General features: G+C 38.0%; 2 protein-coding genes across 4 annotated transcripts; one reads left to right on the top strand and one right to left on the bottom strand.

The window, feature by feature from the left end:
• Window positions 1–24480: 24480 nt before the first annotated feature.
• On the top strand, window positions 24481–37661 carry LOX (lysyl oxidase). 2 transcript variants are annotated; one of them, XM_068176926.1, is made up of 7 exons: window positions 24481–25355; window positions 25788–25896; window positions 27191–27328; window positions 29627–29783; window positions 32194–32289; window positions 32448–32563; window positions 33972–37661. In XM_068176926.1, exons 1-7 carry the CDS (start codon window positions 24623–24625, stop codon window positions 33976–33978), a joined length of 1356 nt encoding a protein of 451 aa, XP_068033027.1. In that variant the 5' UTR covers window positions 24481–24622; the 3' UTR covers window positions 33979–37661. The 2 variants fall into 2 exon arrangements, with proteins under 2 accessions (XP_068033027.1, XP_068033028.1); XM_068176927.1 differs by lacking the exon at window positions 33972–37661 and having other exon boundaries at window positions 32448–32567.
• Window positions 37662–41038: 3377 nt separating this feature from the next.
• On the bottom strand, window positions 41039–109180 carry SRFBP1 (serum response factor binding protein 1). 2 transcript variants are annotated; one of them, XM_068177465.1, is made up of 8 exons: window positions 109062–109180; window positions 87209–87297; window positions 86140–86212; window positions 65012–65083; window positions 44621–44702; window positions 43001–43736; window positions 42543–42580; window positions 41039–41816 (listed from the first exon to the last, which is right to left on the bottom strand). In XM_068177465.1, exons 1-8 carry the CDS (start codon window positions 109089–109091, stop codon window positions 41626–41628), a joined length of 1311 nt encoding a protein of 436 aa, XP_068033566.1. In that variant the 5' UTR covers window positions 109092–109180; the 3' UTR covers window positions 41039–41625. The 2 variants fall into 2 exon arrangements, with proteins under 2 accessions (XP_068033566.1, XP_068033567.1); XM_068177466.1 differs by lacking the exons at window positions 86140–86212; window positions 87209–87297 and having other exon boundaries at window positions 109062–109108.
• Window positions 109181–117859: the final 8679 nt, after the last annotated feature.

The raw sequence follows: 117859 nt of genomic DNA, 5'->3' as shown, positions 1-117859 counted from the left end.
GGCAGCATCAGGCCAGGGGATTTGAGAGCCCAGACGTGTAGCTTTTCTTCGCTTCAGAATGTTCAAACCATAACTCCCGTGACCTGAGGGAGGTATCAGATCTGCATCCTGCATACTGAACACTGAGTGCTCTAGACACTTCAGTAATGATTAAAAGCACTGTCATTGGCATTCACTGTTAAAAAAATTAACTGTAAAAAGCTTCAAACTCTTAAAATTCACTCTTAAAAATATGTGAACTACTTGCATGATTTGTTTCCTGGACGGGCAGTCTATATGACTGTGGAAGGAGTAACTAAAAAGAAACAAAAAAAAAATCACTAAATGCAGTTGATCTAACAAATGCATACATTTTTGTGTGGTTTTTTTTTTTTTTTTTGTTGTTCAACAGAAGTTAAAAATACTTTTTTTACATAATATAATTAATGTTTAATTGGTATAGTGTCCATCACCTTGTTTCTCACATGAATATCCCTGCCACTGTATTCTTAAGTCTAAATGTAATACCTTTTGCAATTACTGCTCACAGGCCTCTCTAATATGCCACAGAGAATGAAATTTACTTTTGCACATTTTGTGAACAGACAAAACCCCATTCTTTTTGAGGTTCAGTCACTGGACTCTGGCAAGGTGCTTTGGAGGAGTACTGTTTCAAAAGAATGTTACAAAAAATGTGAAAGCTCCTACACTGGCATAACATAAGAAGACCCTACAGAAATTGAAATGCCAGACTAATGAGCTGGAATTTGCCTGCGTTGCTAGCTGGGAAGGGAGCAGGGGGAAGAGCAGCACACATTCCTACTCCAGAAGGAAAAACCTGGTTGTGACTCAGACAGGGGATAATTTTTTCCAAGAACAGTTCATCCTAGTGAAACCAAGACACTCAGGTCATGTTGCCAAGGTCATTCACATTTTTGTTTATCTGATTCTTAAAGGCAAATTACCAGGTTAAAAGTCATGGGCTATATCCTCCATGGCAAACCGTTGCACTGCATTGGAGCCACTTAATGAACTCACTACGGGTTTCATACTGTTTCTTAGGAGGTTCCTTTCTCATGTTATTTCAGTTTTGAATTACATCCAATTTTCAAAATCTTTTCACAGTTGATTTCTGACTTTTCACATTCTGGCTTCACTATATGTAATCCTATAGCTGCATGATCATAAACAGAATAGTGGAATGAAAACTTGCTTGAAATCAAGAACAGTGTTACAAACATGCTGCATTAGTGTCTAAAGCAACACTGGATCCCTGCCACTTGCTATCTCCTACCTCCCCCATTTCCAATCATCTCTTGTTAACTGTCTGTCTTTTTCCTTCTTTCATGTACCTGCTGATAAAAAGCAGCTGTCTAAGCCTCACAATTAAGCATTGCATTTATTAAATGCTGAGCTCATGATCTCCCTATAGAATAAGCTTCACAAAGCATCATTGCTTTTACAAAGGGCAATTCCTTGCTGGAGGGAAGAATTTGAAAATAACTTCTTGCTCTAGATAGTGCCATTTTTGTTATCTCAGTGTGATGAGTTCCATCCATAGTTTGAAATTGTGGGATTTAACTCTAGCACAATATCAGTGTTGAGCTCTTCTTATTTGTCTTCTAAGTGGACAAGCACTCCTTGCTGGCCAGTAAGGCAGGTATAAGAGTAGTTCCAGATTCACTGGGCATAAATTAGACCGAAGGCAACCATTTCTTTCTTGCTTTTGCTTCAGGCATTTTGCAGGCATAGAGTGAGCCAACACTCAGGCCAGATTCAGCAGAGCCCTGGGATCCGAAGTTATTTAACTTTTCAGTCAGGTGGGTTTCAAGAGCAACATCTCTCTCTGACAAGAGTTCTCCACTTGTACCTTTTGTCTTTAGTCACACCCAAACTGTGAACTTGAAAGGGCATGTCTTCTCTCTGCTATGACCAAGGTATGCAGGGACCTATTTCTCACTTGAAACTTGTGGATGACAGTGGTGTGATGCCATCAGTAAAATATTAAACAACTGTCAATAAGGAGTAACCTCCTGTGCAATTGTCTGCCTGACCAGATCTGTGAAATCTGATGTCCCTTTAATGAGGTTCTCTGGAATTGTAATCTTCCAAGGGGTCCCTGGCATATACAGTGGCACTACAGAGAGTGTCAGCAATACAAAAATATTCCACGTTATAAAAGGATCAAAGAGTGATTATTCTCCATGTCTTTGAGTCACTTATCCTACAGAGTGCAGCATGATAGTTCCTGGCAGTACTCCTGAAGGAAAAGTATTGTGTAGGTTATCACTTCATCTTCTCATCAAGAATAGGGTCCAGATTTCCTCAACCACATAAAGCCAGTCAGTCAGAAGCCACTGTCATTTCATGTCTGACCTCAGCATTGCTTAACAGAACATTTTCCTGTTTTGGAAAACACTTGTCTATTAAAAGTACGAGCTGAGACCCTTGTAGTCCCTTCAAGCAGTCTCACTGTGAAAAGAGTACTCAAGAGAAAAGTACTGAAGGTTCAATAACAAACATATTTAGAAAACTGTAATCAGATGGGAAACCACATATTTCATTCATTACTGTGTAAGATTTTTTGTTACAGAAGAATTACTAAATCAAACAGTTGATTATTAAGAGAAAGACTTCTTTTATGATTAAACATTCTCCTTAATAAAATTAGATATTAATCTACATGAAATACAAACTTTATCAGACTTCTTTTTCCACAAACACCCTCTGCATATCCCTAAAATATTCAATAAATTCTTTTCTGAATTTATTAAAAGGCCATGTCCATTAAGCAGTCAATTTTTGTTGTTCCCCTGAGAGACTGCTTGCGGCAAATTTTACTGTATTTCCTTCCCTCCTGGTATTGACTTATAATAAAAGAAAAACATTTTTTCCCTGTTTAATGCATTTTCCAAAATTACATCAGTATCCATCCACTTCAAACAATTTCTAACAAAGGCCTGGTCCAGCTGGATAAACAAACTGATTTTACATATATTTCATTGTGCATTTTTTATCTTTTTTATTATGAAATATTAGAGCAAATCTTCTTGCCACTACTCAGACAAATAATGATTTGCATGTTTAAGCTGAGGTGTAGGTATTTTTACTATCACAGTGAAAGTTAAGAAAAACATCCCAGTGTAATGAACTTGCAACCTCACATGAAAATAGGGCATTAGTACACAGCAAGGATATCTCGGGAACAATAAATACTGATTGAAAAAAGAAAATAAACTTCTCATGCTGATACACCTGTCGTAAAGATGAGAAGCATATGATATCTGAGCTTGTTTTCTTTTTTGGCAGATTAAACACAGATCATTACCAAAGTTGATGGACAGATTTCCTGAGTGCAAAACTATTCCCAAACGAGTAGCAACACAAGCTGCCTACCCAGTGCCCCCTAAGATAAAACTGTTCTCATCCCCATTTGTTGAGGGCACGCACCTGAATATGCTTAGAATGAAGCTTTAAGCATAAACTTTTGAGTTTTGTTTTCTTTTAATTAAAAACATGAAATCCAAGGAAACAAACCCAGTATGAGCCATTTTTCTTTCTTTGGTGCTTTGAGAAGATTCACTTAGAGCTGCATTGAGTTCTATTTGATATTAAGGAAATGAAAGCCTGTTCCAGAGGACAAGCTGAGTGTCAGAATGGACATGGGAAGAATGCCACTGTTTATGGATAAGTTTCAGAATCTCTGTTCTTTTTTTTTCTTTTTTTCTAAGGACATAAAGATAGCTGAAAATTAGTTGACAATACAGAGGAGTTTTGAGTTACTGCATAACACTGAAATATTCTTCAAATCCAGCCTTCACTTCCATTATCATGATGTCAGTGGAGTCAAATTTCTTGCGGTGTTCTGCTATTGAATAGAGAAAATTTTAAAAAAGGATTTTTTTTCCTGTATTGATGAGTGCTCATAGCTTCCAGAGTTATCCTGACTACAGTGTCTCACCACAGAATATCCATGGAGTCCACTTTTTTGAAAACAACAATGTACATCAGTAATTACTTGTTATATGAGCTACCAGTTAAGCGTGTGTGTTTTCTTTATCAAGGTTTCATTTTCCCCCAGTGACATGTATTTTAGAGCATCAGAGAAACTGGTGACTGTGTAGCTGATTCATAAACTTGTGGCACAGGAATTCTGGGTCTTGCTCCAGGGTGGTCTTCCTGCATAATCTTTACAGTCAAGGGTCATTCCTTGTCTAATGATAACTGTGACCTGTGCATGCCACCACAACACAGTAATTCATTGTGTTGGGTTAGTTCTGGCTAGCAGCTGAACTCCCACCCAGATGCACACCACCCCTCTGCAGAAGAATGGGAGAAAAAGTAAGTTGAGAAAGTTTATTGGCTGAGATAAAGATAGAAGATTACTTACCAGTTGCTGTCATGGGAAAAACATACTTGGGGAAAAAAAATTCTTTTATTTTCAATTAAAATAGATTCAGATGGTGAGATACAAAGACAGTCAATGGAACAGCTCTCCTACCCTCCATGCCAAGGCCCGCACTGACTCCTTCACTCATGACTTCTCTATTCCACCTGAGTTGCGCAGCAGGGACTGCAGTAAATACACAGCAGTCAAACACCGACCCAGCTGCTCCTTCCTCCTCACACTGTTCCCATGCTCCTGTGTGGGTATTCTTCGTGGACTCCAATTCTTCAGAATAAACCTGTTCTAACATGGGTTTTCCATGGTCTTCAGGGAATTTCTGCTCTGCTGTGGAGGGTCTCCTTCTCCTTGTCTGACCTTGGTTTTTCCCTGTGCTGCTTCTCTCTCTTTTTGTTCTCTCCTTCTCATTTTGCCCTTTTTAAAATAAGTGTTCCCTGACACACCAGCAGCATGGCTGAAGGGCTCAGCCATGTCCTGTGGTGGATCCATTGGATCTGGCTTGAGCAAATGTGACCAGCATGAATCAGCCCCTGATCTCTTCTTGCAGAGACAGCTCCCAAACCTTGCTTGGACACAGTGCTAATATTGTATTTCCTAATTGTACAAAGAAGTGCCTGCCATAATATTTGTTTTGTCATATCACTCTGTGCTGTGACATTATGCAAGGCAAAAGGACAAAAATTTGTGACTGGAATGTGGTATTAATGTTGAAGATTTGCAAACTTCTTTTCAAAAATAGCAAAAAAAATTTGCTTTTTTCCCCAGCAAATTTCATTTCTCTGCATCCCTCTCTCAGCTTCCAGAAAACATTATGAAAACTCATAGATTGAACCAGGTGGGAAGATTAAACAGAAAGGAAATACTGTACCTACGGCAATTTAATCATGTGAACAAATATTGTCAGCCAGTTATCTGTCTGTGTGCTTATGTAAAAGAAGAGAGGGATGATAAAATTAGACTTCAATGATCCTGATGGGGCCCTTCCAACTCAGCATGTTCTATGATTCTGTGGTTCCTGAGGAGTGGGTCTTTCTTCCTAAGTATCCACATCCCCACTCAGTTTAGAGTGATCAGCAAACTTTTTCAGGTCATACCTGGAGCCATTTTATCAGTGCTATTAAATAGAGCATTGGGCCCTGTATTGATCCTTGGGGAATCCCACTTGTGCCAGGCTTTTGTTTTTAAAAGGAACTATTTGCCAACACCCCCTTGGTGCATTCAGGCAGTCCCTCAGCCTCCACATGGACCTCTTGTCTAGGCCATAACCTATCAGTCGTCCTCTAGGAGTAGGCTGGGGAGACTATGATTTACTCACTTTCTTTAGACATAAAGTGACACCTACTTTAATAAAAACTGAGCACTTCATTTTTTCTAGTTTTCCTGTTTTTGTCTGGTTTACCTGTTTTTCCCTTATTCAAAGAAAGGGAATACACATACAGCATCGTGTCCTGTCCTAAAATGAGGTTAAGAATGACAGCTATGTGCAAGACTGTGTGCTCCAACATTTCTTGCTTCATATTGCTTTCTGGAGAATTTCCCCATCTCATCCTTGTAGATCTAGCAACTTATCCATTACATCTAGCTGAAGCAGTGTGTTTTGGTTCACAAATAATAGTTCAGTTTTGCTTTGACTCTAAATTGCAGTGACGTTTGGGAATAATATTCTTTTCCTGTTAACTTAGGCAGTTAACTGAAGTAAATACTACTTTTGTTTGTATTTTGGAAGTGGTTCATACTGACTAAAAGTCTGGAATGGCAGAGCCACCAACTATGGCACTCTTCATTGTCAAATTGTGGAAATCACAGTAGTACAAAAAAATGGAAGAATCATGTCTATTTAGCTGGGACGAAGTTGATAGAGGCTGATAGAATGGCTTAACAGAGATGCACACTTGGAGCGTGTTATTGCAGAGTAGCCACAGGAAAAAGGAGTGATGGAAAAACATAAAATATGCAATACATTATGCCCCAAAAAAGATGAACAGTTCAGAGCAAATTTGCATTTTGAGCCAGGAGTGTAGAATCATTGAGCCACGGGCATAGAATCATCTTGATAAGAAATCACAGACCAACAGATTGACTGCAGCTCCAGAAAAATCTTAGTACCTTATTTACAGGTATAATTAAAGCTTTATATAGAGTTTTGTTTGGTTTCAACTCTATAAAAATTCTTGAATTTAATTTGGACTGGGGACATTTCAAGATGTAATTGAAAGGTAAATACACTATTCTTCTAACTTACTCATTTGAATTAAATAATTTAGGTGACTATTTAGGTATATTTGTTTGAGTTGAATAATTTAGGTGAAGACTAAGTGAAATATAAATACTACCATCACATTAGCCTTGCAGAATTCTCTTTGTCTGCTTATACATTATATGTAATTTATTATTATATACATGTTATTCTGATAGGAAAATAACTTATAAATAGTTTTTTGCATCAATGAGAATGATGCAAGTATAAAGGGGAATTTATGTGGGTGCAGTTACTCATTCACATTATCACTTGGCTTTTATGCCAAGGCTAACATCCTTTCTTTCTTGAACACTTCTCGACATATAATGGTTGCAAGTTATTTAAACCCTAATTCTCCCCTCAACTCATGTAACATGCTGTACCTTAAACAACACAGCACTTCCTACCTTTGTGCTGGACAGCAAGGCTCATTAGCAGTGACCCAAAAGAAGGCTGTTATCACCAGATAGTGTGGTACTTTCCAGCAGTATACTGCCATAGAGTCAGAGAGACTTGATCATATATCAAGTATATGTAGTCCAGCCTTCTTCTGGACTACAGTTAAGATATTGCTTCTCAACTATTCTCTTGTATTGTTTTAGTTAATCATCAGTTCTCTTAAAAATTGCTTTGCATTTATGGTTTCTTAAATACATTTAAACCACTTTTTTAACATAAAAGTATTTGCACTCTTCAATGCCTAGTAGGCTTCCTGATCTTAATTAAATAAATCAACACTTAGAAATGAGCCTAGAGTACAAAATTCTGTTAAAAATATATTTTTAAAGTATGTTGAAAATCTGTGCCTGAGTATTAATTTGGTGCTACTATTTGAGAAATTAAATTAATTGGTCTTACACACACATGTGGCCTTGGAGCTATCAGGAGAGTAGCAAAAATCAGTCCTGAAGGATGAAGGAGTCCAGAAAGGCTGGGTGTACTTTCAAAGAAACTGTTAAATACTCAGGAGCAGTCCAAATGTGTGGAAAGACAAGTTGTCAGGGGGAAAAGACCAGCCTGGTTAAACAGAGAAGTTAGGCTAGTGCTTAGGGAAAAAAGAGACTCTTATGTCTGTAAGGGGCGTCAGGTAGCTTGGGAGAACTATGACGTCCTGGGGTCATATAAGGAGAAGATTAGAAGGGCCAAAACTAAACTAGAATTTTATTTGGCAGCTACAGTTAAAGATAACAAAAAAGTTTCTCTAAATACACTAGCAGCAGAAGGAGGCTCAAGGAGAGTCTCCATCATCCATTGATAGTAGAGAGTACTATAGTGACACGGGATGAGGAAAAGGCAAAGGTGCTTAATGCTTTCTTTGCCTCAGTCTTTAATATCCAAACCTCTTGTCCTCAAGATACTCATCTCCCTGAGAGGGAAATTGGTGAAGATCAGTGAAGCCTGCACAGTCTGGGAGGAGATGGTAAGTGACCTGCTGTGCCTCCTGGAAGGTGAGGTGGGGATCAGTCTCCTGTACAGTGCCTGCAGTGGGAGGATAAATAGAAATACCCTAAACTAAGACACAGAAGATTCAGATTAGATATGAGAAAAGCATCTTTCCCTGTTAGATGGTCAGACATTGGAATAGGTTGCCCAGGGAGGGATTTGCCATCCCCAGAGGTGTTTAAGAAGGCTCTGGATCTGGTGCTGGTTTTACTCATGAAGATTTACTAAAGGAAAGACAAAGTAAGAAGACAATTTTCATGCATTAGATCTCCTTTAGAATCTTTTAGTTTGTCATGGATTTGGATTGGTCAGAAGTATGTAGTGACATAACAAATAATCTACATGTAACCACTGCTGGAATAGCTCTTTATTTTCAATTTAAACCAAAAGGCTCTTTCACCTTGAACCCCAAGACACAGATGTGCCTTAGATAACACTCCCTGTATGTGGCACATTATATAACCTCTTGTATACTCTGGCTGTGGATCTACCTAGAACAACATAGGATATGATGTATTGTGGATAGCATGCTAATAGTCACTGTATATTTTAGCTGTAGAACAACCAAAAGTTCTAACCCCTGTTTGTGTTACCATGTCAAATAAAAGCCAGATTCCAGGATGTAGACATTTCCACTAAAACCTACTAGAATGTCTGTTAAAACTGGCAGACAGATTATTTTGGGAGCACTATGAAGTTTAGATAAATTCTTTAGTTGAAACAGTCAGTTAAAAGTCTCATCCCATCAGAATTTAAAGATTTTTCGTACTCCTGGAGGTCTTGAAACCACCAACATATCTCCTAGACAATTTGGGATCTGAATGGAATTATCTTCATATGTAGATTAATACATAATATAGCTAAAGGAAAAGTGAAATTCCAGGAATGTCCCAATATTTTGGCTCTCACAATAACACTGCATCTGCAAGTTTGTGAGAATGTACAAATTTGTGATATCCAAAATTTTGCTGAAATAATTGTAGATGTGCAAGCAAGTTTTCTAACAGAGCAAATGGCTGGGGATTTGATGAATTTGAAATGCTGATTTTGCATTATAAAACACAAGGCCTTGCCATTCAAAGGAGGAAAATTGGGGATGGTTCACTACTATGTCTCTGTTACACCCCTAGGCTTACTGCTGATATGACCCTAATGAAGCTTCCCTTGAAGACACCTGGTTTGCTCACTGTTGCACTTCCATGCCTGGGTGTGGGCCTTCAAAGGTTCCCTCAGGTGTGGGCCTTCAAAGTCTCTTTTACTACTTCAGCATTCTCATTTCACAGGAGCAGGACAGAAAATTTCTAAGTTAAATGTACCGATTGTGTTTACATTTCATATATGCACACTTGTATGCGTAACGTACGCACGCACGCACAAAAGAAATGTGTTTAGAAATAAGATAGCATTGTGCCCTCTACATTACTCAGAAGTTCACAAGGTAATTATATGCTAGTGTAAAAAAAATTACGTTTTAGTATAAAATTGGCAATGGTCATATTTTTTAGTACTAAAAGAATATCTCCCTATTCCCCTTCTCTGCACCAGTCATGACTTTTAATTTGTATTGTTCCTCTGAAAACATCAGTTTTCTCCTCTATGAAATGAAAGGTCCTATTCTAAGGAACAACCTCATCAAACTAAAACATAGGAAACTTAATATTAAGAAAAATTATCTACTGCAAGGATTGTGAAACACTTGCAGACCCAGAAAGCAGGTGGGGTCTTCATTTCAGAACCAGTCTGGGCACTGACCTGAGCAAGCTGCTGAGGCTGTGCTTCATATGCTTAATGAAGAAGCAGACACCTCTGCCCTCTAAGGAATCCCTACCTATAATGAGCTGTTATCTCACAACAGCTTCTTTTTGTTGCAAATATTTAAGGCAGGATGTTACCAAAAGCTTTTCTTAAAAAAAAAATCAAGTATTGTCTGCATGCCCCAAAGTAGGTGTTGCAGACAGGTGCTGAAGCAGCTCAGGGAGCAGAGAGCTCTCAGGTGTGACTCCAGTGAAGCCTTTTAGCCTGGTATCTGCACCCTGATGAAAGGAGTTGTTTATGCTACCTGAAAAAAGGTGTTCATGAGTGATACTTTCAACCGGCAAAGGCAAAAAATCTGACCAAGGAGTGCTTAATGTTCTTAAGAAATCCATTTTGGATATACTAAACCGGAAAACATACCAGAGGAAACCAGGAGAGGGCAATGAGCACACAGCTGATAGCCAGAAAGGCCCAAGTTACTGAATGGTGTGCCATTTTTTTCTTTCAAGGAATAAATATATATTTGCAACATTTGGCCCTGAAGAAGCTGCAGTTCTGGGGTTAAATATTACCACATTGCACACAATAGGTCTAAGGGTCTCTCAAAGAAAACCAAAGGTTTCCTCATCCATCTTGCTAAAATAAAAAACAGTTCAGAATTGCTGCTGAGAATTTCCTCTTGCGCTAAATAGAAGAATATGTTTAACTGGAAAAATTCCCAGAATTAATGCCACAGAAATGTGCATTAGAAAACAACAACCAAAAACCCCACCCCAACAATCTGCATTTAGAAGTGGAAAGCCCATTGAAAAAGATCTGTTCTAAGAAATTGTTTTCACAACGGTCTTCATATGAATGCACTCTTAAGTTGCTTCTTTCCCAGCACATATTCTTTTTAAGAAACCTATTTAGCTTATTTTAGTCACTTTCAGGAAGTTTAACTTTGGTGAACTTTGAAAAATTTATGTGTTCATTAACAAAAGGACAGCATTTGTTTGGTTTCCCCAGAAAAAAAAAATGCTTGCTGCTCTATGCGTTGCTGTTAAGTTCACTGCAGACATAAACAACAATAAATTGTACTGCTGGATTGAGGCATATAATTTTCTTAGTTTAAGAAGACAGGGTAACTGTTAACTTCAAAGATGCTGTAATAAAAAAAAAGAAAAAAAAAAAAAAGGAGTTGCTTCAGCAGAAACAAAAATAACCCTCCCCAAAAGCAAATGAATAAGGTACATCATTATTCTCAGGTATAAACAAATGCAGGGGTTTAAACTTGAGCCTTTTTATAGCTGAAGCGGAAATATGCTCCACCAAAAAATATTCTTCTGAAGCTCAAGTCCTGATTTTTTATATTTCAGCCTTAGTAATTTAGGTGGTATGTGTTGGATTCTGTTTTTGTCCTAAAGGTATTGGTTTAATATTTTATAACATAATATTTAAAGTCCTGAGGAATTCAGAATACTTTTAGTATCCACAGGAGCAAACAAACACATATTGCCTGCATACCTAATAGTCTGGTGGTTTACTGCAGTGAGAAACTGCCCACCACTTTTTATGGTTTAACCTCAGCGCTTAGTTTTTTATTGGTTCAGATGAGTTGAGTTCATGTTTCTCCAGGATATTGTTTTCTCACATTTAACCTGCACAATTTGCTCACTGCTTGGAACATCCTTCTGACATAATGCATTTTAAATACCTGTTTATAAAAACATTATTTCATGGGATATGAAGAACAACATGACTATTTTTTAGTCATAGATAATAACTTAATTAAATCTTATATTCTTCAAGAAAACAAACTTTATTGTTTATGAGAGCATTATTTTTACAATTGGGGTGCTGCTACAGGGAGCAAAATAAAAATGAAGGCAAATTTTTCTCAACAGCATTTTAAAACTTAGAGATAAGAGATGCTCTCCAGATGCTATACAGTCACCAAAAATTCAGAACAGGAAGGAATGTACCAGTAATCTCTATTTTGATTTCCAGGCTTTTTTTTGAGAAGTACTTTCCAGTAATGGTTTTATCACAGAGGTGGAGGTGCACAGGACTCAGTGGGAATGCACAGGCAAGACAGGACTGCCTGAGTCACACTATCTGCAGTGGAAATCTGTACCTTGTTTCTGGCCTCTGTTTGATATCTTTTGACCCCAGAGAAAGGAACCTGGTCAATTTCTTTAGGTATGTTCAGATATAGTTCACCTGACACCTTTTAAGCCTGGGCAAAAGTTGCAAATCGTGATGTAAGACTAAACATGAGGATCTCTGTGGTTCCCCAGTACAGGGGGGTTTTTTTGGAGATGTCTGTCCACCGAGTATGCCTTTTGACTACCATGTGGATCCTAAATGTAGTTTTATAAACTACATTTATAAATATATTCTGAATATAAATTTTGAATGGTGAAGGAATTTGAATTTTTTCAAGGGGTGCAGTACTCATTCTCATTGCAGTGTTCAGCAAGCCATGTAACAAAAGAGAAGACCTAGCAATTTCTCCTAATTAATGTGTTTGATGACTCCTTGAGAAAAAGACATCAGAATGTCTTCAGGTGCATGTATATGAGAACTTCCCAAAATGCTTCTGGAGAATAAGTGGATCTCTTCCTCCCAGCTGACAGTTACTAGTGGTTTTCTCAGCCCAGTAGCACTCCATCATTTGGTAGGAAGAATGTAAAGTTAGATAAATACATTTTCAGCACACCAGAGTCTGCATCGAAAACCTCCTTTACAGCAACGTGCCCCTTTCTCAGTTAGAAACGCAGGGAAGGACAGTCAATCTGAAGACAGATAATGGCAGGAGTGTTTCCAAACTGCTGCAGCTCATTGTCAAAAATCTGATCCTCCCTGATAAAGCAAGCAGCCAGGAGGGAAAAGTGAGGGACCTTATAAAAATGAGGGAACAAGAACAGTAAACAAACTTTGCTTTCTTTTTCTTAATTTCTAGTCAACACTTATCATGCTTAAAACATTTCTATTCGTGCTTGTGTTAACAGATGTTTTCTTAGTACAGGTGCTGTCCTGAATGACAACTTCACTGAAGGTGTTCAATTATAATTATAAACAAGGAACAGTTTGTTATGTTTTGTAGGGAAGGGAAGAAAGTATTGCATCAGCTGACTTTGGGATGTGGTGTGCTCTCTATCATTTGACCTCTTTAATCCAAGTCTGTCTTTCTAAAAAGGATATCTTAGCTCAGATAATTATGATCTTTATGCAGAAATTGCTGGGTGAAATTCCATTGCCTGTGTTATGCAGAAGATCAGACTGTCCTGACAGGTCCTTCTTGGCCTTAAAATTTTGTAAATCCAAATTCTAACACATATAATCTTACTTACAGATTTCTCCAGGGATTACTATAAAAAGATATTTCATTTTCTTTCTGTCCAACACTGCTCATTTACATTACTTCAACAGAGTTAGCATGCTCTTCTTTGGTGTTGTGCAAAGATCAGTCATGGGATAGATTTCTGTAACATGCTTTTGAATCTTTCATGATGTGATGCAAACCAAAGTTTCTTCTTGCTGGTTTTCAGTCTTTGATAAATACTAACCTGCAAGGAGAGTACAGTAATGATGGAAAGGCAAGTAGTAGTTTGAGAAATACAGTATCTTGCCCTTGTAACTCAGGACTTTTAAATTGTGCTCTGGTTTGACTTCCTATACATTTAAATTTAAATTAACCAAAGTTTTACACCACAATTATGCTATTAACCATTATAGTTTTAATGAGAAGCCAAATCCAAAGCTAGAACTATGAAAAATAGTTTTGGGCACTACAATATAGGAAAGACATTGAGCCATTAGACAGTGCCCAAAGGAGGGCCACAAGGATGCTGAAGGGCCTTGAGGCCCTGGAGGGGAAGCCGTGTGAGGAGTGTCTGAGGTCACTTGGTCTGTTCAACCTGGAGAAGAGGAGACTGAGGGGAGACCTCACTGCAGCTCTGCAGCTTCCTTGTGAGGGGCAAAGGAGGGGCAAGCACTCATCTCTTCCCTGTGGTGACAGTGACAGGACCCAAGGAAATGGCCTGAAGTTGTGTCAGAGAGGGTTTAGGTTGGTTGGCAGAAAAAGTTCTTCACCCAGAGGGTGTTTGGGCACTGGAACAGGCTCTCCAGGGAATTGGTAACAACACCAGCCTGACAGAGCTCAATAAGTGCTTGGGCAATGCTCTCAGACACATGGTGTGATTCTTGGGGTGTCCTGTGCTGGGCCAGGAGCTGGACTTGATGGTCTTTGTGGGTCCCTTCCAGCTCAGCTTATTCTGTGATTTTATAATTCTGTGAAATAAGTGGAAAATACAATACCTGGAGCAATTTACATTATTTTAAAAGTCCATCACAGGACACATAAAAACATGTTAAGTGTTCTACTCTTAGATGCAAAATCTCATGCTGGTGTAACTCAATTAATTTCCATGGGAGTTTTTCACTAGAACTCAGTATTATCCACAAAATTTTTAAAGGGAATCCAGACATACTGTATTCCTTTAGTGTCTGTGGGGGAAACACCTGCTTCTAGAAACAGACATTCATTCTCCTCAAGCAGCATCTTTACTTCTTAAACCTGCCAATGCTTAATCAGGTTCTGTCTTTCTACATGGTCTCTTCTGCTGATATGATTCCTACAGCAGCTCTATAGCAGTTCCTTAGTTTCTGCTCTTCATTCCTCAAGAGGTCCATGAGAGTGAGTTAAATAGTGCCACCAAGACAAGGTTTTTGTATTCATTATTGATTTCTCATTACTCTTTGGAAAAACTCTTTCTGGCTTGCCCCACAACAACTTCACTGGCACAGGCACAGGCACAGAGATTTCCACTTGAAAAAGCGGAAAACCTTGGAGCAGACACACCTCCCTAAAGCACTTTCACACTGTTGTGCTGGAAGGTGTAGTCCATCATACTATGACTCCTAAGACACCCCATGCTGCAGAACAGCTGCCACCCTCCTGAGTTCCCAATAACAAAGGATGGAGGTGATCAGAAGTATAAAATCTCCTGAAGGTTAGGATTTTATGTGGGTTTTTTGATGGTCTATGTAGATTCAAGAATTTGATTTTGTTCGAGCTATGCCATGAAATTGTACTTGTACCTAGATACAAAGTTATATATACAGATGCATAGAGAAAGTTATGTTAAACAAGAGCAAGTACAGAAAGAAATTACCATGGTAAAACTAGACTAAAAGAAACAGCACAGTGGGTTTAACTGTAGATTTATTGGGGAGGATAAGGGGTGTAATTGTTCCTGTTTTTCCCCATCTCATGTCTTCATATCGTGCTTCCATGTTACCACACAGATAACTCATACAAACCCAGCCACTGTGTGAAACCACAGCTTTTCCCCAGAGCTTTCAATGCCACAGAGAAGTCAGTGTACCACCAGTATTGTCTGTGCACTCCTGCAGCCCATTGCCTGTCCTGTCACGGGCCCCATCAGCAGAACCAGCCCATCCCAGTGCCTGACCTGCTGCTGCTATCACACCACCCAGACCCAGCACAGGGAGATGACACGAGTCAGCTGGAGAGACGGAGAAGGGGCTTTTCTTTCCCAGTTAAAGGTAGCAGCCACCTGTGTCACTACAGTGCACAGCTGGATGTACGCACTTTTGAATAAACTACCTCTTTTCATAGGAACTTCTGTTTGACTACATGACATTGACTGTTGAGATAATCTTGAATGCTCTAAAATGACACACATAAGAGCAGTTTAAACCAATTACTGTGTGAGACTTCAACTCAGAATAAACACAGTGCAATCAGTTCAGCCTACCTTACATGTTCTGAGCTTGCCCTCAAAGAATGGTCTTCAATTAGGAGCTGCTTGAGTCTGTTCGCTGTGAGAGAAAAAGTGTTAAACATCAACTTTATTTTAGCTCATTAAAGTCAAACAAATTCTTTCTAAGTATACACTTTTCTTCTACTCTTAGTTGGTAAAGCAAATATTGCAGTCATTGCCCTAATATACCTTCAGCATATTTTTATAAACATTCCTTTCAATCTAACTGCATGACTTAATGTTTTACTTCAAAAAATTTCCCCAATCACTGAGAATATCTAAAGCTAAATCTGATAATTATGTGTGGATGAAAATAGGGATTAGATTAGGAATGTATTTCAAAAAAGATCTACTATAAAGCAGAATAGTAAAAGAGTTCATAATATTGGTATGTAAGACAAAATATTATGATGAAATTTAGACCAAAGGGAAAACCACCGTGGTTGTTTTATTTGAGTCAGAATTGCTGAGTGTCAACTCTGTTCAATAACACATGAGAGTTTTCACATGCTCTAAATGTCGCATTTGTTCAATGCAGCATTCTGTATTCGGGACTGCTCTTCATGTTGTAGCAGAGGCCAAAAGTAATAGTCAGACTCTCTGCCCTACTGTGAGCATCACTGAGCTGACACATAGGAAGCTGTGGTCCCTGCCCTGGGGAAAAAGGGACATAACAATTGGAAAAAAACAAGAGTAGCAAAGAGGAAAGATAACAGAACAAAGATCATGTACTTGATAGGATGAGAATCTGAGCAACAAAAAACTTCTCTGTAGTTTTAGTGTTCTCTTCATCTTATAAGGAAGGTAAATAAATAAAGTCAGTTTTCCCCAAGACTTAGTCAATTAGATACTACTTATTTCAATTTTCTTGAAATTGTTTAATTAGTTATGCCCAGACAAAGAAATGGTCAGAAGCCAAGAAATACTCACCAGTCCAGACCATCACTTTAGGCAAACTGGCATATCTCTGCTGTTGAATGCATGCTGATTTGTTTCAGGATTGGAAATATGTCTATTTTCACAGACTCATATAATGGTTTGGATTTCAGGGGACCTTCAAAGGTCATCAAATTCCAACTGCTCTGATATGGGCAGGGACACCTTCACTAGACCAGGTTGCTCCAAGCCCATCCAATCTGGCTTTGAATGCTTCCAGTGATGGAGCATCCACGGCTTCTCTGGGCAATCTCTTTCCATGTCTCACCACCAGCATTGTAAAAGTTTTCTTCCTTGTATCTAACCTATATCTACCTGCTTTCAGTTTAAAAATATTCCTCCTTGTTCTGTCAGTACAGGCCTCAGTAAGAAGCCTTCCTCCATCTTCATTACAAGCCACTCCTATAGACTAAGAGACTACTAGATCGTTTCCCTGGAGCCTTCTGTTCTCTGGGCTGAACAACCCCAACTCTCTCAGCCTGTATTCAAAAGCAAGTCTTCCAGCCCTCTGATCATTTTTTTGTCCCTCCTCTGGACCTGCTCCAACCTGGTCCATGTCTTTCTTTCTTGTGCTGAGGACCCCAGAACTGGACACAGTACTCCAGGTGGGATCTGAGGACAACAGAGCAGAGGAGCAGAATTGCCCAGTATCCCATTGGCTTTCTGGGCTGGAAGTGCATGTTGTACCCCTTCTCTCCAGGAAAGTACACCAGTCAGAAAACTTTTTCAGGATGCCTTCAACCCCACTGCTTGTGTCATTAATAAAGATATTGAGCACTACTGGTCTAAATATGGACCCTTGAGGGACACACTTTGTTACTGATCACCATTTGGACACTGAGCTGTTGATGGCAGCTCTTTGGATTTTGCCCTTGGTGAAGCCATGCTGGCTGCCTCTAATTAACTCCCTGTTATCCACATGCCTTGACAGATCATCCAGGAGGATATGTTTATGTAATCCACTCAGAAAACCTTTTTCAGGGTTAACACATAAAACTTTCTAAACACAGCTGTCTGATAAGCAAAATAGAAACAATAGGTGTTATTAATATCAAACATTTCCTTGCCAATACCATGCTAGTAACCAAGACTGAGTTGCAAATGTGAAACATTTATTTTAGAAACATCCTTCCCACGACCAGGTATTTCCATTTTTGTAGCGATGCGTTTTGGCGGGGGGGTGCCCCCCAAGGCTGTGAGTTCACCGGTAGCAGCAGGCAGCAAGGAGACTCCGCACGGCTTCTGCGGGTGCTCATTAGATGAGGGTTTATTGGGGGTCCTACCCCCGGGAGGCAGCATGGTTTCTGAGGGAGGGGGGGGAAAGGGGAGTGAGGGAGGAAAGGGGAAGGGGAGAGAGGGGCTGAGCGGGCACCAGCCAGGAGAGCTGGTGAAGAAAGAGAGCGAACCGTCCCCCCGGCACACTGAACAGGGAGATTCAAAGTGGGCACGGAACAGATTGGGCCAATGGGATTACAGACACAGGGTACTGCAGGGGAGGATCACAGGCTTGGAATAAACCATACATTTTCGAGCGGTAAGACAGAGCATACCATTTAACTAAAATATAACACCACACATTTTGACATCAGGTACATCAAAGCAATGCTGTAGATTTTCAGGAGGGATAGAAGCCTAAACAATACTGTTTTTTCTGTAGGAGCTTGGCTAATACAACTCACAAGTCAGAGCCTGCCTCCCTTACCAGATGACCTTTGTCAGGTTCCTGTGTCCTGCTAGAAGCAGATCTCACTGTGGAGAAGTTGGACCATTCAGCTGTTTCTATTCTACCCTCATTTCTTTTTGAATACAAACGGCAAACTCTATTTCGAATGTCCTTGATGCCTCTAAACATTCTCTCTAATGCAAAGGCACAGGCACAGGTTGCTTGTTTTTACTGTGTACATATTCTACAGTGAAAACAAAGTAGACAATTAAAATCCTAGACATAAAAGTTCCTCTGCCAGTTCTTTATTTAGTACCATCAGTGTCCCACTTTTTATGCATTCACATTCACATTATGAAGGGCAATACTGATCAGTGTTTTAATTGAGCCTTGTCAGTATAACACCAATTTTTTTCTAATGTCAATTATGGAAATTCACCGTGGGGTTTGAAACAGGCATTTTCTGTGGCATTTTTCCATCAGGCATTGAAGTTTCATAAATAAAGTCACCTGTCTCTGTGATGCAAATTTGCCATGCAAATTTGGGGATGGTTATGAAGATAAAGTCACTATATAAAAAAAATCATATCCAGGCATTTAGGAGAGTTTTGATGAGATGCATAGTAAAATCATATTCCAAAATTTCTGCTCACGTGTTCTGTTCTTACGTTACGTTGGGCACTGTTCCCCTTTGTTAATGATTTACAGGCACTCATCCCCTGCTGAAGATGGAATGAAAATGACAGACTTGGGAAGATATCCATTTCTCTCCCCTCATACATAATCTCAACCTGGTCAATGTCTCAATTCAAAACTAATTATTCTCTCAAGCCTTCCTCAGTTTAGGCTTACTAGATGGGTTTTCTTGCTTTTGTGTAAAATATGCATAAGAAAAGACTAGTTTTGGAGCACTACCACATCAAAGATGTGCCTGTGTATAGAACTGTTCAGCCAGTTTGTGTTTTTCACAGTTACCTCTCCTCAGTATCCACGAGTTTCAAGAAAATTAAATTAAATTAAACACCTAATAAAATTAGGTGTTTGTGCCTGAATGGTAGCAGTCCTTTATCACCTGCTCAGCTTGTGGGGACAATATAGGACTGAACTCCCTAAGCAATAAGGCAGTGTTTACCCATTCACTGTTTAATCTAATCTGAATTTTATTGACCTTGCTAAATGAAGCTAACTCTAGTTCCTATCACAGGTGTTAATACATAGATCTTTACTTTCAGTGTCTTGGACTTCTGTTCCTTTGTATGTGTCATCAGACAACTGACATAACACTGCAATGAATACTACATAGACAATAGGTAGGGAAGGTTCATTACAGATGCTGATGTATAAGAAAAGAAAAAGCTTTGGTGGATTTTCAACTCTCTGAATAAATTTGAAGTAACTGCATATTTATCTGTTTATTTCGCACTTTTCAAAATCTTGCTTTTATAGAAATTTTGGAAGACAGAAAACAAATAGGAAAGTTAGAAAAAATATACAGAGATGGAACACATAAATTCAAGAAGTGAAAGGCTTTTTGTTTAATATTCACTATTCTATTTTAAAATCTGCATTCAAGAAAGAAACCATGTGACTTCATCCTGTGAAACCACTCATGTTCAGCTTTAGCAACACTTCAGTACACTAGGCTTAATAATACTGCTATTAAAACCTCATCATAAACCAGTGATTTGACAAATTCACTGATAGCAGAAGGCTTTGTCTTCAGCCCTGACCATGCAAGAAAAGAGCAACATCTGTCTCAGGTCCTGCGGCTGCTTTTCCTGATCAAGTTGTCAGATCCTGAAGAGATAGACAAGTGCAATTAATTTACTTCATCTGGTGCAGGTATTTGTAATTCAGCAGTTCTACCCATGATGCATAAAACAAAGCAACCACAAACTGGTATTGTAATGCAGATAGATAAACCCAAAATATTAGATAAGGGACAGGTGTCTGGTTACATTTTGGCTGTTAATTTTGAATTGAAGACATTACCTGCTAATAAAATTATAATAATTTTCCAATTGACAAGTTCATTGAATCAACAAAAATCTATTTGTTTCTTTATAAGTTCAGAGCAGAAAAAAAGTCTGAAAGTTTACTTTTGCATTTTACTTATGGTAGTGGAAAGTTGCCTGATTAGAGATTTCAAAATCAGACATACAAAGGGTAGCTAAATTTGACTGGAAGAGTAACTTTTGTAAAAATAATAACTGTCTGCTCCAAAGACTCCTGATGTCAAAAAAGGCTATAACCCTTTTCTCTAATTAAGTTGGTTTGTTAAAAAAATCTCATTACAGACCTGAATCTGAAAGTGCTCAGTGTTCTTAATTTCTAGTAAAGTTCACATACTTCAAAGAATACCTTTACATCTTAATCCCAATTATTAAGGGGAATTCATTAAAATTAGGAACCTTATAATGCAATGGACTTACAAGTGACTTACTAAATAAAGATACCTGGACCTTCTGTAAAATATGCTTCAGAAAAATCCACAGTGTTCTGGTGAGCAACAGAATTACACAATTTTTAATATTTGAATGCAAAAAAACCGGTAAGTTATAAAAAGTATTGCAAGTAAGATCTACAAAATAAGATAAATTTGAATCATCTAGTTGCACCTCAGCGTTTATGCAAACTGAAGAATCAGAGCAAGTTCTTTGTCTATTCAAGCATAAATCAGTTTAGTACACTGAATATTTCCCAGGTAGAAAAAGCTGAAACCAACCCCTACTTTTCAAGATTTTTCTTGTAGTGACTCCTCAACAAATAACCATTCAATCCCAAGTGAAAATATATCAGTTCATAAATATACTTAACACATATTATGTTTGTCTAGTTTCTTGTTAGGATTTTATAAAATTATTTCTATTTCTTGGTTTATGTGTGTGACCCTCGTTAGTTTTTGACTAAACAAGAACACAAATTATCCAACCCATAACTACAGAGCTGATATTTTAAAAATAATATTAAATGTAACAAATAATGCAATTGATGTGAACTGACATTTAAAATTGCTTCCCCTTTTTTGCACTATCATACTTTTTTCATACATATATCAAATAGCAAGATCAAAGAATCTTAAAATGTGTGTCTTAGGACATGTATCAAAACATGCCAAGTTCAAATAGCTTTGGTTCTGTTTGGGGTATTTTTGTTGATTTTTTGTGGTGAACAGGTTAATGTTTTTCCATTTTCAAGATTCACAACTGAATTAGCAGTTTAGCAGTAGTGTACACATTAAAATAACTCCAAATGGAGTTGGAGACATTCTTCTATTTGTAACATCTGAATGAGGACTACTACAACCTTACAATTAAATGTAAATTTAGATATAAGTTATCGCCTGATACCAGATTCTGAGACATTACTGCATTTACTTACTGACATCTGCTTTAACTAGTGTCATTTTTTTAGTGAAGGAAGGTTTTATTTCTCAGTTGATATACACTGTATTTATTTCTGTAGGTGGCAGAAATCAAAATCCCCAGTGCAACAAATACCCAGGCATACCAGTCATTCCAGACAAAAAAGAAAGGGGTAAGCAAATGCTTGAGTAACTAAATTAACTGTGATCAATATCAGAACTGGACTTTACAAAACAGCTGTATCAACCTCATGAGAAAGTTTAATTCCAGAGTGCTTGACAGTTTTTGGGGCAGTCGCAGTACCTGACTTGCTTATAAGTCTTTTTTAAGTATTGCAGAAATTTTCACCTCCACACCTCAGGTCACAGAGTTTTTTGATGGTCTTTTCAGACCCATGATGTAAAAACCTCGTGTAATTAGGCAACCTGTGGGGAGAGGGAAGTAGTTAAATGGACATGGGCACCTAGTGCTAAGAGAAGGACATGACTCTCTAGTGATGAAAATAATGCTTTTCAGGCATTATGAACCCTAAATTAATTAACAAATGAAACTTGTGCTATGGAAAAAATGGCAGTGTGAATGGCTGATAGATGGGTGAGAATACCAGCCTCAAATATGCTTTCTCCAGTTTCATGAAAAATAGTAACTTAATCAGGCATAAGAAAAAATGGCTGGGATCCCACTGTGTGGAAACATTGTCTAATATCACACATTGGGCAACAACCTGCTCTTTTGTAACATTAGTAAGATTTAGAGGAAGATTAAAAAGACAGAAATCTCATTCCTTCAGAGTTGCATTTTCCCTATCTTCAACCTTTCCATTTTACTCAGCTTGAGTCACTGATTGTTCCAGGCAAACCCTTAAATGGAGAATAATATTTTCAAAGCCACAATGAGAAAGATCATAGGGGATGAGCAGCCTGCAAATGCAATGAATAAGAGAACCCAACCCAAACCACTTCTGCAGCAGACTGCCCAAACTAGCACAACCCGCTTGTTGAAAGACACCAGTTACTCTTCTGGTAGGGGGCCCAGTCCAGCAGTTGCTCCCCACCATCCTGGCGCCGGCAAACAGTGGTAACAAGCACCCAGCCGGCTATTGGATATGTTTTCAGGTAAGAAGACTTTGCTGTCTTTGGAGCACAAGTGCCCTGTGCTCCTCAGCATTCTGAAGACTGACCATTTTTATGATTAGAGCACAGCCAGCAAGCCTGGTGTGGCGAGCAGCCAGTGCCAGCACCAGTCAGAGCCAATGACCCGCAGTCCACGCTGGGACCTGTGACATGCAGGGTGGCACCACTGATTTCAGGGTGGTGAAAGTACTTTAAAGATGAGCACTGCAACTATTAATTCTTTAGCAGCGTAAATCAGCATTCACTATCCATCACAGCCACAATGCTGGACCACATTTTGCTGTTTTTCAGTTATTAAATGTGCACCATTTAAAGTAATAAGCAATTAAAATAAACTACAACACAACAAATGACTGGAGAACTGTACAAAACTATCAAAATCCAGTTGCAGTATCCGCCTGGCTAGTAACATGTGGCCTGTTAACCTGACCTGCAGAAGCTGGCAGTGGTCCTAGGGTGCCTTGAATCTGCCTGAGTAAGGTGAAAACCTCGAGCAAGCCCAGACTGATCATCATTGACAGGATTCAGTTAAATATTCTCACCACCAAACTTTTGGTGAAGGAGAACTTTTGTGTATTCTCCTCAATTCCTTTGCAAGGATTCATAAGCAAACAGCCTTTGGAAAAATACACCCAAAAGAAGTTTTGGCTGAAATCCATGGACCTTAATTCATTTGCCTTACTGGGTGATTGTACTTATCAAAACACAGCCTTGATGAACTCTTGTAAAAGCAGGAAGGAAGGGAGAGGCTTTCGGGCCTCAGCCTGCTCCTCTTCCCCAGCACGATTTTGGGGAGACACTACCCAAACTAGGTTTATTTGTTCTGGTGATGGGGCTAAGCCTCTCCCATGTGAAATTTCACTTTTCAATGAAAACTTACTCCGAGAGGAGCATCGCCAATATATTTCTCGTGTGACTCATATGCACAAAACCCAAAAGTCAATAGTCAAGAGTTTATTTGATGAAGGTTTTCTCCTAATTAAGAGGTCATCAAGGGAATCCGACTGTTACTCAGCGCTGAGACGAAGGTCACCAGCAGCTGCTCCAGCCCGGGAGATGTGCCGGCCAGTACATTTTCCAGAAACATGTTTCCTCTCTCGCCAGCGGCCCCTTCCCCCTCCCCGCCACCCCGTTTCTAGCCTCTCCAGCGCTGATGAGCTAATAGCATTTTTCCTTTGCATACTTTGGCGCTGCCCCACGGCATACTCTGGCAGCCTACGTGTGTCTGAGCGCGCCCGCCCGCCGCAGGCTCGGCACGGCTCGGCGCGGCTCGGGGCGCGGGGGGAGGCAGGGCAGGATGGGAGGCAGGCAGGGAGGGAGGATGGGGAGCCCCCGTCGCCGCGCCGGCCCGAGCCACCCCGTTCCCCCCGAGCCGCCCCCGTGCGGGGTGGGCGGCGGCGGGCGGGGGGCGGCCGTGGGGGGAACTGTCAGGGCCGCACGTTTCCAGCCGCATTACGTGAACAAATGGCGGGGGTGCAGCCAGCCCAGCCAGCGGGGCTTGTGTAACTTTGCGAGCGTGCCAGCAAGTTTAAAGTCCTTGGTCTCTCCTCCTCCTTCCCTCGCTCCAGACACCAGCGCGGGCCGGAGGACGATGAGAGGCTGATTGTTTGCTCCGGCTCCCATTCGCATCCCCTCGCCTATAAATACCGGGGAGAAGAAAAGCCGCTCTCGCCGCCTCCCCCGGGCCGGGTTTCCTTTCCGACGGCCCGACCTGCCCGATGGCACCTCCCGGGTGCAGCAGCGCCTGAGACCCCGCTGCCCGCCCGACCCTTCCAGAGGCGCAGTCCTCACCCCTCGGCCTCCCCGCACCGCCCCCCAGCTCCATCCCGAGCAGGAAAGGCGCCCCTCGCTCTTCTCTCGCCCCCGCACCCCCCCTCCCCTCCCGGTTTCGCCCGTATCTCTCTACCCGCCGGCGCCCACGAAAGAGGAGAAGATGCGTTTCGCGCCGCCGGGGCTCCTGCTCGCCCAGCTTCACGTGTGCATCTACTGGAGCTGCCTCTGGCCCGCCGGCTGCCAGCAGCAGCCGCCGCGCCGGGATCCCCCGCCACCCCCCGCCGCCTGGAGGCAGCGGATCCAGTGGGAGAACAACGGGCAGGTGTACAGCCTGCTCAGCCTGGGCTCCCAGTACCAGCCCCCGCGGCGCAGGCAGGCGGCGGAGGCGGCGGGCAGCCCTATCCTGCTGCTGCGGAACAACGGCACGGTGCTGCCGCGGAGAGCTGCCGCCCGCGCCGCCGCCGCGCAGCCGCCTCCGCCGCCGCAGCCCCAGCCCGCCGCCGGCAGCCGGGGGGGCTCCGGAGCTCGGCACTGGTTCCAGGCCGGCTACCAGGCTTCCTCCGGCGGTCGCGCCGCTGCCGCGCAGCGGAGCCCAGCGGCCGCCACCTCCGCGGCCCGGAGCGCCTCCTCGGGGGCGCCGCGACCCAGCGCTGCTGCCAGCCCCGCCGGCGGCACCGGCACCGACGGCAACGGGAGCAGCACCGGGGCCGGCAGCCTGCCGCCCCTGGGCAGCTTCAGGCCCGGCCGGGAAGATGTGATGGTAGGAGACGACCCCTACAACCCCTACAAGTACACGGACGATAACCCCTACTACAACTACTACGACACCTATGAGAGGCCCCGCCAGGGCAGCAGGTACAGACCCGGCTACGGCACCGGCTACTTCCAGTACGGTAAGTGCCATCCTTTCCGCCCGTCCCGTCCCTCTCCTGCCGGCGGCCCCGGCCCCGGCCCCGCCGCACGATCCGCTCGCTCCGAGCACGCCGGTCCCGGAGGGATGAGCTGCGGGGGTCGCCAGCCCTGCCCGGCCCTCGCTCGGGGCAAAACCTGACCGGGCAGGCGTTCGCCCGGCTCTCGGGCTGCGGGCAGCCCAGTCCCAGCGTCTGGGAGAGGGGCGAGCTGCCGATAAGCCCACCGGGGGCTCCGGGAGTCGTGTTTGCGGTGGGCTGTTTGGGACAAGCCTGAGCAAAGGGGAATGCGAGGTTAACGGAGAGCAGGGGTCCTTAGCAAATCGACGGCTCCTAGCGACTGGGATGGCTGCCAAATATTTGCAAACGTGTCCTGGGTTGATCTTACTGTTATGTGGTTGGTTTGATGAACTGCAGGTCTCCCTGACTTAGTCCCGGATCCCTATTACATCCAGGCGTCCACATATGTCCAGAGGATGTCCATGTATAACTTGAGATGTGCTGCCGAGGAGAACTGCTTGGCAAGGTAGGCATCGTCCCGACATTTTGCCCGTCTGCTGTGGGTTGCTGTGCTCCTGTTTCCACCTGTGAATGCGGTGAAGAGTGGAGAAGGGTGAGGCTGGAGGCTCACAGAAACACAGTCTTTTGTAACCTTCTTCCAAGTTTGTGGCAGATGGTAGAGTATGCACATCAGAAAGCAATCCTGCCATATTAGAGGGAAAAGCTGCAGATATCCTGAAGAACTTATGGAAACTTGTATTACATGTTTTTATTGACAGGCTCACTTGAACATTTCTGAATTTTGTGAAATAGAGGCACCTAGAAAACCACTTCATTCTGTCGATTTTCATCTCCCTCCTCTACTCCCACAAGACCATATGTTAGTTCATTAAAAAAAAAAAAAAACAACAAACCAAATAACAAAAACCCTATTCTTAACCAGCACAATTTACTATTAAGATTATAGTAAGCTAATTGTTTCTGGGCCTATGCCTTTTAATGTCTCCTAAAACTAAAATCCCCCTGAAAAGCATTTCAGAGTCTCTTAAGGGGTTGAAATAACAGCTTTGTTATGAAGTTAGGTCTTGTCCAGTTGGCAAAGAGTGATTTTTCCTGTTTTGTTTGGAAAGAAATCAACGCGGCTGTTTTTAACCATTTAAACTTGTTTGATACCTTATCATGCAAAACAGATTTATTTATTTATTTATCAGCATCATTAATTTATGTTTCAGGGTCATGCTTGCTCTTCACTTGCAGAAAAAAGAAATATGACATAGCAGTTTTTTTTTTTTTTCCTAGCTTCACAGTGAAGACTCATTGAAGTGTTCTTTCTGGCTATTAGTTGATCAAAATATTCCAGTATTTAAAAGAGTGTAGATAATAGCTATGTAGAATAAGAAAACACAGCCTGATTCATATACGTGTTAGGATTTTTTTTAACAATGGAATCAACATCTGTTGTGTGATCTTGCATACACAGGGAGTTATTTTGGTTAACAGCAACTAATAAAATTATGGTTTTTGTTACCAGAGTAATTTTACAGCTCAGCAGTGATCTTCATAGGGGGACTCAGTCAGTGGTCAAACTTCCGTTTATAAAATTAAAACCAGGTCTGAATCTTACTCAGGTCTTGGTCTCACACCAGGCATTTCCACACCATACGGAATTCCTGTATGAATCTCCAATGCATGAGGCTTATGGGGCCTGAAAAGATCTCTGCTATCAATTACTTCTAAGACAATATAAAGCATTTTTATAAGTATTTCTTGCATATCCTTATGGCTTTTTCCTTTGTTTTCTTTGATTTGCATCATTGCAGTTCAGCTTATCGAGCAGACGTTCGAGACTATGACAATCGGGTGCTCCTGAGATTCCCCCAAAGAGTGAAAAATCAAGGCACATCAGATTTTCTGCCCAGCAGACCCCGTTACTCATGGGAGTGGCACAGCTGTCACCAGTGAGTGAAGTGCTCAGTATGGCATCTTCTTATTATGCTTTTCACTAACAAATTGTCACTTACATGGAGACATTTTCTAAAACTAAAGTGATGTAGAGAGAAACCCTGGGGAAACTTTAGCCTTTTACTATCTGATTAATTTTATGTTGTGGTAATTACTCTTTGTATGTAGTGATAATTAATCTTTGCACAGACACATGAAACAAAGATGGATACAAAACTTATCCATATATAAGAAACTCTTACAATGTGTAGATTAAATACAAATACAAGTCTGAAATGAGATTTGACAGTAGCACTTTCTCCTTTTATTTTACATATAGTCCACTTACATTGAAGTGTAATCAGTAAATATAAGTCCCAGCCATGTTAAAATAAATAGAAACCCTAAAATGTACATTTACTAGCATATTCCCTATAATAACACCTCATTTTAAGTGACCCATACGTCTTGAGCTGAATTTAATGAGATAGTTCTTCACAAGGAATGGTCCGATTAATTTGAAAAAGGAAAGCTACTGAGTTGACTGATCCCATTATCAATAATATTCTATATACATATAATGATATTTTGACATAGCACCATTGCTCTAGTATATTTGCTAGAAACACAGCAAGGGAAATGTAGTAGAACATTTTCAACATTTTGGGAGCAGGTAACACTGCAAACTTGTACCCGTTCAGAAAACTCATATGCAGGAGTTTTCAGGTTTGTCCCAAGTTTTGCTCCTTCTCAGCAGGAGCAGTAATGAAATACAAGGACTAATTACTCAGAATACTTACTTCCACCTTACTTAAAATACAACTCTGATGCTCCAGGTACATAAATGATAACTTAATCTTTTTAAAAAATGGTATGCAACATGGGTTTGGTTTGTAGGCCTCTGAGCCAATGGAATATTCCTCTCCAGGTTCAGAGGCTTTAGGTATTGAATGAAAAATCAGTATTCATTAGAACATTTTCAAAAAAGCCTCATCAGTTTATAAATCTTGCATGCATCAAAAAAGCTAAAACTAAATCAAACCTAATAAAAAAGCCTCCAAAAATGCTTTAGTTAACCTCTATCCCTGAAACAAATCTCAGCACTAAGAAAAATCGCCCAACCCTCATGCTTACAAACTTGATAAATGGATGAAATGGGTAGAGAGCAGTTGAAGTTTTCCATTTGTAGAATAACAATTTCTTACTGTGCCACGATAGCCCAGCTATCACTGTCCAGATGTAAAGTGTCTCTGATATTGGTTCAGTTCTTGGACAGAAAATATGTTGCCTACAAAAAAATGCATCTCTTGTGATCATTTCCATAACAGTGAAGCAAACTCACTTGGAAATGAACTCAAACTGCCAGTTACTTTGGCTGGCCATCAGACCTCAGTGTTAGTCATCATCTGGTTTTACTGTTCTGGTTTTACAAAACACTGGTTTTAGTGTTCTGGATGTGCCTGCTTGTGAGGCTCCTGTGCTGCTTTGTTTTACCAATACATTTGAATTTTTTTAAATTAAGCCTTTCTCATATCCCTCTTGAGCTGAAAGCATTCAAAAGTAATGGCAGCCAAATGCTGCCAAGATACAGTGCAGGTAGAAAAGACAAGTTTATTTTTCCACACACTTGGAAAGGGTGAAATTACAAGAATACAAGGTCTTAAAACTCCACAGTAAGAGCTAGAAGTCACTTTGTGAGAAAACAAGACAATTGCATCACTTTGCCCAATTCAAAAGCATACACACTTCTGAAATAGAGATAGACTGTAAAAATAATTGATATTGAATGAAATCTGCATTGCCAGTACACAGAAGCTGATTTCTTTATGCAGATTTTTTCTTCACCAATGTTACTAATGTGTTACATTGTCTGAGGGCCATGGAAATGTGAAACCAAATTGTTGGGGTTTTGCTAGCAAGTAGCAAACTTCCATGGAATTTATAGTATGTAAGGTAAGCATTCTTAGCAAACCTCTGGTTAAAGGCACTTATAAGATGTTAAATTCAAATATGAACTACTTAATGCTTGATATTGTTATTGGAAAAGAGGTGAAACAAAATTTTGGAAAAACACTGCTGCTATGGAACCTTACCATAACAAATTAAAAATATTTATTTATTTATAGGATGACATGTGGTACTTGAAAATTAGAGTAAATTGAGTGGTCAGTAGTAGGAAAGTGTACTAACACAAACATTTTGGGTAGTAAATAAAATTTGTCCAGATTTAACAGGACATAGATTAAATCGAAATATGTGAAAATGTTACTGATAAGATTTGATCCATCTCTAATAATGTATTAATGGTTTAACAGACATTATCACAGCATGGATGAATTCAGCCACTATGACTTGTTGGATGCGAGCTCACATAGAAAAGTTGCTGAGGGACACAAAGCAAGTTTCTGCCTTGAAGATACTTCCTGTGATTATGGATATTACAGGCGGTATGCATGTACAGCACACACACAGGTAGGAGCCGCTTTGGAGACAACCACGTGCTTGTGTTTGGATAACTTTTCTGCCAATCACCCAATGCCCTAAATTATCTGATGCCCTAACTAGCTTCTGGAATTCCTCATTATAGAGACCACGATGCTTACCTGGAGACTGATAATTCACCCATGTGCTGTTAACTGTGGGTTTCTTATTAAAGGGCAGTGACACTCACTAGTGTAGCACCACTGGTAACTGAACTCTATTAAAACAACACCACAAGTTCTTGTGGCAGTAGGACTGGTCAGACTTGCTAAGGGGCACTCAAGACACCCCATAAAGAAGCTGTTCCCAATGTTCATCCCCCCAAACTGACGTCCTTGGCTGGTGCCAAAGTTCATAGCTGGTATTTTCTCCCTTGAGGAGTCTGAAGCTGTAAGGTGCTGGATTCCATTAACACCTGCAGCTGTTGGCTGGCAGCCTGGCACAGAAATCTCAGAGTGTTCTGTGCCCATACAGCAGGAGGTTGTTAAAGAAAATGTCAGTTGTGTGGATGTTATGATGGGCCACGTACAGACATAAAGCCAGGTGCCAGGGCTTATTTCCAGGGGAACATAGAAAATGGAACATACCTTTATGATAGACAAATCTACGCAAGATTCCTACCTTGAATATTGCATCACCACCTCTCAGAGATGCTAAAGAAAAGCTTAAAAAATCCTAACCAGCCAACCCCAGCAGAACAAGGTTGATCAGCAGTGTAGTGTGGCTAAGAGATTTCATAGACTATTCCATTTGGAAAACCAGAAGTAAGACCAAAACGTGATTGGTTCTGGATTGAAAGAGGAAATTTTTGATATTTACTGACAATTGTTGATGTTTCTGTCAATATATGAACCTGACAGGTCTTCAGGTTTCTGAAGACCTGTCAGGCAACAGCTTTAAAACAGAGAGATGTGCTCTTTGGACACGTGAATGTAGTATTAAATTCCTTGCCATTGGATGTTGCAGAGATCAGAAATCTCCATGGGCTCAAGAAGAATTTAGACAAAGTAACAGATGTTATTAAAAACAGAAATCTGATGATACCCCGTGCCTTAAATACAGTTAAATGCCTGGTGGAAGGAATTTTCCTGACATTACACATCCCATTCCATATGCTCTTTCCTCGTTAAGCATCTGCTGCTGACCACTGTCAGAGACATGACACCGAGCTTTGATGGATCTGTGGTTTAACTCAGTGTGGCCATATGTACACATAAACCTGTACCCCTTATTCTGCAGCTTTTAATCTAGAAGGTAGTTATTCTGTCACAGAGCAATGACAGCTATGTTTCACTGGCTGACGTGTCCACATTTGAATTTTAACTATAATGAATGATCTGCAATACATAGAGACTTTGAAGAGGTTTTATAAATACCTTTTCTGCTTCTGTAGACTATGGCATCTAACTAAGCAACATACATATTTTACAGCTGGAGTATTTGTGTCACTAGAATCACGGCTGTGTCAGCATTTCCACTGGAAGCCCATATTTCAGGGGTTTGTAATTGGACTGTAAAACTTTCCTCCAGCCTCAGACTTGGCACAAACATGCAAGAGTCTGAGCTGATCACCAGCTGGGTCAAGAGGGAATTCCCTCTTGCAGGACTTGGGTTTTCTGCACTCTGTGTGTTGCCAGAAGAGATCAGCTCTGCCTAGAGCAATCTGTATTGGCCACAGCTAAAGACACTAGCTTTGAACCACCGATACATTCATATATGGGGACGATTACTCATGTTCCTAACAACAAAGAATTTTTCAAAAATATGCATCTGGAATAAAGGCTACATTTTCAGTTCCATCAGATTCTTGTGTCACTATTTGCCTGAAGAGACACCATTTCCATGGGAAGCTCAATGTGAAAATGGCCCTTAACCCTACTATTCAAAGACAGTACATCCATAGCAAAAAGTTGCATCATTCCTAGGGGTAGGGAGATGTTCCAACATGGTGATCAAGTCTGTCCATTCTCATGACCTCAGAAGAAATTCACTTGACATTTACAGATACTTACCTCCAGTCTTTGGTCAATTTTTATTGTATTCTGGTCTTATGTGAAGAATGGAAAATAATATCATTAAGAGTTTTTACATAAAAGGAATACTGTAACAAGCGATTGTAAGAAAATACAGATACCTCACAGATGAACAACTGTCAATATTATAGGTGGCTTTTATCCAGTAGTAATAAAGGGCTATAAAAGTCTATAAAAGTGGTGCAGTAGACTTAGGTGTTCTATTTTAGACACACAAATAAAATGCCAACTAAAAATGAGATTCATTTTCTAAGTTAATTTTCTAAGTGAACTGTGATAGTTAAGTGAACTTCAGTCCCTAATGTCTAGAATATCACTGTTTCTAAAGATTAATGTTTTTTCACATCCGTCTTAACTTCATTCTTAAGGGTCTGAGCCCTGGCTGCTACGACACTTACAATGCTGACATAGATTGCCAGTGGATTGATATTACTGATGTAAAACCTGGAAATTACATTCTGAAGGTAAGCATATTGGGAATGGGGAGGTTTGGGGTTTTTTGGGAGCATTTGGGGTTTTTTTCCCCCTATTGAAGGAAGCAAATAATTTGCATAGATCCTTCAGCATGTAAGTTACCAGCTGAAGCGTGGCAGCAGACAGCAGTGTGCTCTCTCCCCTCCAGGTGAGTGTAAACCCCAGCTACCTGGTGCCTGAATCCGATTACTCCAACAACATTGTCCGCTGTGACATCCGCTACACGGGCCACCATGCCTACGCCTCTGGCTGCACAATTTCACCGTAAGTGCCTCCCCACTGGTGGTTTCTCTGCCACTGTGCCCCACTGTCAGGATTTTGTTTTGTGGGTTTTGGGAATTTTAAAATTTGTGGGAATTTTGCTCTTGCACTTGTGCCATTGGAATACATAACACTTTCCAAAATTGCTGCTCCTGTCTGGTCTGCCAGATAACAACCTCTGGCTCACACACCTTCTTTGTACTTGCATCAGGACCTTTCTAGGATCATTCAGTACCCTTTCACAGCACCCACACACAGCTGAGCAGCTGCAGTGCTCTTTAAGACATTCTGCAAAATCCCACACATGTGTGTTACTTTGCTGCTGCTGCTTGCACAGCAGCCACTCTCCCAGAAACAATTCTTTCACACATCCTCAGTTCAGTTTTGCTATTTAAAAGTTTGAACAATGCCAAAATTGTGCCATTTTTACATTTTTTCCTCCAAAAAGTCAAATTCATTTAATAAATGTCCTCATGGTAGATCTACTGTACTTTAGTATCTGTGAAACACACACAGAGAAAGCAGTCTTCTGTAACATGGAGGTAAGCAGTTCTCAGAACACTGTGCTAGCTGCTCATATGAAATATTTATCAAGAGACTTCATTTGGATTGTTAAAGGAGTATTAACTTTGTATAGAGGTTCATATGAAACAATTTCCAGAGCAGTCAATGAAAAGCAAAACAGACAACCAGTGTAGTCTTCTATAACAGTATCAGTGAAACAGATAGACTCAATTAATGTGACTTGCGTAATTAGCCTCTAAAATATTCATTCCTCACTTTGCATTAGGAAACAATTAGTTATATGAGCCAAACTTATGTTTCACGCTTTTAACTTCTAATCTTCCCAACTTACCTCTGAAAATGTTACTGAGTACAAAGAATAATAGAATAGTTAATGTTAGAAAAGACCTCTTAGATCATGAAGTCCAGCCATCAACCTCAGATCATCACCCTGCTCACCATATTCTCAAGTGCCATATTCATACAGCTTCTGAACACTTCCAGGGATAGTGACCTCACCAGTTCCCTGGGTATTCTGCTCTAATGCTTTACAACCCTTTATGTGAAAAAGTTTCTCCTGATATCCCATCTAAACCATCCCTTGAGGCCATTTCCTCTCATCCTGTCTCTGGTTACGTGGGAGAAGAGACCAACCCACGCCTCACCACCCTCTTCTCCAGGCTAACACACTATACATATATATATATGTATATATGGATGTATGTATGTATATATGTACACCATACTTTATATCTCTCTGAGGTACATATTCATGCAAGGCTAGGAAACAAAATGTCTGTTACTGTTGGCTGACCTGTGCTTCCAAGCTGACAAGTGGGCATTCAGCAGTTCCTCTTTCTGTGTATGCCTCCTCACCTGCATAAAATTATTTCTCCTCTTTCAACAGATACTGAGAGAGATGCAAGAAGTGGATGAGATGGTGCCAGATGTTTTGAACATCATTATACAAACTTCATTAGGATGCAAACACTATAGAAACAAAACTACAGAACATACACAGATACACCCACACACCTTATGTGACTTTGAAGCATTTCTGCTGCTTCTCAACCAAAACTTAACTGGATTTTAAGAATCTAAATTGGCATTACTTGTATTACTATTGAAATGTGTGAAACTGGTGCTTCATTTAGAGATATTTTAAATTTTGATAATCTAACTCATTCATAAAAACATGGGACCATTTATTAGCTCCTTCAAATTTGGAGTTTACATGATAGTAGACTTCAGTGGGACTATTACCAGTGAATGAGTTGAACATATTTTAAAATGCAGAAAAAAATGTACGCAAAATGAATTAAATAAAACTCAAGAGAAAGTACTAATATCAGCTATCTCAGAAAAGACCATAATGAAAAACAGATTAAGAGTGATACAGTACTATTAAAAAATCTTTCTAGGACACATTGATATGAAAGAGAGAAGTATGTTCAGTTTTCAAGGAATATTAACATATAGCAGAGAAATACACATATATTATATATATCAGTTATACCCCTGCAAGAAAAGTTATGTTTACATTTTTAATACATTAGAAGTTTTTCCATTTCCTTAAGTGAAAAACAGATGGGGTTTTGAAATACACCTTTCATCTGTGAAAATTAATTAAAAAACTTACCCATCTTTATATGTTCAAGAAATTTTTCAAGGTGGGACTTTAAAAAAAGTTCCGCAAACTTAATGTGGATAAAAAATACCTGTCAAGAAACGGGCTCTTGGAGATGATGAAGAGTCCGTGATGTGGTCATCTGTGAAAAACATCCAACTTGAACAGGTTAACCATCAAAATAATACAGGCAATTAACTCAGGTGGCACCACAAACAGAAGTAGGTCAGAATCTCTTACAAAGTATTTTTAGCATGAAGAAAACCTGCTTCCCCCTTAAGTACTGTAGTTGACTTTAAAATGTATATCTCAGTATTCAAAATAACAAAAGTTGAAAATATACTATATAGAGAGGAAGAGCAAAAGTCAGTGTATTTGATATCCTACTTTAGGCTGTTCAGGAACCAAATGCAACATTGTTAAGGGGAAAAACTTCCAGCCCAAATTTATGTTTTTTGCTGAACTGCTTAACTGGTGCTGGGTATACTACTCCTCCTCCCATCCCCAAATTATTTTGCTTTTGCAGTGCACCCTGCTGTAAGCTACAGTAGCTGTGATTTTTGTTTTAAACTGTGAAATGACATCACAAGGGGATCTGGCTTTTTTTTTTCAGAAGATTTCTGATCATGTAAAATAAGAATCTACTTTTGGAGCAGTGGGACCTAGAAATATTTATTGGTGTTCATTAATTTGATCAGCAGTTCAAAACACCTAATGAAATTTTGGAAGCTCAAAAAATTAAAAAAAAGAAAAAAATGTGCTATTCAATATACTTAAAAATCTGAGGACTATGGAGAGGTTTTATTATCACTATTGAGAATACTTCAGACAGTATTTGGAAATATTTTATGCTTTAGAACTCTATGGATTTAATTTGGAAGTTTGATGAATTACCATAAGATCCTTCAGGGATCAGCTGTTCTTTAGTACATTTATTTAAGTTTATTTCCACCTTAATCACAACCTGGTTACAAGTTTGCACAATCAGAACTTAAAAAGAACCTGAGAACCAGCAGCCTGGTGATTATTACCCACCAGTGGGAGAGGGTGCGGAATAATATAATTTATACCTGCAGGTCCCTTTCTGTTTGCTGCAAGATCCATTTTAGCAATCTGTAACCAGTACGGGCAATGAACAGAAGCAAAATTTGGAAACTTGATCTATGAGAAGACCATTTGTAACATATGTCTGCTAAAATGAGGGCCTGTTTAAGGTCTAAGCTTCTGAAATCTCAGCCCAAAGAGTTCTTAGGTTTTAAGAGGTGTTAAGGGATGCAAGCGCATTCACCTTTCTATAGACTTAGGTCAAAATTGGGATCAAAGTCCTGAGAGCAGCTTGGGCAATGGACACAAAAGCTACTGAATGGAAGCCAGGCTGTGGGCACGGGCTGCTTCCTGGGAAGAGGTGGTGTGCTCGTACCTCATGGTGCCTGATGCTGAATGTGGGATATAAGAGCACTAACTGGAGACGGAGCAGCCACAGGAGGGGGGGTACCTCTCGCGCATGACACACTCACCTGCTCACACGTCTGTGCCCAAACTACTTGCAGAACTCCACTGAAGTCAGCAAGGAGCCAGAGGGCCTTGAGCATCTGTGTAGGTGGAACAAGTGGGAATGGCCTCGTTTGGAAAGGTGTTGAATGCTGTAACTTTGAATATTGGGGATACTGGAGCTACAAAAATGTAGCTTTTCTTTCCGTAGCAAAATATTTTATTTGTTTTGAAATGTGTGTTAAGCGACATGACATTGATGTACAATAGCACAAAAATTGCCTATGAAATTTTTGAATGAACAGAAAAACAAAGAATTTTAGGATTAAAAAAAATGAAGGAATGTGACTTCAACCCTGTCTAACTATAGTAAAACACAACACAGTAGAAGAGTTTATTATATAGCATGTATAGAAGTAGTTCTAACTAGGGGAGCACCAACCAATATTTTCAGTAGCTTGGCTCTGCAGATTTGACACCTTACTTTTTGCATACTGGAATATGTTTTTGGGATTATGTGCATTTTTAAAAACTGTTTTGGAAAAAGTTTCTATTTTTACAGCAAATTATATTTGGGTTCCATTTTACCAGACATCAGGCTTATTCCCTTATCTTTGAAAAGTGTATTGACATTGGTCTCAGTGGGAGCAAAACCAGATTTAAATTTTGTGGGATTTCTACTATGAATTTGCTGTTTTGCAGTCTCAAATTTCTTCTGAAAAGCCAGAATGTATAAATGTGTGTGAAGCAATAACACTTCAAATCTTTACTTAAGAATTGCACATAAGGAACATACTGTATGTCAGGCTCATTAGAGGAAGGGTTTGTTATATATTTTTTTTTAATCCTGAAATACATTTGGTATTTGTGTATTTCTAGACAAAGTGTAACAAAATGACAGACTGGTCACCAATGGAACCAAAATATTGTGTCAATGATGTTTTTGTGTTAGGAGAAGTCTACTCAGTTTTTTTTTTCTGCTCCAGAATGAATGCACATATCAAATGTACCTTCCTATTGTCATTCATGCATTGTTTGCAGTGTGCTCATTCAAAACCAGCAGGGTGGTTTTCATAAATGAGACATTGAAAGGTGGTTTATCCTGTGTCTCACATTTATGCCAAAAAGGCATTTTCATTTTCTCCAAATCCTAAAAGGTGCTGAAAGATTTTTAACTTGAATTAAAACCAAAGAGTATGTAATTGGGAGGTTTTTATTATGCAACTAAATGCTACAGATACAGTGAAATGCCACTTATTTTTGCAACTTTCTTGAAGACTTTTCATTATTTCCTTCACTTTTCTTCAAAGAGTCTTAATTTCAGTAACTTTGCATCTTTATCTGAAGAGCTCTAATTTATAATATTCAGGCACTAGCTTTGTATTCTTCACTGCACTTTCATATTCTTGTGTTACCTGCCCGTATTATGGTTGCAAGTTTATGTGAAAATGACTTGAATAAAATGTTTCAAGTGTTCTACTTGTCAAAGTATTACACCTAATGCACAGGCCAGATCCATCCCTCAGTGAGAAGGCTTCAGTTAAGGTTGTTATATCTGCATGAAAATGAAGAAAATTCTGTCTTGCTGACATGGTCTCAGAAAAAATGTGACAAGAAGGTAGAAACAAGAAATAAAAAATTCAAGGCATGATAAATTACCCCTTATACTACACAAAGGATTAACGTGTCAAGGCTTAAGAGGAGAAGGCATATGGTTCATCTGGACACTATTTCCTTACTGTATCTGTCTTGGTAAAAACAGGAACTTAAAAAGCACTTTCAGAATTTCTGCTGCAAAACCTATGCTTTCACAGAAAGCACATTTGAGCAGTACATGGTAGGAAGTCTATGTACTCTAGAAAACTGACTATAAGATTAAACATGCAGTTACTCCAAACACTTTTTATCCTGTCATTTACAACCTCTGTGTACAAGCCAGTGTCCTGCTGCCTCTTAAATCTGTATGCTAAACTGATGAAACATTCTGAGTTGTGAAGCATCTCATGTCCCTTCACTACTACAGAAGAGAACAGTTAAAAAGAGTCTTGGATTCTAAATATTTTAATAGTTAGAGTCTTATTGGAGTCTTGTTCCAATAAGAAGGCATCAAACACATAAATATCAACTAACTGGCACTCTTGGCTTCACGTAAATGGAGACAAAACCAATGTAGTATCTTTTAAAATTCATAAAATAAATGTAGAATTATTTCAGATATAACCCACTTTGTGTAACGTTTCTCTATTTAAAAACTATTTCCTTTCCTACTACTTATTAGAGCTAAGAGCTTCAAACTGAGAATTTCTCCAAGTGCTATTCCTAGAGCACAGAACCTGGAGTGGATCAGCTTCTGTGCAAATAAAAAATGCAATAAAAATGGCATATAATAATTGAAGAAAGCATATTCAAATCTGTTGAAAATAAAATATCTCCTAGTTCCCATGTACCTTCTACCACCATTCTGCTATCTCATTTTTACATTAGACCACCTGCCTAGTATCACAAAATGATCTACTACCAGTAGATCTACCACCATTCATAAAGCAGCTCAACACTTTTCGCTCCAGAAAGTATTGCTGTAACTGAATTTTCATTCAAGCCTCATTTTTCCTGATCTAACAATTCCATACAACCTGATTAAAGAAATATTTATGCCTGTTTGGAAGTCTACAAAGTGGTACCATCAATAATACACCTATTTGCTATGAAAAAAAACCCAATCACATTTAAACTAGTGATGACTAAAAGATACTGAAAAATCTGAGATTGATTTGTTGGTAAGCCTGAAGTGAAAAAATTGTATACCTGAAGTAGCCTAGTAGTATCTGACAGTATGTACCTGGCTTAAGACATTTCTTCTATGGTATGATACTGAACAGAAAAGCATGGCTCTCAAGATTTTAAAATCTAATCATCACAAAAAGAAGTAACTTCCCATGTCACTATAAAAATAAATTGCTAGTACTTTGTGAGAGGTCTCTGTCTAAACAATGCTACAGATATGATATAAGTTAAAATCACATATATGCTGAAAATGTTATGTTGTTACAATGAAAACATTCTAAACTTTATCAACAACATCCAGGCAAATTCACTGCGTTTATCACTTCATAAACAAATTGCCCAGTTGCACGTAAAAGATATTATCAAGTCTCCAACATCATTACTCGTTTGTATAATGTATTAAGGCTGTGATCCAGGTGAGTCACTAAGCACCAGCAGAAAGTAGCAGTAACTCATTAAAATATGACAGTGTCCTAATCTCTCTTCTCCCATTCATGTTCAGTGTATGTTATCTTTTTTCTTTCTTTAAAGTAAGAGCTCAGAATATTTTTGAAAAAAAAAGGGATGTTAAGTCAGGCTTCCTTCAGGGAGAATTCTGTGGCCACAAATTACAGCTGTAATAATGCAGTAAGAAACTTGCTCTAATGCCAAGATAAACCAATGCTCCTAGATCTTTTAAGCACATGCAAAAAAGAACTTTAGAACATTGGCTCCTTGAAGTCTTGAGTTTTTTTCCAAACTATTTGCAATCTTTAAGTTTTTGATCCATAAACAAGGAACTCATCTGCTAAAAGAAAGGTAAGCAGTCCATGAAAAACTGTTACAACACCTACCAAAAGACATTTCTCTTCCCTTACACTGGAACCAGAGAAGTCACATACCAAACCTTTGTTTGGTGTGGCATTCATCGAGGATTTATTCATTTATTTTATTTAAAGATTTAAGGATTAACATTTGCATCTGAAAATCTTGAAGCTTGTAGAAAGCAGGAAAATGCATGGTTTCTTCTGCGAAATATAACCCTACAAAACCACAGTAAACACGTTTCTGTGCTTTATTTTGAAGCTTTTGGCCTTCATTACTGTTCCATATGGAACAGTGAAAATAACAGCAACAAAACCACTTTGAAATGAAAGGTGGTTTGAATTTCTCATTCCTCTGGGAGGCAATGCCATTAGAGACAGTATTACATAAACTGACATTTGTTCAGTATATAGAAAAGAAAGCCTAACTAAGTGGGGCAAACCACGCCTAAATATTAATACAGAACAGACCAACTTGAAGGTTTAGTCTTCAAGAACTTAACACAAGATGGGACGTGTATAATGTACCATTACCTGTGCTTATTCCAGGGCAAGTATTCTCATACTGCTGGCAACATTTTCTAATGCAGCCCAGAAGTCTGATGGCTTTGGCTGAGACACAGAAAAAGACTAGGCTTTTTCAGACTGCAGTAAGTTGGAAGGCCATCTACACCTTAAAGGATGACATATTCTATAAGTCTGCAGAGATTTAAGAGCAGACAAATCTGAAGAAAGGAAATTGATCAAGGATTATTAAACACCATAAGCTACCATAAGCTACCATATCACAAGATGTCGCTGAGCTGTAAAACTGGAACCTTGAAGAGATGGATGTTGCATGATGTATCACTGTGTGCTCCCTCTATCCTTAAAGCTCTCTTTTTGACTACTTTCAAACATACTAGGTTAGATGGGCCTTTGGGGTGATGCAGGACTTCCCTTAAGCATCTCAAAACGCTACATGAATAGTACAGTCCAGTCATTTATCAAGTTTATGAATTAATTTGATTATGAAAGGTAACTATATTTAAATAACACTATTAAAGATTAATTACATGTTCAGAATTTCTTTCAGTGAGGTAGTAGGAAAAGCACCTGAAGCATATTCAATGAACTTTTTTTGTTATATTCTAATCAGATGAACTCCCAGTGTCAGACTGGCACTTAAAAGTCAAATGTTTCTTCGTGTACAAAGTTTTTTCATGTTTTCACATTCTTTCAGAAAGTGCAAGACATTCATGTTGAAGAATCCAGATATAACTACCAGAACAAAGTATTAAAGACACATCTTCATTTCTTCAAATTGGCAGTATAATCAGAGGACAGAGATCACAATTTAAAAGCACAGTGTTTTATTCTCCCCAGAAATTTTCATATTATGCTTAAAACTTTTCCAGCTACCCGATACACTGATAAATTTTTGAAGTATCTTCAAGTTCAAGAATCTTTAACTTCGTCTCAGTTGAGATATGACAATATAGAATCTTTCTTTTGACAACCAAATTCTCATATAAAGTACATTTTTTCACATACAAAAAAACGCCTTCCAAACCCCCTTCCAAAGAATCTGTACTATTCCTATAGGGCACAAATTATGTTCCTAAAAAACCCTTTATTCACGTTAGGGTATATTTAATGAATGGTGGCACTCATAATGGGACTTATGAACCAGCACCAAACGGCCATTATATTAATCAACAGACAGCACAAAGAATGAATGAAACAATCTTGACATTCTACAATGGTAAATAATAGTTGCAAATTTGTAGGTTGCAAAGGATATGGACAGTATAACAAAGATGTTCAAAGAGCAGTTGCAAAAAAATTCTTTTTTTGAACCTCCATTTACATATAGTCTAATCATCAAATTTAATCTTTTTCCCTTGGAATGCTGTAATTTGAGACATTTGCTCTCTGCGTCTCCTGCTTGCTTCCCATGAAGGATGAAGAGGCTGCTCCAAAGATGCTTTATTATTGTTGCATTTAATACCCCCTGAAGCTTTTGTAAATGGTTTCTTCTCGAGCTTTGTTTCATTTTTAAGAAAACCTGTGCAAGTACAAAACAAAACATTAAGTACATCAGGAACCTTTATAAAAGTATGCAAACTACCTTGGGATTGCAGATATTTTCAAAAATTTCATGAGCCGTGGGGAACAGTCATCTGAATATTCACAGCAAGATTTCTTCATCTTGCAGCCTGGTAAATTGCCACTCAATAGACTGCAGATGGTTAAGATTTATTAATACTGACTACACTCTAAATTTGTGCAGACAAACATTCAACACAGTGTAAACTTTTTTCTTCACAATAAACCAATGACTGTTACACAATGTAACTCAATATGACTGGAATTATATTCTCAGTCCAATGAACTCCAAAATGGTACCACAGAATATAAACTGAATTAAATATTCCATATTCAGGAGATATTGAAGAAATTACTTATGAGATAAGGTACTAATTACATGTAACAATCTGGTACCTTTACTTGTGCACATGTAATACCAACTGCTTGACAGACAGAAAAGCACTTTCCAGTGTAAACATTATGTTAAGTATTTCTAATATGAGAAAATAGAAAATAGCAGACAATATACACAGATTAAAATGAAAGCTGAACAGTTTGACCATTTTAACAACAAATGTTAAAATATGTGCCACAAACTTGAAAAGAAACAAATATATCCCACCACGAATAGACTACAGAGGCAACAAAATTTCAAAATGTTTTTTCTCTCCTAATTTTACTAGGCTAATAGGCTAATACATACCTGTTCTTTCCTTTTTGAGAGGCTGGTCTTTAATATTTCTAAAAAAAAAAAAGAAGAAGAAGATAAGATTTTTCAATGAAATTGTAAGATTACAAACACCTGTGAATAAAGAATCTTCATCACCAAAACACTCATGGAATAACTTCAAACATAACATGCAAGCTTCTTCAATACTGCTCCACCCATCTTAATAAAGAAGAAAGAGAAGTATTCAGAAGTGATTGAATTTGTGTGTAGATCTAGTTAGGAATCCTATGCATAAGTCATGGTACTGTAGAAGAATATAAGAAATTGTCAAGAAAGATTAAGAAGACTATTGAGAAGTTTCTGTGAAAATGTTCTAAGGTTTAATGGGCTGAAATTCTCTTTGTTTAGTAAGGATTACTAGAAATTACAACTCTTTCCATTGCCATGAAGGAGGGAATGAATGGAGAACATAACATGGGGAAAAGGTTTACCTTCTGTTCTGAGATTTCTGATTGGTGGTAGACAAAGAACTGCAGAACACTGACTCCAGCTTGCTTGCTTTTGCAAGTGGTTTTCTCTCTTCCATGATCAAATCTTGTGCTGTCCCAGACACTGTGCTCTTTTCTGTTTTCATTACATTTTTCTGAACACCACCCTTTTCTTTTGTTGAAGAAAAATTATTAACTGCTGTTCCTTTTTTCTTCTTTTTTACTTTTCCAATGAAGAAGTCATCGTTGCTGTCACTGTCAGAGTCTGATGACTCATTATAAAACCTCTCTTCAGTACTATCATCAAAGTATTCCTTTTCATTGGGATGCTCTTGGTCACTATCATCAATTATTTCTTTTATTGCATTTAATTTGTTCATACTCATATTTTCTTTCCTTTTTTGATAGTCAATTTTTTTTTCTGTTTTGTTTTGAGTAACTGTTTGCATTTCTTTTGCCTGAAATGAAGGTTCTTCTGGAGCATACACTCTCTCCATTTCCAGAGTTTTCTGTTCAGATTCACTCTCACAGAGATCTTCAACCACCTTGTCAGTTTCTACTTTCATGCCTGGTTTTGTTTTGCGTTCACATCCTTGCTGTTTTTGAGGCTGCTTACAGGTTTGGTCATCCAAGCTGTTATTGCGATGTGCTGATTTAGGCTGTTCTTCTGACTGATCCTTTTTCATAGGAGTGTCTTTGTCTGGGTTCTTTCTTGCATCCTTAAAAGCTTTAACAGCAGCTATACGAGGGGCAGAAAAAAAATTTGTTGCAGCTACATATGAATTTACCTAAGTAATTTTTATAAAATAAAACATTTTTGCAATTTACATGTGTTGTATTGAGCACATTTTGAATGTCCTTATGAAGTATTTACCAAACACATGGGACAAGAGATACCTTAGAATACAGTATCAACAAAAGTGAAGGAAAAACCCTGAAAATATTATCAATAAATACAGTATGAAATTTGGATTAAACCATGAACTTCTCATTCAAAAATAATCTGCAGCTGATAATCATGTTCACTTAGGGCACTACTTTGTGTGTAAAATTACAAACTAATATTAATTTGTTCATATATATTTAAATGGGTATTTGATATACTCTGTTATTAATGAAGTAACTTTGTGACATTACTACTATACTTTACCCTTTTAAACATTGATTTTAGGTGGAAAATTCCAATTTCAAGAGAACAAGAGAAATCCTACATAACCAGCAAAGATACCCTAAGGATTCTGAGGACAATTTTCAGGGAAAATTAAGAAAGTGATTTATAAAACCTTTTAGATGCCTTTGAAAACCCAGTTGCAATGATCCATTTATGTTCCTTTTTAATTTAGAAACACTCCATTACATCTATTTGATTTTTAGAATTCCCGTTATAAGCTCTGTTTGTTCAGCGCCCTACATTAAATAAATGTCATATTTTATACTGTCACATATAAACCCATATAAATGGTTTGAAAATTGTGGCTTGGTTCACTGCAGCTAGTTAGGCTAATTACAGAAGCTTTTAGTTTTTTTGGGTTCTTTACTATTGTTCATGTCAGAAATATACATTAACAAGGTAAGAGACCAGTAAGCTATAGATAAAAAAAAATTCAATAAAATGTTTCATACCTTTAAGTTCAACAAATCTGGGCTTCAGGGTGGGATGTGTTGCAAGTCTTGCCATGGCTCGCTCAGCTGCAGTACAGTTTGGCTGCACAAAAAAAAAAAAAGAATTCAATGGCATGAAGTCAACAGAACAGTCAATCTACACAAGTCTGGGTCAGTTACGCTACAATGCATACTAATGTGATTCTTACCAGGAACAAGAGGAAAGCTTATGACACTAACGAGTATTTTATTTTTCATGTATTACCGTCATTCTAAATGCATTAAAATCTGGCTGCCTAAACACTGACAGAAACATTGCAGATGAACAACATGTGATATTTCTCAGGTACTGAACAGGGATAACATGATTTATGTTTTCTTTAAAGCGTAACAGACATATCATTCACTGATTTTATATCTACTATTTCATACAAGAGCAAAGAAAATTAATGAACTCACTGAATAAAGAACATCATACTGGTAGAAGGCATTCTGCTTGAAGGAATGCAACAGCTTGAAAGAATTACAGTATTGATCCCATAAAAGCTGGCAAAATGACATAGCATGACATTGAAGGAATACATGTAAACCACTGAAAGGCAAGATCTAACTTGACCATAAAGACAAATAACCTTGAATTTGACGTGGTAGAATACTGGAACTCTGCAAACTGTTTCAAACAAGAAATATGATCTTTTTGCTTAAATTAAAAAAAAAAAAAAAAAAAAAGAGAAAAGAAGGAATTGCTTCTTTTCTGACTTCCTCTTTCTGATACTGGAAATCTCAGGTATGACACATTGTAAAAGCTCTCATTTTCAGGTTCTTGTCATCACTGTGCTTGAAAAACAAAATGAATGGTATCTAAGACTTTTCCAAAGACAGCTCTGTCTTCTGTTTTTTTTAATGTGTGATTGCCTGTTTGTTTGTTTCCTTTTTTCTTATCTTCTTTTTTGAAAGGAGGAAAAGTAGCTCCAACAGATTTGTAAAACACACCTTTATCAGGAAGATTTCTTAAAGCCTGCAGTGGAATTCTCTGGGAGAGAGTGGAAAAGACATACAACAGACATACCTTTTTCTCTTCCTTCTGGTGGTACTGCAATGGATTCATATTCAAATTGTTTCTGTGATTTCAGTTTTGTGCTATGGAAATATAGCAGCAGAAGCCACTAGAATCAACAGAGGATGATATTCATAAAGAACCAGACAAGTGCCCTGTGACCCAAAATAAGCTGATTTGGTGCCATCAATTCAACGGAGCATGCTGCCTCTCCTGTCCTAAGCAATCACCACAGCAGATGGAGCCCAAGCCACAGGTGTTACCTGGTAGATAACAAGGAGTAGAAGTGGTACTGGCTCTCTCCTGGGATGGAGTTAACATGCTTCATAGTAGACAAGATGGTGCTGTGCTTTGGATTTGTGACTAAAACATTTTAGAGCTGGCAATACATCAGTGTTTTAGTTACTGCTGGGCAGTGTTTGCACAGCATCAAGGTGTTCTCTGTTTCTTGCTCTGCCCCTACCATAGGTAAGGAACACCCCTGGTACAGCTGATCCACATGGACCAAAAGGATATCAAGTCCTTTTCAAGTCATGATTAGCAATAAAAGCTTGAGGTAACAAAAAGGTATGGGGAGACGTTTGTGGCTATGACATTTATATTCCCAAGTAACCATTATGTGAAGTACTGCTCTCTGGGATGTGGCTAAAGATCTGTCTGCTGATGTGAAGTGCTGAATAAATTCCTTCTTCTTTTCTTGCACATACAGCTTTGCTTTCTTCCTTGAACTGTCTTTATCTTAAGATAGAAGTTTTTCTGACTTCTGCTCTTGAGATGCTCTCCCCATCCCACAGGGGTAGGGTGAGTGGTCAGCTGCTGGGTGCTTAGCTGCTGGCTAGGGTCAAACCACCACGACACATGTGATACCCCATACATCAGCAATTCACACTTAAAGTAGCTGACGTGATCCACATAAGACTGCTCAGTGGTGAATGTTAGTTGTCTGCATGTCCATTTTCTTCCAGCAGAACCATGTGGCTATAAACAGTTACTTATCCACTGCATAAAGAGAGATGGGACACTTCCCACCAACTGCTAGTGCAGGCGAGTCACTCTCAGTGCTGTGCTCTGAAGGAAACAAAGCAAAAGAAGGCACTACAAATACACCAGTCAGTACTTCTAAATGCAGAAACATTTAATTGGTTTTCCAGCCATAAATCTTCTTCCTCAACCAGTGGAAAGCAAATGCCATTTTGTAATTCTTTTGCCATAGTTTTAGAGCTTATAAAATATACTCTGTGGTCAGCCATATTTCAAGCTTGAAGTGTAGACCACCTGGGAATTCTAGTACTTTTCCCTCAAGTCTCTGCTACATTATTTCTTCAGGTCAAGAGAAACTGGAAAAATGTTCTCTCTGAAGACCGTCCACAAAACTGTGAACACTGGCCAGAGGGGACAGGTCAGAAGATGGGTCCATTTCCAAGGGCCACAAACTGGCTTATTTCCAGGCTAGTTTAGCTCTAAGAACTTGAAATCCAAATTTTGATTCCCATGTGACAGTGCTGCATGCTGCCACCAGATTCTTAGGACAGAGAGCTCACATTTCTGAAGATCATATGCTATTTTCTTTGGAGATTTCCTATAGCTGGAAAATCTATTTCTGAACTTAATTAATACACTTTTTCCCTCAGCTACTTCCTGTGGGTTTTGAAAGAATATACCATGATGTTCAGAAAGCAGCAGCAGCAGCTTCTATGCAACATCTGGTGTCTTTTAATTCAAATATTTATAGAAAGGCTTTAAGCATATATAGGCTAATCCATATGGAATAACCACATTTTTTTCCTTAGAGCAAAATACTTCACAAACACTACTCACACTGATAGCCACCAGCTAACAAACACACAATACAATATTCACATTCTCTCAAATTTCTCATTTTTCTGTGTATGGGTTTTTTGGTTTTGCTTTGGTTTGGGTTTTTTTTTTTTTTTGGCACAGCCCATGCTCAATTTATTTTCCCTCAAGTATTTTCCAGTATATAAAACATTTTAGAAATACAGACAATACAGAAAAAAACTTAACAAAGAAATGCCAACTGTCTTTACAATCAAGAACACTTTCCCCCCTCCTTCCCATCCTTTGGATGTTTAATTAGATACTAAAATTTTACACCTTTATTCTGACATACTCCTGCTACTTCTTGTATTATTTTGCACTACTTATTTTTTACGCAAGAATGTACTAGTACTTTCTACAGGAACATTCTTCCTCCTTCAGTGTGCAACTGAGGCACTGGAAAGTGAACAAAGCAACAGAGCAGTGTACAGTCACACTTTGCAGTGAGAAATTTTAAGTTACTGTGCTGGTTGAGGCTGGGGTAGAGCTAATTTCCTTCACAGAGGCCAGTAAGGGGCTGTGTTTTGGATTTGTGCTGAACAGAGGGTTGATAATACAGAGATGTTTTTGCAGGGTTTACACAGAACCAAGGCCTTTTATGCTGCTTGTACTGCCACACTGGTGCGGAAGTTGTGGGGGCATGGGAGGTTCTGAGGTTGGAGGGAGACACAGCTGGGACAAGTGGCCTCAACTGACCAAAGGGATATTCCAGAGCATCTGACAACATAGACAGTACATGACGTGGGGGATAAAAAGAGGAATGAGGGGACATTTGGAGTGATGGTGTTTGTTTTTCCAAGTCACTGCCACATCTGATAGGGCCCTGCTCTCCTGGCAATGGCTGAACACCTGTCTGGCATAGGATGCACTGCATTCATTCCTTGTTTTGCTTTGCTATTGTGCACAGCTTTTGCTTTCTCTATTAAACTGTCTTTATTTCAGCCTGTGACTTTTTAAACTTTTAGCCTTCCAATTCTCTCCCTGATCCTGCCGGTGCAGAAGTGAGTGAGCAGCTGCCTGGCACTTGCTATTGGCTACAGTTAAACCACCTGAAGACAGTTTACTCTAAAATTCTATTTTGGTAAATAATGCATTATTTCCATAAATAATACAAAAAAATCTATTATCAAACATACATATAAGCCCCACATAAGAGAGACAAACTAGGCAAATAGTGGCAATGACCGTGAAGAGAATGGACGTTACAAACTTGCGAAGATAAAAGCAGATTCACAATGCAAGTTTTGAGATGTGCTGGAACAGGTCAGAAATTTGGAATTGCTCTGAGAGCTGGCACCACAGGGTAAAAAGAAGAAACAGTGTGACGTAAATATCAGGCAGAAGTTGTGTGGGTAGAACCTGCTTCATACCATGCAGGTAATAAAGTGAGAATGAGAAACTGAGTGTCTCAAGGCACATAGGATTGCAGGAACTGAATGGTATGCCTTGATAGAAAGCCTGAGACAGTAGAGCTCCAGGATGAATTAAAGGACAGAAACCTGTGATTAATCTGAGAACATGAAATGTAGACTTTTGACCATTGCTTTACTCTGAATAATCTATCTGTTCCAAGACTACTTTTGGCTGTACCCTCTCTGCTATAGTTATAACCAATAATAGGAAAGAGGTCATATTCTGTTCTTCAACTAACTTTTGCACAAAAGACAGAGCTCATCAGTGATCTGAATTTAAGAAGGAAGAAAAAAAAGAGTCAATACTAACTAGAGAAAGGATAGAAAAGGTAACACTCATTTCGGGGACAAAGAAGATGTCATTGCAATACCCTTTCTTAGCAGCTTGAGAGAAGATCTCTCTATTAAAAAACAGCAAAAACCTACCAAACAAATACAAAACCTGTTAATACACACATTCTTTACAAAACTCTAACTAGTTACAGCTCTCCTTCATAACAGCAGATGTGATTAATGTGAAGTCACAGGGTGATTGAAGGTGCCAAATCATGGCTGTCACCTGAGTCTACACCATGACCCCATACTACTTTGGAACAAGACTGAACAAGAAAGAAGTTAATTTCTGACTGTGAAGCTCAGCTAGTTCTCCCTCTTGCTTTATGTCTAAGGCATACAGCATGTGATTTGTGGCCTCAGACATGGTGAAGATTTTGGTATGGGAAGCAACTGTTTAATGGTGTCACTCATGGTAGTATTGCTGTCTCAGCTCCTGACAGCAAGGAGCTGGTAGTTGATTGTGCCTCACATTAATGATGACAAATCTGCCAAAACCTCTCATTTTTATAATAATCTACTACTTTGTTTTCACTCAAGCTTTAACTATTTTCAACATAACACCAAAATGATCATACAGGTGTTATAAAGCAGCAGTTATAAAAGCTTAATAGCATGACAGGTGAGAAGTTCTTAAAGAAATCAATTCTTTATGGATCTCAGGAAGTTGTAGAAGTTTCAGTAGATTTTTTTTTTAATTGGACAATATACAATTTTTAAAGTAGGCTGATGAAAAATTTTCATTAGAAGATAAAAAACATCTTAACAGATCTAAAACCTTTGCAAAAACTATCAAGACAATATTCTGTGATAGAACTACAGAATTAAAACTGAACAATTTCTTACAAAACATCAAGATACACAAGAAAACTTGTTTATTATGCTTTTCAATGCTTGCCACAGTTTCTATTAATTTACATTGTTTGCTTTTATCGTGGTAATTCAAGCACGGAAGTATTTGGATATTTACTTTATTTATCTTGAAAACCATGGTGGATCAACCTCGGCTGGGTGCTAGGTGCCCAGTGAAGCTGTTTGCATTGCTCCCCTCCTCAGCAGAACAAGGGAGAGAAATACAATGAAAGATTCATGGGTTGAGATATGGACAGGGAGAGACCACTAACCAAGTACCACAACGGGCAAAACAGACTCAGCTTGGGGAAGTAGTAATTTATTGCCCATCAAATAAGAATAGGGTAATGATATCTAAAAAAATTAAATATTAAACACCTTCCCTCCACTCCTCCCTTCTTCCTAGGCTCAATTTCACTTGCCATTTTCTCTACCTCCTCCATCCCAGTGGCACAGGGAGATAGGGAATGGGGGGGGGCCTTTGGTCAGTTCACACATTGTCACTGCCGCTCCCTCCTAGACTCCAGTGCCTGAAGCACCTCCTCCCCTTCTTCTTCATGGCTCTTTCTCCCACATATTCTCACTCCTCTTTTCCCTGGATGCAATTGCTCCTGTGCATTCCCCCCCATTCCTTTTTAACTCTGTTATCCCAGAGGTGCTGTCACCATCACTGAAGGGCTCAGCCTTGGCCAGTGGTGGGTCCATCCTGGAGCTGAATGGCATTGGCTCCATTAGACACAGGGCAAGCTTCTGGCCCCTTCTCAGAGAAGCCAGACCTATATCCCACCCATTTGCCAGAATCTTGCCATGCAAATCCAGCATAAAACATTATGAAGAACATTATGAAACTGAAGACATGGCAATATGCACAATTGTTTTGCTCATATGTAAAACTGCACACAGTAGAAGGCAGAAGTCTTGAAAATCTATCTGAGCTTGGGCTGTCAACAGCAGCAGTGACTCAACTCATCACTGCCTACCACAGACTCTTGAAACCAGCACCAGCAAACAGCATGAGGTTCTTCTAAGTACTATCAAGGTATTTACACTTTCTGTAATTTTATTTGAATGTCTGGACCAAATAGATTCGGTACAGACATTCATTTTGTCCAATAGAATGTTTTTTCCCAATAGTTTTGTTCACTTAGATTCATGTTCCTTTCCACATTAAGTTTGTCTTTTCTTGTTTTTTGGTTTGTCTTTTATCAAAAAGAAGTCTGATGTATAAACATGTTTCTATCATTCCTCCTCTTCTTTTAAAGTAAGATTCCAAATAGGTAATAGATTAAAACAAAAATAGATTATTTGCTGTTATTTACTATGATAAAAAGTACCTACTATCTAAGCATTTTAAGATGTTCACAACAGGCTCTTTAAAAAACCTAGCACTCTGCAAATGTTAGATCACCATATTTAATATGAGTATTAATGGGTCAACAGAGTTTCTTTGGACTAACCTTTCCTAATTAATTTAGGCAGGCACAGAAGTGCGAAGTAAATGCTTATTTTTCAGATTCAGAAATGGTCAAAGAAAAGCGGAGTCTTTCATCCCAAACTACCAGAGTGATCTACAGCAGAGCTTGGCATAAACACCAGACCTGCCCAAGTACAAATTATGTACTTAATCTTCTACACGTCTTTCCTTTTTCTCTTTATGCAAAAACCAATTCCTATGATTTTTTCAATAAATAAAATTCAGAAGAAAAAAGTCAAGATTAAAGTAGGCATGGATTCTTGATTATTTCCTTATGGAGAACAGGGTCAACTCTAGGTGTAAGTGGAAACAGCAAGATTGTGAGAAAATTAAAATGCTTCTAACTCATCTTCATTTTTTCCAAGGCTAGTAAGGCTATGTGTCTATAATCATCTCAATTTGGCATCCCACACAAACAATGCTCACATTAAAAAAAACAAACAACTTCTTAAGGCTATGAAAGAGTACATAAAGTGAGCACTGTGACATCTCCTCCCCGAGTTGTGATGGTCTAATTCATACTAACAAGGAAACCACTGCTAGCCTTTAATAAAACCTAGGAGAATGCTGATTATTTTATGCTGTAGAAAACTGCGGACAAATTCCAAGTGGAAAACAGTTGTGAAGGGAGTACTTCCTAAGTCAGAGTCTAAAAAATTTACATAATTGTAATCCAAAATTTACAAAATTGTACATCCAGGACAATCGACTAGGATAAAATACATTCAGTTCTGACTCATACATATGTAAAATCAAACACACAAAGTATAGAAGCATAAAGTATACATGTTTTTGCTTTTTTTATATATATATAGCTTTCTATAAAATACATGCCTTTCATGTATTTTGACATTTGAACAGTTGAGGCACAATGTTGCTATACAATATGGCACCTTGCCAAAATGCATGAACAATTCTGGGAGAGAGCATAGACAGCACAAAAAAAGCCCCACCCAAACCCCGCATAAGAAAACCATGCAAACATTCCAACCCAAAAAGGCAAGAGACAATCACACAGAGAGATTAAACTGTAAAGCAAAGTAAGATGAAATAGAAACCCTGAAAGAAAATATGTACTTCAGGGGGAACAGAAATAAAATACATTTTGGAAACAGGCAGTAGCTGTGAGAACGAAAAAGTTCTTTGCCACAAAATTCCCATAGTCTTAAGAGAAGAAAATGAAATTTGGAGAAAACATCATAAACAAATTTGATGGACACCAACTATGTATCAGATCTGAAACCACAACTGACTTTCACAAAAAAGTGTAGTTGAGATAATTTCTTGTAACTGGCTATCTTGAATGAGGGTCTGAAAAATTAAAACAGGCAGTTGTTTATTAACTCTGAATAAAGAGTTAAGCTAGGTAACATAAAAAATAAATCTGAAAGAACAATCTTTTAGAAAAATATTTAAATTGATTATTTATACTTATTTGTTATAGAAAAGAGAGCAGAAACACAAAGGACAGCAACAACACTCAGGCAGTGCCGTAAACACATCAGCAAACAATTCTCTGACTTCACTTTAACCCAAATGCATCTGAACTCCCATGAGTCAGCTGTGCACCACGTGCTTGTCCAAAGATTGAGTGGAGCTCAAGGTAGCAACTAAACTGGTGATACAGGGATGAGCTCTGTATTATTAAAACTGTTATAATGAACCACAAAGTTCAAAATAGTCTATCTTGGATGAACCAAAGAAGTCTCAGAACTGAGATATTCACAACTCTCCCTATGACATCAATATGCTGACGAAACTCTGTATCCAACTATCAGGGATGTAATCTTGAGATATCCTTAAAATATTTCACTTTAAAACAGATGCTCAAACCTCAAACTATTCAGATGCAGCCTGATACTGCACTGTAAGTATAAGCACATATGAACTTAAGTTTATAGCAGAGAAAGTGGACATACTTGAGCTCCTCAAATTTAAAACAGATGTAATGCTTTAAAACTAGCTAACATTTCAAAAATAAGTGCCACTTCAATCAGGTATATTTCAGATAATTTATAACATAAAGGAAAAAATTATCCCTGTGGACAAACCTTGTCTTGCTCAGACCTTTACATTTGCAAGTATTACCACCAGGGAACACACCTATATATGACTGAAGTATTGTCAAGTTAATGTCTTCAGATAAAACTCTCAGGAGAGACGTACTTCTGTTCAAAGCACTGTTGAAGGAACTAAGAGAGAGGGAACTGGAGGCACAGATGACTTAAAGGACTTCACAAGCACTGCACACACTAACCAGGGTTAGGCCATGTTATAATATGCTACTCAAGACAGCATTTCTTGGCATACCACATTGCAATTTGCGTGCATGATTGAAAACAGATTTTTTTTTTTAATATATATGTCTTTCAGACTTTTTCAGAAAAAGACAATGGAAATACAAGTTCAGTTTACTGAAAAACTATTAAAACATCAGAGATAAACATGCCAGTTCTCTGGCACCAAAATGTAGATTTTCCATCGTGAAGTCTATTGACTTAATGCTTTCAAGACCTACTCTAAAGATAAACACATGTCAGATACACATGTAATCCCTGGTATTACTTGACCACATCAGCAGAGAATGGATGTAAAATGGATGGCAATCCTGGGTGTTCACATCTTATAGCTGGTATTTCATTATATGGCACACAGAACCTTTATGCTTAGAGGCTCTCAGGCATCTTCTAAGCTATTACATTATTATTACTTAACTCTGGCATGCTGTCTTCCTAGTGCAACCACAGAACCACTCCAATCATTTGGCAGTTTTCTGAATTCCAAACCCAAGAAAAACCAGATCATCACCACTAGAAATTTAATGTCATTATATTTCCATTAAGTCACTAGTTACCTCCAATTTCCAATCCATTGTCTTACCTACCAATATTGCCAGAGAGGTGTAATGTACTGTAAACTTATGCTGTCATTTTACCAAGCTAATACCTTTTCACATGGATGGTCTTAGCAGCTATGTTCATTGGCATTTCAATACATGAATTTTTTTTTAAACAGAATTCCAATAATTCAGGAACATCTTCTAGTTTCAGGCAACTGTGGCTCTAACACTTTTCTTCTAGTTCTCCAGTGTTAACAACAGATTGATGGGCTTCCTAATTAGCTGAAAGACCCTGCTTAATTCCATAACTTTTGTTTTACTTTTTTGATTTTTATAAGTATCAATTTCTTAGTACTTAGTTGGGCAATTTAAAAACTTGCCCAGATAGGAGAGATGGGAAGAAATCAGAATAATGTACTTTATTTTTACATTACGTATATAATGAAAAACTGACAGAGTTTCATTTGTAAAAATAAAAGGAGCATAAGACATAGCAGCTGGTTTTAATTTTCAGAAATATCAGGAATGTCAGATTTTTTTTATATTTTGCAATGCAATTCTGAGTCACACTACAAAGCAAATATACAGAAAGTGTTTTTCCAGTTAATAATGCACAAGGGAACTGTTAATCTTTAACATAAATAATCACACTTGTTTATATAACATTAAAGACATCTTAACACTTAAAATTCTCTAAGCAAGCAACCAAAATAATGTTTAAACTCATGTAAATTCTACCTTATGGTGTCTCCTTGCACTTTTCTTCCAGATAGGAGTGCATTCACTTGGCACACTATCATAGAATCCCAACTCTATCGTGCTTCTCAAAGCAAGATCAAGACATAATAAACTGTGGCCATTTTCCCCTCCAGGATTCACTGATTTCTCTCATTCACAAACACAGAAAAAAGCCTTCCTGCTGGAAGTTAAATCTCTCAAAATCAGCGACAGGAAGCTTGGTTGAAATTGCTCAATGAGTATGAATTCTCAGAGGATTCACAGATAGATGACAAGACAGAGGAAACATTTTGCTTTGTTATTTGGTTGCACAAATCCATCTCCCTGCCCCAAGACAGAGGAAACATTTTGCTTTGTTATTTGGTTGCACAAATCCATCTCCCTGCCCCTTCATGTGGATCAACTTTACAAACGGATTACTTTCCCTATGGATACATACAAGATACAATTTAAAGGTTCTGTCTTTGGTATTCAAAAGAATGAAGAATAACTGAAAACACTGCCTCTTATTAGCTGTCCTAAATTTGTAGCTTCTCTACCCTCATTGGACATTTTCTGTTCACCATTACCATTCTCACTGGGGCCTGTAGTATATAACTGGTATCAGACTCTTGTTACTGTTGGAACTTCCATTCAGAACACTTCTGAGTGCTTTTTTTTTAATTGGTAATACCTTTGAGCTATTAAAATACAGTGCTTCACAGAAAAGTACCACTCTCATGCGTGTACCTCGCACCCCATTATCCCTGTAAAGATGGTAAATGGCATTAAGTATCTTGAAGACATGGTGTCAGGAGGGCATCTTTATTATATGTGATGATGATACATGTCAGGAATTCTAGTTCTCTGCCATTATTGTTTTCAGTGCAAGGGTTAATAGTGAAGCATTCATCATTTACACTCTTTCCCTGTACCTTAGTATTGGCGGTGTCAATCAACTGTCACTGTTATCCAGTCTGATTTACCTTCATTACTTGCTGGATCAAGCTGTTCTGTCCTTGGCCTGTAAGAGCCATCCTGAAAAGTAGCCACATGCTCCCTGTGTGTCACATCACTGTTAGTTTGAGGTTCCTCCATGCATATAACCTTCCCTGTGCTTTTAAATATTCCTTTATGTCCTTTGAAATTTTCAGTGCTGAGAGCCCAGTGCAATACGGATTATGCTGCAGGTCATCCTTCATGTCCAGCTTTTCCTGGCCCCAAACATACTAAAAAGTAAGTGTCTCATTTTTATAACATACATTTATCTAGGCACTGATATTCTGCCTTATAGGCATTGTATGTGAGCCTGGGCAATATTCTGGAGAAGGAGATTGTGGCCATCAGTAACTTGACCTTTCTTTATTTGAAAAAAAAAAAAAACAACAAACCAAACCACCAAAAACAAAAATCCACCAAAACAATAAAAACCAAACCAAACTAAATCAAAAGGTTGCCAAATCAACCACAATACCTTGAGAACCTCTTTTTATGCCACTTTTCCTGTATTTTCTTCAAGGAAAGCATAGAAACAAGACTACTTCTAATATTTTCCTGTATTATTCCCATGACAACTCATATCCAGATACATAATGATCAGTCATCACTCAAATACACATTTAAGATAGGAATGATAGTTCTGAGTTGCTTATCTTTTGTGAGTGATGTAACATAGAGCTTTCTGTGACTGAAGAAGTACAGCCATGTGTATGTGCAGCATAATGCATCACAACACCACTACCACAGGCATATATGACACTAACAGTACTGTTCTTCCCATCCCGCTTTTCATCCATCATACCCTCACAAGCATATTTATTTTGTTTGAATTACCTGGAGATCCAAGCCAAGTCTCACTCACAAAAATGTGAACCAACGTCCTCTGAGCTTTACTAACTATGATGTTTGCTCACATTCTGGTCTGGCACATCAAGTAAGTGAAATGAGCACATTCAAATCAAAGGCAATCACACCACTTCTGAGTCTGAGCCTTGTCTAGGGACAAGACTGTACTTTAACAAACTTGAACTGTTCAGCCAGGCAACAAAATTAAGAAATACAGCCTCACAGGAATGCAAATGAGTGGTAGAAAGATTCTTGGACTAGCAATTTAAAATCTGAAAGGAGACAGCCCTTTTGTGTCAGAGATAAACAATATCTCTGTGAAACACTGCCAAAGTTACTAGCAGTTTATTTCAGTACAGAACTTAAAAGAAAACTCCTTCCAGAAAGAACAAAATCAAAGCTGTGGTTAAATTGAGCTCATTGTAATTGCTACTCTCATGTTGAAGATGATGCTAGCTTTGGTCTAGCTTACCTCTTTGCTCTCAAACAGTGGCACTACAGTGGATTGTGTTTGGTATCCTAGTTTGAATGTGAAGGGGCAGCTGGAGAAGATGCATAAGGTGGGAGTGACATGGACAGAATGCAGTACAACTCTCTACTCTCCCACTGGAAGCCTGGGGAAGGATTGATACTGGCTAGGCTGGCAGATATATGGAAATTTGCAAAGCAAATTAGGTGGGAAATAGACTGGATAGAGATTTGGCAAAATTGGCCAACTTCACTTACACTGACATAAAATTTCAGTTGCAGCCACAGTAATGGATTCTAGGCTCTAAAATACAGCCTGGTATATATAAAGGCCATGCTAAACAGCTTGGGAGTTCAAGTGATCAAATCTGGAAGAGGAGGAACTTCCAGGAAAAGAAAACAAAGAACAATCAGTCAGACAGAGAAAGTATTTACACCTGAATGTGATATTCATCACTGAATGCAAAATTCTTCACTTCATCAGTAGTCTTCAGAAGACCACAGACATTCCTGTTTAACATTAACATCTGGTGTTTGACATGGAAAATTCTCAGGAAACTGTGCCTTCATACATTTAGTGTAACTTCCATTCAAACTAAGTAAAAATAATCAGGACAGAAAGAATTAAACTCTGTAACACTGATGACCAGCATAAAGAAAATTATTTTAGTATGTGATGCAGGAAATTGTAATATTAAATGAAAACAACATATTTCCAAAAAATATAACTTGTTGACAGACACTTTTATTACAGAGAGAAAAGTCTATCTGGCATCTAATATGCAAATTAATATCTATTGTTTCATACTGAAATAAGATGGGAAGGTAACATTTTAACATGTACAAAAATAAATTGACTATTATTATTTTACTATTTTCAGCATAAACACATTGTTGGAGAATATAAATATCCGTGTACCAAGTAAGGCAATACATTCCTTCTGGAGCAAAATCAAATAAGATAACAATGTTTCCAATACGTAATACCTATAGAGAAGGGGGCAGGGAGTGAGATGGAGATTATCTATTAAATCCAGGTAAGTTATTAAATCATCAGTGTTTAACAATCAAAATTTAAATAAAAAGGAGAATCAAGTTTTTCATGGGTTTACCTAAACCACTAGCCATTTGTCCCCACATAGCCAAAATCAAACCACAAAATTGCAACGTATTAATGATAAGCATATTATACAACACTTATGGACTATCACATCAGTATTACAAAGAAAACTGATTCATAATATAGTCTTGTCCCCATGGTTTATGTACTGCAAACAAAATAAGCAATGTTAAAAATCCATGTACATAAGAATCTACTAATAAAGGCACTAACAATAGAAACAGAAGTTTTACATCGCTAATAACTTGTAGACTAATTAGTATGTTTGTGTTGTGAGTAGAATTCTGTCATGGTTTGACACTGGCACGATGCCAGCGCCCCCATGAAAATATACTTTTTTAAATAATTGCTGTGAGATGTGATCAGGAACAGAGCAGAGCAGGCCCATCTTGGTAACAAATAAAGAACTTTATTAAACTACTTCTACTAGAAAAACTACAAACACTAAATCCTGGATGAAGACTTTCCAAAACACCCCTCCTCCTCCCGCCTAATTTCTAAACAAACTTAACAGTGAGACACCACCCAGGATCCTAATCAAGTTGCCACCCTTCAGATATTCAAATACTCAATCTTTCAAGGGAGACAGGAGTCTCTCCTGTGCCACAGACCCCCCCCAGGAAACACAATTGCCACCCTTGTGTTTCCATGTCACACATGGCGACCGCCCGGAGAAAATCTGCCATGGTGACACTCTCCTTTCCATGTCACAGTGCTCTCACCACCATGCATGGACAGACTGCTCATAGGGCTCCTTTAAGGATGCTTTGCCATGGACCAAAAGAGACAACAGTTCAGTTTCTCATTTTGGGACTACAGTCCCCCCCATTTTCCCCTGGGGCTGAGGGTCCAAGAACAGAGGTCTTCTGCTCCTCTTCTTCTTCCTTGAAGATAGAGGGCTTCTCCACACCTTCCCTCTACTCCTCTGCTGGTAATCACTGAAACAGGTCTCCTGGCACACCAACGCACCACCCTAAGTGCAGCTTCTGTTAGGAGAATTTGGTTCAGTCTATGGCTAACAAGAGAAGTCCAGCCACAAGCCACTCCATCATCTCCTTCCAACTCAATAATTTCTTCTTCCATCATCTCGGATCCCAGACTGTCTCTCTTCTACTTCAAATCAAGGAGGAGCAATATTTTACAAAGCCTTCATTTCTCAGGAAAGGGTTAAAAGCTCAGACTCCCTGGACGGCTGATATCTCTGCCCAGCAGCCGACTCCCAAGGCCAAGGCTGGGCGCCTTCCCCCCCCCTTCTCCTCCGCGCCGGCAAAGTTACAGGTGCCGTCCGGACTCTCTATCTCTTCCCTCTGGGGGGGGGATGACAAAGACATCTCCGCTTCTTTCCACCCTTCCGTCCACAGGAGCTGGCTCGGTTCCAGTCCTTCTACCCCTCGGCTCACCTCGACCAGGCCTCATGGCTTCCCCTCCCCCACCCAGCCCCATGGCTGGGCAGGGGAGGTGTGCACAGCACCTTGACCGGAACCAAAAAGAGCGAGCTCTTGGGAGTTCTTGCTTTTAACCCCCTGTGTTCTCAGAGGCGTATCCCTATCTTCAGTGGTCACTTCAGGTGCCAATATCCAAACTTGACCACTGATTGGTTTGACCCAACTTCCTGAAAAAAAAATCACTTCCATGTCAAACCACGACAAATTCTTCAGGAGGGCCAGGGGGAAGAGGAGGATGGAGGCTGTGGAAAAATCCTTGAAACACTAAACTAAAGACAGCAACTATTCTGTGTCTGATCCAAAGCTTTTGAAGCTAACAGCAAAGTCTCCAATTAAAATACAGGAAGACCCTTTTTAGGGACCCTTTTTATGATTTAGTACATTTCCTCAGATTAAATCTACAGTACATGCAGAGGGGTTTGTTTAGATATTTTGAACTAGGAAATATATTTTTAAAATAAATGAAGGTGAAGATCACAAACACACATTTAGGATTATCAGATGAAAGAGAAACCTTCTTATTTTTCAAAATTAGAAAGGACAGATATGACTGTTCCTCTACAGATGTAGATGTGTTTAATTAAAAATTCTACTTGATTCAGAAACTACATCTTTCCTATCCTGCCAAAAAGTTCAAAAGTATAAGAAGTATTACATTTGAAATTTCCTTAATAACTAAGTGTATTTAGTAGAACAATGTCTCGTGTATTCCTTCAGCAAGAATGATGTCTTGTGTCCATCTAGTGAGTTATTCTGGGACAACTAGTGCTCCAATTAATTACTCACTGTTAATTAAAGCCTCAAAATTAGCAGCCTCTCATAAACTGCCTTTCACATACTCTTGGTGTGAAAAACATTTTCAATATAAATCTAAAAAAAAACAAAACTAGTATTACGACTACTCCACCCTTGCTCTTTCTTTACTTATGACAGAGAGGACTTATGACAGAGAGGCTGTGAATTGATAGACTAATCTCAAGCCATCACCTGCATAATTTAATATGGACATGAATCTGACAAATGCCATTTTAATAATGTGATTGAAAACACTTTTGAACTAAATAAACACATATTTAGCCCTATAACTTCATCATTCTTCTTCCCGTCTGTCCTGAGCAGAAACACCTTTCTAACCTCTTTCTCATGTCCTTTTTGCCCAAGGACTGAACTTCCTTAGCCCCACATCAGAAATTGACTGAATTCAAAGAAAAGTTTGGGAGATGAAACAGAAATGTTCTTCTCACATGTGAATAAGTTAAAGTCCTGTTTGATAAATCACAGAAAATCCTTTCACATTACTGTTAGTATTTTGGTTGGTTCCCCCATCCCAAGTTTATTTAAGCTGTATAGGTAAAATGCCAGAGATACTAAATTCACTCACGCCAGAACTTCTAGGTGTAATCTATCTTTGGGCATCTGTTAAAATTATTTGCACCAGACACCACACAGCACTAATGTCAACCCTCCAAAATCATGTTAAGCTGAGCTGTCTTCATGAGGCAGCTTAGATTTTAAATGACTAAACTCATACTGTGTACTCAGTTGCTCAGTTAAATCCTGGCATGTCTCCCTATGGCTTTTCATGAGCTGCCTGAGATCCTATTTCTAAAGCCTTTGAATTCCTTTTAAATTCCAAACAAGAAAAAGTTGGTTCCTGTACATGAAGCAATCTTGAAGAAACAAGCTTACCAGACCTTAAATTAGGGGGGAAAAAAAAGTGCTTCAAAAAGCTACTAATGGCTTACATTTCTGGCCTACATTTTTTTAAACATATTTAGAAACTGTGGCAAGCTTTTCAGAAATCTTGAGATTCAGAGGAATGTGGCCCCAAAAAGCTCTGAGGATCATAATATACTCAATATTTGCTGCACAGAATCCTCTTTGCAGACAAGCATCTGCATGATTCAAACACAACAGGATTTGAATAATGTGTGGAAATACAAGACTTAATAGGAAAACGTGGCATTCTTCTCAAAGATCACAGATTAAAGATCAGTGTAAAAGAAGGGAATATTATACTCCTAAGGTTATGTTAAGATTGCATCTGGAAGCAAAAAATATAGGTGGTATTTATCATCTGTGAATCCTTGTTCTGGAAGTCAGAAGCACATGCTCAATTCAATCTCTGATCATAATGTATATTGGTACACCGATGAATCAAGCTTCCCATACACTGCAGGAATATATGCTGTGTGCAACAGTTCAAAATGCCATCGCAGCTGCAAATGTGAGTTTTAAATATGAGCTCTATGACATGTTTTTCTAATTTCACTAATGTTTGTCAAATATATTTGTGGCAGACAATGCACAACTTGGTACAAAAAGTGCACAAGGACTTGGAGAAAACCTACAAAATACAGGTTCTGTTATTCAACAGCTGTAAACAGAATCAACAATATAAAGCCTAGTCAAAATAGCATGGTAACATTTATTGCAATTTTTACAACAGGATTTATCACCTGTTGGTAACAATGGTGCTAGCTGCAACAATATTCAAATGGATTGAAAATACTTCAGCAGACATACACAAAGAACTGTTCACCAGCTGCTTCTTGTAATGCTTTTATAAAAAGTCTTGTGTCATGGGGCTGGTGACTCTTGCCAACACCCCCTGCAACTAGACAAATCTGATCTGCTTATTATCAATACAGCCATATGGAAATCTAAATCACAGTAACTCCCAGTAAACTGCCACCTGCTAAACACTTATCACAATTTTATTGTACTTGACAGAAATATATACTAACTCTTTTTAAACAGAAAAGAATGCTTTACTTATTCAGAAAAAGGCTGGGAAACAGTAATGGAACATAAAAGCTCAGTGACCAGAAGCAATTAAAAAAGTATCTTGACTACATGACCACTATGCAAAACTAATATTCAGCATTCCACAGTGAATTAAAAACAGATTGCCTTTTGTCAATGAAAACAAACCTATTCTGAAAATTAAAAAAGCCACACGATGTTTTCCTTCAAATATTTTGCAACTTAAGTTAATGAAAAGGTAAACAGTGTGGTCTGTATTTCATGAGACTACAGAATACTGGTAGATAGAAAATCAAGATTTTTTTAAATTGTATGTTTAATGACTAACTGTGGGAAAATAAGAAATAAAATATTGGAGAACTAACTTCTGTTTAAGCACAGAAGGGATGCCTTCTTTAGCTGGGAACATGCTATGGCCAACCAAAAGCAGGCAGTGAAGTTATGATACATATTGTACATATTCTTCTACTGCAGTGTGGTTAAAACCCTCTATGGATTTAAAAAAGCATCAGCATCCATCCATCAGGCTTGATGTGAAATATACGTTCCATCCACTAAAAACTGTGAGATTAATAGACTTCCATTCCCTGGAAAAACAGGACCACCAGCAGAAAGGAACAGAAATAACAACAGATCAAAACCCCGAAACAACTCCATGCATTATACATTTTCAAGAATTAAAGCTAAATTAAAGCCTATTTTAAGGCTTTAAGTAAATATGAGAAGCACATCATCAGTCATGACTATGAATATATATAAAACAATGGGGTGAAAGTAAGATTAATTTAATTCCTTCAGCATTTTTTTCAATAAAATTGCCACCTTAGAAAATAAAATTCCAACTGTAAACCTACAAACTCCTTTAAAAAAGAGCACTCATAATTTCATTTTGGTGCTCCTTCACTTTAAGAAATCAGCATAAGCCTGATGAATTTGAAATCTTTGCAGAAGAATCTCCTATTGTTACGTGACAAAACGTCACTGAATTTAGCATCCCTCTTCAAGAATGAAATCCCTCTCCACGTGTCTTCATGCACTCAAAATCTTTGTGTCTGCCTCAGTTCTAATATCACAGTAACCAGTTTCTGACTGCCTCATCTTCACACTGGAAAATCCTGGTCAAATAAATTTAGAAGAATGCTTTTTAGCTTCATGTCAGTGTATCTGTGACCTTTTCCTTACTCTCTTCTATCATTAAGAGAAGGAAAAACAGTTAGGATGCTTCTACCCAAATACTTCTCCAGAAATACCAAATTCCTATTATGTTTTCCTATTAACTTGAGTCTGCTGACATAAAACATTGAAAAACTTGCTGCACACTATGCTAATAACTGAACTACATCACACATGACTGTAATATGCAACAGCAGAGTTATATTACAAACTAATGATGGCATTACAGGAGTAAATGACCCAGTATCTACATTAAAACTTACCCTGTATACAACAAACATTTCCAGTTTCAGCCTTCCTCAGTGGACCACCCATAGGAATTAAGGATAAGTGAAAAAACCCATGAAACTTCATGCATTGACATTTTTAATCTCAGAATTGCTTTCTGGCATCAAAAATGTAACACGCTCTTTGAAATAGGACTGTTCTCAGCCTCAGCTGCTTATTTCAGTGAGTGTCTTCGCACTTCTACGTCTTCATTTAATCTCCTACAGACATCACTAGTTAGGCTGTTAATATTTGGTACTGTACTATCAGCAGGCTTCAAGAGAAACATTACACTGAAACGAATGAATCACAGGGCTGTTAGAATTCCACCTTTATTTCCAGCTAATATTTGTCCTGTTTTGTTTACACATGGAAACTTCTCTCTACATTTAAAAGTACTGAGAACCTGTTTCCAACTATTGCTGAAAGCTTACTTAGATAATTTATACTAATTGAAAATTAATTTATACAAATTAAATTTATACTATATCATATATAGATATACTACATAAACAAAACAAATCTAAATATAAAGACTAAGAAATCACTATTATGCTTCCTGGTATTCTGTGCTAATTACTACGGACTAGCCCACCCGATTAATGACAATTCATACTAGATAGATATTCATTTTTCTGTAGATATATCCCAGTGGATAAACCTCCTCAGAAAAGGAAGATCTACAATGAAGATACAACACAACAAACAGAACACAATGTGTCAAACCCATGTACTTGCACCCACACATGCACCTTTTCACACTCAGAGAAGCAGGGGAAGGAAAACAGAAACCAGCAAGTCTTACCTTTTTGCAGACACTTTCAAAATTAACTTCTGTCCTAAGAGCAAGTCTGGTAACTTCATCTGGTTTTATTTCCTGTAGATGAAAGATAAGTTTATTCTTGTTATGATCACACTGTATGAAGTCTTTCCAAGGTTCACCTTCCTTATAAACAGTCTAATCATGGCACCTCCCTAATCTCTTAAAGAAAACCAGTTTGTTATATGGTGAATTTTTTGGTGTGTACGTAAACACTACATTTATACTGACTGACCTTTTCAAAACACTACCTTATACCTAATCTGACTGTATATACTAGTGCTGAAGGCAACAGGGATTTTTCAACAACAAAGTATGCAGAATGGGTGGTTTTATTTGCAGAAATATTTCAATTGCCCATAATGCTGTACTACAAATAAACTTTGGAAGGCCTTAAATTCCTGACTTATCTTCTGATGAAGTTACATTTTATCAATGTACATTCATATATAATTTAAAGACAATGAAAATGAAGCTGAGATGAAACAAATACTATATTGTTTCTAAAGAGACTGACTAATATGCAGGTTGCATTCCTGGACTTAAGCATTTGCATTGGCAGCTGAAATAGAGGAATGAAAATCCTGGACAAGTGGATTTTTTTAAAAGCCGAATATTTTATGAAACATGCTTCCATGACAGATTTCTTGCTATTTTAAGACACATGCTTTATGTAGGTTGTATTACAAAATACTCTATTAACCTCATCAAATGAATTAATTGAACATTATTTTCCTCCTAGGGCAGTGCAACAAAAAGTCATGTTACATACCAGTTGTTTCACAGATAGCCATTTTAAAAGCAGTTTAACTATTCTTATGCCAGACCCAAATAACGTCCACACATTTTGAAAAGTTAAAATTCTGTACAAAGTAACTTAGTTCTTCTGACAGCTTTCATGTTCAACAACTATACTGTATTTGTTAATTTCTTTCTTTCCCTGCTTAAGCATTCATAAAACCTATTCCAATACCTTCATTTTAACCCCACTATTAAGTTCCATATTCTATCCCTTTTCTGTTGTTAATCGGGAGCAATCTATACACTTCCTTAGACATAATTTCAGGAAGAAACAAGTAGCTTACCTTCTTATAAAGGTATGACCTTGCATCTCAAAACCTTATGTTTTTCTTCTTTGTATAGTTAAGTTACTTTACAGACACTTGCAATTTATCCCTTTGTTTATTATGAATTGCATATGACTTAAAACTAAACAATTATTTACCAATGGGAAAAAAGTAACAGAACTCAGTTAAATTAACAACAACAAAAAATCTCTTTCTGTGAATGTCAGAAGATCTTCCTGACAATGAGATCTAGAACTCTGCAAAATCATCTCCCAAAGGTACTAGTGGAAGCCCAATCACTTAGAGGACAGGATCCACACTGGAAAAACACTGGTGGATGTAGGAAACAATCTTCTACTGGCAGATGAACAGCTGGATGAGCTAATAGAGATGGAAAATACCTATGATTCAGTTTTCCATGACTTTCCAAAGTGTTTCACAGATGGTGAAAGTAGGACAATTTGGTTAAGTGACATGCTTACTGTCACATAGGTGGTTAGGGGTTATGAATGAAGCTCGGGAACCCAAAATTATTCATTAAATCAAGCTGTTGGATTATAAAAACAAAACAAAAAACACAAAAAAAGATAATTCCTATGATCTTCATCCCAAATAAAACTGCCTACTTCCTGTCTATTTAGGATTTAAATGCTGCAACAAGATTCAGGACAGAGGCAGAAAAACTTTAGCAATCCCTCCATGAGAATGTCAGAAGTTTAATCTTGATATGTGTCCTGGGGTGACAGGACATTTTCATGCTTTGTATTCCAATCGTGTATTCCTGTTCCCGTGCTCTCAGTTTGTTTTGTCTATAGCCGTGTCCTTCCCCCGGCTTGCTTGCTATGGCTTGCTGCTGCTAGCTTTAGGCCTGCTTCGCTTGCTCTGCTCGTTTGCTTTTTTGTTTGTTTTTTTCTTTGCTTGCCTTATTTTGCCATTTTTCTATTTTTGTTTTTCCCTTTCTTCTTCCCCTTCCCTGAAGACATCGGACCTGCTTCGGACCTTGATTCGGGAACGTCAAGGAACTCCTCCGGAGTCTGCACTACAGAGAAGCTCAGCACCCTCTTCAGCAGACTGCCCAAGCCGTTCGGTCTCTCTCGGACTGGTGAAAACGTTTGTTGTCATCTCGGGCTGTTTTTTCTTGTGTTGGGGAGTGTTTTTTTTGTTCTTGCTTAATAAACAAGTTTTTTCCACTTATCCTCCGAGGAAATTCCTCCCGAACCCGGTAGTGGGGAGGGGGGAGGAGTTGTGAAGGTTTGTTTCCTTTAAGGGGCTCCTTTGGAGATTTTCCCCTAATTTGTCCTAAACCAGGACAATATGACAATACTGTAGAATTCCCAGGGCATTGCAGAATCATGAATAATACTGGAGAATGAATTACACATTGGAATGTGAAGTCATTAAAGCCACACTGAAATGCCTAGAATACAAAATGAGGCCAAGAACCTTCCATTCAGGCTTAAATCCCCAACTTCATAAATGGTCTTCTTCACTTCTCCTACACTTAAGGCAAACTAAGCATTTTTGACTTAAATATTCTTCCACAGAACCTTGGTTTTGTAAACATAGTCACATGAGTCAAGTTACTGTAATAAATACATGTTTATTCTGTCTCTATTAATGGTCAGCAACAGACAATAAAACAGAAATAGGAGATAGTGATATTTTTACCAGAACAGTTTTCTCAACTTTGAGATGCACCTGAGTCACAAGAAAAATCTTAGTATTGATTATCTATTATGGAACCCTCTTTCCAATTATGCTAAAGGATGTTACAAATGGATGCCCTCTCCAGCATCTCTGAGGTCAGTCCAGGGGTTTCTCCTGCCCTGATGCTGCAGCCCAGCCCTATGTGTCCAGAGATCCAGAGGTGTCTGTCCCATGTCCACAGATGAAGCAGTTGCTTTCTTATTGACAGGTTCAACCAATACTGAAGCTCAGCTTTGCAGCACTGTAGCACTCTCAGGACTCACATGAACTTCTGTAGAGCCAGCCAAGACCTTTTCCTTCTTTTCTGATCTGAAGTTCACTATTGAGAGCATGCCACCTCCCAACCCCTCAAAATGCACAAACATATGAGCACTTGTGGATACCTCAGTATCAGCACAGCATATGCTTCTGTCCATCTAATACCCTTCAGTCTGGGCCATAGCTCTTGTGCCCCTCTCATGGGCTTCCCACTTGCTGGCTGGCAGCAAGTCACCTGCAGGTAGATGCACCACACACTTACCTTACAGGCACGAGCAAGGGCCCTCTGGCCACCTGATACCCCTTCCCAGATCACAGAACCATAGAAACACAGAATGGTTAGAAGGGGCCTTAAAGATCCTCTAGTTCAACCACTGCCACAGGGAAGGGACACCTTCCACTAGACAAGGTTGCTCAGGGCACCGCTCAACCTGGCCTTAAACATTCCCCGGGATTGGGTAACCACATCTTTGAGTAACATGTGCCTCACCACCCTCACAGTAAGGAATTTCCTCCTAATATCCAATCCTAACTTATCTCAGTTTAAAGCAATTACCCCATATCCTATCACTACATGCCCTTGTAAAATGTCCCTCTCCCACACACTGCTACTCCAATTTGAGGTTTGCTAGTGAACTGCACCTGCCAAAGAGACATACACGTGGGGTCAAAGCACATGAATATTAGACATGAATATTAGACAGTCTGCCTGTCCCGTCAGCAGTAGCACGGGCACACAGGCTGTGACCAGCAGCCAATCCAGATGTGCCAAGAGCCTCACTGGTCTGACTCACACCAGTCTCACCTGCAGATGCACGTAGGACACACACTACCTGTCCTCCCTGACAGTGCATATGCTGTTACTGCCCCTATGCCTGGAAGTGAGACCCCTACTGACTACCCCACTGCTGCTGACACCACAGGCTTGGGGCACCTACACTCCTGCCCTGACTCCTGTTGCTTGCCCTATACCCTCAGCAGCTGGCACCTAGTCCCTACAGCATTTGCAGGCAGGGGACAAAGAGGTGAAATTACAAACAGGTAAGAAAATTAAAAAATGTCAAGATGACACTGGGAAGAGGTGGCAAAGGCATGGCAGCAGTAGGACCAGCCTGACTCAATTTTCCCAACAGTGAGGGGACTGATGCTCATCCAGTCATTCGCTGCCCAGGCAGCTGCTCCAATGGGTAGTGGAGCAATGTCAGGAGAACTGACCTGTCAGAGTTGGATCCTGGCTGCAGGCAGATGACCAGGCCTTGGCCTGAGATTAAGATGAATAAATAGGATGTTAAAAACTACTGGACATAAGAAAACTGCTGGATGTGACAGACAAGGCAAGAAGCTGCAGAGTGGCTGTACATATCATCAGGGCGGAGCTACACAAAAACCAGACAAGCTCCATGGAAAGGTGGGACATAGGGCAGACTTCAGGGGTTGGTATCTTGCAAGGTACTAAGGTAACTGAACTATTAATAGCACATGAAGGCAACATTGCATGCAAAGTTACAGTGAAACACCAAATATGTGGAAAAAGTAACTATGGGTGGGCAAAGACTGGCCTGGCCTGGCCTGGGAAAAGTGAGCACTGGGGCACAGGAAGGGGTAGCTGTGGGGCAAGCAATCTCTGAACAGAGTACTGGTGGCAGCAAGCTCACGCCAGTACATTACAGAAACTTAGAATAGTAATGTTGAGATATTTTTTTTTTAAATAAATCATAACTGTCTTACACACAGAGACAAGGCTATATTGAAGAGAATGACATGCATAAATAGTATGTAAAAAGAGGAATTCATGCTTGTATTGATTGTGGCCGCTCAGATGACACTTTATCCAAGTGATACTGATAAAGATAGACGTTATAACCCAAAAGGCATGGAAATGTAATTTATTGAATAGCATCTGGAAGACAGAAGAACCAAAAAATCTTGCTGTCAAATGAGGCTTCAACGCATCTCAGAAATGCAAGATTTTTCACACAAAATGTATTCCCAGCTATGCTGTCTCAGGCAGTTTTAGATGACTCAGGAAAAAAAAACAAAACAACAGTCTGCCAATGGCCTGTGGAAGCAATTTAAGAGTCCTCAGACTACTAAAAACAACACAATTTCAATTTTGTTTTGACTAGTATTTTTTGTTTACCTTTATTATAAAATCCATTACTTATCATCATTATTTTTTCACATTTTCTTAGCTGCGCAAGCTTTAAGCCCTTCCATATGAAAAGATGATTTTCATCTTAAAATGCTGAAACTTCTACAAAAAATATGTAATATAATGAAGGTATTTAGAAATAGAAACCTTTAGAAAGGTTTAGAAACCTTTAGAAACCTTCTATTTAGAAACAGAAATAGAACACCCTTACCAAAAGTCGTACTTCTGGTGAAATCTCAGCTATAGTTTGCTATTCATTTAATACACTTTCAGTTTTAAAACATAACCATAATCTTCACTCTCAAACCTGTGTTTGAGACTACTTCCTCACAAAGTTTCTTATATTTTTCCAGAGCATTCAGTCTGGTTTTGCTACTTTCTGTCATTTTTCTAGGTTGCTTAGTGAGGAGAAAGGTATAAGAGAAAAAAATTCCAGAACACTTTTTCAGCTTTTTTCCCCTACAATTTAATCCGTGTATGTCTTCTTGTCATAACCAATTTGCTCCCCTGAGTCTTCAGAAGTTCAGTATTTTAGTCATTCAGAACAAAAGTAGTCTTAGACTTATGGGTAAGTATTACCATTGTGAAAATACACAAAAATGGGATATCTTCAAAGTAGTGAAATAAATCAGCCATGTTTCATCTGAAAGCTTATCCAACTTCCAAAAAGAAACTAAATCCATTATAAGAGCAAAAATTTTTTTAAGTTACAAATGAATGTTTTTCAGAAATGCAGTGCTGTCAATTATTATCAAACTGATTATGAAGGAAAAGAATACCTTCTTCCCCTAGCAGTTTATAAATCCAAATCCCTTGTCAGTAGCTGTGACCTAAATACACACACAAGAATTTCCAGTGTAAGTCACATTAGTGGACCACCCCACCAAAGTAAATGGCACTCTGCCTATACAAAAAAAAAGAAAATAAATAAATCCCAAACATCTATCTCCTCAAGTCCCCATTTTACTAGATATACAACCAAGATGAAAAGTACTACAAGAGTAAGAATTTGCATAAAATTAATAAGCAGAATTAAAAAACTTTGATCTGGTAAGTAAAATGTGGCATTATCTATTTAAGTGTGGCTTAACTTGTTAGCAAGTTCATTAAACAAATCAGTGCTACATTGACATACCTGCTTTATTATAAAATCCCTATGTAATTTTATCACAGGCAAAGCTAAGCATTTTCAAGTAGATGCCTGACTTACTTGCCAGTGTTTATAAACTATTAATAAAACACATCTCAAGCTCTCTTCTGAGTAATTAGATATCCTGAAATTCATCTACCACAGAATAAAAGTTTAAAGATATGTACGGTCTCTAAGTATCTTTTGTATTTGCTCTCATTCTTTAACTACAACTTTTAAAACAGGAATAAAATGGGAGGCAGTACCTTTCTTGGTAATATCGCACAAGAAGAGAAGTCTGATCCTAGACAAAGAGTCTGTAACCGTAGCCCTGGAAATTTCATCTTTCATTTGGCTTTAGTTTTTTCCTCAATGGAATCCAGACAACCCAGGTCACTCTCATCTTTATCCATCACCTGTAAATTACATAAAATCCTTCCAGAGAGGCCTGCTGATTTGTCCCAAATTTTCCTAACTGTACTCTGATGATAGGTAAACTCAGAATACTGTACTTGCTACTTCTTTGCAACTGCACCTTCTACAGTAAAGCATTTTTCACCTGTGAACTCACTTTTGTTTTAAAGATTTCCTGCTTTGCTGACTGTGACAGTTCCCAATAAAAAATTATCCTCCCGGCCGAATGATAACTTGAGAATGCCCAAATGGTGCAATTGCTCGATTTATTTTACTTGGTGCTAAAAAACAGACTGGATAATCAGTAAGATGTTGCATTCATTGCATTTCTAAAGCAATTCTAAGAAGACCTGCCATTGCTTCCTTTTGCAGCAGACACATCTGTGGATGTGAAAGCATTACACATTTACCAAGAATTTCCTGCTGAGAAAGACTGAGGTTTTCAATCCACACGTGAGAATCCATTGGGGGCCAGTAACAGTCTCATGAGAGATAGATTGATTTGACAGGAAGTACAGGATGGTGGTGTTAGGGCCATCCCTGTCATAGGTCTGAAGTTGACTGATATCCAGAAAATTATGAAGACTGACAAGTCACTTGTTAAAAAGTACTATAATCCTTCATGAATCTAGTAAATACCTATGCATCTCCATACTAAAAACTTTCCTGTTAGATTTTTTTAACTGCCATTGGGAAAAAACCTGCACTCACCCATCCTGAAAGTGTCAGGTGACTTGCTGGCACATGCAGCTGAAATGGGGAGGAGTTCTTGGGTGAACCACACTTGGGGCTCAGGACAGAGGATGCACTGGGAAACTTCAGCACTTCAACTCCCCTCTGTTACCACAATCCAATCACACCACATAGGTAAGAGCCTTGCTGTGCCTACTAAGACACAGTTAATGCTGGATTTAAATAAAATGCCATTAAATCCATTTGTTTTAAATACTCGAAAAAGACAGAAACAGCTTAGGAAAAGAAAGAAAAAACAAGTTATACCCAATTTACTCATACTGAAGTTAAAGATCTCTCTGCCTCACTCAATTTGATTTGCCATTCTTCCTGGCAAGACAATATTGAGGATTTTCAACGTTTTTTCACATTTATGCCAGAGCCTACACCTTTCAGATAGAAAAAATTAAAGAATCTGTTTCTGGGAGCTATATTCAGGATTTCTTTGGTGACTCACTGGCATAAATTCTTACTTTTCAAATTGCAGAAGGACACAAAATCTAAGTGGTGCTATCATGTAAGTCTTCTTAAAAAACACAGGATTCTACTGTGTGGTAAGAGACCATAAAAGATAGTAACTAAACAACTGTGGGGTGCATGGGTTTGGGCAGACCTATTTATCTAATGGAATGCAATATAGTGACAAAGTTAAGACTGTCCATTGAGGCACATGTGCACTCAAAGTTAATATAAACAAAACAAATCAGAATATTACTAATGTATTCTTTATTCTAAGAAAATTAGGTGCCACATTACAATGAGGGTAGGAATGTCTTTCCGACTAGCAATCCTCTGCATGTTGTGGAAGCTTCTCATTATCAAAGACATATATGTACTAACAGATTTCAAATAGGAATTTAATAGTGCTTGAATAAATACTATTTCAGAAGTTTGCACATATTCAGAAACAACATATTCTTTTAATAAATAACTTTAAGAAGCCTTTGCCTCAACTTTGCTTAGCCTTTGCTAAACTTACAGTCAATGCAGCAAGTCTGATAAATGCCTGAAAATATATGTATGTAGAAATGTAGCTTTCCATGGAATTCAAGTTTTACTGTACATACCTGTGTCATAAAGGACAGACAACTACAGCAAAGCAAAAGTACAATAAGAAAAAATAGTTCATGGATTTTTAAAAAATTTGTTTCATTGGTACAGCCAACACAGTTTCTGCCAGTGCCCTGACTGGATGACTTGGTTCTGTATCACCATATACTGAAAACAGAGGTTTTATCCAGCAGAAATGAAGACATTTTCTCTCTAATTGGAGAGACAGGTTAAGTGAATTATATTATAAATACATTCACCTGTATCATTTGGGTTTAAGATTATGATGTTCAAAAGTAATTACAGAGATTTTAATTAATAACTTATCTAGGATCTGTATTACAAAGAGGAAGAAAAGCCTAAGAAGAAATGGTTCTACAGTTTCTAATTTTCCTGAAGTAGGCACCAAATACATTTAATGTATTTTTGCATGTTTTATCTACTGCGCTATATTTTCAAAACTTGCATTGAATCTTATGTTGTTTTAACCGGTCTTTGATTTTAATATAAGACATCTCAAAATAAAAAAGCAATCCTTCTTCAAATCATTATTTTCAACCTTGCTGGATTAATAACAACTTGGAGAGAAATACTACAAAATAGATTCAGAAAAAAATTGTAATATTTAATTCATATTTTAAAATAACAAAACCAAAAATGTCACTAGAGGAAATTACCAGAATACAATTTCCCAAAAAAATCAGAAACTTAGGAATCACCTCACTTTAGATGAACAAAGGACAATTGATTTTGATGCTAATTAATTATTCCTAACCAGTCAAAAAAGAGAAAAAAGAATAATCCAAAATCACAGTTAATTATTGGGAATTTAAGAATGTACTTCAAGAGGAACTTGTCTAGCAATTGTTCTTTTTGTAAACTACAATGGCGTCAGGCTTTTGCTGGCACCAGTTTTAAACATTACTGAATGTCTACAGTATTGCTGTCTCAGTTTATATCCAAGTGAAATTCAGTGTCAACCTCTGAATTTTCATAACACAAAATTTTACAGTTTTCTGGATTTACTGTTTTCTGGAAAATTAAAGTTACAAAAAAACCCATCTAACCAGTCAACACCATATTCTTATAAACACAGCTTCGTATAAATGGTTACCTTCCTCAAGCTGAATACCCTCATTCTTCTGTGCTGCATAACCTCTTCTAAAAGCAGAACAAGCAGCTGAGGGAGAGATTACTTATTCATGCTTTAATAACAAAACAAAATGAATAAAACAACTCCCTAAAAGAACAATTAACATGGCTAATTGTTTGAGCCCTTGTAAAATACCCAAACTTTATTTGGCAAGTATAGGCCGCTCTTTTCTGCCACGTTTATAAACTAATTTAATATTTCAAGAGGTATGCAAGTCAAATGCCAGCAATTACATCAGTCTACTGAGATGAACACTGTGAACTTGCCATTTTATTCTGTCAATTAGATTAAACGAATTGTTTAATTTTGGAGGTTCACATCTGATTCAGTAGTCACATTCAGACAGCGGTCACTGTTTTCAACACAGCATACAGAAAGCAATTAGCAAGTCTGCAATCTTGTGACCATTTCAGAAGTAGAAAGTATTATGAAAGTGAACTACAAGCATATAAAAATGACAAAAAGAAGTAAAACAAGCTTATAAGGACAGCAAGCATGATGCCAAAAATTATCATTGTTTGAGTATTCCTTTTTCTTCAAACATCCCTTAGTTCTGAATGTCAGTGTTTACTTGCATTGTAAGGCAATCTGCAATTTCATTGTACTGACATGCTTTGTTCCACAGTGCTCTCCTAATATTAAAATAACAATCACATGCGACTCGAGGGTTAACGTACTTCCAAGCAGCCCTGCTTTGGCTGGAAGTGCCGGGGGTTTTGAGTTACTATCCGCGGTATTTGGCGCGGCTGCCAGCTGCGCCGGCGGCCGCCAGCAGCGCGGCTTCAGCGAGAGCGGCAGGAAGGCAGCGCTAGCTGCCAGGAGAGGGCGCGGAGCAGCCCGGGCGCGGCGCCCCCGCTCCCCGCCTCTCCCGCCCGGCAGCAGCGAGAGCCAGCAAGGCGCCACCGAGGCAGCCAGCAAAGGCCGTGCTGGATGCTCACAGCATTCCCAAGCAACAAGATAGTGACTGACAAATGGGTGCAATCCGCGTAATAACCCCCCACCCGCTACGTTCAGGTTTGAAATAAGAGACGGAAACAGAAACAAATAGCGGGGACGGAAGAACGCGGAGAGATGCAGCGTGAAGCAGAAGCACGTGAATACACAAACCCTATATGCACAACCTCTTTGTCTGCTTCCAGAGGGCATAAGAGTTCAAAGATTAGACACCATGCAGGAAAAAAAAAGAACTTCCTGTTTTCATTCCTTTTCCCAGTATGCACTGTCTCCATGAAAATTACACCTCCTCCAGTCCTTTTTTCAAGCTCCAGAGAGGAAAAAATGAATTAGTTTTTGTCCTTTCCTAGAGTTCTTGAAACTTCAGCAAGAGAAACCTGTCACCTGATTTGCCCAGCCTAAGGAGTGAAGATGGAAAGAAGAGATCGCAACAAAACACAAAGTTTTGCTTTTAATATATGCAGATTTTCAAATAGGCTGTTAAAACCACCTCAGCAAAATATTGGTACACAAGACAAATACATGATTTGCATAAAACTCCAGCATCAGTAGTTCACCTTGTATCCTGGAGAATCCTCATCTGATTTTTTTACACCTTGTACAGATGCTGTGCCATATACGATCATTATTGAAACTCTTCTTTATACTTTTACTAGTTTATTTGGTTGTTTTTTACATAAACAAAGACAATTTATGTAGTATACAGTAAAATAATTTTAATAGGAACAGACTGTCTTCTCTCTGAAGACAACAGCAATCTAGCATTTTCACAGATATATATGGTAACTCTGATATCCACCTCGTAGTGGTATTGGCAAAAGCCAATTTCTTTCAATCTAGTAAAAATGAAGTATTGGAAATGTAGTTCTCACCACCACAAGTACTACTTAGCATTTATTACCATTGAATTTCTTCAGTCATTTAGCTGCCCAGTTGATCAGTTCTGCAGTGCTTTAACTATTAGGTATCTTCACTACCCCAAAGTTCTGGAATCATCAAGCTCAGACATTCATTCACTTTTTCTGAATAATTTCCAGCACTGATCTCCACAAAACTCCACTATTAGCTTTCCAACACTACAAAAGCCAAGCATTTATTCTTCTCATTCGCTTACTATATTTAACTCTATGACTAAAAGAAGAAAATGTATATTCATGAACAGCTTTAAAAAAAGAAAAAACAAACTAAAACCACATAAAACCACTAGAGGCTTTGGTGAAAGCTGGACAATGGCTTTTTTTAATAATATAAAACTAGATAAAGACTAAATGAACAATATGTACTATGTATTTACTCCTTCAAAGACCTTCCACTGATTTGCAAGGCATGACTTTCATCTCCTAAAGGTACCATTATTCTACCTCTTACTATTCATCTATGTGTTCACTAAATCTTCACCTGAACAAAAGGGCCAATACATCTGTCCAGCACTGAAGTCATATTTACATTAGCATTAAGTTCCCAAAGAGACTTCATTTTTTCTTTTTTTAAGCAGGAGGTAGCCATGGGGGAAATAAGATTTTACACACAAAAGCATCAGTTGGAATAAAGAGTCATAGCAGCTGCAGTCGCCATTCTGAATTAATTAATTTCCAAGTGACTATAACGATACTTACAGTAATCTCCAATTTCTTCCCCCTTCCCACCACAAACCCTTCAATTAGAAGACATAGGAATAAAACCTTTACCACAATATTAAAGAAAAATTTCTATTTGTGAAGAACAAAAGATCTAATTTCTACGGAAAATTTCTTCACAAGAAAGAGGACAAAAGAGAACAGTTGATTAATAATATTTAGACAGTTTAGTATTTATCCACCATACTAAGAAGATTCACTATTGCAGATACTATTCTTCACTTCTCCAGAAATTAAGTATAAAGACGAGCTAGTACACAGCAAGGAATTAATTAGAATTGTCTCAGAGATCTCACAATGACTACTATACCTCAGCACAGGATGATTAAAATATAAAGCAAAAGTATGCAGTACTTACAGAAATGTTGTATTCTTTTTCAGGTTTTCATGAATTACAGAGACATTAAAGAAAAGGCCCAAATTGGTTCAGTAAAGTGAAATGCATGTTGGGATGATGAAAGAAGTCAAAAGTACAAAAAAAGCACCTATTTTGAATACACAAATATTTTCAAAATGAGTGTAAAAACAAGCTGACACTTCTGTCATTATTTTGATTAATAGTAAGTGGTTTGCTTTGCTGTCACTGGTCAATTTTCACATAAATGCATATGAGTTACACATTATTTGTTTTATGTTATGCAAAGGTTGCCTCTATTAAAATAAACAATGAAAATACACAGAATTCAGAAAAGAGACGAAATCTCATCTGCAAGCCTTATTTTTTCAAAAAGTGAAAATGACTTATTCTGTATCATTACAAAAAAATGAGATAGTAAAATTCTCATGCAAGACTTGATTAGAAAAAGCTTCATCTGCAAGCTGTATTTTTAAGTCAGTTGACAACCTGCACTTAGAACGTACTTTAATATTTTCCTTAAGTTGTCTCAAATCCAACAAAAAGCTGCCCTTGTAATCTGTTTTGACTTTGTATCTAGGAATCTAATGCCTAAGGAAAAAAAAACATGATAGCTGCTTCTATTTAAGTATCTTGTCAACAATAAAGTTTGCAAAATGAAGCTGATGATATTTTTACGGACTTTTATTTTCAAGAAAGCCAGCCCATTTTTTTGTAATTCACAACAGTATTTCAGTATATTAAAAAACCAGAGAACTTCTGCTATCATAATGTAATAAAACAGTAAGAATGGCTGTCAGCTATTTTCTTCCTTCAAATTAAAACTGTATAGTACAAGATCCCACACTAATTTTTCTGTCTTTCTTAAAATTTTAAGTATTCTTTTATGCTTGCTATCTAGAAAAAAAAAAGTATCACATTCTACAGTATTCTCATGCCGACACTGCTCATTCAACATATTTTCACTCTGCAAGAGAAGCAACCAAAAGACTAGCTTAGGAAAACAGTTAAGAATATTAAGTATGGAGTTTCTCATTTTAGCATAAATATGAACAGAAGCAATGCATCAGTGAAAAGAGTTTGAAATGCTATGAAGATTAATAACATAACTCAGGCAGTGATTATACCAACCTGCTGTCTTACTATTTTGAGAATCAAAAAAGGCTGTAAGTTGGAATATTCAAGTAAAGTGGGTACACTGAGGAGACATGTAGGTTCCTGATAAGGTGTTCCTTCTCCATTCTTATTCATCAATTAAAAAACATTAAATAGCTCACCTTTTTCTGTATCTCCACATTGAGCTGTGGACTCTTATTTTCCTTTAGCCTTCCTTCTGCTGCAGTGTACCTACAGAATCCATTCCTGCATAGCATCACATTCTTCACTAATTGAAAATCCATCAGAATTTTGTATTTACTAACATCATCTCTGCACATCATCAGCACTGTCTTCTACATTCCTCACAGGCTGGCTGTTCTTGCTTCCACTTTTGGTGGACTTCCTGTTTGTGTTTGGGCACTGTTTATCCACACCACTTTCTCCATTATGTTAAGTGGTCTTCAAATTGGGTTCCCTACTTGGAGAGCTTTTGCTTCATAATTTTAGATAGCCACTGAATTAATATGCAGGTTTTTTTTAACAAAAATAATACCCCCCAGTAAGGCATACATTGTCCAGAACAGCCATGAACTGCCACTGGCAACGAAGAATGTGCTGTTGAGAGCACAAGCAGCAAACTTACGTGTTTCTGAATAGTGCCTGACTGCTTGCACGTCTGTGCCTGTCCAACGCAGACGTGGATGTATCTGCCACTCAAAGTCCCATGCTTCTTGTATTAATGAAGAAGAATGCATCATGCATGGACAGAAAGTCAGACATCTGCACCAAAGTAAGGATCTGGACTGCTCTGCTGAAGGAGGGCTGAATAACTTTAAGTTCTACCCCTTCTTCCTTCCCTAAAATTGTCTGTAAGTGGCATCTGGACCACACCATTACAGAAACTGAACCACCCCTGCCCCTGCCTTTTGTTGAGAAGCACCAAGGACTGTTCCCAGGCTGACTACACTGAAGTTTAAGCAAATCCCATTACTCTTATGAAAACTTTTAAAGGTTAAAGATTCTACAACATTAGGATGAATGTTTGCTATCTATTTTAAAAGAAAATATGCAAGCCTGTTGGAAACACATGCCAGGAGAAAGAAAAAGCAAAAAAGTGCATTTGTTTCCACTCTGACTTAAGACAATTTTACGGTGTAAAAAGCCAGGTAACAGAAGATGAAACCATTAACCATGAAAGAACACACTATTGCTAGAAGAAAATGACTAAGATTTACAAAAAAGTCTGATACTAGAAGAAAGACCTACCAAGTTCCTTAAGCTGACCTACTACAAAAATCATCAGTTACCCAGCCCTGTCCTCAACCTTACCACTATTCTGCACCTATTGCTTTCAGGAAATTGAATGACTGTTGTTCCAAGGACAATGAGTGTGAAGACATCCTTCAAACTGAGGTTCTACTTTTATAAAATAATTTGGCTTAGTAATGGAGTTCATATTTAAGTCTACTTCAGTTAACATCTTGCTAGAATATAAAACTAAGAAAATAATGTAAAGCATTATTTTTTCCTGTATCTCTTGTACTGAATTCATTATTCTGTGATAAATATTGTGGTTTAAGGGTACTAAAAAACCCTCATTGTATTAACTAATCTGTTTCTCCAGTGATTTTTCAGGATAGAGAATATATCTTTCCAAGACACTGGAAAATGGTTGAAGCCAACTGCTACTCATTCCTGACAAATGGAAAGCATTTTTCCTTCAAGCACTGCAAATTGCCTTTTGTTCGTATTTCCTTAATGGGCATCCCTCAAACATGATACAGCAACATCTTGCTATATCATGACAAGATTTTTGTTGTAAGATAACAAGATAGTGACAAGATTTTTGTTGCAAGATAAAGGCAAAAGTACTCCTAGACACATGATAAAGAAACTATGATTATATTAAGATCTTTCTTCAGCCAAGAAATTACAACAACTCAAGGTAAGCTACCCATTGCTAAGAAATCACTAGACAATCTGCTATTTTTGTGTCAAGAAACTTTAAAAAATAATAGCTTCTTAAATATGGAAAGTAGTACTCTACCAAGGATAATGAATCCATTCTGATAGTATCATCAAGCCTGACAAGTAAAGAAATATCTGTAACAGTACACAATTTTATGTTTCATAGAAGTATAGAAAGGATCATACCATTCTTTCCCCCAATCTTTCATGAATTCTGGAATAAATATTTATACAGTTTTCGAAAAATGAAAACTGAAGAACTCAAAAACCAGCGTATTATTCCAATAGCTTTGAGAAGTCCTGCAACCAATTAACCCAGTTCCTGCATCCATGTAGCTGGAACTTTTAACTGCTCTCATTCCTCACCATGTTTACTTCTGATTGTTGTGCCTGAGACACTTAATTGTATTTGCCAGTTAAGATTTTTTTTATTCTTCAGTTCTAACAATGAAAATATAGAGAATAAAATACTAAAATGTCATTCTAATAATAATACAATATACACTATTTGCAAATTCAAGTAACAAAAGGTTTTTCAACACAGCCCAGCGCCAACACTTCATAGATTTTCAATATATATGCAGAACTGTGCATGAGTGACTATGTAGAGCCTATTAAAAAAAAGACATGGACACTATTAAGCCTAAAAAGTAAAAGCATCTTATACCATCTCACTCCTAGGAAACAGTGTGTTTAAAGTGATATTATGCCAGCACTGTCTGTTCAGAATTTACTTGAGGACAGGAAAACAGAATCCCTGAAAACTAGTAAGACAACTGTTAGTAACAGCAAGCATTTTGTCCTTATTGTTGTATCAGACTGTAGTTAGTACAGATACAAACTAGAAAGAGAAGTTAAAGAAAGAGAAAGTTAAAACCTAGAAAAGAACTAGAAAGAAAAGTTAAAATCTTGTAACTGAATGTTGAAATTTGTTTCATTCAGAAAAGTCTGCTGAGCTGCAGGCTCAAAAAATTTGTGAGTTTACAGGCAGCTGAACTGAGAAACGCAGTTCTTAAGAAAGCAAAGAATTCTCCCTGATTAGGATTTCAAATAATTAGATTTTTTTTTAATAAGAGAAACTTAAGCCATTGCATTAAAAACTTCAGTAAACAGACAACTGTGTCAAGGTTTCAGAATTTCAGTCTTTCTTCCCTGAGACTGAACCCAACTCCCTGTAAAATGGAATCCACCAATAATACTTTCTCAGGTCATCAGAATACATAAAGTCTTTCCAAAGACTTTGCTGCCAAAGGTGCAAAGTCCTCAGCAGGCTTTTTTCTTTCTTCTGCATATATGATTAGGAGAAAGGAGGTCTGGGTCTGTTCTTGACGATGGAAGAAAAAGGACTGATGTTTAGAAAGAAGCATTTTTATGCACTGGTTTAACACAATGGCTTTTAGTGGGGATGGGAGAAGCCACAGAAGTGGCTTCTGAGAGAAGCTCCTCAAAGCTTCCACAATGCCTAGCAGAGCCAATCCCAGAAGGCTCTGATGACAGACATGCATTGACCCAATTAGAGAAGTTGGTAACACCTCTGCAATGACATATTTAAGAAGGCAAAAAACACGCTCAAGTCCTTCCTCTTCTTCTAAGGGGTGGGGAGGTGCCGGGGCCATCCTGGTGTTGTGAGCAGCTGCCAAGGCCATGCAGCATGCCATCTTGGCACAGCTTGCAGTGAACTTTGCCTGCTTATTAGCTGCTTTTAGCCAGCCATGCTGCAGGCAGAAGGGCAGAGGCAGCGGCAGTGACTTCTTCTCTTTGGCACCCCACATGAAGAGAGGTGTGGAATGGTGCCAGCACTGCGGCAGCTGGCACAGCCCATGTACTGCCAGAGGGGAGTACATGTCCGACAGCAAGGGGCATAATGAGCAATTCCCTGATTCCCCAGGTGAGATCAATCTTTCAGCACTGCAAAAACCTATAAGAACTTTTCAACTGACAGAACTTGAGAACAAAAAAACCTACAGACGACAATTTTCTTCCAGGTCAGAGAAATGGAAAGGGTGAGGGCACATGAGAAGAACAACATGGCAATACTAAGGTTGGTGAAAAGAGAGAGGAAGAGGAGGTGCTCTAAACGTCAGAGATGAGATTCTTCTGCAAACTGTGATGAGGACTATAATACAACAAACTGCTTCCTGGTAATTCATGAAGTGCATGGGGGGTTCCAGAGATCCATTTGCAGCCTGTGAAAAAAGGTGCTTACACTGGAGCAGGTACATGCTGAAAAGCTGTAGTCTAGTAGGAAACCTGAACAGAGAGAGCAGACCCTTGCTTCCAGAGATAGAGGAACCTTGCTTCCAAACTAGACCAGTTTATACTTAAAAGACTATACCCCATGGATTAAAATGACCCAAACCATGTAGTTTGGGAAGACTGTTTTGCCTGGGAGAGGGACTCATGTTACAGCAGGCTGGGTGGGACTGCTGCTCATGAAAATTAGAACCATGCTGGAAAAGTTCACAGAGAACTGTCTCCCATGGGAAGGACCCCATGGCATAGCAGAAAACACTCCTCTCCCTAAGCAAATCGAAGAAAGATTTCGAGTGAAAAACTGACCAGAACTCTCACACCCTGTCTCCCTGTAGTGTCAATGGGAAAGAAGGAGAGGCTGGAGGGAGAAAAGTGTTCTCAACGTTTATTTTAGTTCTTACCAACCTCTTTTAATTCTGTTAGCAAATTTTTCTTTATACCTTTTAAAGTTTTGAGCCTGTTTTGCCCTTGGAGTGTTTTCTCCTAATCCTTATCTCAACTCATGAACCCTTGAGTTTTTCTTTCTGTCTCCTCTGCTCAACTGTAGCAGAGGAATATGAATGAATAGCTTTTCTCGTGGGTGCCTGGTGCTTAGCCAGTGTCAAACCACAACTTTGGCAACTGGGAAGATTTTGGAAAAAAATTGTACTATTTTCTTCAACCTACAGAAAGCCTTTAGGCCTCCAACCAATAAAGAATTTCCAGAAGTTGTAAGCTACCACTTCAATAAACATTTTATCCTGAAAATACATACTATCAGACTCTGGTGCAACATCCATTTTCTGGCTCCACACCACTTTGGCTGCTGTAATTATTTTGTTGGATTTTTTTGAGCATTGAACTGCTCTTTCCAGTTTGCAGCTCCTCAAGACTAATCATTCAGCAAGAGAGAAGCAGCATTATTTCTTACAAAAATACATGGGGAGAAGTTCATGGACAACTTCTTGATGTTAACAGAACATGAAAAATTGCTACATCCTGCACACAATCCATCAATTTTGAAAGGATTTTGAATTTCCTCTGGCATGTGTTTGAGATCCCACAGTAAAACTGTTAAAATAATTCAGAATAACTCAAACCTTAGTTGCTCTAAACTGCAACTTTATAGATCACTTTCTATTTCTATTGTGTCCAATCATTCCTTAAAATTCCCAAGTTCATAATTTGAGTTATGTGAAGGTGTTTTTTATAAGTCTTATAATCAGTAACTTAGGACAAAAGGTTGCTGGGAGTGAGGTTTCACCAATATAAAATCTTCCAGTCATCTGAAAGAACATTACCAGTTTTTGTGAAAGCTGTCTTTTTTACTTTTTCTGTGCTGAATGAGGAATATTTCTATGTCAATTCTAAAAATCTTTGTTAGTACAGAAAGCAACAGTGGCTGAAAAAATACATAAACAACTAGGTAGTGTTTAAAAATACATAAACAACTACCTTTTAGGTAGATTCATAAGAAGAAGTTTTTCTTTCATTTAAGAAACAAATGTATTGTAGAGCTATTAAATGTCAATTTGTGCATTTCTAAAGTCTAAAAATCTCCAAGTAAACAAACCTTTTTCCTATTAAATATTAATATAAAGGTGCATTGTTTTAACAATAAAGTCAACTTACAGCACTTAAAATTTCAGATAACCAAGTGCATTTACTAGCTATCTATCCAAGAAGCAGGACAGTTCTTCCTTCTCAGCTGCTTACTTTGAGGACTCTGCCCTTTCTATAAACCATTTCAGAGCAAAATTTGCCTTCAGCTTTCTAGACTACAAATCTATCCTCCCCTGACAGCCACTCTTAAAGCTATCACTTACAAGCCCTGTACATGCTCATGCCAACTGAAGCCACACTTGAACGTACTCGGCCAATATAGTCCTGAGTGCAAGCAGGCTTTAAGATGTCTGCATGAGCTGATCCTGGCAGGAAAAGCACAATGTAAACAAAACAAAGACTCCTGGTAAATTTGTGCAGAACAAATCTTGCAGTGAAACCCTCTTAAAAACACTCACAAAAGCCCCATAAAAAAACATAGGCTTCTGAGCTCAGTGCTCCAGCACACCTGATCACTTCATCATTCTCTTAGAATCTGAGACACACATACTTGGCATTAAAAAACAATTAAAAAATTTGAAAAAAAAAAGGAGAGAGAGAGAAAAAGAAGCAAATACAAGACCAATTTTAAGACTGATGGCAAGTCAGTAATGCAGAGTGCCTCAATATTACTGCCATGGTGATTGAGCAGTGCTGCCCATTTTCTTTTCCCCTTTGCTGGTTTATGAAGACTCTTCCTGGAAGTATTAAGCTAAAAATCCCTCTGATTCTACTTGCTCAATGTGGCACAAAGAACATCTAAATTGGTCAATGAAGCCTTTCTTGTTATTAGTCTTTTTTGAAGACTAAGATCTCTGCAAGTTTGAGGGAAGAAAGAGAGAAATGTTAAAAACAAACAGAAATATTTTGTGTCCCAGAATAGCACACAATAGTAGCGTAATGATATAATCACTACAGTTATCAACCACACTTATCAAGAAAACAATCAAAACAGCCATATTGTGAGAAAACATTTGTCACGACCTATATGTGACTCATGCTCAAGTCCTATGATTAGAATTCGTAACTCATTTCACCACACATAATCTTATGCAGTATCAACGAAAATTGAGAGATTAGCACAAATCATTACAAAGTTATAAAATTTCGGAAGCATTTTCTTGATGTCATAACATATAAGATACAAACACTGTATTGATTAACAGCAAGGGTGAACACTAAAAAAAGATCTGACTCAAGCATAATCAGTCCCTTGCCCCTACAACTTGAAATTATTACAGAACCAAATACAAATGGCATGATATTTAGAGCTTGCGGGACAGACAATAAGAATACTGTACAGTCAGACACACAAAATGCCGCCCCATACTCCTGAATGGCACAAGAATTTGAAATTCTGTGCTTTAACTGTTACAGTAAAAATTTCAAACACCACACACTGCTAAGCAAATTCATGTTTAACCTGGAAAGCATAAGACTCAAATTGTTTAACATCTTGACAAATGCAAATACTCACAATTTGCCAGCTGTGTTAATGTTCAAGCTTACTCTGAAAATACTTAAAAGTTTCAGTAATGCAGCTGCAGAAAACAGACAATTTAAAATAATTGTCTCTAGTATTGTATTATCTAAACATGGCATTACCTTCATGGCATGGATTTCTTCTATTAATCTCTCAACTCGTTTCTGGTTCTTTAATTTCAAGTCTTCTGAACCCCTGCAAGTGAAGGCTATCATTATTAAAAAAATAAATCTCAGTTTAATTTCTTTATTTCCTCTCTGGCAATACGAAATAGAAAAATAAAAAAAAATAAAAAAAAAAAAAAACCCAAACAAAAAAAAACCCAAACAAAACAAGAGAGATGGTGCATAAACATAATCCCTTATTGGCAAATGAACATTTTAGCAAAGAGCTGAACACAGCCTAACACTTTTGCTGTACTGAAGAGGAAACACTGAGGATTTAGCAGAACAATGTGAAAAACAGATGTTACTGTATCAGAAAATACAAAACCACAAATCATATCAAGAACAGGTGACACCAGTGTCTCAAATATATTTATATTTTAAGATCTGTAATATTTCAATATGGAAGTTCATTGGACTTGATTCTTATTTTGGATTCTTATTTTGAACTTGGTAAAATTGTGAGAGTATCCTCAATTTACAGTATGAACACACTAAGAGATGTATCTCACTGTCAAGACACATGCTAAGTTATTTCAGGCCAGTCATCTTTAAAAACATAATCAACAATATACTGTTTAAGCTGTTCATATAAGAATTAATTAATAGTAATTACTAAAAATCAAGTATGACCTGTATATCTATGCAAATGAAGTATTTTTTGCTACACAATCCTGAAGACAACTACAGTGAGAAAACTTGGTGCAACTTAAATTCAACAGCAGAATAACCAAATATATGAAATCTGACATTTTCAGATGTGCTGTAAAAGGTCCTGTAACTGATTCAGATTACCTTCCAATACACTAAATCCCATTTAAAAAGTCATCCCAATTCTGCTTTATGAAACTCCTTTTACTTAGTATTTTTAGTCTAAAATTATGTTATAATAAGACAAATATGTGTTGTAGTGCTGTAAGTTTTAAATGTAGTACATTTTTCTCCACTTTTTCCATTTTTGTGAAAACAATTCAAATACTACCTTATTTATAAACCATAAAAAACCCCACTATTATTTAAAACTGACTTTTTTGATTTTAATTTCCCAATGTGCCTGGTTAGTCTCCGAATAGTGAGGACTCTGGCCTTCTTCACATCTTTTCTCATCTTCACAACCTGTGAGAAATATGGAAGACATTATAAACTGTTTTCCTTGATTACGTTCCATACACAACACTTTTATTACATTGACTTAAATTTTAGAAATTAGTTTGACAAAGAGAAGTGTTTTGAAAATAGAGTGCATTTCACTGCTAACCAAATATCATTTCAAATTAATTCAGATTTCCATTAAAATCAAACTGCTTCCATAAACATCGGAGGAAGAATAACCAATGTCTAAAAATGCGTCTGAGGTCTAAACAGAAGACAAGAAATTCCTAACTAGCCATACTTTAATATTATTCTTAGAGCTAGACTGAGCTAGTGATTTGAAATGTCTCACCTTTTGCCTTTATTTAGCTTATTTTTGTTCCAGAGAAACATCAGCAGTACATTAAGTCCATTGGTGCATAATACATAAAAGCATTTTCATTATTATACATCTTTAAGTGTTAAGAAAAGACTCTCAAAAATTAACATTATTTACTATGGAACAGAATTTGAGATATTAAGTTCTTCTTATATATTTGAATTAATTTTTGTTGAAAACAAAAATCCAGCTGATTTCTAACTCGCTACAGTCTGTCTCAACCTGCCATCCTACCCAGTAGGTAGGATGTGTCCTATCTGTTCTCAAATTTAAAGCAGGCAGTTTTAAAGAAAATTTGGTAATGATATTTTGGTCTTAATTCTCATCCCAATAATAAAGAAAGAATTCTCATTATTATTAGACACATAGGATGAACAAAGAAATCTTTCCAATCTTTTGCAATTAAATTCCATAATGGAAAACTTTAGGCCCAGGTGCTGTCTAATGATGAATGTTTCAGATACAGGGAGTCAGTAGTGATCCTTTATTTTTACAATTCAACTTCTCCCTTATTTATTCATATATGTCTTACTATGTCTATTAAAATTTTGTATTTAACAGTTCAACTTAGAATAACATGAAATACTAAAATAAAAAAAAAAAAAAAAAAAAAAAAAAAAAAACCACAAAAAAAAAAATCAGTCTTCCTGAAAAATGCCAAATTTATCTTAAATTTATCCAGTGGGATAAGTTTCAAAATTAAGTTGGCACCTCTTTCTCAATAAAGTTCTTTACATCAGATTTCTATTCTAATTTCTCAGCGATAACATCAAAATGACAGCACCACCTAGTCAGGTCAATGAAGAATACTAGTATTATAAACCTTCATCAAGTTTGAAAAAAAAAAAAAGAAAGAAAAATCTTCAAAGCTCACAGAGCAGTACTTCACACCTGTGATGGTGTGATGGGGAGTCTGGCTAGTACATATACACCCTGTGCAGAGACCATAAAGATGATACTTAAAAAAAAAAAAGTAAAGCAAACACCTATTTTGCATAACTAATTATGTTTGTAGCTTAGATTAGTGATTCAAACAAGTTGTTAAGCCCTGAATGGTATTCACCAGTGGCTTAACTGAAGGCTGAATCAGAGCAAAACAATTTCTAGAGAGGGGCATGTACTGATTGCCTGCCTTACCTCTGCCAGGCAAGCGAAGGAACTAGTGAAGCAGTGCTCCTCTGAGAAGCAAGAGAGGGGAATTGTATGGGGGGCAGCGTTAGTCACTTGCACCATGAAAAGTAAAAAGGTAAAGGTTTTTGGGATAAAAAGAACTGACCTAGAAGTGGTATCCAAAAATTGTTACAGCAAAGGTCAGTACTTACCTTAGTTTCCCTAGTAAAAGTAACTGTACACACAGATCTACCTACAAAAGCAGTTGTACTTCAGTTAACAGCAGAAACCACATGCCAAAAAGCACCAAGTGCCAAGTTTCTGCTACACAGCTGCACTGTCTGAGACTTTAACATGCTAAGGAAGAAACCCATTGCATCACCATTTGCCATCAAGGCATGCAGATATTTCTTTTTTAGAAGACATTGAATGAGATTATCATAGGTCCCTACAGTACATCATCTTCTAAAAGGAATAAAGAAAAAAATGCAGCTTCTGTCTGAACACCTCTTCCATACTATACATACATACTGGTACATTCAATGGAATGTTTGGAATGTCAGAGGCAAACTGGGTATGCCTTCTTAGAACGTCTGGTATGGGGAGTTTGTTTTGAGTTTGGGTTTTTTTATTGTCTATTTTTTAACAACCACTAAAAACATCCACAAGCTAGAAACATACTGGAATTTAAGTAACTCATACTTTACATATTAGTTACTGTGTATGCAAACATGAAGTATATTTAACTTTCTCTCAAAAATATTTTGTCAGGTATTCTTTAATAGAAATATCAATGCACACACAGCAAGTTTCCAGGGCCTACAAGAGCCAAACTTCAGCCTCCTCTACTGCCAGCCAGTGAAGGCTGTATAGACATGACAGCAGGAATGAGGGAAGGTATTCGCTCCTTGGCAGACTAGGAATATCAATTTATGTAATCCACTCACTTCTTTCACACGGGACAGTATGCATCAACTCTGTTCTTGGAAGTACTCATAACATTCTCAAGAAAGCAGTCAGCTCTTTGGGAAAGAAATCAAAAAAGTTTAGCTTCAAATTTACAGTGTGCCTGAAACAATGGGGCTTAGACCACCAGGGTTGGCCCTGGTCTCTTGTATTACAAAGTGAGAGAGGCAACTTTGCCATCAGTAGGAAAAAAACCAAACTAAGCCAAACCAAACAAAAAACCCCCCACCAAGAATAGTCATGACTTTCAAAAAATCACAACAAATATTTATACATAATAAGGTATTTTTTATAAATAGTTCAAGAAAAGACAGTAAGAAAAGGAGAAGTCTTTGCACTGAAACATAAAAAGGCTGCTGTCTAGGTCAGGATGAGACTTTATGCTTTAAGACTAGGCAATAAGGATTTTTAATCTATTCAGTAGTGATAGTAAGCACTAAAAAATAATTATAAACAAGCAAAACACAAACCAAGCAATTTTTTCTATCAATAGGATCAAGGATTCCTGGAAATTAAGGAAGTCTGCAATTGTATGTGGAAATAACCACTTCAAGGATTTCTTTGAACAAAGAACAAGAGATGTTTTCCTTTGTTGAAGACACGTCTTTATTTTGTTGGGAAATACTACTTATGAGACAATTAAACTATTCCTACTCATTAATGCTACCAAATGTCTCTGTTCGCACATTATTAATAATAGATAATATCAAAGTAAGAGTATAGACTACATATCAATTATTAAATACAGAAAAAATCATAACAGAAATGAACTTACTTTTGAAAACAAGCCTAGGCAGTAACATATAGAATGCACATAAGCACATTTCAAAAGCTATGGTTATGAACAAAAATCATCCATTTGGCGCTGTGCCTTTTCACAAGACAATGTATTTATATTACTACTGATGCTAAACAAAGATGAAATCCAAAAAATTCCATAACTGGTGGTATTCCACAAAGAGAGGCATCAATCAACCCAACAGCTTTCCACCCACAGTAAGCACTGCCACAAGCACTGACATGTACCAACCAGCTGCACCCAAACCATTTCAAGCCACAGGCAGATGGTTGCTGCTCCTGCCCTTTCAAGAAAGGGCAAACAAAGACCACAGCAGGGGATCAGCAGATGACAAGCCAGACAAGAACTAGAAACTCTCATGGCATTCACCTTTTCCAAGGAGTGCACATTACTGAGGGAGATTGTAACAGGAGTTGCTAGCTTCAGCACAGCCTACATTAATGTGATACTTGGCACAACGATCCCAGTACTCATCTGGCAATGAAAACAGCCCCAACTTTAATGTATGGGTACCACTGACACAGTACAAAGATACCAGAGTGTACATATCAAACGAAGAGGGTGATTTCTAGCAAATAATAAAGAACAAGTGTGTGTTTAAAGACATGACAAGAACTGTATTTAACCCAGAATGCACAGCTGAAAAAGGGAGAAACTAATAGCTTCAACTACTTTGCTTTCTATTTCAGGTTATACCTGGCTCCGAAGAGTTAAAAGCCATTCCCACAGATTTGTCTTTTTGTGTGGTAGTTCAATCAGACCTTCCCAATCCTCAGCACATCCAAGCCCTTCATGTGCCCAGAAAGAAACTGACACAGGATTTCTTAATTGTACCTTTGATCTCTTAGTCTTCTCTAGAGCTTTTCCATGAAGTAGCTCCATTTTGACACTGGTATTTCACTTGTAGTTACAAATTAATTTTGACTAACAAAAGTCTTGGAAGGGCTGAATCAGTTCCCAAATCAGTGTTAGACAGTGTTAGGAAAAGGCTTCTGATCACAGACATTATTCCTTTTAAATAAATGGGACACTGTTATTGTACATAATCCAAGACAAAACACATGTACAATAGAATAGGAAGTTATTTTAAGAGCCTCCCACATAATTAAGCTGTTACAAAAAACTCGTTTGAAAATTTTCAAGTTTCTTTAAGAGAAATATAAGGCATTGTTAGATAAAACAACATCAAGACGTCTAGTTTAGGTTCTGAAAGTCTGTATTACTACAAAACAGTCCTCATATTAGGGATGGCAAGAATGTGGATAGATGTGGATGGGGATAAAATGACAGCATAGGTACAATTATACATTCAAATTCACATGACTAGTCAAAGATATTTGCCTTCACATTTTTAAGACAACAGCAGCAAAGTTCTCAAACGAGTATTACATTAAAATAAAATGTTATACTTGGCCACTTCTGAAACTTGTTTTGAGTCTGTACAAGCAACATGACTCCAAACTAAGCTAGTGTTCAGCCAATTAGAAAAAAAAAGGGAAAGTGTGACTAAAGATCTGTAGATGTATCAAGAAAGGTACGTGTCTGCTCTGAACTATAGTATCAACTGTACTTGGAAAAAAAAAACAAAACCAAACCATTATTAAATAAAAAATCCAATGGATTAAGACAAGCACTAATATGTTTCTACCTATGACTTGTTTGAATTTATTTTATTCAAACAACACTGAAATACTAGAACAACTGTGAAGGAAAAGCTTATTTAAAATATTACCAATGCAAAAGCTACTACTGAATATGAAAATACCTGAAGGACCTAGAATATTTTAAATTCTTCTTAACTAAATTTAATAGAACTTAACTTACACAGCCAGCCCCAGCTATCCAAAATGCATGAAAGCCAATAAACTAATGGACATGTCTTTTTCTTCAGAGCAGTCTGAAGCACATACAACTGTTCTTCTTGGGCTTCAGTCCACGAGGTACTGAATATTTTGGCCCTGACCCAATAATGCACTTACATTATTAAATCCTTAAACAATCAGCACTAGACAGACCAGAATTTCTCCATCCACTTCTGTTTTATGCCAGCACACAGTCTAGTCCTAGTTCTGGTACAAGCAAGCAGAAAAGACAAATCATTCTGTTCTCTTCAAGGAGGGACACTGCATGTAACCTCATCTAGTAAAAAATCCCTTATTGTAAGGTTTATAACATTGTGAAATATCCATAATGTTGAGCAAACACACACTCATTAAACAGAAGCCTCCAGCCTCTCCCTCAACATAGTATGGTGTCTATGAAAACTGTCCTCAACAGGACAATTTTGCAGACACAACTGCAAAAATATTTCTTTTATAATTTGAAGATGTCGTTCCTAAAGCAGTGTTCTGTAATTTTACATAGCACATCCAAATTTACCATGCAATGTAAGGTGCCTTATGTCTTTTCTATCACTTGATGCCTGGAAAAAAAATATGGTAGTTCTGAGCTTGCTTATCCATTTCAGTTTCTTCCTGTACTCTTTGGGCTAACAGGATTTATCTGACATGAGGGTCACAAATGAGAGTGGGATAACAAAGAGAAAACATCAAGAACCAAGGCTATTAATTCTGTCCCAGGAAGAGTCTGTTTTAAATATAGCCTATCATATTGCTATTGACAAGCTATACTAGGGTCTAGTGAATCAATGACAGGAAAAAGATGAAATTGCAGGTACAGGATATACTTGAGCCCTCATACATTCCCTTCACGCCAAGAGAACCCTAGGAGGTTGAAATGCTGATCTACTAGAATCAAAACTGCTGAAAGCAAAAGGAAAAAAATATTTATATATGCCTGTAGGTACACAACAGCTTTTAGATTTTACTGCAGCAAGACTTACTTTTGAACTCCCTCTAGTTTAAACAATGCTGCTAAAGTAGAAAGGGAAGAAATCACTAAAAATACACCAAACTCACTTGTTTTTTTGTACAGTGGCCTTTTCTACGAATTTTTACAAATTGCTTAAATTACACATCAACAAGTGTCAAAACAAGAAATCCAGCTTAAAAAAACCCAAATTAAACAATAAAAAGAAAGTTGAATGTGTTTAAGATGAATATTCAAGGTCTCTCCAATACCAGCTAAAAACTAAGGAACTCAGTAATGTTTCAGTTCTCACTGATCTTCTTTTCTTTCCTCATTTTAGGGCACATCAAAAGCACTGGTTTCACTTTATAGTTATTTGGCAGCCTTCTAACAAAGAAATTACCATGGCAACAGAGTATTCTCAACATTAATTTTTGGTCCTATTTGGCAACACAGAGTTTTAAAATTCAAAACACCTGCAATTGGATCACAAATTAGCCAGAACTAACAATAGTACATAATATTTTGAGTGAATAATCTAAGTGAAAAAATGTTTCTGGAACTTCATTACAAATATTTCTCTCTATTATCTGGAATGCCAACTTGAAAGATCTAATGATTTTTAGATTCTTAGGAAAAGCTAGCAATTGCCAAGTTTCCTTTTTTCCAAAAAGAATCCTTGTATTACAGTGTATATTTCATACATGTCAAAATATGTGGAACTAGGCAGAAAGACTTAATACAGCTTCAAACATTTAATTATAAAAACACATAAGTAGGGTGGCAAAGGCTGCAAGAAACAATACAAACACAACTGTGTGGTGTATCAGTGTTCACTTCCGGAACAGTTTTATACAAATATATATCACAAAAAAGAATATATATAAAAAAACCAAAATAAGGTGAAGTTTCAGACAGATCAGTTTCCTGAACTGTTTTCCCCTACGGTTACATGAATGTTACCTAGTTCCAGCAAAAAAGAGCAAAGTAAGAACACACAGAAGACAGAGATATGAACCACAACAAATCAGACTACAATAAATGAGCTATCTCTTAATTTAATATAAAGATCAAATCCCAACACAGAAAGTGCTAAGGAACACAGTTTTTCAATTACTGTTTGTGCCAATGTCATGTTAATCAACACCAACGTCATGTTAATCTTGCCTTTCCCATCTGCAGCTACATGAGAACAGGTTTGAGTCAAGTGGATTCAATTCTATCCCAACACAACTATCAGAACGTACAAAAATTCTTGAAATATGAGGTAAATTCTTCTGGATTAAACTATTTCACCCTGCAGTCCAAAGCTGACAGAAATGCAACTGCTGTCTAGAGCATCCAGAAAGCAAAACACCTGCAGGTTTTCAGGCCTCTGGGTACTCACCCTGTCAGGTTTCCCAAGGGATCTACTAAGGATGAATGAATAAAAGCACCACCACTCAACTTAGGCAAATTTCCATCTTCCTCACAGGAAAAGTAATGCACACACTCCTGGAGAGTTATTGTCAAACCCTTCCTCCACAGTCTGCTCACGCTGCTTTCTTTGTATTTTCTCAACTGAAGCACTGAAATATGGGTTTCTTTATTCCATATAGCACTGTATTTCCTCCTGCATGGAGAACAGTTGTCATTTCTAGTGTAACTTCTCCAAGTGGAAACCACAGTGAGTACTCAGAAATGCTAGAAAAGATCATTTTCATCTAAAGGTTTAGAAAAGCAATTCCAAGTATCTAAGACAGTTGGGAAGGAGTAAGGCTATCCTAGAATTACTTGATCATTGCCAAAGACCAAAATTTAATGGATTTGCTGCTTCAAAGTCAGTGTCTCAGTGGATGGAGTCAGACTCTCTGCAGTACTCAGAAAGTATTCAAGTCCAAACCAGGATCATGAGATGGCTAGACACATTTCTAAACTCTAAATACACATCAGTAGTTGTAAATGTCCAGATAAGAAATAACTGTTATAATCCAGCCTCAAAATACTATATTAGATATATCACTGCATCTGCATGGAAGTAGAAACTACATATGTTTTCCAAAACAGAGGACTACTTGAAGGTAATTTCTAACTCTGTATTTAATTGATCAGCAAGTTGGAAAAACCTCAGATACCACTCTGCTAAAAATATTTCCATGAGATGTTGAAGGAGGATGTGATCAAGGCATTTAATACAGACAAGCTCAACTCAATGGACTTTGATGTCTAGGACTTCTTAATCAGACCAGAGTTCTGAATTCACATGTGAATTTCATGCCTCCTTAAGCTTTGACGTTACAGAAAGACAGTAACACCAGAAGCTCAGTAGTGACATAAGAATTACGAGGGTGAACACACATGAATAAACAGTAAGAGTGTTAAGGGCTTTTATCCCTTTTCAAATGGTGAACCTTTTAAAAGCAGCTGGAAAAAAGCACTGATTACAAGGCAGCATTATGAATCTCTACATTACTTGCATAATCTGAAGCATGACATCACAGCTTGATTAAAGTGACTCACAAACAATCTATGTAATTTTTTACATTAATTAAATAGGTCACATATATGATTCAAACCTGTAGAGCTGAACTGCCATCAGTTCAGCTGAAGAAAATTGTGTCAAAATTGGGTAATACAAATTTCCCCTTAACAAATAAGAAATTCAATCACAGTGATTCCAGTATTAATTTGAAGGTATGTTTGGCGGTGTGACTGCTTTGGCTTGGGATTAAAAGATACTAGTATAAATGGTAGGCCTCCTAAGTTACCACAAAAAAACTTCAAGTCTTGAGTGCTAATATGTTGCAACTTTTCTCAGCTATTCTGAAAGTGCAGAATATCAAACCTGTGTATTCTGGAATCATATTTGTTAGCCTAGTTTCTGAGAAAATTAGGTTTGTCAGCACACTGTCTGTCAGTATCTACCTCTGGTAACTTTTGGGCTTATTAAATTGAAATCAAGGTTGACCAATCATCACAGCTCCTATATGTTTTGTGGAAACTGGTAGCCTTGTAACAGTTGTGAACTAATATCAGCATGGCTAGCATGGAAAGAAATACACAAGCAGAATTCAAGTATTTTTCATTTACCAGGAGAGGAGTGATGAAGTTGGAGAAATACCTACTAAATAATTTTCCATTTCTCCCTTAATCCGAATGATAAAAAACTAGCTAAATACCACAATTTTTAGATTGACCATAAATATACATTTAGTCTGCATTATGAAATCTTACTACTATGAGAAAAATTACTTTTGCTTTAAAATTTAAACTTATTTTTCTTCAAACTCCTCTTCTCTAAAGTTTGTCCTCTGTCATCACAAGTAAGAAGAGGCCTAAGTACTAGAGAAAGACTGGACGGCTATTTAGGTATGTGAAAATTCCCATTAAAAAGGGGGAATGATCAACCATCAACAAAAGGAACAGCAATCAACTTCGGCTGCTCATCTATCCAGAAGTCAGTGTTCTGGATAGAAGCAAACCACACCTCAAGTTACATCTTGCAACAGTTACAGCTAATTTTCACAATATGAGCAAGCATCACCAGGATTCATACATTTTGGAGGGATAAGCAGCTCTCCCTATTACACTCTCCTCATAACCTGAAGAAATTTCAGTCACACAAGTATATTTTAAAATAACAAAACTTTTTCCTCTTGGAACTGTAGCTTTCATGAGCATGCTTTTTTGTCTGATGTTCTAATATGACATGTTCAGAAAGACAAAGAAATAATCTATAAAAGTAGCACCACAAGACCATAACAAAAAATCTTGACCCAGGAAGTAGAGTGGAATGTCATGGAATGACAAAGCATAACAGGAAAAGCACAGAATGATGTTAAATAAAAAACATTGATCACATAAAAATTAGTGAGTTGCTTTCCAGGAGGAAAAAAAAAATATCATAACAACCACTTTCTTCTTATGCCTGGGAAAAAAAAACTATTGAGAAACAAATAAGAAGGATTTAGCATCCACATTTTTGAAGGAAAAATTATTTGTTAAAAAAAGAAAAGACAAGAAGAAAAGAGGGAAAACAGAAAATATGTATTTGTGGTTTATGACTTTCAAAGTACTTGGTACTTGTGCCTTTCTTGTTAAAAAAAAGGTCTGTCTTATTCAAAAAATTTTACCAACCCCAAATTTCTTTGAAGAAGCATGAAATTCCTTTTACTATTAGACTATCAAGTCTAACTTTTAATACTTTTCATCTGTCTTATGGTGCCCCTAGCACAGACACCTGACATGCATATAAAAAGTAAGTATCAAAATGCATCCAGTGAGTACAAATACAACCAACCCCTGTTCAGACCTAGGGTATGCCAGTGACCAGCAAAAGCCATGGCCTCAGGAAACATACTCTAATAAAAACTGCATACAAGGGAAATCCAAATTTGCATCACAGATCTTTCTGACTTAACACTTCCATACAGGATGAATATTCAGCCAAAGACTACGAACATCACCAGAACATGTGGTAAACTTCCACTGGCTTAAACATATTGCAGTATTATTGGCCTGACAAACTGAAATACTATTCTACTTCTCACAGAAAAACTGCTCATCCCTTAAGGTGCTGTCTGCTATTATGTCTCTATGACTTATATTTTTTGTGGGAACTTTCTCTCAGTCAGTAGTTATAGATTTATTTAAAAAAACAATTAAGTGGCACTACCATATAAGCTACTCTTCAGTCTTTTTGGAAGGATGGTAAGAATTCTTGCTAGTGGGAATGCTATACCAGTTAGTGTTCCTCATTCCTTCAAATAAGTTTAAAAAAATCAATTTCATAAGAATTTTTCATAAACACAAACAATGGGGAAACAAATGAGTTTAAGAAACCCCAAAAAAATCTAATAATCTGCATTCTTCCTATAAGTTTCTTCATGACATCAGTAGAAACTGCGGAAAAGGACAAGTATGAAAAGTAGAAGGAATAAAGCGCTTAAAATATCCCTGCCACATGTCTGACATCTATTCATTAATTTAAATACCTTTCCACAAGTTAGTCTCCATCAGTTGCCAAGATGCCAAGTCTACAACAGATTTGCACACAACTATTGCAGTACTACTTACGAACAACTTGGAGCAATGCTTAAAGGTTCTTGCAAAATCTTTGTTGTGACAGAACAAGAACTCTCACCTGTGTGCCCAATAATATGTTCATTGTCCAGCCATTGACAACTTTTCTTCCACACCAACTGCTCATTCTGTTGGAAGATTTCCTTCTTCTGAAGCTTGCTACCTTCTTCTTCAATCTCTAGGTGCTCCTTACCAAATTGATTACCCCTTTCCCATCCTTATAAGCTCTCTTCATACCTCAACTTATTTCTTCTTGTTCAACACACCCCATCACCCACCCATTATTTTTGATTCTAATATTTAAATACTTTCAAGCCCACCCCTTCCTCCCCTCTGCATGAGCAAGCAATCACCTTAACTGCCCTTTTGTTTTATATTGTTTGGAATTCCTATCTTATCTATGTAAAGTATGCTCCCCTGTGCTATTCACAACCTCTGCAGCATTTCCCCAGTGACACCTGCCTCTGGATTAAATCCACCATTTATTCCTTTAAACTAGTTGCTACTCAAAACAGTTCTTACCAGCCTCTTGTGCAAACAGCTTTTATCTGCCCCCCTCCTGCTACATTAACATACCTGTACATGGCCTTATATTTTTTCATGTGTCCTCATTAAACAGCAAAGGGGATTCACAGAATCATTTACATTGAAAAACAGCTTTAATATGATAAAGCCTAACCATAAACCAAACACTGCCAAGCCAACCACTGAACCATGTCCCTAAGTGCCACATCTACACACCTTTAAATTCTTCTAGGAATGATGACTCATTTAATGATCAGCCATTACCCTGAGCATCCTGTTGCAGCGCTTGACAACCCTTTAGATGAAGAAGTCTTTCCTAACAACCAATCTAACACAACTTGATGTCACTTCCTCTTGTCCTGTTACTTGGGAAAAGAGACCAATCCCCACCTCACTACAACCTCCTTTTAGGTAGTTGTACAGAGCAATCCACCTCAGCTTCTTTTTCTATGAACAGTTTCATTTGCTATTAAATGCCATATGAATAAACAGGTACCACTGTGACCCTTCTTTGCAAAGGAAATAACATAATGGTATTTTTTTAAATACAAAATCAGTACAAGAATTTTAAATTGCTTTATATGTCTTGAAAGATTCAAAAGAGCCACTGAATCTAGTAGTTGGCCACTTCTCCGTTAATTGCTCTTTACTACTGCAGCACAAGAAAAACTGAAAAGAATTTTATCATTGCACACCAATGAGGAATTGCAATGAATTCACAACTGGCTACTATTCTCTTCTAGGAACATCTCCTCCCTCAAGCCCCAAATTCTATTATGAAAAAGTCTAACACCGTATCTTCCCTTCTATACACCCATTTCAGCCTTGCTCCCTTCTTCATTTAGCAACAAGTTCCAGACCCAGCAATATAAAGGCTGCTGAAAGACCTCTCCAAGGACAGCAGTAAGCAATTACGCCCATTTACTGTAACAGAACTATTTTTAAATTGTGTTTTACTTAGGCATATATAGCCATAAATTACATTCAATAAAAAAAAAACTACATTGCGTACTGCAAGTACCTCAGTACAGTTCCCTTAAAATAAAAGTTACTAAGTTTCCCATGACCGTTTGCATGTTTTTTTCATTATTGTACACTACCACACCACGGAATCACAGATGTTTTTGTTTTATGAGAGCATCTTACTAGGCTACGTGGCCTACCACACACACTTTATATAAACCACTTGAACTAAGAAAAAGTTTTCATTCCTGTCCTCAAATACAGTAGTCCAATAATGGCTGTATACAATACTGTCAGAAGGAAAAAACTGCCTTGTTAGCCATGGTTAATTGCTTCAGTAATCTGCTGAAAAAAATCTGTGTGAAGAGCAAGCAGATCAAAATTTGCTGCTAATATTAGTAAAACTGATGATGTGGCAACTCTAGAAACTTTAGAAACAGCTGCTGGAACAGTTCCTAGGGGGGGAAAAAAAGCCACAATTCCTCAGAATTTTATCTAACAGAGTATAAGTTTGGAAATTTCATAAGCTTTCAAAAGACTTTTTCCTTAGGACATTTACATGGCCTGTAAAAGAATGTCAGCAATTTAACACTTGAACTGTTTTAAGCAGAAATCAAGCCCTATGTATACAACTTTCTTTCCCTTCTTCAAGAAACTGTTGTGCCTACAATTATTTATTAGTAACACAACTAATGCAAGAATTTTTACATGCATTTCCATAGAGCTAAAATGACTGCTGCCAAGTATTCCAGAGTTTAAAAAGGAAGCAATGTTTGCTTTCCATTGCATAGACTTGTAATATACAGAAAAAACTGAATGATTTGCCAGTATACTAAGAAACGAACTGATGAAAAAGATTAGCTATTTAGTTTTGAATCGTGCAGAAATTTATCTTTTCTCAGTTCTCATAACTTGTTTATATGCCTTTCCAAAACATTAGACTGACTTTAGTGACATTTAAGAGAATGCAGAATAAGCTTCAAGGAAGTATTTAAGAACATGTGTGAGCCAGGGATACACAGCTCTCGGCAGTGCCAATAGTTAGCCACAGCTTCAATTTGACCACAAAGCATCCTAGACACCCATACCTTTTCAAAAGTATCCAAGTGCTAGCCACTCTACCTTAAGAGTAATTTTGAAGTGGTCACACATGAACTTCAAGCCACCTTAAGTTTGACCAAGAAGCAGAGACTCTGTGATACATCCAAACCATACTGGCAGATAGCTCAGGAGAACACAAGAACTGAAAAACCTGGTATAGGAGTCTAGGGTAAATGCTTCTACTTCAAGAAAATGGCTTAGCCAGCATACTTTATAGGTGCTGGATAAAATACAGCTCATAAACCACAGAGAAAATAGCAAGAGAACTTGTCTATAGACCAGCAAGAAGAATCTTCTTAGGAGTAAAGAGTTCTGAGCTCCAGTTTTTCCTTTCAGGGAGCTCATGTATTTTATCTAATTGTTGGACAAGCAGCCATTGGAGCATGGTCAAGGACTTTTCCTACGGAAATGGTCCCACTGGTGAAACACATGACAAGGCTCCCCTCACTCCATAAAATCACCCTTCTTTGCCAGACAGTAGCCCAGCAACAGTATTTGTTAATATTTGTGATTAGTGCACTCTGCTGGTCATTGAGATTCACATGAATCAACTCACCTCAGACTGAAGGAACCTATACATCAGCTTTCTCAATTACTGGAAAGTTTTATAACAACTTAGCCATTAAACTAAAAATTTTCCATCCTCAGACAGCTTCATGCCTTAAAAGAAAAGACTATATTTTGAATTATGAGCAGTTAAGACATCTTACAGCTCAGTCCAATACCAGGTAACTGGTCAGATGCCTCACCTCAAGTCTCACTTCCCCTTTACATAAAGGGAATGCTCACATCAATTTGCCCATGATAGCAAAAAGCATTTTAAAAGAAAGCCCATTGAAGCATAGCATTTCAACAAGTCCCTGAGAGCAACAAGTGTTTATTTCTTAATTACTGTTGGAAATACAACTCAAATACTACATATTCCTCTACTTATTACCAGACTGCAACTTGTTTTGCAACAGTAAGAGGTTGTTTTTTTTTTTTTTTTCCCTGTAGTCACATTTCCCAAAAAATAAATACTAACTTAGTAACATACAAGAGATTGTATGACCAGGTTCAAGTAAGTTTTTAAGAACAGGAATTGTCAGGGATAAAAAGATCTTGGCAGCATCAGTATCAACCACAGTTTCAATCCTGACCACAGAGCATCCTAGGCACTTGTAATTTTAAGATTCTTCTTTAAAGCTGATTTTTAACTAGTCTCCTATGCACTCATTATTTAAAGATATCAAGATTTGACAAATTTAAGGGCTCCTTTGGCTTCCCCTTTGAACTCTCTAATTCTCCTGTCTTTACTGCCTTGACCACTACTTAATTTCTTGTAACAAAACACCTACCAGACAACATAAGTGCACATTACGTATCATCCTATTGTAGGTTTTTCTGGTTCAATACCTTCCCTAAATTCTATGTTTATTTCGCAGAAAGCCACTACTTACAGAGAAACACATAAGTGAGATGAAATACAGCACAGCTCTATCAGCCAACCAAACACCTCACTCACTGTAGTAAGACAGTCCATCTACTTCTGTGCTCATTCCACTCATCTCAGGTCCCCCATTGCTGCTGCTCCCACTTGCTTGTAAGACCCTGTTACCATCTATCTGTAGCAGAAAACTACTCTAGCAACAAACTTCTTATGATCACAGAAGAGGAAGCAAGACCACATGGCTGGAATGGGTGAGTGAGAAGCCCCAGATTCAGAAGCAACAAATCCAGATGCTTGTGAAACCACAGTTGGAGAATCACACTCCATCAGAGGCATGTCACGTCTGTCTGAACTGCAAAGCAATTCTCCACAAAAACCCTTATGTGAAGGTGCTTCAATGTTAAAAACTTTCTTGGTTTCTATAGAATAAAATGTGAGTAAAAAAACAGACCACAAATAAACAAGATTTTGAATTATATGTCTAATTTATCATCCTAAATCAACAAAAAACACAGAGAGGTATATCATATCTGAGTGACAAGCTAGTCATACATAATGCCGAAGAAGAAATATGAAAGATCTTAGGTAACTGCCAATAAATACTTACTTTGTACAGAATGCTTCTTGCAAAAATGATGACCATTCAAAGACTAAAAAACTTTAAGTTAATTTAATATCAATTTAAAAATATTTATACAAGCACACTAGATGTACTGTACAAAACCAAGAAATATATAATACGTTAGGACTAACATGGGTAAATACTCAGATCTTTCACATGTAGTGCACCTTACAAAAATCATGAGGCAGTTCTTGGTTATAGAAATCAATTCAGCTTCAGAAAGAACGAATGACCCTCTCAAATTTCTACCTCCCTAATCTTTCCTGATATTCCATTCAGACCACATTCTCTTTACTGTTATACAGAAACTTTGGTGACCAAAAATTATTTACTTATAAAAGGATACACTCGAACTTTCTTCAATTTCTGAATGAAGACACGTATAAATGCAATTTCAATAGCTCTTTCCTTTTTATTTTTTGTCTTAGTTGTGTCTGAACACCTAAGGACAAACACAACACCTACCCATTCTACACCAAGACAACTCAGTCTTTATATAAAGCATCTCCAAATATACATTTATGTCTGTTTGTACTCTGATAAAAGATAAAAAAATTACAGATATAGTTCTGTACAATTATTAAACTACAGCTGAAACTCAAGACTGCAGTTTCAGACTTCCAGAGACTGTATGTCAGTCTTTTTCCCTAAGTTAAGGTTACTCCCCATGGCTTTTTGTCTGATTTTTTTCATTATTAGCCACGCTACTCATACCTGACTTTGCAATACACCAATCTAAATTCTTAATTCACATGTCCAGACTGCTTTCTAAATGTGCCATTACCTAAACTGCTGCCCAGCTAATTCTGAGGCCAGGATGTCAGCCCTAAATCCAAAGAGTAGAAAAGCTGAATGTTGCCATGTAGAGTATCACAGCACGAAGTGCTGGGACCCAAAACAACATAAATGGAATTTATCACCTTGAGCTTCATTACTAAGCTCCCTACATAACAACTTTAATTCTGGACTTTGCTTGGCAGGCTGAAAAATATGTGTGCACACACATGATTCCCAAGGTATGTTTTTATCTTGATCCTACCTTTTAGGAAAGAAAAACAACAATTCTATCATAGATGACAAGCATTATGCAGACATCAGCTTTTACTATCTAAAATCTGTAATTTTGTAAATACAGAGAAAAATTATTCTGTCTGCATGCAATGAATTATTACAAATTTAAGAAAAAAATTCACCTAATAGCAAAGTTTTGATATCCAATCAAGTATGGAAAACTTGATTCGCATGTCCCACAGACAGAAACAACTCTCAACTCTAAGAATTTGCTTTATATAATATGATGCCTTACCAATATTCAACTTTACCTATTACAGCACTCATGGAGGTACATATTAGAACACTTATTTTTAAAATACTGTATACAGACTTCATTTGCATTAGCTTCATGAGCTTTCTGCAGCATAGCTCCTTGAGGTAGCTGCAAACAGAATACTATTAAAAAAAAAAAAAGAGGTAGAAAGAACTAAATTTGCTGCAATAATTCAATATTGATAGCAGATTAGGACTGTAAAAGCAGAACAACATAATTTAAGAAGTATAGGTTCTGAAAAAAACCCTAGAAATCTGTAGGGCTCACATTCATCAGATTCTGTTTCATGCCACTCTGTACTGCTGATCAACAAGGACAACTTTCACATTAAACATGAGCTATCTCCCTTTAAACTTGCCCTTATCCATGGTAGTTGATGATTATGTGCTGCCATCTAGCAAAGGTTTCCAGAAAAGTTTAACTTTGGAAACTATTTTGTGGCAAGACACCTGAAATTTCTTAGAAAGCTTTTTAAAATAGGAAACATATTCAAGACAGCAACAGGTTTTAAAATGATTCCTTCAGCCTGCATGCTTGAAAGAGTAGCCATAATTGGAGAATACAATTAGGCTTAATACAGACAAGCCCTTCATAAGTAAGACTATATGCAGTGAATATGGAATTGCAAAACTGAAATTTTCATTCTATGACTTATGCTTTCCTTTGTTTCAGTGAAAGCAACAAGCAGAAGATGGTAAGAAATACTGTGTTTTCTTCTTTCCCAAAAACTCTAGTCTTCACTGTTTCACTTTGTTCCATTACCCTTTGCACCCACCCTCCCTCCTTCCCCCACCCAATTCTTCCTTGGCCAGTAATCAAAAAGCAGCAATCCCATACAGCAATATGATGCCCGCATTACAAAAAAAAATGTGTTTCTTAACCCTTTTCAATCTCAATTTTTCAGTCATGCAGTCACACTGAAACTGTACCATGCTATTTACCAGCAGCAAGATGGCTTCCTAAAATTACTGGACATTGCTGACTGTGGGTTCTGCCAAAACCTTACTTTTTTGTTATTATCTATGAATATATTCAATTAGAGAAAACCAAAGAAAACATTTATACACTTTTGGCACAAGTCCTACTTTTTAACATGGAAAGAGTGTGACGTTTTGAAGCACTTACACTGCAACAAACAACTTTTAATGAAAAGAAAGATTAACAAAATGTCTAAACTAATTATTTGTGAATATGATTGGTTTCTTATTATTTTCTGTCTTATCTCAATAAGAAACCTCATCACAATAATTGCAATTTCCTCTTTTCACCCTGGGTCCTTAACATTGTACAGCTACCTTAAATCTCTCATTCATCCAATCACCTAAACAGTACAACATTTTCATTTGTTGCTCCCCATAGATCAGAACAGTTGGGAGACTATTGGTCCATGGTGGTATTATTCTTTAACCAATTTAAAAAAACCCCAAAGCCCAACAACTTTTGAGGTCTCTATTCCTTTCCAATTTCTCTGAAATTAGCCAATGAGTTCAAAAGCTCTCAGAAAGGACACAGGCGTCACAGTCCACTGTTTGTCTCATTTCCACAGAGCATTTTCTTAATCATCATCAATAAATCATCACACAATTAAATGTCTTTTAGTTTCAAAGCACACATACACCTCATGTAGAAGACACTGCAGAACAAGTAAGCTTTTTGACACTTATAACTATTTGTTAGCTACTAATATAAACATAAACCAGTAAGCAATTAAAATAAAGGTCAATTAACATTACACTAAATGCCAGTTTATATCACTGAGAAATACTGGTCTTAAGAATATCTGTTCTTCCTGTAAACAAAATGTGAATTGTTAAAAAAAAGTTTTGAAATCTATCATCCTAGAATTCCTTAAGATCCCACCATTTAGCAGGACCTGGTATTTTATGTTAATTAAAAGCAGAGGTCTTTCTTCGCTAGAATTAAAACCTGAAATATATACTATCACAGAATTTCACAGAGTGGTTTGGATTGGAAAGGACCTTAAAGACCACCTGGTTCCAACCTTGCTGCAATGGGCAGTCATCTCCCACTGGACCAGGTTGCTTGGATGCATCCAACCTGACCTTAAACACCTCCAGAGACAAAGCATCCACATATGCACTGCCCAACACACACTAGCGCCTCACCACCCTCAAAGCACAGAATTTCCTCCTAATACCTAATCTAAATCTACTGTCTTTCAATTTAAAGCCACTCCCTCTTGTACTATCTCTATATGCCTTTGAGAAAAGTCTCCAGCTTTCTTGCAGACGCCCTTCAGATACTGGACACTGTAAATCCAGCAGACAAACAAGTTTATCAGCTATATAAGGGTGACAAGGTTGTCTCTGCAACAAATACCATCATGACAGTAAAAGGGTTTAAAATCATGGGGATCTGGGGAGTTAGAAGGAAAACTAAGCTTAGTAGGCCCTGGGAAAATACCCTGAGAAAGTATAGGCCTTGTACTTGCTAGAACTGCATCTGTGTAGCTGGTATATGATAAATGATGGAATTGTTAGATGTGACGATTGTTTAGTAAATAAATATAATTACTGTTTAATCGTAAGAATAGTCATGGGAAACTGTGGTCAGGGGCTTGAGAAAGATCATGAGAAATTCATGCTTGGATAAAGTCAATGCATACAATAGAACAATATGTTTAATAATTAATATGTACGTTATATAACAACAGAATATAAAATACGTTCAGCTCGAAAGCCAAGTCGGAGTCAGATTTGGGTCTGTACCCCTTATTCCCAGAGCTCTGCAATAAAAGCACCTGCATATAATCATATTCTGTGATTATGTGTTTTCCTGAACACTAACAATCATACCTACTGTATATGGCCTAATGGGAAAAAACCCATATGATCTCTAGTATTGTCTGATTGTGAAAAACTGAAGGTCGACAGAATAGAGCAGCTCCATAGTTTGCTTTCCCTTAGCAAACTGGAAGAATACACAATAAATACTATTTAATAGACTGCATTTTCAAAAGTCATTCCTTTAAACATGGTCCTAATAAAATTCCTCCTTTTCATCTCTTATTAGAGGAAGATATGCTTTTTACTCTTGAAATGTATTCTTTCAAGGGCATTTCTGTAACAAATACACAGAGGGCATCTGTTAAAGTGATATGAAATATCCAGGTATTGGTAAATAATATATTTTACATTTTATAACTAAAACCCACAGTAATTAATATAGCTCTGACACTTTAAAAAGGACATATGCATAGAAATGAAAAGCCTTTTTTAATTGACTCATGCTAGGTCTCATCCTACTCTAAGCCAGACTGACCTTCTGTCCCTCTTGAAGAGATGGCATCCAGAATTTCAGTCTCTGTCCTACCTTATATCTCAGATGGACCTATTATTACAGAGTGTCTACTTTTTGCAGAAACTGGTAAAATCTACCTCCTCCAGAACTTTCAGTTTCCTCTTAGGAGAAAGTTATGTTTGAAGTGTAAGATGAAATTACATTCCCAGTGTCCCTACTGAAATCTTCCTATGTTTTGTGCAAAACTTACTGTACTCTTTTTCTGAAGAGCTCCCCAGTCAAAGAACGCTTCTGTTTTCATCCCTTGTTATATTAACATCTTTGTGGTGAAAGACTATGAAACATCACCCAAACATAAATCAATCACAAGAAGTCCACACTACCATAACAAATGAAATACTCTCTTCTTTCCTTGGTGATTTACAGGTATGTTTTAGTGTCAAATCACTCATTTCTGACCTTACACTTATTAACAGCAAGAACCAAAAACTACTGAGTATATATCTTGATTTTATATACTATCAAATACTTTTCCTGATGAAGAGCCTACACTTCACTAAATTCTTGAAATCAACTTGCAAATTAACCCCTCTCCAAGTAACCATATGCCTAAAAGTAATTTTTGCTCTGCTGATAACTGTAATCAAGCTGTTAGTTACACAGGAATTCTGGAAGTGCACAGTGCTAAATGCAGGTGCTCATATCACACATGCTCAGCAGAACTGCCAGGTATTCTAAACTGTTGGTGCAACACCTAAAATGAGGTTACTTCAGTTGTGTGAGGCTTACTGTGCACAATGACTTGCAAATATGTAACCAAAACCCATCACAAGTGAAACACACACAACGGAATTCACACTATAAAGAAGAAAAAAATATACTAAAATAAATCCAAAACACTAAACTTCTTACAGAACAGGAAGAATTAGCCGTAACCTATTAATTTTTCATTTTCAGTCCCTCCATGTCCAAGAAGATAAGGCAATGTCTTTGCCATCCAGAAGACAGGCAGCTGGGGCTTTGGTGGGTCCGCTAGATCACCTGCAAAACTCCAGTGTGAACACAAACACAGCAAGACAGACGTGATGAAACGACACTTCGAGACAGGACGTCGCACCGAGGCACCCGTGTCGAAATCGCGTGGCACCCCCAGACAAGCAGCTTAACTTCACCCGACGGATGTTTGTTTTCATCACAGCTGAGCACCAGCACGATGGGATGCGTTTTCCCACGCCGGGGGACGGCGGCAGTCACCGGCGGCCTTCCCTACGGCTCCAGGCAGCCACGCCGGCTGCGGGGAGGGTCGGCCCCGAGCCGGCTCGCACGCAGGGCGATCCGCCGCCGCTGACCGCCACCGCGGCCCTTCCCCTGCCCAAGATACCCCCGACCCGCCCCCGTGGCCCGCCCCCACCGGAGCCCCGGCCGCGGGTGTCTCACCTCGTTGTTGAGGTTCAGCGCGGGAGCCATGGCGCCGCAAGCCCCGCAGGCCGCTCCGAGCACTCCGCACACCGCCGTACGAACCGAAACCGCGCGCAGGCGCCCGGGGGCCGCTCCCGCCCCGCAGCCCTCGTTCAAAGCCGGGGTTAGAGAGCTTTGATTGGGGCTTCTTCCCGGGGCTTCTTCCCGGGGCCTGCGCGCGATCAGCGCGTGGGCAGGGGGCGGATCCCGAGCCCGGCCGACCCGAGGCGTCCGGGCCGTTCCGAAAGGCGGAGGAACCTGGCGTGGCGCGGCCACGAGTCCGGGGTGCGGATGTAGGTTTGCAAACCCTTAAACAGAAGTGGCCTCTGCCCCCGCGACTAGTTCAGAACAGATGTATTTTGGGGTTTTTGCTTTTCCCGCTTTGTTGCTGCTGAGTGGAACGCGTTGCGGGAGTAAACGCTGCCGTAGCTCTAGAATTTGCTCTATCCCCACCATGACAAAACAGCCTCCATTTCAAAATGCTTTACAGTTTTCAGATTGAGTTTTCCATTTGTGCAGAAGGAACATTTAGGGCTGTGTAGAAGCTATACGTCCTGAAGCTTTGGTTGTCTGAAATATTATATACATAATTAATTTTAAATAGCCGTGGTAAAGTGTGGCTCAGCATGTGTTTTGGACTGAGTGATGCCTCAGTCTGAAAATTTTGGCAAAGTTTCATCAGATTTTTCCTCATCATTGCCAATTTCTTGTGCTAGAAGGATTTGTTGATTTAAATTGCTACAAATATTCTTCTGTTGAAACTTTTGCAAAACCCATGCTTAAATGTAAGCAAAGCTTAGTCTGTTTAGAGAATGAATCAGTTTTTGGGTTTTTTTGGTTTTTTTTTTTTTGGTTTTTTTTTTTTTTTTTTTTTTTTTTTTTACATTCCTGTTTATGTGCTGCAGTATTTAAAAGAACGGAGGTCATATTTGAAAATACTTGGGGAAATTGTTTTAAACAAACCAAGTTTTGTTTATATAAGAAACAAAACTAAAAAGTCAAACAAACAAAACAAAAAAACCAAAAGCAAACAATTCATAGCAAAACGAACTAAAAACCCCCCAAAAAAGTTTCAGGAAATTTACCAGCAATTAGCTGGCCCCTGGATGGCACTGTTGCACCTAGAATTCTGCTTTGAAGTCTTAATATTTAGACAAATACAACTGTTGTCAGCTGTCTCTGTAATACATTTTAACTGCAGGACTTAGCATTTGGATCTTGTTATATTTTAATGTTTGCTTTCTAACTGGAACTTAGGCATCTCCTGTGAGCGAACTGCAACAAAATCACCCTTGACTGCGCTTTTTATTAAGCCTTACATGCAAATGAGGTTAGCCCAAGCTAGTCCTTTCAAAGCGTTACTTTTGAGTTCCATTTAGTATCTTTCTGAAGGTGGTGCTGGATGTTCAGTAGCAGTCTAGGTGTCATCTGGATCAGTAAATATCAGAAAATACTTTGACCTCATCCCTTCATCTTGTAGTAAAGGAATTTTTTTTCCAACAGGAGCTGAATTTCATTTAAAGCAAGTTTGCTGAGAGTGCTTTGAGCCTCAGTGCAGGTGAGGAATTTTTACCACAGCTGGTGCTTGATAAAAGTTCTGACTTGGACAGTTATATCCAGTTTAGCAAAGGTCAGCCAACCGTCATCGAGTGAACTTTTCTTTGTAGTACCACCAATATCAGGCAGCTACAGTGATCTATGCAAGAAGGAGCTGAATTTGACTGTGTCTGAGTACAGATTAGTATGGGATGTGATATACACAATGCTGTCAATATAAGTTTAGGATTTACTGGATAAAATCTCACAGCTAGGCTCTCTTTGTTTGCAGTGAGTGTAAAATTGGATGCAAAAAAAATCCAGAAGGAAAGATCTTCCAAGGAAAATAAAGAGCTCCTTCCTTTTGTCTTGATATTTCATGCAAAACTTATCCCTACATATGCCAGTCTTAGGTACAATTGGTGCATCTTAGCAAAGAGAAAGACAAAACCAAGAGCAGGGAGCCAGCTGTGGTTCTGTGAATCCAGCCAGTGCCAGGCTGGCCTCATATCAATTAGAGTTGTTCCATCTGTGTAGCCTGCTGGGTCATAACTTCAATTTTCCTTTCCTTTTCCTCTGAATACTGAAATAACTTGCTTTGAAAGTTTCTTGTAGGCCCTGATGTCATACTTCTGGCCCTGATGACATACTTCTGGCCCTTCTTCATCCAACAATTTTGTTTTCTTCTCACTTAGTTGTTGCTGAAAATAAGTGCTTTATTTCTTTCTTCCATTTTAAATCTCAGTGGTTGTCCAGAGTTAAAAATCTTTGTGCCTCATAGCCTCCTTGTCAGCCCTTTGTCATACTATTTTTTGACTTAAATGCATTCGAAGTCAAGATTTTCTTGTCAGCTTGTCATGGTCAGGATGCTTTGAGGCATTGCCCCATATAACACTTTCATACTTTGATGCTTTGTTCTGACATTTCTTCCTGTGGTGTCAGTATTTCATTCCAGTATTTTGGCATGTATTCTCAGTGTTGGAATGCATTTTTCTGAGTTATTTTCTCTCCTTTGTGAACAATGTGTTTGCACGTTGCAGGGCAGCATATATTTATGGGCTATGAGGATGGTGAAGGGCCTTGAGGGGAAGCCATACAGGGAGCAGCTGAGGTCACTTTGTCTGTTCAGCCTGGAGAAGAGGCGACTGAGGGAAGACCTCATTGCAGTTACAACTTCCTCGTGAGGGGAAGGGGAGAGGCAGGCACTGATCTCTTGTCTGTGGTGACAGTGACAGGAGCCAAGGGAATAGCCTGAAGTTGTGTCAGGTTTAGGCTGGACATTAGAAAAGGGTTTTTCACCCAGAGCCTGAACAGGCTCCCCAGGAAAGTGGTCAGAGCGCCAAGCCTAGCAGAGATCAAGAAGTGTTTGGACAATGCTCTAAAGTATGTGAGGTGATTATTAGGGCATCCTGTGCAAGGCCAGGAGTTGGATTTGAGTGATCCTGATGGGTCCCTTCCAACTCAGGGTATTCTACAATTCTATGCTTCTATTTTTAGGACATAAGATGTGGCATAACACAACAGGGAAGTTGAAATGGAAAACTATTTAAAGAAAGAGGGGGTTATAGCTGGGTCCTATTTATCTCCCTTTATCTTGGCACTCTCCAGGTTCATGGGATGTGGTAGCAGCTGTGTAGACCATCTTGTAGCTACAACTGGCCTTGATCCCAGAAGCCATGCATAAAAGTTATATTTTTGGAATACTTACTGAAATACGTGATTATTGCAGGCACTTGTATTTGTATGTTCAGTACAGATGTAATGAAATATGTATGAAGTTTGTTTTGTGTTGAAAATGACAATAAGTAAATTCTAGAAATTTAAATTAATCTTTTATGTTTTGTGAATCAAATTTAATCTTTAAGAAGTTTCATAGAAAGAAGTGCCAGTAATGTCAAGTAGGGACTGATGACAACAAAACAAGAGGGTTTTCTGCAACTTGGTGTTTCCTATAGCTTGTACTTCAACTTTTGCCAGAGGAGTTTCTTTTTACTGGTACCAAGACATCTGTTTTGGGCTTGCTCCCTTTCTTTTTGTCATGACAATTTAAAGATGTGGACACTCATTAAGATGAGTTGCCTCCCCCTGATTTCAACCAATCCTTTTCCACCTATAAGGAACAAATATTAGTAGATATAAGTTAAAAAACAGCGGTTACTAACAGTCAAAACAGCAACAGGCAAAAAAAAAAAAAACCCAAACCAACTAATAAATAATCACTTAACACAAAATTGCTAAATCTCAGGAACCCCATGGGAGCAAGGAGACTCCCCAAATGGTGGGCTACTGCCCCCTCCCAAGACAGCAGCCCCCACTGCTGACCATGTGTAGGGAAACAAATAGAAAATGATGCTAGCCTCTTCCTCAACATAGGAATTCTTATTTTCATAGGAAAATTATTGAAAAAATATGCAGTAAAAATTCCTTCATCCTCTGCAAACAGATTCTATAAAATTAGTTGTTTTGACTTCTAAGATAGAATAGAAAAATTTGTTCTTAATGTTGCAGATACTTTCTTCACTTTTGAGTCTTCATACACACAGAAGACATGAGTCTTCATGTGTTGGTGTCATTATGTACACATTAGAACACACACTTTGGGGAAACTCACTATATTTACATCATAAATTATCATATTCCTCTGTTACTAAGAAAGCAGAATTAACATTGAAATTCCTTCCTGCTTAGAATCCATTCAACATTCTGTAACACTTTGAGAATTTAAATTTAAAAAAAAAATCTGAATTTAATAATTATTTTAATGTGTATGAAAACAGAGCTTAGAAAGAAGATTTTGTGGTGAACTTCCACCTGGGATAGTAAGTTTAAATGTGTAAAGCACACTGTTTTCTTCATAAATGCATTATTTAGTAATTCTTATATCCTACATTTTTTTTTAAGAAGACGTTCCAGTAGTTCAGCTGGCTATTTCAGTTGCTTTTTGTGTGAGGCCAAAATTTGCTCTTATTACACACAGGTAAAGTGTTAAGTAAAAAATGGGATCCTAATGTCTGCTAGATTCCTTAAATATTATTATAAATTAAAAAAAAAATTCCATGAAAGTGTCATGTGTAACTCAGAACATTCCATATCCAGAAATTATTACAACCTGGTTGATGAGTTTGGAGTAGAAAAAAAACAACTCTGTGTTTCACTCCAAGCTCTCTCTTGCAGGGGGAACACTTGAAAATAAATTGCAGAAGCACTCTGAAGAGATCCCATGAGCAAAAGGTGGATGGTGGGTCTTTATCATGGTGCTCAAACTAGAGATGTCCTGGGAAAGATGAGAATGAAGTGGTGTGACTCATTCATGGAGAGAGGTTGTTTGAGTTCACCGTAAAAGCTGCACAGGGAGCACACTTTTGTGGTGACTACAGTTAGAGCTGTAGGATGAGTCCTTGTACCAAGTACCTGAAAAGGAATTTGGAAGTGGATGATGGAGCTTAGAAATGGATGGGGAAGGGGTCTGTGGGATAGTACTGGAGTGACTAATGGGATTAATGGGACTATCTACTGCCTGTATGGCAAAGAAAAAGCTGCAGAGAATGAGTGGGCAAGAAAAGGATAAGTTTTAGTATGAAATTTTTAGTGAGTGGGATCAGGAGTAGCATGGCATCATTACTACAAATGGTGAGGTGAGAACAGACAAGTAGAGGAGAAACTTCTTGGCTAAAATGGAAGAGAATTTCACATCCATAGAATAATTTTAGTTACTTATGCGAAAATGTAAAACAAAGCATCATTTAATTTTACTCTGACAATTCAGAAATTATTTTGTTCCAGAATTTAGATTTGGTAAACATAAATTTTCTGTATAGAAAAGTCTGAGGGCCAAAGTTTGTCACACCCAGTGCTAGGCATTTAAACAAAATGCTTTATCAGGCAGAAGTCAAATCAGGATTGTTTTTTACTTCCATTCCCTTTAGAGGGAGACACAGGGATACTTCCGGAGAGCACTTAAGGCTTATCTAAGATCTTGTTGCTGAGGGTAACAGAAGTCTAGGGTGACTAGATTCTTGACCTAAGTGCCTCAATTAAAAATTAGTTAGATAGGATGAATCTTAGCATGGGTGTCATTGTAGGTGTGATGAAAAGCTCAGAAATATGGAGAGAGAAACTGCTAGTTACAGTCTGCCTAAAGTCTGAAAGCATAAACAGGTGTGATTTACTCCAGACACAACAAGGTGATTCTTGAGTGCTCCCTACAGTAATTAAAAGCCTTTGAGTCATGTGCCATGTTTCATCAGGTAAATGGACAAAAGCAGCTGGGGAATTGGAGTCTCAGGGTGTATTCCAGTGGGCACCTGACTGATCAAGATTGCTCTTTATTTTCTTTTCCTTTTGGAGCTGGTCTAGAAGTCAAGTCTGAAGGTGGGCAGAATTCAGGTAGGATTCCTTCCTCAGGAGTCCAGTCCAAGGAACTCATCAAACTTCACAGATCAGAAGGTGATCTGTGAAGCTTCCTCACTTCTAAATGAAGCTTTAGTTTGGTAAATCAAATTATTAAGGTATAAAGAGTACTACTTTAAAAATTGCATATTTACGCAATACTTTTAAGTGGTGATTAATGAGAATCATGGTTCAGTGTTGAGACTAATAGTTCTGATATATGAGAAAGATAAAAGACATAAAAGAACAAATTTTTACAATGTTCTCTGAATTTCTTTCAGGCTACTAATTAACAGTTGTTTTTACCAGAACGGGCAAAGGATTGTGGCATTTTAACCTGAGATTTTTTAAAAGACATTGTTTCCTCATAGCCTATTCTTAAAGTAAACTGAATTTTTTCTAGAAAAAAAATTTCATGCTTTGTCTCCATGAAAATCAGCAAAATGTAAACAAAAGTTTGGAATGCACTGTAAGTTTTCTTAAAGTAGTTAGTGTACGTAGTAGTTCTTGGAACACTCAAATTTTCTGTCACTGCTCTTCTGACTTTAAAGAAACAGCTGCCATGACTTAGGTTATGAGCATAAACACAGAACTAATGGAAGTTTTAAAAAGTTTGAGTGGCCAAGAACATGAGCAAATGTTGCAATATGAGGTGCATATTGCATTTTATGATCTCATATATATTTCAAGCACTGCCCTTTTATGTCTTCACCTGACCATCTGTTATGTCTTTGAATAGGAAAGTACTGGCCAATTTCAGGATACATATAATGTAAGATAGGTTGTAGCAACTTAAGAGCAGAATGTTCTACTTACAAGCATGTGAGTCCAACTAATGGATACTCATTTGTAGTATCAAGTTCTCAAGGATAACTGCATCATTTCTTTCATCGAAATGAGCAAAAAGTTGGAACAATTTTCAAGATTTTCTCTTCAATATGTAGTTTATGAAACAGGCTGATTTTTGTTTTATACAATTTACAGGAACAAAAAAGCTGCGAGACTTTATGCTTTGAAGTGGGACAGTGTTTTCTTGGTTCTATTTTTTTGGTTGTGTGCTCCTGGCTTAAAACTAGTTTACAGTTAGTCTTAGAAAGCTAATGTTAATACCTAAACATAATTTTATGACTCAAATTTTAGTGTAAGAGTCTGTTGTGAAAATTCTGACTAATGAATCTGTAGCTCTAGCACCATTAGCAGAATTGCATTTCAATATTTTTAAAAGTGGAGTTGAGAAATACAGATGAAAAATTAATTAATCTTTTTAATTTATAAGGTTGTTGAACTAGCACAAACAGACATTTAAAAGCACTCCGTGTGCAAGAGAGTACATTATGTGATATACCCAGAGTTTATGTAACCTGTGATCCTTGGCCAAGATTAAACATACTGAGCTTTCAAGCCTAAAAATGGTGGAGAAAATCTGGTGTCTTTCCAATGTCAAAGCTGTTGTTGAATGTTTGCTGTGAAACCACTAAAAACAAGATAATTTTCTGAATTCTAAAAGCTTGGGGCTGACATGGTGGAAAGCAACTTGGCAGGAAAACACCTTGGTGTCCTGGTGGGCACTAGTTGACCATGCACCAGAAATGCACCCTCATAGCAAAGAAGGCCAGAGGTCTCCTGGGTTACATTAGTAATGTGGTAATACCTACTGCTGGTAGGTTGAGGATAGTGTTTCTTCCCTTTTATCACATGTGAGACACATCTGAAACTGTCAGTCCAGCTCTAGGCTTCCCAGTGCAAGAAGTACATGGGCATCCTTGATCAAGTCGAGTGGAGGATGACTACAGGAACATATCTTCAAGGAGCATGCAGGAGAGCTCCGACTGCTCAGCCTCGAGAAAGCTCAGGGGGATCTTACTAATGAATATAACTCTGTGATGAATGTAATGGTGCCTGTTTGATATGACAAGAGGCAGCAGGTGCGAACTGATAATAATATCAAAACCCAGTGTATAATTAAGTTTTCAGTGTTTATTATTTTATATTGAAACAGGTAAGTGATGGGAAGAAGAGTATGCCGTTCCTAACTGATCTGTGTTTATATCTCAGTTCTCTGGATTTTTTGAGCAACTTTGTCATATCTTGAGGGAACACATCAGGGGTAGAATCTTGTATTTTGGTCAGAAGAACACTGCTAGAGTGATGAAAAGATGTTAGCCAGCAGACTGGAATGACTTGAACAAAAGAGCACTCTTTTTTTTTTTTTTGGGGGGGGGGGGTGTTGGTTGGTTTGTTTTTTTCTGATGTGATTTTGTAGGAAGGTGGACTTTCTTATTGTAGCAAGTGAGTAATATGCTAGAACATGTAAGACTCAAGGATGTTGTTACTGCATAAATATATTAGGCATGGTTGTTCCATCGTTTTCTTCACACTCTCCAAATTAGGCCTCCTTTTCAGTCTACTGAAGACTATTCTGAATAGAGATTCCACCGTACAGCTTGTCAGGGACTTCCTAGTTTTTCTTCCTGTCTCTTTTTTCAAATTGCCTGCATTATATACATATGGTCTTGTTTCCAACTTGATTTAACTTCCATTTCTGAAATAAAATCCTTAGATGCCATGAGCTCTGAAACAGAATAGGAAAGTAATTGTGTCTGTTGGCTTGGATTTTTTCATTTTTCTTGCATTTCACTGACGTTTCTAATAAGCACTCCAGAAATTTTACTAACCTCTGTATTTTAATTTATTATAACTGTAGGAAGAATATTCTAATTTCTTCTTTGCTTTTTTCCTTCATATTTTTAGCATTAGTGATTTTTTGAGCTTGCAAATAAAACATTAGCAGGTTTTTTCACTGCTTTGATATTTGTGTGTGTGTATGTGCACATGTGTGTTGTGGATCTGTG

Source organism: Anomalospiza imberbis, chromosome Z (assembly GCF_031753505.1).
Source record: "Anomalospiza imberbis isolate Cuckoo-Finch-1a 21T00152 chromosome Z, ASM3175350v1, whole genome shotgun sequence".
NCBI classification, from domain to species: domain Eukaryota; kingdom Metazoa; phylum Chordata; class Aves; order Passeriformes; family Viduidae; genus Anomalospiza; species Anomalospiza imberbis.
The sequence above is the reverse complement of the archived record's forward strand: the minus strand, read 5'-3'. Positions and strand labels throughout refer to the sequence as shown.

Coding starts and splice junctions, on each gene's coding strand:
- LOX (XM_068176926.1), top strand. CDS start 24,623: ATGCGTTTCGCGCCGCCGGGGCTCCTGCTCGCCCAGCTTCACGTGTGC. Junction 25,356..25,787: donor CACCGGCTACTTCCAGTACG/GTAAGTGCCATC, acceptor GATGAACTGCAG/GTCTCCCTGACTTAGTCCCG. Junction 27,329..29,626: donor GAGTGGCACAGCTGTCACCA/GTGAGTGAAGTG, acceptor ATGGTTTAACAG/ACATTATCACAGCATGGATG.
- SRFBP1 (XM_068177465.1), bottom strand. CDS start 109,091: ATGGCTCCCGCGCTGAACCTCAACAACGAG. Junction 87,298..109,061: donor CGCTGAACCTCAACAACGAG/GTGAGACACCCG, acceptor TATTTCTCACAG/GTTGTGAAGATGAGAAAAGA. Junction 44,703..65,011: donor TTGAAAGTGTCTGCAAAAAG/GTAAGACTTGCT, acceptor TTTTTTGTGCAG/CCAAACTGTACTGCAGCTGA.